This window comes from Hyla sarda, chromosome 1 (genome assembly GCF_029499605.1).
Source record: "Hyla sarda isolate aHylSar1 chromosome 1, aHylSar1.hap1, whole genome shotgun sequence".
In the NCBI taxonomy this organism is placed as follows: Eukaryota; Metazoa; Chordata; class Amphibia; order Anura; family Hylidae; genus Hyla; species Hyla sarda.
In genome coordinates, this window is record NC_079189.1 from 83,787,592 (window position 1) to 83,931,770 (window position 144,179).

The 144,179-nt window shown below is 44.3% G+C and overlaps 4 protein-coding genes across 11 annotated transcripts in view; 1 reads left to right on the forward strand and 3 right to left on the reverse strand.

Moving 5' to 3' along the window:
• Positions 1 to 16,868: 16,868 nt before the first annotated feature.
• Positions 16,869 to 26,222, reverse strand: RPL9 (ribosomal protein L9). Its single transcript, XM_056556936.1, has 7 exons — positions 26,071 to 26,222; positions 25,878 to 25,993; positions 24,821 to 24,916; positions 24,002 to 24,134; positions 19,624 to 19,704; positions 17,476 to 17,585; positions 16,869 to 16,923 (listed from the first exon to the last, which is right to left on the reverse strand). Exons 1-6 carry the CDS (start codon positions 26,114 to 26,116, stop codon positions 17,479 to 17,481), a joined length of 579 nt encoding a protein of 192 aa, XP_056412911.1. The 5' UTR covers positions 26,117 to 26,222; the 3' UTR covers positions 16,869 to 16,923; positions 17,476 to 17,478.
• Positions 26,223 to 27,402: 1,180 nt separating this feature from the next.
• Positions 27,403 to 64,971, forward strand: LIAS (lipoic acid synthetase). 2 transcript variants are annotated; one of them, XM_056556922.1, is made up of 11 exons: positions 27,403 to 27,746; positions 27,810 to 28,596; positions 30,471 to 30,637; positions 34,199 to 34,292; positions 36,124 to 36,204; positions 36,328 to 36,484; positions 38,114 to 38,171; positions 56,041 to 56,186; positions 56,275 to 56,345; positions 56,485 to 56,596; positions 63,964 to 64,971. In XM_056556922.1, exons 2-11 carry the CDS (start codon positions 28,546 to 28,548, stop codon positions 64,014 to 64,016), a joined length of 990 nt encoding a protein of 329 aa, XP_056412897.1. In that variant the 5' UTR covers positions 27,403 to 27,746; positions 27,810 to 28,545; the 3' UTR covers positions 64,017 to 64,971. The 2 variants fall into 2 exon arrangements, with proteins under 2 accessions (XP_056412897.1, XP_056412888.1); XM_056556913.1 differs by lacking the exon at positions 27,403 to 27,746 and adding an exon at positions 40,094 to 40,222 and having other exon boundaries at positions 28,345 to 28,596.
• Positions 64,972 to 69,307: 4,336 nt separating this feature from the next.
• UGDH (UDP-glucose 6-dehydrogenase) lies at positions 69,308 to 86,420 on the reverse strand. The gene is made up of 12 exons (XM_056556948.1): positions 85,962 to 86,420; positions 80,566 to 80,738; positions 77,620 to 77,721; positions 76,892 to 77,092; positions 76,028 to 76,225; positions 75,790 to 75,937; positions 74,714 to 74,808; positions 73,873 to 74,003; positions 72,989 to 73,122; positions 72,630 to 72,721; positions 72,369 to 72,479; positions 69,308 to 69,607 (listed from the first exon to the last, which is right to left on the reverse strand). The coding sequence occupies exons 1-12, from the start codon at positions 86,269 to 86,271 to the stop codon at positions 69,497 to 69,499; spliced, it is 1,806 nt and encodes a 601-aa protein (XP_056412923.1). The 5' UTR covers positions 86,272 to 86,420; the 3' UTR covers positions 69,308 to 69,496.
• A 14,406-nt stretch (positions 86,421 to 100,826) lies between these two features.
• The window catches only part of SMIM14 (small integral membrane protein 14), a 95,579-nt gene continuing 52,226 nt past the window's right edge, over positions 100,827 to 144,179 (reverse strand). For 6 of the 7 annotated variants that reach the window (XM_056557022.1, XM_056556989.1, XM_056556997.1 and 3 more), the window contains 4 exons: positions 115,583 to 115,684; positions 108,379 to 108,427; positions 104,040 to 104,188; positions 100,827 to 101,834 (listed from right to left, as the gene is read on the reverse strand). In XM_056557022.1, coding sequence (XP_056412997.1) covers positions 101,796 to 101,834; positions 104,040 to 104,188; positions 108,379 to 108,427; positions 115,583 to 115,657 — 312 coding nt within the window. In that variant the 5' untranslated portion in view covers positions 115,658 to 115,684 and the 3' untranslated portion in view covers positions 100,827 to 101,795. Of the gene's footprint in view, positions 101,835 to 104,039; positions 104,189 to 108,378; positions 108,428 to 115,582; positions 115,685 to 129,056; positions 129,209 to 144,179 lie in introns of those variants that run through there. The other variant, XM_056557005.1, reaches the window with a different exon arrangement.

Here is a 144,179-nt window from a genome sequence, read left to right on the forward strand (position 1 = left end):
TAGGCCCATAGCCCTCCTAAATTCTGACTTGAAGTTATTCTCTAAAGTATTGGCGACTCGCTTATGCGGGTTTTTGCCTGCGCTTATACACAAGGACCAGGTGGTGTTCATCCCCGGTCGCCAGGGGGGGATAACAGAAGAAGGATTTTGGATTTGATAGATGTGGTCAATAGGGGCTCGGGGCAGGCCTTGCTGTTGAGCTTGGATACGGAAAAAGCCTTTGATAGGCTGGGTTAGCCGTTTATGTTTGCCACCCTTCAGAGATGCGGGATCTCTGGTAATTTCCTTACTGCGCTTCGGGGCCTATACTCTTCTCCTACTGCATCACTTAAGCTCCCTTGTGCCTCCGCTATTCCTTTTCCTCTTTCTAACGGCACTCGACAGGGATGCCCGTTGTCTCCCGATTTTTGCGTTGTGCATAGAACTGCTGGCGTCCTTGATCTGGGGGGACCCGGACGTTTATGGTGTGGCTGTTCACAACAGGGAATTTAAGATCTGTCTTTTTGCTGACAATGTTTTGCTTACCCTTACTAACCCCCTTGTGTCTTTACCTTCCCTTTACAAGCTTCTCCATTCCTACGGTGTGGTTTCTGGCTATAAGGTCAACCTGTCTAAATCTGAAGCAATGCCTCTCAATCTATCTCCTTCCATGGTGTCTCTCCTGAAATCCAACTTTTCCTTCAGATGGTCTCAATCTGCTATCAAATACTTGGGGGTCTCACTCTCTCCTACTAACTCCTCTTTATACTCTGTCAATTTTCCCTTTGTTCAGTGAGCTGCGGACGTTAATGGAAAAGTGGCGTTCTCAACGTATCTCCTTTTTTGGGCGTATTGCGGCGGTTAAGATGACTATTCTCCCGAAATTGCTTTACTATTTTGAAACGCTGCCAGTTTGTGTCCCGCTTGCTGTTTTGCGCTCTTTCCAATCGGCCATTTTCCGGTTCATTTGTGACGCAAAACGACACAGGCTGCCAATGTCAGTAATGATGATGGGCCGATGTCACGGAGGGCTCAGGGTTCCAGATGTCACAAAGTATTATTGGGCGGCCCATCTGCTGCATTTAGCTTCCTGGTCCACTTATCACGCATATAGCAAATGGATGGAGGTGGAGAAGTTATGGCTTGCGCCTACACACCCGAACTCTTTCTTATGGACTTACCCTCTCCCGTCCCCAGCTGACCCCCTCCTTGGGCCTATGTCCTTCACTCAGTATGTTTGGACCTACTGTTCTAGGAAGTTTGAACTTCTTTCCTCTTTTTCTCCCCTGCGGTCATTCCTTTATCATCCGGACTTCCCCCCCCCGGAATGACATCCCATATGATCCGGGAATGGGGCTCCCGTAACCTCTTTTGCTGGGCCGATGTGGTTGATCCTGTATCTCATACCCTCCTGCCCTTTGATCAACTGATCTCCCGCTGGTCTCTCCCTTCCTCTGAATTGCATCGCTATGTACAGCTTCGTCATTACCTGTCCTCGACCTGGGGCTCTCTGAATGTCTCCTTACTTACTGGTTTTGAGAGGCTGTGCAGGAGCGGGCCCCAGACGAGGGGACTCCTTTCTAGCATCTACTCTCTCCTGGTTTCCCCCTCCAGATGGCACCAAACCCTCTCATAGATACATGAATCAGTGGGAGACAGCCCTTCAGACTACTATTACCATTCCGCAGTGGCGGGTTATTTGGGATCGGGCAGCGAGGGCTTTGATTTGTACAGCATACAAGGAGACACAATGTAAAATGCTCATGGGGTGGTATCATACTCCTGCCTTGCTGAATAGATTGAACCCTGACATTCTCTCCCCCCCCCCCCCCCCCCAGTTTTGGAGATGTGGGGTTGGTCTCGGGGACACATTTCATATATTCTGGTCCTGTCCACAAATAATACCATACTGGGTTAGAGTTCAGCATCTGGTGTTGGGGGTCTCGGTCCCCTTGGATCCCCTGATCTTTCTCCTACAATTATCTGTCAAAAATTTGGCTAAATACCCGTTTAAGCTGTTCCTGCACATTGCTTTAGCTGCCAAGACTCTCATAGCTAAGTTCTGGAAACAAACTCTTCCTCCGTCTGTGGATGATTTGGTGGCTAGAATACGGGAGATTCGATCCCTGGAATCACTCACGGCCTCTCTGAACAACACCGTCCCGGCCTTTATCTTGGTGTGGGATCCCTGGGATAGGTTCACTGACAGACAACCCCCTTAGTCCCTGTCCCTCCATTAGGACTTCGGCGGTGCTTCCTTCTCTTTTCCTTTCCACCCTACTCCTTGTTTTGTCCCCCCCCTTTTCCTTGATGTGATCTGTTAGTTCGTTTGTATTTCCTTCCCTTTTTTTGCACCCTGATCTGTACTTTTTATTGATACCATATTTGCATATATAAAACTTAATACATTATTATCATCAATTTTTTTTTAATAAAACATTATCAAAAAGCAGCAATTTTGGACTTTTACATTCACCGCACGGTATCATTTACCACTTAAGGACCCAGGGCGTACCCGTACGCCCGTGGGGATTTCAGTCTCCGCCACGTAGAGACCGGATTGGGGTGCCTGCTGATATCAGCAGCCACCCCGTGCACACCCCAGGGGGGGCTCCTGAGAACTCCCCCCCCCCAAGCCCATGAGATCATGACCATGGGTATATGCTGCTGTCACTAGGAGGCTTGACACTATGGCAACAAGAAAAAGTCATCCCCTCCCAGCAGGGTATAACTGCCTACAGGCACCTGAGCTAATCAGTTTTAGTCCCAGAGCAGTAGTAGAAGACTGACAGGTCAGGGAAAAAACACAAACTGTCCGAGAAACCAGAATAAAAATGTACTGAACACACCCTCAGACAGGTAACTGAACCAGGAACACCAGAGAAAAGAAGGGTGGGTGCTGTGTCCCCCAATGGATCCTCCAAGAGAGATTTTACGGTAAGCATAAAAATCTCCTTTTCTCTATCGGCTCCATTGGGGGACACAGACCATGGGATGTACCAAAGCAGTCCCTAGGGTGGGCAAAAAAAATAAAAAATCAGTTGGGTGGACCACTGCCGCCTGCAACATCTTACGGCCCAGACTAGCATCAGCGGATGCAAAGGTATGAACCTGGAAGAACCTTGTGAAAGTGTGAAAAGACGACCATGTGGCCGCTCTACAGATCTGCGAGGCAAAAGCCTTGTTGCAGAGAGCCCAGGATGCCACGACAGAACGAGTGGAATAAGCAGAAACCCTGAAGGGTGGAGCAAACGTTCCTTGGGATGAGATTGAGCTGGACAAAAAGGACGGAAGGATGATGTCCTCATTGAGATGAAAAGCAAACAGCCTGAGATGTTCGAAGGGAGTACCCTGCAGAACACCAAGAACTAAGTTCAAGTCCCAAGGTGGTGTAGGGGATCTGTAAGGAGGGCCCATGTGGGCCACTCCCTGAAGAAAAGTCCGGATATGGGGATTGGACGCTAGAGGACGTTGAAAAAGAATGGAAAGGGACGAAACCTGACCCTTAAGGGAACTGAGAGCCAACTGTTTTGGCCCCGACTGTAAAAATGAAAAGTCGAGGGAGAGAACGTAACAGGAGAAAAAGAGAGATTCACACCAACGAAAATAAGACCACCAAGTACGATGGTAAATCTTCGCAGAAGAGGGCTTGCGTACCCTGAGCATAGTGCGAATCACCCGAGGAGAGAAACCCAGAGCCCTTAGAACCACTGTCTCAACTGCTACGCCGTCAAATGCAGCGACAGTAAATTGGGGTGGCAAAGGGGACCTGGAGAGAGAAGGTCTGGATGAAGAGGGGAGGTGCAGCGGAACGTCGTCCAGTAGTCAGACCACATCGACGTGGCCGTCATAGGCAAAGATAGATTGCCTTCAGTTCTAATATGTTGATGGGGAGAAGGCCTTTTGGGGGGACCAAAGGCCTTGGACCGTCCGATCCCTAAAGACACCTCCCCAACCCGAAAGACTGGCATCCGTCGTGACGACTTGTCAACAGAGGGGCAGAAATGAGCGCCCCTGTAAAAGTAGGGGGAATGAAGCCACCACAGAAGGGACTGGCGAGCCCTCTGAAGTAAAATGATCCTGCGATCGAGGGATAATGGAGATCGATCCCATCGGGATAGAAGTGCAAGTTGAAGAGGCCGGTAATGAAATTGGGCAAATGGAATGGCCTCCACCATTCGACCCAGGACTTCCATGCAGAAGCGAATGAAAACCGGAACAGGAGTTTGGAGTATCCGAACACCTGACAAAAGAGTCAGCCACTTGTCCGGCAGAAGCTGAATCCGGACGGACACAGTGTCGAACTGGAGTCCCAGAAACATTAGAGACTGAGTGGGAGTTAGGTTGGACTTGTACTTATTGACCATCCAGCCGAAATGGGACAAGGCATGAAGGGTAAGACAGAGACTCTTCTGATCAAGGCTCCAACCAGGAACCAGAATCCGGAGGTCGTCGGTTGAGGGGTGAAGATAACACTATATGTCTGCCACCCCAGCACATCTATATACATATGAAGCTGCCGCTCTATGAATGAAAAGTATATCTATCAGGATCAACGGCCGGTCGGCTGCTGGATGCGTTCTGATAGATATACTATTCACATATAACACTGCAAAGGAAAATTATAATAAATGCTCTGGGGGGCTCAGATTATAAATGCGCTGGTGGGGGAAATACTTTATTAATGTGCAGCGGTGGATATATAGCTATTTATGCGCCAGCGGGGAGGGGGGGGGGTCATAACTTTATTAATGTGCTGCTTTACATTTACTAAATTGTTCCATCTTTTTACCAAATTAAATGTAAAAAATCTTGTTTCTTTCTAATTTATAAATACACATTTTTTGTTAAAGAACAGTTTTGCTTTAATATCTCCACCTGGCCACAGCTTTTTGAATTGAGTCCAGTTTTCCATATGAAAAGCCAAACCCTTTTTTGTTTTTTCATTTTTTTTTTTTTAAAGGCCCTATGTTGCCCATAACATTTCCTGATTTTAGATTGTGGTGTCCTTTTAAAAATGCTCTGTGGAAAATGCCTGTGCTTTTGGACTCTCCAAGTGCTTTCTTAGGTAATAAAAAAATATGCAATATTTATCATGTCTGCGCGCCTACTTTTGAAAATAAAGCGCACAGCCGTCGAAAAGAATGGAAAAAAAATATGCATAAAAAGCTGCTTCTCAGAGACAAAATTGATAAATCTCCCCCCCCCCCCCCATGTTCCCGAGTCCCCACCTAAAAACAAAAGAAAAGGGAAAGAAAAAAAAAAAAAAATCAAAACATCCCTAATTTAGAAAATAAAAAAAATTTGACCAGGTCTGGGGAACCCCAGACCAGCATCTGCCTCCTACAGACACTAAGCTAAAAAGGAGATTTTTGTTACTTATCGTAAAATCTCTTTCTCGAATGATCCATTGGGGGACACAGACCGTGGGTGTATGCTGCTGTCTCTAGGAGGTGTGACACTATGGTAATAAAAAAAAAAAGTAGTCTCCTCCCAGCAGTATATACCCGCCTTCAGGCCCTGAGCTAATCAGTTTAAGTTCCAGAGCAATAGGAGGAGAACAACAGGTCAAGAAAAAACCCAAACTGGCCGAGAACCAGAAGAAAAAAAACATAAACCGAACACACCCTCAGACAGAGAACCAAAGGAGACCCCAAAAAGGGCAGGAGCTGTGTCCCCCAATTGATCCTTCGAGAAAGAGATTTTACGGTAAGTAAACAAAGATCTCCTTTTCTCTATCGGCTCCATTGGGGGACACAGACCGTGGGACGTACCAAAGCCATCCCTTGGGTGGGCAGATAGGCAGACGGCCGATCCACTGCCGCCTGCAACACTTTACGACCCACACTAGCATCAGCCGATGCTATGAACTCGGTAGAACCTCGAGAAAGTGTGCAAAGACGACCAGGTAGCCGCCTTGCAAATCTGCGAGGCCGAGGCCCTATTCTGGAGAGCCTAGGATGCCCCAACAGAACAGGTAGAATGAGCCACAACCCTGAAAAGGGGGAATCTTCCCCTTACAGCGATAGGCTTCTGAAATGGCAGACCGAATCCACCGAGAAATGGTGGCCTTGGAAGCAGGTTGTCCCTTACAACGACCTTCCATAAGGACGAAGGACGATGGAGTGATGGAGAGATAAGACCGAACAGCCTGAACTACATCCAGCTTGTGTAGCAAGCGCTCCTTAGGATGAGAAAGAGCAGGACAAAAAGAAGGAAGGACAATGTCCTCATTGAGATGAAAGGCCGAAACCACCTTAGGCAAAAAGGAAGGGTCTGGCCGGAAAACAACCTTGTCCTGGTGGATCACCAGAAACGGAGAACAGCAGGAGAGAGCTGCCAATTCAGACACCCTCCGGATGGAGGTGATAGCAACAAGAAACGCCACTTTCCAAGAAAGAAGGCGGAGAGACACCTAAGGGGCTCATAGGGTTCACCCTGGAGGGCACTCCGCACCAAATTCAAGTGCCAAGGGGGAGAGGGTGACTGATAAGGTGGAACAGCGTGCGCCACTCCTTGAAGGAAGGTCCAGACATGAGAATTAGAAGCCAGGTGCCGCTGGAAGAGAATAGCAAAGGCCGAAACCTGACCTTTAAGTGAACTGAGAGACAACCCCAGTTCCAACCCAGACTGCAAAAAGGAGAGAAGACGGGGAACCAAGAAGGTTACCGGGATAAGTCCTGAGCTTCACACCAACAAAAATAGAACCGCCAAGTACGGTGGTAAATTCTTGCGGAGGAGGGCTTACGAGCCCTGAGCATGGTGTGAATGACTTTGGAAGAGAACCTGCGGGCCCTCAAAACTGCGGTCTCAACCGCATCGCCGTCAAATGCAGCGACTGTAAATTGGGGTGGCAAAGAGGACCCTGAGAGAGCAGGTCCGGACGGAGCGGAAGGCGCAGTGGAGCGTCGTCCAGGAGCCTGACTACGTCGGAGTACCACGACCTTCAGGGCTAATCTGGAGCTACCAGAATGGCGGGGACGTCCTCTGTTTTGAGCTTCCTAAGAACCCTGGGAAGGAGCGGAAGGGGAGGGAACAGATAGGATAGGGCAAACCCCGCCCAAGGAATCACTAGGGCGTCCATGGCCAGAGCCTGAGGGTCCCGGGACTTGGACACAAAAGGAAGGATCTTCCGATTGTGCCGGGACGCGAAGAGGTCCACGTCCGGAATTCCCCAGAGGTCGCAGAGTTGCGCAAAGACCTTTGGATCTAGAGACCACTCGCCGGGGTCGGGTGAGGACCGACTGAGGAAGTCCACTTCCCAGTTGAGCACTCCCGGAATGTGAATCATCGAAATGGCCGGAACCTTGCTTTCCATCCAGGTGAGAATCTTGGTCACCTCGGCCATGGCTGCCGAGCTGCGAGTGCCGCCCTGTCAATTTATGTACGCCACGGCCGTGTCGTTTTCCGACTGGACGCGGACAGGACGGGACTCCCAATGAAGACAAAGAAGAATCGCCCGTAATTCCAATATGTTTATCGGAAGAAGGGTCTCTCGGGGAGACCAGAGTCCCTGAACCTTCCAATCCCTGAACACGCCGTCCCAGTCCAACAGGCTGGCATCCGTTGTAACTACCTGCCAGTGAAGGGGAAGAAATGACCGCCCTTGGAGAAGAAGAGGGGAGCGGAGCCACCAGAGCAGACTGACTGTCCCTCGATCGTCAGATTGTTCTCCCTCGCAGGGTCAGAGGAGACCTGTTCCATTGAGAGAGAATCGCCAGTTGAAGAGGGCGGTAATGAAACTGGGCAAAGGGTACGGCCTCCATAGTTGCCACCACCCGACCCCGGACTTCCATACAAGTGCAGATGACGACTGAGACCTGGGTCCGAAGGGAGCGGACCCCCGACAGAAGTGCCAGACGTTTGTCCGGCAGGAGGCAAATTCGGACAGAGGCCTTGTCGAATCGAAGTCCCAGGAAGGTTAGAGACTGGGTAGGACGTAGGACTGACTTGTCCCGGATGACCATCCACCCGAAGCGCTCCAGAGTGTGGAGAGTGACGTCCACATTCTCCAGAGTCTGGGCTCTGGTTGGAGCCTTGATGAGAAGGTCGTCCAGGTAGGGTATCACCAAGATTCCCCTCGACCGTAACAGGCCCATCACTGGCGCAAGGATCTTTGTAAATTCATAGGGGAGGGCTACGAATTGAAAATGCCCCTCCGGAACCGCAAAGCGGAGGTACCGATGATGGCCTGGAAATATTTGCACATGGAGGTAGGCATCCTTGATGTCCACCGATTAAAGGAACTCCTTGTTCCAGGGACGCCACCACCGAATGGAGAGATTCCATTCGGAAGTGGCGGATAAGAAGATGACGGTTGAGACGCTTGAGGTCTAGGATTGGTCGCACAGAACAGTCCTTCTTGGGAACCACAAAAAGATTGGAATAGAAACCCCGAAACTGTTCCCCTGGAGGAACGGGAACAATAACCCCCTGGAGAAGCAGAGACTGGAGAGCCGCTCGAAATTGCTTCGCCAGAGGAGGAGACTGGGGGGCCCGGGATCGAAAAAAGCGATCCCTCGGAAGGGAGGCGAATTCGATTAGGTAACCGTTGGACACCACGTCCCTGACCCAAGAGTCCTGAATGTGTGAGGTCCAGAAGTCTCGAAAAAGTAAGAGACGACCTCTCACCCAAGAAGAAACCGTGGATGGGGGCCTCACTTCATGCAGAAGTGGGTTTCTGGTTGCCTGATTTGGGCGCAAAACGGCCGGACAGGTTGGAGTCCAACTTCCAAGACGGGTGTGCCCGGAACGAGGGAGCCTTCTTGTCCTGCGAGGGCGCCTGCCCGGACCCTTTGCTTGAGCCAGAGGTCCGAAAGGACCGAAAGGAAAAAGGACTTCCTTTGGGAAGTAGGGCAAGCCTTATATTGAGGTAACAAGAAACTCTTACCTCCTGTTGCCTCAGAGATAATCTCATCAAGGCGTTTGCCAAAAAGATGGCCACCGGTAAAAGGAAGCTCAGTGAGAGACCTTTTGGAAGCGGCATCCGCATTCCAAGCTTTAAGCCACATAGAGCGGCGGAGAGCCGCTAGGAGACCCGCAAAGGCAGAACAACGGGCTGACTGCATGGAAGCTGTGCACAGCTTTAGAGCATTGGAGAGCCAGAGCAGATAGATCCTCTGGGGGGGGGGGAATCCCGCTAAGATATCCTGATGGAGCTTTTGGCACCACTCCGACAGGGCCTTGGACACCCATGTCGAGACGAAGATGGGAAGAAGAGAAGAGCCAGCTGCTTCAGAGGCAAACTTTGCTAAGGATTCTACCTTCTTGTCCGTGGGATCCTTGAAGGCAGCGGCATCTGCCAGAGTCAGTGTAGTCGCCTTAGAGATCCGGGAGGTTGGTGGATCCAGAGGGAGGTGAAACCACCTTTGTGACAAAGTCTTTGTCAAATGGATAACATTTTTGAATCGTCTTGATTCCCGGGAACCTCTTGTCTGGATGTTTCCATGCAAATTCCAGAATGTCGTCAAAGTCAGAGTGAGAGCTGAACCTTTGAGGTGCTGGTTTAGCACTATGAAAGGATACTCCTGGAGTGACATCCAAAGATCCTGGGTCTTCTAAGTGAAAGGTGTCTCTTATGGCTGTCACCAATGAGTTCACTGTTTCAATTGAGTCCGAGCTGTCCTCCGAGTAAGATGCCGGCTCGGAAGTCTCGTCCACCAGGAGAATGTGAATGAGTAGAGGCAGTCCTGGAGGGGGGGGGGGCAACCCTGACCGGGTATGCGGCTCTGGCGTGGCAGAGCAGCGACTCAGAGAACGTCCTCTGGAGGAGCGACGTTTGTGCCCAGATGACAGGGGGGGCGGGACCCACGAGGCGAACGCTCACGTCTATCTGAAGACTCAATGGAAGAGTCAGACGAGGCACCCCCTAGTACGCTTGTGAGAGCGTAAAGCATGTGGAGACGAGGAGCGGGCCCTCTCAGAGGCCCTGCGCAGGGAAGACCCCTTCAAGGCGGACACCACTTGGGGCAAGTCAGCCATATACTGGGTCAGGGAAGAAACCGAGGCTGGTGGAGCGGCTGAACCCACCGGAATCGAAAGGGCATCAGGGGGTACCAGGGGTCTGGGGGAGCAGTGGAACAGGCAGGGCAAGTGGGCTCGGTAGAGCCAGGCATCTTGGTACTACAGTGCTTACAGACAAAATAAGTCACTGACATTCCAGGTTTCTGTTTAGAGGGAGGAACACCTCTGGGTACGGACATTATGAGAAAAAAGACAGGAACTTTCACCACCCTAGTCTGTTTCCCCTGGCAGCTACAGTGAGTAGGACGGCTCTGTGCAGCTAGTATGAGAAACAGGCCAGCCAATAGTAGAAGGGGGGGCGTGCCTGAAGCAGAGGCACTAATTGGCCCCCTTCTGACTGAAAATCGCGCCCACGGCGCTGATTGAAGGCTACTTCGCGCCTCAGAAGAGCTCCGACAGCCCTGTGGGCGGAGCTAAGACAGGCCGAGAAGAAGCTGTAATGGCGCCCGCTCCTTGTCCCGAGCGCACATGTCAGCCGCATATGCGCTCGGGGGAACAGAACGGGCGGCCAATACGCCGGCAGAGACTGCCGGGGAAGGTGAAAGTAAGCCGGCACAGAGAGTGCCCGGCCCGTACCAGCGCCGCGGCTGTCAGCCGCATATAAGGCGCTGCGAGAGAAAGTGAAATTAAGCCGGCGCCGGGATGCGTCCGGCCCGTACCAGCGCCGCAGCTGTCAGCCGCATATAAGGCGCTGCGGTCTAGTCACAATAACCACACACACACACACCCAGTGAAAACAGAGTACATGCCCCCTCAGATGCCACTGCTCCCCTAGAATAAAAGTCCAGAATAAAAGTCCAGCCCTAGTAAGCCAGCCCCATAACCTGAAAAGGTTGCAAGTCCGCACCTAAGGAGAAAAGGGGTGGGAAAGTACTTACTACAGTCAGAAGAACTTGCCTAATGGGAGTCTTCAGTGAAGTCTTCAGTCAGCTTAGTTACCTGCATCACACCTGGCTGCTATGCGCGAGCGAGGCGAGCAGGGAAATAGGGGGACCCGGACCCATGAGGTACAAACCCAAGCGCTGACCGTTGGCAAGGGGGGGGGGGTGAACAGTGCATATACACAATGTCTGTGCCCCCTTAATCGCAATGGGGAAACAGGGAACCGGAGTCCCTGAGTCCCCACCTGAAAACAGAAAAGAAAAAGGAATAAGAAACTAACACGTCCCTATACTAGAAAAACTAAAAAATCTGAAGACCTGGTCAGGAGAATTCCAGACCATGTCCACCTCCTTCAGACACTAAGCTTAAACTGATTAGCTCAGGGCCTGAAGGCATGTATATCCTGCTGGGAGGAGCAGACTTTTTATATTACCAAAGTGTCACACCTCCTAGAGACAGCAGCATACACCCACGGTCTGTGTCCCCCAATGGAGCAGATAGTGAAAACTGATTAGCTCAGGTGACTGTAGGCAGGTATACGTTGCTGGGAGGGGCTGACTTTGTTGCCATAGTGACAGCAGCATATACCCATGGTCTCTCCAATGGAGGTGATCGAGAAATTAATTTTTCATTTTCATTTCCACTTCCAACTTTAGCGGAAATTTGTCAAACACCTGTTAAGGCTCACTGTACCCCTTGTTACATTCCTTGAGGGGTGTGGTTTCTAAAATAGTATGCCAAGTGGTTTTCTTTTTGCTGTTCTGGCACCATAGAGTCTTCCTAAATGTGACATGCCCCCCAAAAACCATTTCACCAAAATGTGCTTTCTAAAAGCCAAATGTGACTCCTGTTCTGAGCACTGTAGTCAGCAAGCAGAGCACTCAACGTCCACATATGGGATATATCCATACTCCGCAGAGATGGGGTTACACATTTGGGGGGGGGGGGAGGTGTTAATTTTCTCATAACACCCTTTGGAAAAACTAGCATTTTAGTTAAAGCATTTATTTACACATACAACTAAGAATCATCAAACACCTGTGGGGTGTTAAGGCTCACTGTACCGCTTGTTCCGTTCCTTGAGGGGTGTAGTTTCCAAACTAGTATGCCATGTGTTTTTTTTTATCTGTTTTGGCACTATAGGGGCTTAAATGTAACATTCCCCCAAAAAACATTTCACAAAAACTCACTCCAAAATCCCACTGTCACTCCTTCCCTTCTGAGCCCTCTAGCACAGAGCCCACAGAGCACTTGACAAACACATCAGGTATTTCCTTATTTGAGAGAAATTGGGTAACAAGTTTTAGGAAGATCTTTTACCCCTTGTAAGAATTCAAAAACTGGATCTACAAGAACATGTGTAAAAATAAAAAGATTAAATTTTCTCCTTTAATTTGCTGCTATTCCTGTAAAACACCTAAAGGGTTAACACTTTTTGAATGTCATTTTGAATTCTGAGGGGTGCAGTTTTTATAATAGGGTCATTTATGGGTTATTTCTAATAAGAAGGCCCTTCAAATCTGAACTGTTCACTAAAAAAAAATTTATTTTGAAAATTGTGAAAAATTGGAAAATTGCTGCTGAACTTTGAAGCCCTCTAATGTCTTCCAAAAAGTAAAAACATGTCAACTTTATGATGCAAACAAAAAGTAGACATATTGTATATGTGAATCAATATATCATTTGAAATATCCATTTTCCTTATAAGCAGAGAGCTTCAAAGTAAAAAAAAAGCAAAATTTTACCACTAAAATTAGAATATATCACAAAAAAATCTTGGATTCAGAATGAAAAGTAAAAGCATCCTAGAGTTAATGCTTAAAGTGACAGTGGTCAGATGTGCAAAAAATGTCTGGGTCCTTAATGGGTTAACATTATATTTTAATAGTTTGGATATTTACACAATACCAAAATTATATTTTACACTTTTTGGGGGTGAAATTGGGAACATTTTTATTTTATTACTTTAACCCCTTAAGGACACATGACGTACTGGAACGTCATGTGTCCACTCCCGATGTATAACGTGGGGCCACGGGTCGGGCCCGGCCTCTAACAACGGCCAGGACCCGTGGCTAATAGCGCGCGGCATTGATTGCTGTGCCGCACGCTATTAACCCTTTAGACACGGCGTTCAAAGTTGAACGCTGCGTCTAAAGTGAAACCGAAAGCATGCCGGCTAGCTCAGTGGGCTGTTTGGGATGGCCGCGGCGGCATCCCAAACAGCTTACAGGACTACCTGCCTCCTCGCTGTCCGATCGCCGAATGACTGCTCAGTGCCCGAGATCCAGGCATGAGCAGTCAAGCGGCAGAATCATCGATCACTGGTTTCCTATGAAAAACCAGTGATCAATGATAAAGATCAATGTGTGCAGTGTTATAGGCCCCTATGGGAGCTATAACACTGCAAAAAAAAAAGTGGAAAAAAAAAGCGAACATAATTTAACCCCTTCCCTATTAAGTTTGAATCACCCCCCTTTTCCCATAAAAAAAAATAAAAAGTGTAAATAAAAATATATGGTATCTCCGCGTGCGGAAATGTCCGAATTATAAAAATATATCGTTAATTAAACTGCACGGTCAATGACTTGCGCGCAAAAAAATTAAAAAGTCCAAAATAGTGCACTTTTGGTCACTTTTTATATCATGAAAAAATGAACAAAAAGCGATCAATAAGTCCTATCAATGCAAAAATTGTACCGATAAAAACTTCAGATCACGGCGCAAAAAATGAGCCCTCATACCGCCTCATACACGGAAAAATAAAAAAGTTATAGGGGACAGAAGATGACAATTTTAAACGTATACATTTTCCTGCATGTAGTTATGATTTTTTCCAGAAGTACGACAAAATCAAACCTATATAAGTAGGGTATCATTTTAACCGTATGGACCTACAGAACAACCAACAGGTGTCATTTGTACCGAAAAATGTACTACGTAGAAACGGAAGCCCCCAAAAGTTACAAAACAGCGTTTTTTCAATTTTGTCTCACAATTTTTTTTCCCGTTTCACCGTAGATTTTTGGGCACAATGACTGATGTCATTACAAAGTAGAATTGGTGGCGCAAAAAATAAGCCATAATATGGATTTTTAGGTGCAAATGTGAAAGTTATGATTTTTTTAAAGGCAAGGAGCAAAAAACGAAAATGCAAAAACGGAAAAAGCCCCGGTCCTTAAGGGGTTAATAGTCCCCACAGGGGACTATAGCAATTATTCGATTGCTAATACTGTTCAGTGCTATGTATAGGACATAGCACTGATCAGTGTTGTCGTCATCTTCTGCTCTGGTCTGCTCAATCGCAGACCAGAGCAGAAGATCCGTGGAGGCAGGTGAGGGGACCTCCATCTACCATTCTGGATGAACGGATCACCACGGACGATCCGATGATCCATTTTAGTGACCACAATGCGCAGATGCCGTGATCAGTATTTATCACGGCATCTAAAGGGGGTTAATGGCAGACATCCGTGCGATTGCAGATGTCAGCCATTACTAGCAGGTCCCTGGCTGCTGATAGCAGGTGGTGATCCATTCATCCAGAATGGCGGATGGAGGACCTGCCGCGCATCACCTGAGCATCACTCCGATGCTCGCGGTTATGTATAGGACATAAAAGAGTTAAGTACCACCACACCAGGATGTACATTCACATCCTGTGTCATTGAGGGGTTAAAAAATCTTATTTTTACAGGTTATAATGCTGTAGTACATTCCTATACTGCAGCACATTACTGTCAGTATAGACTGGCATTCAGCCTGTTTAATCCAGCCTATGGCTGGACCTCACAGGCGGACGGACTAGGCAGACAGGAAGCTATCAGCTGGCTTCCTGCTGCCATGGCAACAAACAGAACCCTACAATCACATGACAGGGGCCCCCTGTCAATCCCATAGATGCTGTGATCAGGACCGATTATGGCATCTATGGGGTTAATGTTGCTGGGACCGAGGCGATCTGTTTTGGCAGCTGTTGGAGGACCCTGGCTGGGATTGACAGCCAGGTCCCACTGCAAATCTCCTACAGCACACTACTGTGCAGAACATTGATAGGACTTACACATAAGTCCAATTGCACTAACATGTCAGCAACTGGGACATATGCATATATCATCCTAAGGCGGGAAAAGGCTAACACTGATGTTGCAGCGTTCTACATCAATATGTGTATATAAGAGGGTGCACTTTATCATAGTGTGGGTCCACGCCTTGTTTTGACTTACAATATCCAGTCAAAGCAAAGCCTTATATCTCAAGTCATGATAAATCTTTCAATCTTTGGAAATACTAAGTTGTACCTGACAAGGATCAATGTTCATAAGCTTTTGCCTGTAAATAGAGTATCAAGTGTCTTTAGGAAGTATCCACTGTTGTGCAATCCTCTTCCTCTCTACCCCAACCAGGATGCCTCCAGCTGTTGCAAAACTACAACTCCCAGCATGCCCACCCTGGTTGGGGAAACACTGCCCTAATAGAACACACAATGCCTCTTCACCCATGCACATTTCTACTTGCATAATTGATCCACAACATAACTCCACCCAAAAGATTATCCCTTCCAAATGTACACACCAGCTTTAACTCCTTTTGAAAATAAGCAAAACATGCTTTCTTACACCAATAGGATAAAATGATATGCACAGAGAAGGGAACAGCCATGATGGCTGCTAAGTCTGAAGTCTAAACTCTGAATGGGTCAGGAAAAAATCTTGTCCTGAAGGAACACAAGCAGCTGGTAATTAGCCCCTATCCACAATATTTATTTTGCTGGACATCCTAATGTACCAGCTTATTTTGTTCTTTCAAGACAAGATTAACCCCTTAACGCAAAACGGATATTTCCATCAGCTGCTGAAGTGCGTTCGCACATAAAGGCGGGTATACCCGTCGTTCACATAATTGCAGCTGCATCCTGGGGGCTGAACTTTTCACCTCCGGTTGTTTCCGGCTGGTGAGAAGTTCAGCTTAAGCTGAATTTTACATGGATTATGTTTAGAGGACACTAACAGTGTCACACGCACTACCCAGCAGAGAAGCTGCATTACGTCAGCATGCCCCTGCTGTGCACCAAGCCTGCTGACAGATTAAAGAAAACAGATGACCGGGACCACAGATCAAGAAGTATCATCAGTATTAAATGATAAAAGAGCATACATTCACTTACTGCTGGGTAGGTATGTTAGTCTGGGGGTCCCGGAATCTTGGAAGGAGACACTATGGACCGCTCAGAGGCAACACCGGCCGCTTCGTACGATGATCTGTACTTCTTCCGGCCTCCTGGAAGCCGGAAGAAGTATGTATCATATGAAACAGCCGGCGTTGCCTGAGCTCTCCATAGAGTCTCCTTCCAAGATCCTGTGATCCCTGACTCCCAGATACCTACCCAGAGGTGAGTGCATGTATGCTTTTATAGTTTCCTACATGACACTTTACCTTCGTGCATGTACCCCGCGCAGCTATCGCTGACAAGTCAGACCCAGGATTTCTGTTGCAAATAGCCTAATCCCTCCGCTCCTGACACTTTATTGCTGTTTATCATTGATGTGCTCTCCCCTCATTACCTTCATTCACGTTTCATCATCACTACATGCCTATACAAACATGGTAGTTCATGGTTTCCCTTAAACTGTGTTTAAGCAGCCATAAGTATGAATGCATTACTACTGTACTTCTAATCCAAGATTGTGTGCTAAATAAAAGTCTAGTAAGACCTAAAAACTTGTTTGTTTAACTGAACCAAATAAGTCCTAGGTTGTTTAAAACCCTTTATTTTGAAGACCCATGGTGGGCACATCCAGATCTTACTACATAGTCCTAGGATCACACAGGCTGAGATTTTCCTATAAATACCTAAAGGCTATATCAGCCCCCAACAGCCATTACAAAACATGGTATGTCTGACGCTGGATATAACAGACCAAGTAGAAAGTAACCTATGTTCACAGGTTAAAGAAAAGAGCAAAAATGCCACAGGCAAAGGCTTAGATAAATGGTCTTTATTGTTGAATGCAGCAAACAGTTCAGGCATCTGTCAATCTGTAAAGAGGTAAAAAAAAAAAAGAAAAAAGTTTAATGGTAATAACATTTCAGTACAACATTACCCCTCTTCCTCCACTTCATTTTACAGATAAATGTATAAAAAACTTTAGGGATCAATGCATGCGGTTCTGTCTACAACTGTGTAAACCAAAAACATACCAAAGAGCAAAACTTCAGTTTTTAATCCCATTGCATACTTAAAATAAAAAATATATATATATTAAAAAAATTAACTCTTATGCAAAAATTAAGTGCCGATAAAAGCTACAAATCAATGTGCACAAAAAATTAGCCCAGAGCTCTGAAGGTGGAAAAATAAACGGGACAGAACACATCAAGGCAGTTTTTCCATAGCAAAGCCAAAATTATTGCTGAACTCATACTGACCTGTAGAATAAATTCTGTAGGACTGTTTTACCACAAAGTTGGATCAGAAACCTACTGCCCCACAAAATTGCACAACTGCATTCCCCACCCAATTGGGGATTTGTGGTGGGCTTTCACCTTGTTACAATGTGTTCCATACATCACTTTGTACCATGTATTTACCTTTTATTCTTCAAGCTGCTGGACTGTTCCCTTCTCGGAGACATAGATACCATCCAAGAATTTTCTGATATCCTTGTTCTTTACTGTGGTGGCTTGTTGGATCAAGGCAGCTAAAAGAAGAAGAACATGTATCATTTACAGCCACGCAGCTGTCACTACAACACACTTATCTTGGGCTGCTTTCACACACTTATTGCTCCATTACAAACGGACGTTAATGGCTTTGCGAGCCATTAACGTCCGTTATTGTAACGGAGTATAACAGGAGTTCTAACGGGCAAAAAGGATCCCGTTCACTTGAATGAGATTCCTCTAAGTCCCATTAATGTGACCGAAGATAGCGGGAGAAAAAGACTGCACAAGCTCAAATTTTTCTCCCACTATCTTCATAAAGGCCGTCACACTAATGGGACTAAACAGTATTGTGAAAGGAGCCCAAGACTGGTAGCATTCATAATTCAAGGTAAAGTCTATCAAACATGGACTGTGCTTAGCTCAAAGCAGGTGTCATCTGGAGATAGCAAATTTAGTATATTTGGGGTAAAGTGTATAAAGCAAGTGTGTCATTACTAGAGATGAGGGAACTTACAGTAAATTCGATTCGTCACAAACTTCTCGGCTCGGCAGTTGACGACTTTTCCTGCATAAATTAGTTCAGCTTTCAGGTGCTCCGGTGGGCTGGAAAAGGTGGATACAGTCCTAGGAAAGATTCTCCTAGGACTGTATCCACCTTTTCCAGCCCACGGGAGCACCTGAAAGCTGAACTCATTTATGCAGGAAAAGTCATCAACTGCCGAGCCGAGAAGTTCGTGACTAATCGAATTTACTGTAAGTTCGCTCATCTCTAGTCATTACAAATTGACTGCTTCCTTAAATTAGTGGTCTCAAACTTTGGCCCTCCAGATGTTGCAAAACTTCAACTCCCAGCCGTTGGCTGTCCGGGCATGCTGGGAGTTGAAGTTTTGCAACATCTGGAGGTCCACAGTTTGAGACTAGAGATGAGCGAACTTACAGTAAATTCGATTAGTCACGAACTTCTCGGCTCGGCAGTTGTTGACTTATCCTGCGTAAATGAGTTCAGCCTTCAGGTGCTCCGGTGGGCTGGAAAAGGTGGATACATTCCTAGGAAAGAGTCTCCTAGGACTGTATCCACCTTTTCCAGCCCACCGGAAAGCTGAACTAATTTATGCAGGAAAAGTCATCAACTGCCGAGCCGAGAAGTTCGTGACGATTCGAATTTACTGTAAGTTCGCTCACCTCTATTTGAGACCACTGCCTTAAATAGAGGTTATCCAGAATTAGAACAGATCTGGTTTCTTAAAAACCTGCACCACGTGTGTCTACATGTTTGGACAGAAATGTAGTGAATTTTTAAAGCAACCTGTAAACAGGTGCGATGTCATTTTTGGAAGAGAATTTTTTTTCTTGACAAATTGAAAGAATGTCAAGTTTATTTAGTTTTTTACCAGATTTAAGAATCTTTGCCTAGTTCTACTAATACCTAACAGGTTATTAAAGATCTGCATGTGCAATTCTACTTCAAAACCCAAACAGATCTTTTTAAACAAAAATATTCAGTCTGCATAATAAGTTTTAGCTTGAAAACATCTTGGCCAAGCTTCTATAATGCAGAGGGACAGTTTTCCAATAGATTGTGAATGCTGGTACTGAAGGCAAATTTCCAGAATCTCAGAATATGACTATTTAACTGAACAGTTTAAAGGGAAGCAGATTTTACCCTATATAATGGCAAAGCTTTAAAGAGGGTAAAAACTATATCCTCACCATCCCCGGAGGACGTTCCTGCCTGCAGGGATGGTGAGGACATGAACTTATGAACTAGTCACCGCCGCGGCCATAAGTAGTCCCCTGGGCGGGGAGCTCCTCTCACCTACTCCCGTTCTTTGGCCGGCAGCGACGCCCCTCTGCTTGACTGACAGGCCGTGTCACTCTGCTCCCCCAGCCACGAGAATGGTGAGGATAAAGATTTTACCCTATATAACACTTTGCCAAGGGTTATATAGGGTAAAATCCTATGATTTGTTCTCTCTAACTGATCTGTATTCAAGCCCATGGCATCCATTTACTGACACTGCTTGGGTGCAGATTCCCTTTGATCTACACAGCATAGCGTAATTTCCAACTTACCAGAGTTTGACACAAGTTCAATGTCATTGCCTTCTAGAATCAGCTCATCTTTCTGTGCTTGGGAAACTGCACAGTTCACACCTACGAGTAAAGAAATTACACAGTAAGATCGGGAACATCCAAGTTACAATTCTGCAATAAATAAGCATAAAGAATCCCTGTAATATTCAGAAATGGCCACCTGAAGGCTGTTTATATAGGCACTGGGGTTATTAACAGCCATAACCTTGTGCAGCATCTGTCATACAACATATTAACTGTGCTTGAAGGACACCACTGACCTAACTGGGTGTAGTATGTGGCTAAAGTTCATAAAGCAATTCCCAACCTAAAGTAATGACCATAGTTCTTATCCACAATTATACTGAAAAATGTGATCTTACATCACACAAGAGCGAGGGAAACCGTAAACCAATGAGACCCAGATAATCCCAAATAGGTGTCTGGTAGCAATAATTTTACTGCATTACATTTTACCCATCAATGAGTTGAATATTTATGTCCTAAGAAATTTCTCGACCAGGATGTAATCTGAACTCAGCATTGCCTTCCCTTGGCAATTTAAGGTTTGGTGGCAGAACTATAAGTCTAAAACTATTACTTTTTTTATTTTTTTAAATCAACTGTGCCAAAAAGCTAGATTTGTAAATTACTTCTATTAAAAAAATCTTAATCATTACAGTACTTATTAGCTGCTAAATACAGAGGAAATTATTTTTTTGGCTTTGTTTTTTCTGTCCACAGTGCTCTCTGCGACACCTGTCCATGTCAGGAATCGTCCAGAGTAGGAGAAAATCCCCATAGCGAACCTATCCTGCTTTGGACAGTTTCTAAGATGGACAGAGATGTCAGCAGAGAGCACTGGACAGACCAAAGAAATCCAAAAAGAAAAGAATTTACTCTAGTTTTCAGCAGCTGATAAGTACTGGAAAGATTAAGAATTTTTAATAGATGTAATTTACAAATCAACTTTTTGGCACCAGTTGATTTAAAGAAAAAAAAAATTGGAGTACCCCTTTAAACCTGCTCAACCAAAAAAATACACACTAAGTAAAACTTTTAAACCAAGACGCTATCTAAAACTCCCTGGTGCATGCCTAGAAGAAGAATTTTTTGCATGGCAGAAGAGAAAGCATTCAAGATGACCAACACACCTTGTCAGCAGAATGCTCGTCTGGCTGCTTTCCTCCTGACCCCAATGTCATACAGTAACTTCCATTGCACAAGCAATTTAAGAGAAAAACCATGGCTGCACATCTACTTCTACCAAAACCTAATTGCTTCATAGGCCTCTTTCACACTATTGCTACACAGTAGTGTGGCGACCATTGGGGCTGGGGAGAAAAAAAAAGCTTGCACTATCTTTCTCCCGCTTCTCACTGAAACAGTCGCACCCGATGGACCCCCTGTTGCGAGCCCCCCCCTCAACTTAAAAAACCCAACGAAGTTTGACAGCCATTCTTGACAGAGCGCAACGGCAGTGTGAAAGAAGGCTTAACATAATTTCATAAAAACCGGTTGTTAGTGTACCTTTTGATAAAAATATGCAAGGCCACTTGAATAGAGTCCCTGAACTAGCGCTGGGCAACAACTACCGCTGCCCCAACAGCAAGCTCACAGAGGGAATGACAGTGGCCCCCCATCTTTGGGCCACACCACCAGTGTAAACACCCACCACATGCAGCAGTCTGGGAGAATGCTAGGAGGAAATACTTTTGGTATCCTAATAAACTCCTGGTCCGAATGGGTGGAGTGCTAGCCACAGGAAAACAAAAAAATGGCCATTGTGCACGTGTTCTCAATGGGAGAGGGGAACAAACATCTTTCGTCTCTGGCAGCATTTTGTCTTCTACAGTCATGGGGAGTCAGGATACCCATATACATTAGACAGTCCGTAATAGCCAACAAGAGTGACAGGTTCAGACAATGTTCATGTGCCTTTAGACATTTTCTAACAAAGATAACCAAATGTACAAAACCTTTAAATCTTTACCAGCACTAGTCAGTCAATGCCAACTTTTTTTAAATTAGTCTCTTGAAATAATGCAACATAACGCTGAACCAGAAAGCAGGACAAAGTATGAAATTGACAGCTGTCAGAACTACCTTCCAAACAGCCACTGTATGGCACAGGTGCAAAATACAGGTGCATTTCCATGCAAACTAAAGCTGCAGTGACCGCATCAAATATTTCAGTTCGGGTCCCTGGAACCAGGGCTGTGGAGTCGGTAGATAAATGTTCCGACTCCGTCGTTTTTCGTACTTCCGACTCCCCGACTCAGACTCCTCTGTATTAATATGCCAACAGTCTACTGTATTGAACAGTGTGTGCTGATCTGCTGCTGAAGATAGGGCAGTGGGAGGATCCAGGAAGGGGCATTTATTATAACACATGATTTCCCTAGTAGAATCACAGTCATGTTTAAAGGGGTACTCCGCCCCTAGATCGCCGGGGTCCCGCTGCTGGGAACCCCCGGGATCGCTGCTGCGGCACCGCGCTCTCATTACTGCACAGAGCGAGTTCGCTCTGTGCGTAATGACGGGCGATACAAGGGCCGGAACATTGTTACATCATGGCTCCACCCCTTGTGACATCACGGCCCACCCCCTTAATGGAAGTCTATGGCAGGGGGCGGGATGACCGGCACGCCCCCTCCCATAGACTTGTATTGAGGGGGTGGGCCATGACATCATAAGGGACTGAGCCATGACGTAACAATGTTCCGGCCCCTGTATCGCCCCCGTCATTACGCACAGAGCGAACTCGCTCTGTGCAGTAATTATAGCGTGGTGCCGCAGCGGCAATCCCGGGGGTCCCCAGCAGCGGGACCCCGGCGATCTGATGTCTTATCTCTTATAAGATGTCTAGGGGCGGAGTACCCCTTTAAGCTAACAATAGAGTTCACAAGTTTTTATAGCCTTTTTCCAATGGTTTACAGCTTCAGTCTTGAACTATTGATCCTCCATTCCCTTCACTTATACAAGTAAAAAAGCATTTACTTAATCCCTTATCAGTGAGAGGCTAGGTTACCCATGGGTTCCCTGTAACAGCAGGACACAACACTATGGAAAGTATTGCCGCTCCTAATTGTGCGTTGTGTGCCATATAGTAAAGCACATGAAAAGCATGCTTCTTCACAGTCACTTAACATGTTCATATTGCAGTTACCTGAGGCACTGCATGCATTGATCTTTATTCTTACAGTAGAGAAGTCATTAATTATAACTTTCTGTGAATTGGGACATTTAAACTTGTTTTTATTTATTCCAATCAAAAATTAGTAGGAGTTGGAGCAGGTGCATTGTTTGCCAACTCCAGGTACCCAAAGTTTTGTCCGAATCTGACTACACAGCCCTGCCTGGAACTGGGACTTGCAGTTATATGGTTGCAAAAATGCACCCTTCTGATCATGTGACTCTGGCCTCAGTGTAAGAAGCACTGATCAGGCTTTGATGTGCATGCTGCAATTGACTGCACATGTAAAGCTTTATTCACATCAGCGATACAGAGCTCAGTTTGGGACAGAGTCACAATGGACAGCAACATGTCTCAACAGATCTTTTAATGGGGTCTGTCTGGTTGTCCAGTCGATGCCCATTTTGCAGACTAAGCAGAGAAATATAAAACTGCTTTCAGTATTTTCTCTCTCCGGTCCTGCTGTATTAAAACACTCAACAAATGAGCCAAACACTGATGTGCACTTATCCTAAGCCTTTAAATAAGCTAAATTTTACTTTTAACCTAACTACAATGCAGTGTACAAAATAGCCTTGTGCTCTGACATACTTGCTGCTTTTGATGTACCAAGTAGGAATTTGGAAAAAAAATACAAAGGAACTACAAAGAGCTAGGTTAAAGGGGAACTGGCACTTCACCTTTCCTTAATCCACAAGATAGACGCGTTCTGCCTGGTGGCCCGCCTCACCCCATGCACCACTGCTTTGTGCACAGCCATGTTAACCATGAGCAGTGGCCGACACAGCACTCGTGTTGACCACCACGCCAGGGGGGGATGTTTACCACTCCTTTGTGCGGCGGTCGACAGCTCTGTACACGGAGCAGTAACTGCTCAGTACATGGTGAGAGCTGGGGTGCCAGGTAGGAGATTGTGTGGGTTACAGCAGACGGACCCACAGCAATCAGACACTTCTATCCTGTGGATAAAGGATAAGTTAGGTAGAGAGTTCCCCATTAATGCTATTGAGCACCTAAGCCGTATAAAGCACAGGCAATGGCCAGTGATTTGGCTGCAGCAGTCACATTAGACTACTGTCACATGATCGCTACAGCCAAGGAACCAAAGCACAGTGCTGGGGATTGGATAAATTAGGCCAGTAATGGATGGTCTCTGGGATTTAACTTTTACCCAATATTTACCTTGTCTCATGCGCACCCTGCGGATGTACTTTTCACCCAAGAAGTTTCTGATCTCCACGAGTGACCCACTCTCCTGAATAACCACGTTAATGGGAAAATGGGCATACACAGATCTCATCTTGTATCGAAAACCCTGAGAAAGTGACAAGTGAAATATTAAATCCAGCCAAAGAAAATAAGTCGCTGCAATGTCCAGAATTTCCAAAATGTCTTAGGCTACGTTCACACTGCCGGCTGTCCCCGGCAGTGTTAAGTCAGTTATTTTCGGATCAAGAAAAGCCGGAGGAAAAAAAATAGTGCTTGCACCATCTTTTTCTCAGGCTTCTCTCCAAACCTAACTGCGGCTATTGAATACAATGCTGTCCATCTGGACCCGTTATTTGCCGGTATGCTCTGGTAACATTACGGCCGGCAAAACGCAAAAACAAACAAAGGGAGCTTGACAGAGCATACCGGCAGTGTGAAAGGGGCCTTAAAGTGGTTCTCCTGGATTAGAAAAACAGCACCACACCTGCCCTCAGTTTGTGTGGCATTACCTTTCTGCTCCATTCACTTCAGTGCAACTGTCAAAATGCCACAACCTGACAGGTATGCTGCTATTTTTGAATTCAATTAGCTCTGTTTATTCATGGATAACCCCCTAAATCAGGTGGGACAAAAAACAGGGGACCCCAGTTATGGTAAAAAGTACAGGCTCCAGAGTGGTACGAAATAAGATTGTGTATGCATTTCTATTGTGCACAAAACACTCTGAAAATCTCTCATTTAAACTTCAGAAGAGAGTATGTTATGACTTGATATTTCTGAGACTCAACTCACCAGAGTGACACCCTTGATCATGTTCTGCACATGGCTGCAGATTGTGCGCACTGTGGCCAGCTCCTTCCTGTTACCCCACCATTTGTCAACACGGAGCTGTAAGACAACCAAATGTCACATTTAAAATTTATCCAAGATTCAGATTTGCAGACAAAAAAAAAATCCCACAAAGTATGATTACAGTCAATTCCCTAGCTGCCTAAGTTTAGGGTAAGACTGCGGGGAACCCCCAGTTCTGCTGCTTTGTTTGCCGAACACTGGCTCTTCTCTTGCTTGGAGCGGACAGGGTTGACATCCCAAACATGTATCTCTATGGTAAAGCTGGAGATACAGCGGTCATATAAGCTCTGGCTGTCCCATAAAGATAGAAGGGGGAGTATTGACAACAGCTTTGTGATGTAGTCAGTCTCCTTACACCAGTGTTTCCCAACCAGGGTGCCTCCAGATGTTGCAAAACTACAACTTCCAACAATGCTGGAAGTTGTAGTTTTGCAACCCCTGGAGGCACCCTGGTTGGGAAACACTGCCTTACACAGAGAATCGCTACGTGTACAAAGACCTGGGGTGCTGACCGGAGAATAAGGGGGAACCCAGCAGTCAGACTCCTGCGATCTCTTATTCCCTATCCTGGAGATACAGGATAAGATTTAATGTACCGGAGTTCCCCTTAAAATCTCATCCATTTACCCATTATAACATCCTGCCAGATTTCAGTTGTGCAAACCCACATGTAAAACACGGACAAAAAAACCTTGATCTGTTGTAGAATCATGTAAAATGTTTTGATTAGTGAGGATCCGAGTGCTTAGACCCCGAGTGATCAAGCTATTAGTGTGCGCTTTGTGGGTTCTCTGCAGACTGTCACGTGACCTGGGCAGACTTATAATGTAAGCCTATGGGGCCATCCAGGTCTCAGCAGAAAAGTGGGTAGCTGAGCACCACTCCCTGCTTGCGCTCGTTCTAGAAACTTGACATGTCCCAAGGATTTTTTAGTTATTAAAATGTACACTGTCCTTTCTTGATTTTGACAAATAAAGCATCACCTCCATATACTTACCCTCTTTTTCTTCTTGCCAAGTAAGCACAGTTCTACATTGATGTGGTTGAAGTTTTTCCGCAGGGTTCCTCTGGGCCCCTTCACAGTAACTGTGCGGCCCTTCAAGGAAATGTCAACTATGAAGGAAAAAGACAGTCGATAAACACCTTATCAAAAAAGTGAACTACAAAGCCTTATATGAAGAAACACTCACCCTTGTCAGGGATGTCGACAGTCTGGTTACTGAGAATGGTCTTCATTCTGGAAGAGAACACAAGAAATGCGTAAATAAGATCCAGTCTTAGGCGGCATTCACACCACGTTTTGGCAATACAGCTCCCGTAACAGGTTATTGATGAACGGATTCCTCAAAACCGGACTAAACCATCAGTTAAAGACAGTATACGGCCTGAGAAATGATGTATGGTTGCATCCGTTTCTTTAAGAAAAATGTTTTTAATTTTTCACTCCATTATGAGGTTTTTACTTGTTTGATTGAAATTCCATGAAAAAAGAATAAACTGTGCAAAGTCAAAAACCGTATGGCGCAAACCGGCTGGAACCGTACGCACATATGGTTCTATACAGTTCACATTGACTCCCATGTTTAAAAAAAAAAAGTATATGGTTTTTCACCCGGACCAAAAACTGTGGTAGGCTATGGTTTTGGGTATGGGAAAAAAAAAAAAACGGACAAAACCGTACAAGTTGCAAAACGGATGCAATGGGTTGCATAGTTTGACATACGGTATTCAATGGGGAGTCAATGCATACGATTTTCAATACGGTTCCGTGCGGTTTTTAGACTGAAAATGTATACGAATTGCAAAGACGCGGTGTGAATGCGCCCTTAGACAAAAGTGACAGCTCAACACAATTAGTGTTACCAAATATGGTTAGAGGAGGAGAAAAAATAAAAAATCTAAGACCTATAGGATTAATATCTGTGCAAGACACTTTTTGACCCTAGAAGTACAACTCCCATCATGAAAAAGCCAAAGACTTACATGATAGGAGATTTACACGATAGGAGATGTAGTTTTGCAGCTGCTGGAGAGCCACAAGACAAGGAACACTGCGGGATTGCTGCAGATCAGAGTTTCCCCACGCAGCATGCCTGCAGCTGTTGCAAAACTACCACTCACAGTTGCAGAGGATTCTATTCACTGGCAGCAAGCAGATCTATTGAAAGGCACAATAGATTGTCAAGACATACAAGTCATACCATCCTAACAGCTATAGCGGAAATCTGCAGAAACAGTTCTACTTCTAGCCTACATAGTGAAACATTAACCGCTGGGAGATGTTGTCCATCTGCGCTGTAGGTTAACTCTCTGCAGCTGTTGCAAAAACTACAACTCCCATCTCACAGATGCATGCTGGGAGTTATAGTTAAGCAACAAACAGAAAGACAGGTTGAGGAACGATGCTGTAGGGCAGTGGTCTCCAAAGCCACCTCCTGTAGAAAAACTACAACTTCCAGCATGCCCGGACAGCCGCTGGCTGCCCGGGCTTGCTGGAAGTTGTAGTTTTTCAACAGCTGGAGGCCCATAGTTCAGTGATCACTACTGTGGAGGATGCCTTTCAGGCTTCAGTTATCAGGACATGGGGTATTTCTGCACTGTGTGAACATCACCTTAGAGGGCATCTGCATTGACAGCAAAGACGACACCACAAGAGTCCCCTTAACGTCATTAATCTTAACCGCAACGCTCCTGCTGTTGATAAACTACAACTCCCAGCATGCCCAGTCACCAGCTGTCCAGGCATGTGGGGAGGTGAAGTTTTCAAACAGCTGAATGGCCATGATTTGGTGACCACTACAGTAGATGATGCCTACAAGCCTTCAGTTATCCAGGCACGCTGGGAATTGTAGTTTAACAGCTGGAGGTGCATGGTTTGGTGACCACTACAGTAGGTGATGCCTATAAGCCTTCAGTTTAACAGCTGGAGGTGCATGGTTTGGTGACCACTACAGTAGGTGATGCCTTTCAGGCAGGCAACAAAATCATGTGAACATCTCCCTATACAGCAGAACACTACATAGGTGACAACACAAAGTTACAAGCCCCCTTAATGTCACAAAAGTAAAACAGGACCACCAGGCCCCAACAAGCACCGAGCATAGAGATAAGTTGTCTGCTCGCTGCCCTGAACCAAGAACAGACCCCACAAAGGTAATAGGGACACAGACACCTCAGGCACAAACGCAGCACAAGCTTAGACCCCTGTACACACTAAGGATAACACGTAACGCCATAGGCCAGCAGCAAAGCTAGGCCCCACTGGGGGGAGGGGATATTATCACAGTTATCCGCGAGCACAGAACAGACAGTGAAGCCATATATCAGCCATCACTACACGGACAGCCTGAGGAGTCCCCACATGAAGGCGTTAGGGGCACCGGACACTGAATAAACCGGGATGGACACCGATTCACCACCCAGATTCCACGCCAGCCGCCATCTCCTTACCTCGCTGCTGACAGAGGAAAGGGAAGGCGCGTGTCGTCATCACGCTTTTATACAGCCGGCGACGCTCCACTTAGGCCACGCCTACGGGTCAGCGACGTAGAATACGTAGGCGCGATCAATCCATGGCCGATGTAATAGGCTAGTAGGACTTTAGTACGGGTACCTGTGAGGGTCAAACCTTTTCCCTGACCTGTTACTTCACCGGATAGAACAAGATGAGGCTGATCGGGCTGAGGAGAGGGACGGAGCTGCTGCGGCGGGCAGGGGTGAGATCCCGTGTACCAGACATGGCGCCTCTGGTTTTAGTCTACTGTGTTTTATGTCTCTATAGAAGACTGGTTCTTGATGCTTTATGGGTGGTCTTCTCAAGGAGGTTTTAATGTACGGTACTATTATGGACCCACAGAAGCTATATGGGGGAGATTTATCAAAACCTGTCCAGAGGAAAAGTTGCTGAGTTGCCCATAGCAACCAATCAGATTGATTCTTTCATTTTTTTAAAAGGACTCTGAAAAATGAAAGAAGCGATCTGATTGGTTGCTATGGGCAACTGGTCAACTTTTTTTTCTAGATGGGGTTTAATAAATCTCCCCCTATGTGTACTGTGCTGTGAATAAAGTATGTGCCCCCTTCCAAGTTCCTATTTGTTTGCTTCATTGTCACACTTGAATATTCTAGAACAGTGGTCTTCAACCTGCGGACCTCCAGATGTTGCAAAACTACAACTCCCAGCATGCCCGGACAGCCGTTGGCTGTCCGGGCATGCTGGGAGTTGTAGTTTTGCAACATCTGGAGGTCCGCAGGTTGAAGACCATTGTTCTAGATCATCATTGACGATCTTATGTTTTGAGAAGTGATCTTAAGAGTAATCTGTAGTGCATTATAACTTATCGCCTATCCGAAGGATAAGTTATAGATCGTGGGGGTCCGAGCGCTGGGGCCCCCTGAGATTTCCTGGCTGGGGCCATGGCAGTCTGCAGGAAGTGCAGTGTTGTCCCCAACAGAAAGCCACGGCAGACAAGCCCCCTCCATGTTTCTCTATGGGACACATGGAGGGGGCGTGTCGGCCGCGTCATGCAGGTACAGAGCACCCCCTTTCCAGCATACTGCCACAGGAGATCGCGTACAGGAGATCGCAGGGGGCCTTCTGATAAGGGATCAGTTATAATGCACTACAGATGTCCTTTAAAGGGGTTATCCACCATAAGGTGATTTTAGTACATACCTGGCAGACAGTAATGGACATGCTTAGGAAGGATCTGCGCTTGTCTTGAGCTAAATGGCTATGCTGTGAGATTACCATAACACTGTGGCTAGCTTTCTCTGAACTTGTATTTCCGGTTTTCAGTTTTCTTGTTTGCCTACAAATCCCATGATACCATTTTCCTCCTTCCCACACATCAGCTACCCCACCCATTGAAACATAAATGAGCTGCAGACCTGTGGTCTTCAATCAGGGTGCCTACAGCTGTTGCATTATTTGCAGATTGATCCCTCCACCCATTGAAGCAGATAGGCTTTCTGTCATCAGCTGAATAGTGAGTCAGGTCTCGGTTGCATTGCAAGCTGGGAAAAATCAGAGACAACAGTCATTGTGTATGCTGGTAAAAATAAATATTGTGGTGAAAATCACAGAAGAATTGTGAGAAAACCGTCACACACAGGTACAGACATTATATTATGAACTACACTAATTTTACAGCCCCTGTAGCATAATCAAATAAGAAAAATTCCTGGAATATCCCTTTAAGGACCTCACAGCAGCACAGAGGATGTCATGTCCATAGTGGGGATTCCTGATTGGTGGTCTCACAGCTGCACCATTCAAGGTATTACATCCTCAGTGCCTTTCTGAAGACCCCAGAATCACAAGCCAGAATATTACATCCTTGGTGTCACAATGAAGACCCTGACATTGTCCTGACAGTTGATCTCAGGTTCCTTATAGCAGCACAGAAGATGTAATGTCTACTCTTGACTGTCGATCTAAAGGGTCCTCACAGCAGCACAGAGCTTCTGACCATCCAATATAATTGTATAAGTGTCTAATTTTCTGTTCACTCCTTATTTGCAACAAACACGATGCGTGAGATCTGAACAAGGCCTAAAGCATAAAATTCTCTGCTGTTCTCTTTTGTAGTTGGCTGAATACCACACATCTTACAGAGTGCTGGCCGGGTTATCAGATGAACAGAAGAACCTCATTCAAAACGGACCAGACCTACAAGACTTTATATCTGGGGATCTGATAGATAAAAACGTGTGGTCAGACTACAAAGGGAACCTGAAGCGTCAGAAGGGAGAGAGGTAGGAAGATGAAAAGTGCGCCTATAGGAAGTCCTAAAAAGACAATGTGGGTAGTAGCCCCCAAACCTAGGAGCAGGAAGACCTCTGTGAGCACCTGACTGGATTATTGCAACACACATAGGTGATTCCATTGGCCCTGATTTAATAAGAGTGTTGTGTAGGTTTCTTTGTGGGTTTAAATTCCCTACAACTTATTTTCCACGGTATTTACTAAAGTTTCCCTACATTTTCCACTTTCACTACATTTTCCTTTTTTTTTTTTTTTTTTTTACACATGCTCTGATCCGTCTGGTTTTCCTCGGCTCAAATCCACCACATTTTCTGTGGAAACCTTAGTAAATATGTTGTTTTTTTGTGAAAATGTCAGGAACACGCCCGTTTTCAGTGACCATGTCCCCTTTTCCCGATGTTCACGCACCTTTTTTGGGTTTTCTAAGTAAAATGGAGAGATAGTCAGGTTTTTTTTTCAATTCTGGCGCACATACCGACAAAACATGTCGGGTTTTCAGTAGTAAATGAGGGCCATGGTGTTAGAGACGCCATCCAATCAGGTGCTCAGGAAGCATAGTACTGCTAGCCTATTCCTATTATTATTAATCTTATTATTATGCTGATAAGAAAATCTGATGACAGTTCTACAGTACTATAAAGGAGTTTCCAGTTTTTTTGTGTTATGTTTTAATATGTTATTATTCTTAAGATCCATGTTTGCTATCATGTAATAGTAATATTCTGTTTACATCCAGAAGCTGAAAATCTGTCCTGACCTTCTGATGCTTCAAAAGTCTAGTGTTGGTCTCTCCCGTCCATTCCGCAGAGATCAGTTGGGAGAGACGCCACTCGCGCTGGGCAGTACAATTACAATTGCCGAGACAGCCATACGACACCAAGCAAGCTCTATGCATGAGTTTCATTTATCAAAAAAGGGCTTGTGCACGGCACTTACTAAGCAGGAGACCAACACTGGACTTACACTTTGAAGTTTGCTGCAGTTGTACCTAGTCAAGATAGTCCTCTATGAGCTTAAAGGGGTATTCTAAGATTATAACTTCTTACCTATACACTGAGTAGGTAAAAAGTATCTGAGTGACTGGGGTCTGACCATTTGGGCTCCCTCAGTGATGGGGTTAAAGGGTAACTCTGGTACATAAGTTATTATCCCCTATCCACAGGATAAGGGATAAGTGTCTGATCACAGGGAGTCCGACCGCTGGGACCCCCTGCAATCTCCTGCCCGGCACAACGGTAATCCGACAGTAATCCGTGCACGTAGCGGAGGTCACTCTGTGCATGAGGAGAGCCAGGGTGCCGAGCAGGAGATCGGGGGGCGGGAGTCCCAGCGATCAGACCCCCGGGATCAGACACTTATCCCATTTCCTGTGGATAGGGAATGAGAACTTATGTACCGGAGTTCTCCTTTAACCCCTTAAGGACGCAAGATGTAAATGTACGTCCTGGTGCGGTGGTACTTAACGCACCAGGACGTACATTTACGTCCTAAGCATAACTGCGGGCGTCGGAGCGATGCCCGTGTCATGCGCGGCTGATCCCGGCTGCTGATCGCAGCCAGGGACCCGCCGGCAATGGCCGACGCCCGCGATCTCGCGAGCGTCCGCCATTAACCCCTCAGGTGCCGGGATCAATACAGATCCCGGCATCTGCGGCAGTGCGTGATTTCAATGAATGATCGGATCGCCCGCAGCGCTGCTGCGGGGATCCGATCATTCATAACGCCGCACGGAGGTCCCCTCTCCTTCCTCCGTGCAGCTCCCGGCGTCTCCTGCTCTGGTCTGTGATCGAGCAGACCAGAGCAGAAGATGACCGAAAACACTGATCTGTTCTATGTCATATACATAGAACAGATCAGTATTAGCAATCATGGTATTGCTATGAATAGTCCCCTATGGGGACTATTCAAGTGTAAAAAAAAATGTAAAAGTAAAAGTAAAAAAAAAAGTAAAAAATCCCCTCCCCAATAAAAAAGTAAAACGTCCGTTTTTTCCTATTTTACCCCCAAAAAGTGTAATTTTTTTTTTTATAGACATATTTGGTATCGCCGCTTGCGTAAATGTCCGAACTATTAAAATAAAATGTTAATGATCCCGTACGGTTAGCGGCGTGAACGAAAAAAAAATAAAAAAAAGTCCAAAATTCCTACTTTTTTAATACATTTTATTAAAAACAAAATTATAAAAAATGTATTAAAAGTTTTTTTATATGCAAATGTGGTAACAAAATAAAGTACAGATCATGGCGCAAAAAATGAGCCCCCATACCGCCGCTTATACGGAAAAATAAAAAAGTTATAGGTCATCAAAATAAAGGGATTATAAACGTACTAATTTGGTTAAAAAGTTTGTGATTTTTTTTTTATGCGCAACAATAATATAAAAGTATGTAATAATGGGTATCATTTTAATCGTATTGACCCTCGGAATAAAGAACACACGTCATTTTTACCATAAATTGTACGGCGTGAAAACGAAACCTTCCAAAATTAGCAAAATTGCGTTTTTCGTTTTAATTTCCCCACAAAAATAGTGTTTTTTGGTTGCGCCATACATTTTATGATATAATGAGTTATGTCATTACAAAGGACAACTAGTCGCGCAAAAAAAAAAAGCCCTCATACTAGTCTGTGGATGAAAATATAAGAGTTATGATTTTTAGAAGGCGAGGAGGAAAAAATGAAAACGTAAAAATTAAATTGTCTGAGTCCTTAAGGCCAAAATGGGCTGAGTCCTTAAGGGGTTAAAGGATATCTGTCAACTGCAATTTACATTCCAAATTGTAGACACTATTAAATAGCTGTTAGTGCAAGGAAACACATGATACCTGTCCTATATCTGTCTGTGCTTCCATAATGAGAAGAAAAATGCTTTTACTCTCCAACCAAGTGTCAAATAGGCTTTCCCAAGACCTGAAGTTCTGAACACCTCCTCACTCCCTCCCATCCCTCATCTGGAAGCCGAGCCCTGTTCCTGTGCTGTGCATACAAATTGTGCTCGGCCCTCAGCACTGCATGGGGCTTAGCTTTCGGTACAGGAGAATAATATCATTTTTCTACATTATGGAAGCACAGATAGATAAATGAGGAATCATGCGTCTCCTTGCCCTAACAGCTATATAACAGTGACAGCCAGCAGTTTGGAACACAAATTGCAGCGGACAGATTCTCTTTAACAACCTGGACCCCAGACAATGTATTTAATTCACAATGCATTCACTAGACTGTATACAGTTGTTTCAAGCTCTCAGTATTGGCTCTGTACAGGTTTTCCAACCAATGGGTGGAAACAAAAATAATTCAATGAATTGTCTGCAAATCTGGATGGAGAAGAATGCATGACAGATAGTATACTTCCGATATAATCTGCTTCCAGAGGTGTACAGATTTTTTTCCAAAGCATATGAATAGGGCTTTCTTTGTTCTGTGCTGTTGCTGCAGATTCCTGGGGGGAATCCATGCTAACAAGGCATGAACAAGGCCTGATAGAACTAGGTATCTAAAGTATAACTCTTTTTGTATAACTTGTTATGCACTTTTTATCTCCTTTTCAGATTAAGGCTTCCCCCTTGGGCAAAGACAGAGATTCCAATGGGAAAAAAATACAATGAATTGAAAAACACATTAAGAAGCCTGAATCTTCACACAGTAAGTATAAAGCTATAGGATACTACCCTCCTTAAATTAAAAAGAGAAAACATAAGGGATGCAACCTGGTCAGAATTTGGGGAAGGTTTATTCGGTACACCTGTTCAATTGCTTGTTAACACAAATCAGCCAATGACATGACTGCACCTCTATGCATTTAGGCATGTAGATGTGATCAAGACAATTTCCTAAAGTTCACACTTAGGATTAGATTGGTGGAGAAAGGGAATTTAAGTAAGTGTCTGGAATGGTTGTTGGTGCCAGGCAGGCTGGTCTGCGTATTTTAGAAAATGCTGATCTACTGGGATTTTCACGTATTCACATCGGTAGGGTGTACAGAGAACGGTCTGAAAATATCCATCAATTGTGTGGACAAAAATGCCTTAAGAAAAAATGTGTTAAGAACAGGAAACTGAGGCTATGATTTGCAGAGGCTCACCAAAATTGGGCAAGGGAAGACTGGAAGAATTATGCATGTAGAAGTGAAATTGTGGCACTCACCATTTCCTATTGTTCATAAAAACAGGACAGAATAGGATGTGAGCAGAGGTTGGAGCGACACATGTTTCACGCCGCCTTGCGCTTTGTCAATCTACAGCCAGCAGTAGGAAGAGAGAGGGATAAAAACATTCAAACCTGATGTAAGAGCAATGCAAATGAGTAAGGTGCGTAAATAAATAGCAGCTGCACATAATAAACATAGTCAAAAGAGGACAAGAGAAGAAAAAAACTAAAAACTATAATAAGGAAGAAAAAAATAAAATGAAAGAGCAAAATACAAAAAGAAGAAAGAAGTGAAATATTATTACAGAAACACACTTAGATGATTACGATTATTAAGTCCCAGCGCAAAGTTCTATGTTGATCAATCCCTGGAGTGTTTGTTTTGACTATTTGGATCCCAGCAAATTTCAGTACTGCAGTATTACCTGCATGCGCCTCTTGAACATGTTCTATTGGTCACACAGATCCTACACCAGTCTCAATGGATCTCATGTGTTCCCGAAAGCAATTCTTCCTCTTTGTATGTACTTATGAGGATTTGCCTATTCCATTGCTCAATGTGTCATGGTGATGCAGTGCCAGATGACTTCTTTTGATTTAATTATCTAAAGACTGGAAGAATGTTGCCTGATCTGATTAGTCTCGATTCCAGTGGCGACATTCAGATGGCAGGGTCAAAATTTGGAGTAAAAAACATGTAAGCATGGATCCATCCTGCCTTCTATCATCATTTCAGGCTGGTGGTGGTGGGGTAATGGTTCTTGGCACACTTTTGGGACCTTAGTACCAGTTGAGCATTGTTTAAATGCTGGAGCCTAACAGAGTATTGTTGCTGACTATATCGCTCCCTTTATGACCAGTGTACTCATCTTCTGATGGCTACTTCCAGCAGGATAATGCTCCATGTCACAAAATTCACATCATCTCAAACTGGTTTCTTGAACAATACAATGAGTTCACTGTACTCCAATGGCCTCCACCGTCACCAGATCTCAATCCAATAGATCACCTCTGAGAGGTGGTGGAATAGCAGATTCACATTATGGATGTGCAACCAACAATTCTGCAGCAACTGTGTGATGCCATCATGACCATATGAACCAAAATCTCTGAGGAAGGTTTCCAGCACCTTATAAAATATACAGTATGGCACAGAGAATGAACACCATTCTAAAGGCAAAAGGGGGTCCAACCCAGTACTAGTAAGGTGTAGTAATTGGCCAGTGAGTGTATGTCTAGTTACAAAATTATAAACAATGTTCTTTAGCCTTTACTTTTATAATAAATCTCCATATGTGTCTGTAAATGATTATCTTTGTTGAGTTAGGTATGTGAAGAAGCTCGATGTCCCAACATTGGAGAGTGCTGGGGTGGTGGAGAATATGGAACGGCTACTGCAACGATCATGGTAAGTAACAGTACATAAGTAGTGCCACATCTATAGCCTTCAGACTGCCATCTTAGATGTAGGCGTTTTCTCTGATATCTAAGTCTGTAGTAATTACACAATTTTATTCTGTTTTATTCTCAGTTAATGGGAGACACTTGTACCAGGGGCTGCCGCTTTTGTTCAGTAAAAACAGCTAAAAAACCTCCCCCTCTAGATCCAGATGAGCCATACAATACAGCTAAAGCCATAGCAGATTGGGGACTGGACTACGTGGTCCTGACTTCTGTGGACAGAGATGGTTGGTATGGGCCATGTTACTATACTGCATGTCGGCTGCATTCACATTCTTAATGTGAATAAATCTATATTCTCAGTACCAGTTCTGTGTTGCTTAGATGTACCTGTGTGCTAGTGATGTGTTTGTTTGTTTTTTGAAGATTTAAAGTGTACCTGTCGTCAACAAAAACTTTATATAATGTAGATAATACCATTATATGTATATTTGTAAAATACATTGGTTACAAAATGTGTATATTTTTGGGTGAAAATTGGCTGTCCCTGCAGCTATTGCCTGCGTGTCTCTGAGGAGACCAAATACAGGAAGTGTGAGGGGGACAAGCAGGGCTCCTGGCTTGTCAATCATCCTGCTGTGTGAGCCGTGAGTGTGTCACAGAGCCCTGCTTTTCCTCGGCGCACAGAGCCCCTGCTTGTCCTCGGCGCACAGAGCCCCTGCTTGTCCTCGGCGCACAGAGCCCCTGCTTGTCCTCGGCGCACAGTGCCCCTGCTTGTCCTCGGCGCACAGTGCCCCTGCTTGTCCTCGGCGCACAGTGCCCCTGCTTGTCCTCGGCGCACAGAGCCCCTGCTTGTCCTCGGCGCACAGAGCCCCTGCTTGTCCTCGGCGCACAGAGCCCCTGCTTGTCCTCGGCGCACAGAGCCCCTGCTTGTCCTCGGCGCACAGAGCCCCTGCTTGTCCTCGGCGCACAGAGCCCCTGCTTGTCCTCGGCGCACAGAGCCCCTGCTTGTCCTCGGCGCACAGAGCCCCTGCTTGTCCTCGGCGCACAGAGCCCCTGCTTGTCCTCGGCGCACAGAGCCCCTGCTTGTCCTCGGCGCACAGAGCCCCTGCTTGTCCTCGGCGCACAGAGCCCCTGCTTGTCCTCGGCGCACAGAGCCCCTGCTTGTCCTCGGCGCACAGAGCCCCTGCTTGTCCTCGGCGCACAGAGCCCCTGCTTGTCCTCGGCGCACAGAGCCCCTGCTTGTCCTCGGCGCACAGAGCCCTGCTTGTCCTCGGCGCACAGAGCCCCTTAAAACATACATTACTTTCTTCTATGTTCACACACCTTTTTGGCTTTGTGGATATTTTTCTGTCCATTTATATGAGAAAACAGACATAAAGCAAAAAGCTGTGTCGTTTGTGTTTTTTTTTTTTTTTATTATTATTTTTTTTAGCCGTTTACAGCCGAAAAAAATCCGACTGTACGTTGTGTAAACATGACCTAAGGCTAAGTTCACACACTGTGATTTTTACTGAAAACCAGTAGTGGGCCCAATACACAGAAATATTTGCAAATCCTTCTATTATAGTTTTCTCTGGGCTGGACTCCTCTCTGGTTTGGGCTAAAAATACTGAACAAAATACTATGCGTGAACCAAACCTAGTTTTTCTGATTTCCTATTGATCATCTTCTGCTTTTAATTTATTTTGCCACTAGGTGGAGTATTTCTAGAATTTTTAGTGCAGTAAAATTTCTTACATTCCTTCACCTGTAAAAACATTGCAGCCAATAACTACATTGCAAAACTGCAATAAAACAAATACGATTTTACCATGCAACATAGTAATGCAAAGATATCTAGATGTATTTATAAGTTTTGTCCTGTGTAATTTTTCTCTTTCCGCCTTTTCAGTTTTCATTTTACTCTTGTCTAGATCTTCCAGATGGAGGAGCCGAACACTTTGCAAGAACAGTGTCTCTATTGAAAGAGAGGTACGTTAAGCAATGCTGTGGTTTTCGGCTGCATCATCCTGTAGAAATGTACTCCTGGTTATTCATACAAAATCTTACTATTTGGATGTTTCATAATAAACTGTGCTGTGATCTGCAGCTCCCACAAGTAAAGCCTTGGTTAGATTTCACTTGATACAGGACTGTAAAATTAACAGTCAGGAGCATAAACAGTTCTTATGATCTCACATCTACAATAATCGGCTGTGTTATGTGGTGTTGAGTTTTAACACCTTAAGGACGCCGCCTGTTTTTAGATTTAGCCCAATTTTTGGTCGTAATTCCTCTGACATGCTTTTACTTAGCGATGCGATTCTGAGAAAGTTTTTCCGTGACATATTGTACTTTATATTACTGGTAAATCTTTGTTGATGCAGCATTTTTTGTGGAAAAATTCCAAAATATTATGAAAAATTTCTGGCTTTTTTTTTTTTTTTTTAAGATATTTTTTTAATGACATTCACTGTGTGGTAAAAGTTATGTCATTTTTATTCTGTAGGTCAGTACGATTGTGGCGATACCCAATTTGTATAGCTTTTTTTAGGTTCTTATTTCCTCTTCTCAACAAAATCCTATATTCCCCTTTTTTGTGTTGCTATGTTCTGACAGCCATAACTTTTTTAATTTTTTTTCCAAAGCCATTGTTTGAGGGCTTATTGTTTGCGGAACAAGCTGTACTTTTTATTGGTACCATTTTTGCAATTCATGCTACCTTTTGATCTTTTTTTTATTCGACATTTTGGACCAAAATTTGTGTCTTTTTATTTTTTTATATTTTTTATTTTTGTAGAAATACCTATTATGTATAGGGTATGGCTTTTTTTTTTTTTTTTTTTTGTGGGGGGGGTGATAATATAGGGTTTTAAGGGGCATTTTTTTTTTTGTACACTTAATTTAAAAACTTTTATTTTTTTTATTTTCACTTTTTACATGTTATACTATGCTACAGCACAGTATTACAGTCAGTACTACACTGACTAACATCCTTTGCGATCCAGTCTATGGCTGCACCTCACAGGCTGCCATACTAGGCACATAGTTGGCAATCAGCTGGCCTACTGCTTCCATGGCAACCAACGGGATCCTGTGGGGTCCCCCTGTCAACCCCATAGATTCCGTGGTCAGGACTGATCACTGCATCTATGGGGTTAATGCTGCCAAGACCGATGCAATCCCTGTCTTGGCAGTTGTGTCTGTGATTGACAGCCGGGTTCCGCCGGCCATCTCCTGCAGCGGAGATCCTAGGGCGGAAAGGGGTTAAAGGGGTATTCCAGCTACTTAAAACTTATCTGTAGAGAACTCTGGGATCCCCAAGATCTCTAAAACGGGGCCCTAACACTCCCTGCTGCATGGAGTGGTGAGCCAGAAAGTGCTCCATGCATTATTGGGAGCACTGGAGATACTCAAGCAATGTACTCGGTATCTCCAGCACTTCCATAAACAAGGCATAGAGCGCGTGCTGATCCACCTTCCTCCTATCCTGTGAAAGGGGGTTACATTTTTAAGGGCTGGAATACCCCTTAATAAAGGTTCCACTCGTGCTATACATTTTTGGTATCTAAAATAAGGCTTTTGCCATCAAATAATACTGTCACTATAAACCATTTTTGACATGTTAAAAGCTGAGTTCAGAGCAATTCTCACTCCTGAGATCCTTTGCTATTGTGAGTTATTACCTGGAAAATGGGCAGCATTGCACTCTGCTCCCTGGCCAGTCGAGAGATCTGCACATTTCTGGAATAGACTTCCTCAGCTAATAACTTACAATCGCAGCTGGTCTCAGGAGTGTGACCTGCTGCGATAAGCCACCGATCGACATGTCAAAAGTTGTTTTCAATTACAGTAACCTTCTCAGTAGTATTCTGATCTTCTGTACAAATCCACTTTAATGCCTTTTTTCTCAGGAATTTCAAAATCCTTATTGAATGTCTAACGCCAGATTTCCGTGGTGATAAGAAAGCTATAGAAACCATTGTCCAATCCGGACTTGATGTTTTTGCCCATAATGTGGAGACCGTCCCAGCTCTACAAAGGTAGTATTCCATTTATCCCATTCTTATTTCTTGTAATCACAATCTCTTCGCAAGCATGACATTTACCACCATAGTTTTCTTAAATGGGCACTGTCAGATATCAAATCTTTTTATATGTTCGTTTTCTCGGTTGGCTCCATTGGGGGACACAGAGACCTTGGGTATATGCTGCTGACACTAGGCAACAAAAAGAAAGTCTGCCCCTCCAATAGGGTATACTCCGCCTTCAGACTCTGTGCTAATCAGTTTTGGCTTAGTGTCAGTAGGAGGCAGACACAGATCTGGAGTTCTTCAGACCTGGTCTATGCTTTTTCTTTTATTTTCTAGCTTTTTTCTAGGTTTTTTTTCTCCCTTTTTGTTTCCTTTTTTTCAGGTGGGGGTTGAGGAGCATGGCCCTATCTGGTCCCCTATATGCGATGAAGGAGCACAGGCATAGATTTTGCACTGTTAACCCCTTCTCGCAACCGGCCAGCACTTGGGGTTGTTCCTTGGGTCCGGATCCCCCTATATACCTGCTCATCTCACTGTTTCAGCCCGGCATGATGCAGGCGACACCTTAGCTTACTAAAGTTGCCTCTAGGTGAGTATTCCAGGTGACAGGGTGAGTATTAGGGATCGACTGATTATTGGTTTGGCCAATATTATCGGCCGATAATCACGATACCACCGGACAACCTGGACAACCTCCTGATCAAGGCTCCATCAAGGGTCCAAAATCAGGAGAGTCTCCTTCTCACTCTACAGATCTTGTCCCGTTTCAGCTGGGTGATCAACCTGTTTCAGCTGGGTGATCAACCAGGAAAAGTCTAACCTGACTCCCACCCAGTCCCTGATCTTATTGGGACTCCAGTTCGACACGGCTTTGGCTCCCGATTGACAAGCACCGCTCTCTGTCAGCAGGCGTTCATCTTCTCCATCGTCCTGTTCTAATTTCCATTCGGTTCTGCATGGAAGTCCTGGGTTGGATGGTGGCGGCCATGTAAGTCGCCCCCTTCGCCTAGTTTCATCACCGCCCTCTTCAACTGGCCCTCCTGTCCTGGTGGGACAAGTCTCTGCCTTCCCTCGATCGCAGGATTCTTCTCTAACCCCCCAGGATTCGCCAGTCCCTTCTATGGTGGCTCCAGTCTCCTCTTCTTCGACAGAGATGGTCCATCCTGCCTCTTCACTGGCAGGTCATCACGACTGACGCCAGTCTCAGCGGTTGGGGGAGGGGGGTGGTTGGAGTCTTCTGGGATCAGACAGTCCAGGGCCGTTGGTCCTCTCAGGAAGCTTCTCCCCATCAACATCCTGGAACTCCGGGCGGTTTACCTTTGCCTCCTCCATTGGGAGCAACTTCTCCAGAACCGTCCTGTTTGGGTCCAGTCGGACAACTCTGCGGCTGTTGCGTATGTTAATCGCCAGGGTGGCACTCGCAGCCCCTGTGCGATGTCCGAGGTCTTCAGGATCCTGCTCTGGGCAGAACTCAGACATCTTGGCGATTCACATTCCGGGGGTGGACAATTGGGAGGCAGACTTCCTCAGCTGCTCCTCTGCTGTCCCCGGCGAGTGGTCTCTTCAATAGGAGGTGTTTGCGGAAAACTGCAACCTCTGGGGGACTCCGGACCTAGACCTCTTCGTGTCTCGCCACAACCAGGAAGTTCCTTGATTCGTCGCAAAGTCCCATGATCCTCTGGCTCTGGCCGTGGATGCCTTAGTGATGCCCTGGTCGCACTTCGTCTTCCCTCCTCTTCCTCCCAGGGTCCGGCAAAAGCTCAAAGCGGAGGGCATCTCCACCATTCTCGTGGCTCCGAACTGGCCCAGATGCGCGTAGTACGCTGATGTCGTTTGCCTAGTGGCCAACGTACCACTGCGTAGTTCGTCCCGCCCTGCTCTCTCAGGGTGCCCTTTGCCACCCCAATTTATTGTTGCTACATTTGACGGCGTGGCGGTTGAAACCACTGTTCTAAGGGCAAGGGGTTCTCTCCCCAGGTGATCCGCACAATGATAAGGGCTTATAAGCCTTCTTCTGTGAAGATTTATCACCGTACTTGGTGGTTTTACTTTCGATGGTGTGAGTGTCACCAGTTGTCTTCTCCCTTCCGCGCCTTCTTTCCTTTTTACAGTCTGGACTGGAGCAACACTTGGCTCTCAGTTCTCTTAAGGGTCAGTTGTCGGCTCTCCATTCTCTTTCAGTGCCCTCTGGCGTCCGATCCTCACATCTGCACTTTTCTGCAGGGCGTAGCTCAAACGGCTCCACTGTACAGATCCCCTACTCCTCTGTGGGATCTCTGAATCTGGTTCTCAGAGCATTACAAGGTGGGTGCTCTCTTTGAACCTCTCCGGGACGTTTCTCTTCGTGTCCTTTCCTGGAAAGTGGCCTTCCTCATTGCGGTCACTTCCATCCGGAGAGTTGGCGGCTCTCTCCTACTGTTCCCCCTATTGGTCCTGCACCAGCACAAAGTCATTTTCCGTCTGATCCCCATGTTTTTACCTAAGGTGGTCTCCTCCTCTTTTCACCTGAATAAGGATATAGTCCTCCCGTCCTTCTGCCCTGCTCTGTCCCATCCCAGAGAATGATTGCTTCATTGTCTTGACGTGGTTCGGGCTGTTCGGATCTACCTTTCAGTCACTTCATCTTTCCGTCATTGTGACTCTTTCTTTGAGCTTCCGGAGGGTCAGGGATTTCCTGCTTCGACCATTTTGCGGTGGATCCGTTCTGCCATCTCAGAAGCCTACCGCTGCAAAGGGAAGACTCCACCCTTCCGGGTCTCGGCTCATTCCACTCGATCCGTCTGAGCTTCCTGGGCTCTCCGCAATAGGGCTTCGGACTTGCAAGTTTGTAAGGCGGCCATCTGGTCGTCCTTGCAGACTTTTACAAAATTTTACCAGGTGCACACTTTTGCATCTGCTGACGCCGGCTTGGGTCGCAAGGTGTGGAAGGCGGCTGTGGCCCAGCCTTCCACCTGAGTTGCTTGGGTTCTCTCCCACCCCAGGGACTGCTTTGGTACGTCCCACGGTCCCTGGATCTCCCAATGGAGCCAACCGAGAAAAGTCGATTTTTTTTATTTTTTTTTTAATGCTTACCGTAAAATATTTTTCTCGGGGGGATCCATTGGGGGACACAGCACCCACCCATTTGTTCTGGTGTCCTTGGTTCAGTTGCCTGTCCGGGGCTTGGTTCGGTTGTTTTTTGTCTGTGGTTCCCTCGGACAGTTGCTGTTTTTTTTCTTTTCCTTGTCAGTCCTCTCCTACTGCTTTGGGACTAAACTGATTAGCTCAGAGTCTGTAGGCGGGGTATATCCTGCCAGGAGGGGCCGACTTTCTTTTTTTTGCTTGTGTCAGCCTCCGAGTGGCAGCAGCATATACCCACGGTCTCTTTGTCCCCCAATGGATCCTCCGAGAAAGAGAGATTTTACGGTAAGCATAAAAAGATCTACTTTTTGTAATATACTTCTTTTAAAAAAATTCACATTTTATTAAAGAAAACTGCCTTTGAAAATCCCACCACTAGGGGTCCCCTACTTCCTGGGACACTGAGTCCCACAGTAGCATGGGTGTGTCCAAGGGTCATGGACACTAGATGGCTGATTGACAAGGCTGCAGGAGGAACACAGCCTGTAGCATCACTGCTGTAACACAGGGTTTTACCAAACGTGCCTCCAGATGTTGCAAAACTACCACTCCAAGCATGCCTGGACAGTGAAAGTGGTCTGAGCATGCTAGTAGTTGTAGTTTTGCAAAAGCTGTAAACACACAGCTGAAGGCAACACTGCTGTAAAAAAGTTATTCAAACACCGTACCTCCAACCATTTCAAAACTACAAGTCCCAGCATTACAGGACTGCCTAAAGATGACACACATGAATGACAGGAAGATCTAAGTTATACACTCACCATAATGTCTTTGGTAGAGTACAGGCAATCTCCAATAATCAGTGTGTGTGTGTGTGTGTATACAGCATAAATCCAGAGAGGGAAGGGTTACAGAGCAGGGCTGTCAGGCTCGCTTCCGAGAGCAGTGGGTCAGCAGAGTGAGTGATGGAGGGGGAGGAGTCATCACAGTGCAGGCAAGAGAGGGACATGCCCCCTCCCTTTGACAAGATGGAAAAGACATTGAGCAGCTTTAATATGAATTTTTTTTTGTGAAATATGGGTAATATAGACTTAAAAATTACATGTACATGTTTAGGAAGTAACGTTTTTGGGTTTGGTTTTTTTTGCGGGATGCTTTAAACACTAATAAGAGTATTTTCTTATCTTTTTAGGGGCTTCATTTACAGTGTACACCAGGAGAGCTTCTGATGTACATGTTCACAGCCTTTTATTGTCAGAGGCAAAAACAAAGAGTCCCCCTGACCTCCCTTAGGTTGATGTGCTGAAAAAAAGATTTAATACTATAACAGACTGCACTATTTTATTGACTGTTCAAAGATTTTTGCATTTGACAGCTTCTGTAATAGGCTGTAGTGCAGTGATGTCGGACCTTTTTGAGCCTGAGTGCCCAAACCGTAATCCATGCACATTTTTATCCCCTCAAAGTGCCAGCACAGCAATTAAATCAGAATACTGAGGTTTAAGTTTAGAAAAAAACAACTCATACAGTTGCCATAATTGAAGATTTTAGATTGGCAGCACAGTTCTCCCACATTAGGCTGGCAGTATAAGTCCCCCCAAATTAGGTTGTAGTTCCCCACATTAGGTTGGCAGTATAGTTCCCCCCACATTAGGTGCGGTATAGTTCCCCCACATTAGGTTGTCAGTATAGTTCCCCAACATTAGGTTGTCAGTATAGTTCCCCCACATTAGGTTGGCAGTATAGTTCCCCCACATTAGGTTGGCAGTATAGTTCCCCCACATTAGGTTGGCAGTATAGTTCCCACACATTAGGTTGGCAGTATAGTTCCCCCACATTAGGTGCAGTATAGTTCCCCCTCATTAGGTGCAGTATAGTTCCCCCACAGACATACAACCTTCAGCCATATACAGTTCAGTATATACACTTCAGTGCTCCGTCCACCGCTCCTCTGGTCAGGGGTCACAATCTACTGCTATGGCCTACAGGCCATAGCACTAGGTCCTGAGACCGGAGGAGCAGTGGTCGGAGCACTGAATATGACGTGCAGGTAACGTACCATGCGCGCGTGTCCTCCTCCTCGTTGCTCCGCTCCTCCATGCCAATCGTTGCACGCACAGGACGTCAGTGACATCCCTGTGTGCGCTACCTCCCGGTGGCCCCTGCGTTTTTAAAGTTAACGCGGGGCCGCAGAAAGGTAACTGGGACATCCTTGTGTCCCGAAAGGATCTTTCGGGACACAGGGATGTCCCAAATGTGACGGGGCCCTCTGCAGCCTGCTCAATGGCAGATTCCCCCCCCCCCCCCCCCAGGACCTGCCAGTGAGCAGCCCGTAGGGGCCCCCTGTAGGATGGGGGCCCTGGGCAATTGCCTGGATTGCCCCGCCCTAACGCTGGCCCTGATGGCGAACTATGTCCGCGTGCCCACAGAGGGGGCTTGGCGTGCCACAGGTTCGCCATCAGTGCCTTAGGGTGCACTGGTCACACAACTTTTTACATTTTTTTGATATGCCCATTGGTCCATTAAAAAAGAGTGAATATTAGATAATGGGCAGAATTATATAGTCAGGAGGTGTAAATATTCTGCTGTGGGGCGTATGTGCTTATTACACCCCCCCCCCCCCAGACTATATAATCCCGCCCATTACCCAATATTCACTCCTATTATTAAAATTAAGTTCACGCCCGGCTGACTGAAATATATAATGGGGTGGGGGGGGTAGGGCTGTAGGGCTGCAACGATTAAAATCGATAACGGGATTCATTGTCGAAGAATCCCGTTTTCCAATAATCGCCCGATTCGTTGTCTGCCATCAGTGGCGACAGTGAATGAATGAAGCCGACATGTCTCCACCTCTGCCCTGCTCCTAGTGCAATCAGCGCACCGCCGGGACATGTATAGTCTCTGCTGCTCATCTCCATCGGGTACAGAGATGAGCAGCAGAGAATAGACATGTCCCGGCGGTGTGCTAGGAGCAAGGCAGCAGTGGGGACATGTTGGGCAGCGGCAGCAGGGCCTCCCTTTAGACCGCAGCCCCCACCCTTGTAGACAGCTCACCTACAGCCGTCCTCTGTCGGGGGCTGCCGCTCCGCTGCACAGTTCTCCCGTCCGCATCACATAGCACAACGTGATGCGGACGGGAGAACTGTGCAGCGGAGCGACAGCCCCCAACAGAGGACAGCTGCAGGTGAGCTATCTACAAGGGGGGAGGGGGGCTGCTGTCTAGAGGGGTCTGTAAAAGCAATGGTCTGCAGTCTGCACATACACATGTGTATACACATGTGCTATATAAAAAAAAGAAGAAAAAAAAAAGGAAATTAACTGCTCCCCCAATAAAAATTAGTTCCTATTGCTATACCTTAAAAAGGAAAATAATTTTTTCTTTTACATATTTGATACTGCCGCATGGCTAACTGTCTGCACTATTAAAATATTAGTGAATTATTTAAAAAAAATATTATAGTTCAGACAGTTACCCATGCGCCAGTATCAAATTTACGCTGGTTTCTGTACAGGATCATTAATAATGATCCTGTACAGCAACCGGCGTAAACGTAAAAAAAAAAATATTTAAAAAAATTGCTGTTTGGTCACATCACATGCTAGAAACTTTTAATATGGCCATTGTACATAGTTTTTCAAGTAGAATCAGCTGAACCCCTTTTTTTTGGCTTTTTGACATTTTGTTCAGATTAATCGATAAAATAATCGACAACTAATCGATTATTAAAATAATCGTTAGCTGCAGCCCTAGGGGGATGAAATATATGATGGCAAAGGGGGGAGGGGAGGCTGAAATATATAATTACACAGGGGGGAGGGGGGGCTGAAATATATAATGGCACAGGGGGGTGGGGGGGGGCTGAAATATATGATGGCACAGGGGGAGGGGGGCTGAAATATATAATGGCACAGGGGGGAGGAGGGGCTGAAATATATAATGGCACAGGGAGCATCAGAGAAGGGGGAATATAATGGCACAGGGTGTGATAATGGGGGGGGAATGAACTGGCACAGGATGGTTGCAGCTTTTCTAATGCTGATACTGGTACTACATTGTGCATTGTCGACACGCAACGCGCTGCATGCAATTGGCAGGATAGTCCGCCTGGAGGCTCTCTTACTCTCCTCTCCTCCTGTTCCTACCCTGAGGCGCTTTGTGGCCGCGCATGCTCAACTGGGTGATCTGGCGCTTCATAGGGTGGAGAGGCAGCTGTTGTATGCCAAGCAGCATTTCTATGAGAAAGGTAATAAAGCCCACACTATGTTGGCCAGACGCCTTCGTGATCGTGCTGTTGCCCAATCTCCATCCGCCTTAAAGGATTACTCGGGTGTCTTACACTATCATCCTGCTGACATTTCCCGCCTCTTTGTTGACTATTACTCTAACCTTTATTCTCTCCCTTCCCAACTTCCATCTGACCCGAGGGAGTGTGCCACTGCTCTTGATTCTTATCTGTCCAGATGCGGCTTACCTTCTCTGTCAGAGGCCGATCGTGGAGTTCTAAACGCACCTATTACTGGTAAGGAACTTCTTGAGGTCCTAAAATCCTTCCCGGCAGGTCGCTCCCCGGGCCTGATGGTTTCTCTTATCTCTACTATAAGACCTATTCTTCTGTACTTGTACCTAAACTAGTCCCTCTTTTCAATTCTTTTATGGGGGTGAGGAGATCCCGCAGTCCTTTCTCCATTCGTTAATTACCCTTATACCCAAACCGGGCAAAGATCCCCATGATTGCTCCAGTTACAGGCCTATTGCCCTCCTCAACTCGGAATTAAAGCTTTTTTCTAAAGTCTTAGCAGTAAGGCTCAGCTCCTTTCTTCCCTCCCTCAACCATAAGGATCAGGTCGGGTTCATCCCCTGTTGCCAGGGGGGAGACTACACGAGGAGAGTAGTGGATCTGGTTGACTTGATCAATGGACAGTCTGATCAGGCACTGATTCTTAGCCTAGATGCGGAAAAGGCCTTTGATAGGTTGGGGGTGGCCATTTCTTTTTGTGGCCCTCCAAAATTTTGGAATATCTGGTAAGTTCTTTACTGCACTGTGGGGTCTCTATTCCTCTCCTACTGCTTCTCTTAAACTTCCTCATGTTCCTTCTCCTACTTTTCCTCTCTTCAACGGAACTAGACAGGGCTGCCTGTTGTCCCCCCTGGTGTATGCTTTGTGCATTGAACCTCTTGCTGCTATGATCAGGGGGGATCTGGACATCGCTGGTATCCCTGCGCACGATAGGGAGTTCAAAATTTGCCTATTTGCCGATGATGTTCTCCTTACACTCTCCCGCCCCTTACTTTCTCTTCTCATTCTTTATAGGGTCCTACATGATTATGGTGTTGTATCGGGCTATAAGGTCAACCTCTCTGAATCGGAGGCTCTCCCAATTAACTTCCCTCCCTCTGTCTCTACTCTTCTCCGCTCTAACTACTCCTTTAAATGGTCCACTTCTGCTATCAAGTGCTGATGTCAGTCATGATGGCCAGTACAACTATGGGGGGGCTGGCTGTTCTCGATGTAGCTAAGTACTATTGGGCTGCACACCTGCGCCATCTTGCGGCTTGGTCCTCTTACCATGCCTTTAGCCGCTGGATGGAGCTGGAGAAGCTATGGTTGGCCCCTATCCACCCGAACTCTCTTCTCTGGTCCCTCCCCCTCCTCTCCTGGGTCCTATGGGGAAGATTTATCAAATCCTGTCCAGAGGAAAAGTTACTGAGTTGCCCATAGCAACCAATCAGATCGCTTCTTTCATTTTTAACAAGGCCTGTGAAAAATGAAAGAAGCGATCTGATTGGTTGCTATTGGCAACTCAGCAACTTTTCCTCTGAACAGGTTTTGTAAAATTTTCCCCTATGTCCTTCTCTAGATGTGTTTTGGGGTTATTGCTCTAGGAAGTTAAGCTTAAATTCCCCCTCTTCCCCCTTAAGGTCTTTCATTTACTGTCCTACCTTTCCGGCGGGCATGTCCACCCTTATGGTGCAGGAGTGGGGTTCTCGGGGCCTCTTCTGCTGGGCTAATGTTGTAGATCCCTTGTCTCGCTCCCTTTTACCCTTTGAACAGCTGGGCTCTCGTTCGGATCTCCCCCCTGTCTGAGCGCTTCCACTACCTGCAACTCTGGCATTTTTTGACCTCCACAACTGGTTCTACTGTGGTCTCTCCACCTACTGGATAGGAAAGGTTGTGCCGTGGGGGACCTCAGGCGCGGGGTCTTCTCTCCGACATCTACTCGCTACTCCTTCAGCCCCCTGACGCTATAGCGGTGAGACGCTATATGGGCCGTTGGGAGAAGGCGTATTATTTGGGAGAAGGCAACTAAGGCATCAATCTGCACAGCTTATAAGGAAACCCAGTATAAGATGATCATGGGTTGGTATCACACCCCTGAGCTTTTAAATAGACTAAATCCTACTATCCCTCCTCAATGCTATCATTGTGGGGTGGGTCTGGGTACAGTCTTCCACATTTTCTGGTCCTGTCCTCTTCTGGGTGATTATTGGAAGTTGGTGCAGCGCTTGGTTTTAGGCTCCTTGGGTGTATCTGTCCCTCTAGACCCCCGAATATACCTTTTCTATCTTTCCTATCCTTCCCTCTCTAAGAAACCCTTCAAACTTTTCATGTATATCGCCTTGGCCGCCAAAACCCTTATAGCTAAATTTTGGAAGCAAACTCTTCCTCCCCCCGGTGTTCCTCCTCTCCCCCTTCCCTCACCCCCCCCCCCCCCTCTCCTATTGGTGTTTGTACTGCCCTTTGGGCTCGGTAGATTATTTTTTGTAGAATCGACCTTTAGTTTGTTCATATGCCATAGCGGCTTGTTGTAAGCCCTTTGTATACACCATTCTGTATCTTTGCGGGCATGGCCGTATTGATATAACTGCTTGTCATTTTCTTTGGTTTATGTGTTTGAAAAATTTCAATAAAAATTTCAAGTAAAAAAATAAATAAAAAAATAAAAGCTTAAGAACACATTTTCCCCCATCTTATACACATACTTAGGATCGAGGTCCAAACACAGAAAGTGCATCCTGGAGTGCTGAGGGGAGGGGGGGGGTGTCCAACCAACAGCATGTGGCAGTTAAGTGTGAGAGGAGCTATGATTGGATGAGGCTGGACAGCCCCCCCCCCCCAGCCCTCCAGGCTGCACTTTCTGTGTTTGGACCTTGGTCCTAAGTCTGTGTATAAGATGGGGGGAAATGTGCTCTTGAGCTTTTTTTAAGAACAAATAAAACATAGAAAACGTCATTTTTTTTTTAAAACGTATATTAAAATTTTTTTTTTTATTTACCATAAGGAGTGCAATAGCAAAAATTTATTTTTTATGGGAGTTACCCTTTAACTCTGATCTCCAGTTATACTGGGTGTATGCAGAGGCTAAAAACAGATCTTGTCTCTGTGTTCTGGAATCTTCTATGCAAAACACTTATCCTTAAAAGTACCCCAAAAATGTCAGTAGCTTATAAATCTAAATGCAGTGTGGGTGGTACTATATGGTAACTCTTCAGCCTTATTGATAAAATACTGGAGAGAACAGGAACCATCAGAATCCCAGACATAATGGGGGAGATTTATCAAAACCTGTGCAAAGGAAAAGTTGCCCATAGCAACCAATCAGATCCCTTCTTCAATTTTTGCAGAGGCCTTGTTCAAAATGAAAGAAGCAAGCTGATTGGTTACTATGGGCAACTGGACAACCTTTCCTTTGCACAGGTTTTGATAAATATCTCCCTTTGGGATACTTTGGGTATTAGCCATATAGACACAGGTATATAATATAGTGTTGTAATGTCCCCAGCTTCCCAACCATCATTATAAAGAAACACATATACAAATGTTGGCAGTCACAGCCTTTATTGACTGCAAAGATAGTAGAAAATAAGGTCAGTTATTGTGGAAGAAGGAGACTTTGACCAATCATATAGGGCATGGATGTGGTTAGGGTATTAGTTTTTTTTTTCCTGAATAGCCTTTTACCCATGCAATTGTCCTCAGTCTGAATGATAATAGGATGATAATAATCCGACCATGCAGGACACACAAAGCTAAAATCATTAAAGATCTTGTGAGTTTCAGCTGTGATTTCCAATGGTTGTTCCACAAGGTGCCCAGTTTCTTCAGCATTTGGGTAAATCATAACAGGAGCTGCCGTCATGGAGGCTGGTGGTCTCATCCTTCTGGCTTCCACATCTTTCCAGTTAATGTCTGAAAAAAAAACGATGTCTCCTGATATCACATGTAACTCCTAACCTCTGAAACTGGTCTTTACAAAGCAGTCTACTTATGAGGTTTACTGAGTCTGGAGTCAGGAACCATGGGTAAAATATATCAGATATCGTGTAAACTGAAAGCCGTCCAGTTAGCAAGTTGTATAGGATGACGCCCATGGAATAGTAGTCCATTCCTCTCCCATGTTCCTTGTTCTTTACAAGTTCTGGGGCTGCGCACCTTGGTGTACCTCTGGTCTTCAGGAATACATATCTCGCAGCAAGCCCGAAATCTGTTATTTTGATGTGACCATCTTGGGTTAGAAAAATGTTTGCCGGTTTGAGGTCCCTATGGACAATGTCTTTACTGTGTAAGAACTGTATGCCACAAACCACCGCTGTGATAAATGTTGCTGTTCTGACAACAAGAGGACTGTACCTTAGGATAAAGTCATACAGATCCCCTCTGGTGGCCACCTCCATAACATAGTAGACACTGAGTAGTGATTGGAAGGCTGCCAGGCCATGGATTAAATAAGGGCACTGGTGGGAGAGTTGTAGGACATCACGCTCTATGAACGTGTGTCCATATCTTGTGAACCACTTCTTTTTTGTTTCCTTAATGGCCACATATTCCTTTCGAATGATTTCTCTTCCTAAGTAGACTTTGCCATAACCTCCTTTACCAAGTATACGGTGTAAAGTGAAGCAGTGTAGTGATAGGGGGACTGTTTTAGATGATGTACCAGGCTGTAGGATGGTATGTTCCCCCTCATCATCTTTTTCCTGCTCTTTACATGTACTGGGATTTCCTCTCTGACCACATATGATCCTCTCCATTTTAGATCAGCAAGCCACCTCCAAGGTGCCTGTAGCATGACTGAGACCCTTGGACATTTCTTGGCTTCCTGTGCTGATGCCTTGTGACCTGTTACGGAGGAGATGTATGGGGTTTCCTTCGTGGAGTACATATGATCCTCTCCATTTTAGGTCAGCAAGCCACTTCCATGGCGTCTGCAGATGGGCTAAGACACTTGGCCTTTTCTTGTCTTTCTCCAGTCCCTGGTTATTATAAGACGTCCTACCTTTGCTGTCCATCACATTAATGTTGCTGGGTCCTGGGAGTTCACTCAAACTTCTCTTCTCTTTGTCAGAAGTTTTTCTCATCCAGGTCCCGAGGTTTCGCAGGTGACCTAAGAACCTGTTCTTCTTTGGTTTCTCAGTCTCCTGCCCATTATCTCTTTGCTCGATGGCAGTTTTGTCCTCCTCCTTCTCTCCTTCTTTTTCTAAATGATTTATCTTCTTTGTTGCCTTCATTGTATGAAGAATGCGAAGAAAAAATCTCTCTTGAATTGCAGAAATCGCAAGTGAGCACTCACATGTAACTCTCCTGAGGAAGTAGTAGCAAGTGAATGAAGGAAAGTCATCCAGGGATCTGTCTGAATTTATTTATTTATTTATGTATATAAATTTTAACCAGATAATCTTGTTTCTCACAGTCTTTAAAGGGGTTATCCAGGAAAAAACTTTTTTTTTAATATCAACTTGCTCCAGAAAGTTAAACAGATTTGTAAATTACTTCTATTAAAAAATCTTAATCCTTTCAGTACTTATGAGCTTATAATGTTAAGGTTTTTCTTTTCTAAGTGCTCTCTGATGATACGTGTCTCGGGAACCGCCCAGTTTAGAAGCAAATCCCCATAGCAAACCTCTTCTAAACTGGGCGGTTCCCGAGACACGTGTCATCAGAGAGTACTGAGACAGAAAAGAACAACCTTAACTTCAGAAGCTCATAAGTACTGAAAGGATTAAGATTTTTTAATAGAAGTAATTTACAAATCTGTTTAACTTTCTGGAGCCAGTTGATATATAAAAAAAAGTTTTTTTCCTGGATAACCCCTTTAAGTGTATCTTTGCAACCTTATAAGTGGAGTCTGTAGTAAAGAGTCAGAAAGACCTGGCACAGCTGACTGATGGCTCTCAATTCTGTGGCGGAATAATAAGACCTATCCGTTCCCGACCGGTGAAGTGCAGTGCTATACGTGTGTGGAAGATAAGTACATTCGTATGTAGCAAGAAAAAGGAGTAACACGTAGCAACTCACCACTTCAGTAGAAACTTGTTTAATAGTGCAGGTTGTCGTACAGCTGACACATAACAACGGGAACGGTGTGCAGGGAGGGCTAGACGTGGCGGGGGGAGCTCGAGACGATGGATCCTATTTCGCGTCCAGTGACGCTTCTTCCGCTCCCAGGGACCGGAAGAAACGTCACCGGACGCGAAATAGGATCCATCGTCTCGAGCTCCCCCCGCCACGTCTAGCCCTCCCTGCACACCGTTCCCGTTGTTATGTGTCCGCTGTACGCCAACCTGCACTATTAAACAAGTTTCTACTGAAGTGGTGAGTTGCTACGTGTTACTCCTTTTTCTTTTGTACTTATTAGTGGAGTGCTGCAGTGACCGTGTTGACCTTCTGGAAGTTTCTTTTATCTGTACTCATCTGTTTCCTTCATGCTCTCAATATGGCTCTCAGCGTGCTATAGCAATACAGATAACCATCCTTTTTCAGCTTTTCCGAGGCAGCTAGAACTATACTGCCATGGTTGGTTATCATTGTCGTCTTGGTCATCATCATCACTGTTGATGTGGGGGCTTTTGAAAACATTTTTATTGATAGCCACTAGGGATCGATAGATATCGGTTTTTTAGGGCCGATACCGATAATCGGTGCAGGTTAGGGCCGATAGCCGATAACTTATACCGATATTCCGGTATAAGTTATCGGCTATTTAACCCCCTGCGACACTGCTGCAGATCATTGATTTAAAGCGGGCGCTTTAAATCAATGATCTGCAGTGGCATAGGCCGCCGCCGCCACCACCACCCGCTTCTCTCCCCTTACCTGCCAGGGTGGTCCGGGCCATCCATCCATCGTTTCTGTAGCGTCCGGTGGCGTTCCGGGTGGAGGGTGGTCCGGTCCGGGCTGTCCTTCTTCTCCGGCGGGCCTCTTCTCGACTCCGGGCAGGCTCCGGCCTAGTACGCTGCATTGACGTCGCTGCGCAGTGACGCCCGTGCACAGCGACGCACCTGACGTCACGGCGTAGCGGCGTCTATGCAGCGTACTAGGCCGGAGCCTGCCCGGAGTGGAGAAGACCGTGGGAGAAGGACAGCCCGAACCGGACCACCCTCCACCCGGAACGCCCCCGGACGCTACAGGAACGATGGATGGATGGCCCGGACCACCCCCATTACGGGTAAGTTTAATTTTTTTATTGACTGGGAGGGTGGGGGAGGGGCCCGACCGGTATAGCGGTATGGGAAAAAATCCATACCGGTATACGGCCTAGCATCACGGTGGGGGGTGCGGTGGGTCGGTGGTGCGGTGCGGCGGGTCGAGGGGGTGGCGGTCGCGGGGCGGTGCGGGGGGCGGTGCATTATCGGCTTATCGGCAAGATAATTGCCGATACCGATAATGCCCAAAATCGTGATTATCGGCCGATAATATCGGCCATACCGATAATCGGTCGATCCCTAATAGCCACCATAGGTGGACATCCAATGTAGTGTTATTTAAACCATACATAGATGACACCATATTTATTTGGAACAGAGAGGAGGTGGATATTTTTGACACTTTATTTTTCATCATACTTTAATGTTAACCCTTGGGGTAATCCGTTTCAAGAGTCATTATAGTAAGGAGAGTGTTGAATTCTTGGACTTCATTCTCTACAGCACCGTCTCCCGCGTGTGACCCAGCGCCATGTGGAGACGGGTGCTGTGGATATGGGAAGCTCTGTCATATAGCATCTATAGACTATTGACTATGGTGCCCAATGCTGCATGATAGTCATCTGTCTACAAAACATTAGCCTTAAGAAATACTACCAAATGATACAGGACACAGTTGGCAATTTATATTCTCATGTGTCTGGTGACATGTTCTCTATTAAATATTATATAAACTGTCCATCCATCTATATTATGATATTCTATATCTGATAGAGTGCAGGTATAAACAACAATATGTGGGGCGGTATACCCAGCCCCTACATCGTCACTTAATCATAGATGGAATATAACATTATAATCAAGAAATACACAGGTCTCTGAATTTAAAGGGGTACTCTGCCCCTAGACATCATATCCCTAATCCAAAGTATAGGGGTAAAATGTCATATGTCCTCACTGTATATAACTGTGCAATAGGAGGTGAAGCTTCCCGTTCCGTCTTCAGCAGGAGACTCCGTGTAATATGATTCTATGGCACTGAGTTTTGCCTTGGAGACAGAGTGGGAAGTTTCCCCTCCTAATGCACAGTTGTATATGAAGGGAAGAACGGCAACTCATTTGGGCACCAAATTTTTAATTAAGGTAATTTAAGAAAATGAGTAGTGCTGGACAATTTTTCATAAAATTGACAATATAATTGGAGGTATGCTTTTTTAGAGCTGCAGTAACACTGTTCCAACGCAACACACACTGAGCCTTAACTTATGATTTATATAGTTGCTGCTGGGCATCATGATATTTAAAGGCATGCAATGACATTCTGATTTCAATATACTTCTAGGCAAGTCCGTGACCCTCGTGCAAATTTTGAGCAATCTGTTAGTGTCCTGAGGCACGCCAAATATGTTCGCCCTGACATTGTAACAAAAACATCCATTATGCTGGGGCTAGGAGAGACAGAAGAACAAGTCTATGACACCATGACAGGTGAGTAAAATGAAGTAAATGTTGGGATATATCTCCACTATGTACTGGGATAACCATGGAGCTGATCATGTGTATCTTATACCTGTAGCTTTACGTGAAGCAGAAGTCGACTGTTTGACCCTTGGACAGTACATGCAGCCAACAAAACGTCATCTCAAGGTAACCAAACACCCACATCATGCAGTGAGATTTTCTTTGTACATATACCAGTCATTTTAACTGCTAAGAGGAAAAACTATTCCACTAAACATGCTTTAATGTTTATTTTACATGTAACTTTTTATTTGGTCTTCTGCAGGTTGAAGAATATGTCACGCCTGAAAAGTTTAAACACTGGGAAAATATAGGCAATGAGCTAGGATTCCTGTACACTGCCAGTGGTCCTCTGGTCCGATCATCCTACAAAGCCGGTATGCCTTTTTTTTTACGTTTTACGACTCGATTGTTTTGTGAACATCCCAGCTGATACTTTATATTTGCTTTGTGCTTGTTCATTTATTGTTTGAGCAAATGGTCAAGGTTAACCTCTTAAGGACCAAGGACGTACCGGTACATCCGGAGTCCTTTCCCTTTCTATAACGCGGGGCCACGATGCGGGTCGGGCCCAGCCTCTAACAACGCGCGCTATTAACCCTTTAGACATGGCGTTCACAGTTGAACGCCGTGTCTAAAGTGAAAGTAAATCACTGCCGGTTAGCTCAGGGGGCTGTTCGGGATGTCCGCTGCGAAATCGCTGCATCGTGAATCGCTCTGGGATACAAGGAGGGTCTCGAACCATGCCTCCTGGTGTCCGATCGCCGGATGACTGCTCAGTGCCTGAGATCCAGGCATGAGCAGTCAAGCGGCAGAATCATTGATCACTGGTTTCTAGGGATGTCCCGATACTGGTATCGGTATCGGAGCCGATACTAGCCATTTGCATGGTATCGGGGACCCGTTTAATGTCCCCAATACCATGTCTGATACCTGGTGCCGCTCCGCTGCCCCGTTCTCCCGTCTGCATCATAGTGTTCCATGGAGGAGCATGTGACACACACTTCACTCCACTTCCTCCCCTGCGCCCAGCGTAAAGCTACGGAGGAAGCAGAGTGACGTATATGTCACATGCTCCTCCATAGGACGCCATCGGGAGGACGGGAGAACAGCGAAATAGGACACCATCAGGAGGACGGGACAGTGGAGCTGCAGCACCCAACAGAGGACAGCCACAGGTGAGCTGTCTGCAAGGAGGGGGCTGCTACTAATGTCTACAGTGGGGCCTGCTGTTGCTGTCTAAAGGGGGGCCCTGCTGTCTACAGGGGGAGGAAGGGGGGCTGCTGTCTAAACGGGGGGCCCTGCTGCTGCTGTCCAAACGGGGGGCCCTGCTGTCTACAGGGGGAGGGAGGGGGGCTGCCGCTGTTGTCTAGAGGGGGGGCCCTGCTGCCACTGCTGTCTAAAGGGGGGGCCTGCTGCTGTTTAAATGGGGGCCCACTGTCTAAAGGGGGGCTGCTACTAATGTCTACAAGGGGGGCGGCTGCTAATGTCTTCAAGGGGATACTACCTATTATTAAAGACAATCTTACAGCAGAGTCACCTGCACTAACTTGAATTTATAGGCAGATAGTGCAGGTGACCCGGTTTCTACTGCTGCTCACCATGTGGTCATAGGTCTCACCGCCAATGCAAATTCCCTGTTCTGTCCAATGGAGAAGAGAGAAATCTTGGCTCATACTACAGCAGTTGCCTCCATTGTGCACAACAAGGACCCACATATCATACGGTAAGCAGCGCCAGAAACCGGATCACCCTGCTGTCAGATTCCCTTTAAAATAAAAGTACTCGCAATTGGAATCGGCGAGTACTAGAATTAAAGTATCGGTACTCGTACTCGGTCGTAAAAAAAATGGTATCGGGACATCCCTACTGGTTTCAGTGATCAATGTAAAAGATCAGTATGTGCAGTGTCATAACTATAACACTGCAAAAAAAAAAGTGAATAAAGATCATTTAACCCCTCCCATAATAAAAGTTTGAATCATCCCCCTTTTCCCATTTAAAAAAAACTGTGTAAATAAAAATAAACATATGTGGTATCGCAGTGTGCGGAAATGTCCGAATTATAAAAATATATAGTTAATTAAACCGCACAGTCAATGGCGTACGCGCAAAAAAAATTCCAAAGTCCAAAATAGTGTATTTTTGGTCACTTTTTACATCGTGAAAAAATGAATAAAGCTATCAACAAGTCCAATCAATTCAAAAATGGTACCGCAAAAAATTTCAGATCACGACGCAAAAATTTAGCCCGCATACCGCCCCATATGCGGAAAAATTAAAAAGTTATAGGGGTCAGAAGAGGACAATTTTAAACTTATAAATTTTCCTGCATGTAGATATGATTTTTTTCAGAATTAAGACAAAATCAAACCTATAAAAGTAGGGTATCATTTTAATTGCATAGACCTACAGAATAAAGAGTGTGTCATTTTTACCGAAAAATTTACAGCGTAGAAACAGAAGCCCCCAAAATTTACAAAATAGTGGGGGTTTTTTTCAATTTTGTCTCACAATGATTTTTTTTCCCGTTTCGCTGTAGATTTTGGGGTAAAATGACTGATGACAAAGTAGAATTGGTGGCGCAAGAAATAAGCCATCATATGGATTTTTAGGTGCAAAATTTAAGGGGTTATTATTTTATAAGGGTGAGGAAAAAACAAAAGTACAAAAATGGAAAAACCCCGGGTCCTTAAGGGTTTAAAGCAGCTGTCAGTCTCTTTTTGTGATCTCCAAACTGTGGACCTCCAGATGTTGCAAAACTACAAATCCCAACATGCCCAGACAGCAAACAGCTGTTTGGGCATGCTGGAATATGTAGTTTTGCAACAGCTGGAGGGCTACAGTTTGAGACAACTATACAGTGGTCTCTAAACTGTATCCCTCCAGATCTTACAAAACTACAACTCCCAGCATGCCCACACAGCTGTTTGCTGTCTGGGCATGTTGGGATTTGTAGTTTTGCAACATCTGGAGGTCCACAGTTTTGAGATCACTGTTAAGTGGTCTCTAACTGTAGCCCTCCAGATGTTGCAAAACTGCAAATACCAGCATGCCCAAACAGCTGTTTGCTGTCTGGGCATGTTGGGATTTGTAGTTTTGCAACAGCTGGAGGTACGCAAAAACTATTTTTTAAAGGTGAGGAAAAAATGAAAGTACAAAAACGGAAAAACCCGTTTTTGTACTTTCATTTTTTCCTCACCTTTAAAAAATAATAGTTTTTGCGTACCTCCAACTGTTGTACTAATAAATGTAGTTGCGTACCTCCAGCTGTTGCTTAACTACATTTCCCAGCATGCCCTTCGGTGATCAATAGATGCTGGTAGTTGTAGTTTTGCAACAGCTGGACGCACACTGGTTGGAAAATACTAACTGATGGTTTTCCAACCAGTGTGCCTCCAGCTGTTGCAAAACTACAGCTCCCAGCATGCACGGTCTGTCATTACATGCTGGGAGTTGTAGTTTTTAAACAGCTGGCGGTTTGCCCCCCCCCCCCCCCCATGTGAACGTGCAGGGTACATTCACACGGGCAGGTTTACAGTAAGTTTCCTGCTTCAAGTATCAGCTGCGGCAAATTTTTCGCCACTGCCCAAATTTCTAGCGGGAAGCTCACTGTAAACCTCCGCCAGTGCGAACGTACCCTAAAAACACTACACTAACACATAATAAAGGGTAAAACACTACACATACACCCCTTACACTGCCCCCCCCCCCCCCCAATAAAAATAAAAAACTTATTGTACAGCAGTGTTTACAAAACGGAGACTCCAGCTGTTGCAAAACAACAATTCCCAGCATTTCCAGACAGCCACTGACTGTCCAGGCATGCTGGGAGTTTAGCAACAGCTGGAGGTACCCTGTTAGGGGTATAGTGAGCCTTAACACCCCAGAGGTGTTTAATGAAAATTCTTCAAAATTGGATGGAAAAATGAGAAAAAAAAAAATAAATTCACTAAAATGCTGGTGTTACCCGAAATTTTTCATTTTCACAAGGGAAAATAGGAAAAAAAGCCCCCCAAAATTTGTAACCCCATTTCTTCTGAGTAAGAGCATACCCCATATGTGGATGTAAAATGCTCTGCTGGCGCACTACAATGCTCAGGAGAGAGGGAGCGCCATTGGGATTTTGAAGAGAAAATTTGTCCGGAATTGAAGGCCACGTGTGTTTACAATGCCCCCATAGTGCCAGAACAATGGACCCCCCCCACATGTGACCCCATTTTGGAAACTACACCCCTCATGTAATGTAATAAGGGGTACAGTGAGCATTTACGCCCCACAGGTGTCTGGCAGATTTTTGGAACAGTGATCCGTGAAAATGAAAAATGTAATTTTTCATTTGCGCAGCCCACTGTTCCAAAGATCTGTCAAACGCCAGTGGGGTGTAAATACTCACTGCTCGCCTTATTAAATTCTATGAGGGGTGTAGTTTCCAAAATGGGGTCACATGAGGGGGTGCTACTGTTCTGGAACCACGGGGGGCTTTGTAAACGCACATGGCCCCCGACTTCTATTCCAACCAAATTCTGTCTCCAAAAGCTCAATGGCACTCCTCCTCTTCTGAGCATTGTAGTGCGCCAGCAGAGCACTTGACATCCACACATGGGGTATTTCCATATTCAGAAGAAATAAGGTTACAAATTTTGGGGGTCATTTTCTCCTATTACCCCTTGTAAAAATTTAAAATTTGGGGAAAAAAACAGCATTTTAGTGAAAAAAATTTTTTTTTCATTTATAAATCCGACTTTAATGAAAAGTCATCAAACACCTGGGAGGTGTTAAGGCTCACTGTACCCATTGTTGCATTCCTTGAGGGGTGTAGTTTCCAAAATAGTATGCCATGTGTTTTTTTTTTTTTTTTTTTTATGCTGTCCTGGCACCATAGGGGCTTCCTAAATGTGACATGCCCTCCAAAAACCATTTCAGCAAAATTTGCTTTTCAAAAGCCAAATGTGACTCCTTCTCTTCTGAGCATTGTAGTGTGCCAGCAGAGCAGTTGACATCCACACATGGGGTATTTTCATGCTCAGAAGAGATGGGGTTAAATTTTGGGGGGCATTTTGTCTTATTTTTACAACTTGTGGGGTGTTAAGGCTCACTGTACCCCTTGTTACATGCCTTGAGGGGTGTAGTTTCCAAAATAGTATGCCATGTGGGGAAGGGGGGGGGTATGCTGTTCTGGCACCATAGGGGCTTCCTAAATGTGACATGCCCCCCAAAAACCATTTCAGAAAAATTCACTCTCAAATCCCACTGTCGCTCCTTCCCTTCTGAGCTCTCTACTGCGCCCGCTGAACACTTGACATACACATGAGGTATTTTTGTACTCTAGAGAAATTGGGTTACACATTTTAGGAAGATTTCTCTCCTTTTACCCCTTATAAAAATTCAATAACTGGGTCTACAAGAACATGCCAGTGTAAAAAATTAAGATTTTGAATTTTCTCCTTCAAATTGCTGCTATTCCTGGGAAACACCTAAAGGGTTAAAACACTTACTGAATGTAATTTTGAATACTTTGGGGGTGCAGTTTTTATAATGGGGTCATTTGTGGGGTATTTCTAATATGAAAGCCCTTCAAATCCACTTCAAATCTAAACTGGTCCCTGAAAATTTTCGATTTTGAAAAGTTTGTGAAAAATTGGAAAATTGCTGCTGAACTTTGAAGCCCTCTGATGTCTTACAAAAGTAAAAACATGTCAATTTTATGATGGAAACATAAAGTAGACATCTTGTGCATGTGAATCAATATATAATTTATTTGGAATATTCATTTTCCTTATTAGCAGAGAGCTTTAAAGTTAAAAAATTTTCAATTTTTTCATCAAATTTGGGAATTTTTCACCAAGAAATGATACAAGTATCGACAAAATTTTACCACTAACATAAAGTAGAATATGTCACGAAAAAACACTCTCGGAATCAGAATGAAAGGTAAAAGTATCCCAGAGTTATTAATGCTTAAAGTGACAGTGGTCAGATGTGCAAAAAATGGCCGGGTCCTACAGTGAAAATTGGCAGGATCCTTAAGGGGTTAATGGGTTAACCTAAAGTTTCTTAGTAAGGATTTGAAATTCTTAAACTGCATGTGTGATTGTTATATTTACTAGTCCTGATGTTCATTATTTCACCAAATCCTGAATATTAGTTTTGAGCTTATGAAGTTTTTCCAAAACAATATTAGAACAGTTTATATGAGGTTCCATAAATGTGGATTTAACTTATTTGCTCAATATTTAGAGATTTAAAAGGGGTATTTTCATTGTCAACATACATGCAACCCTGGGACCCACATCTACCGTATATACTCGAATATAAGCCGAGTTTTTCAGCACGATTTTTCGTGCTGAAAATACCCCCCTCGGCTTATACTCGAGTGAACTCTCCACCCGCAGTGGTCTTCAACCTACGGACCTCCAGAGGTTTCAAAACTACAACTCCCAGCAAGCCCGGGCAGCCATCGGCTGTCCGGGCTTGCTGGGAGTTGTAGTTTTGAAACCTCCGGAGGTCCGCAGGTTGAAGACCACTGCGGCCTTCGACATCATCCAGCCCCCTCTCACCCCCTTTAGTTCTGTACAGTACTCACCTCCGCTCGGCGCTGGTCCGGTGCTGCAGGACTGTCCGTGAGGAGGTCGTCCGGTGGGATAGTGGTTCCGGGCTGCTATCTTCACCGGGGAGGCCTCTTCTAAGCGCTTCGGGCCCGGCCCCAGAATAGTCACGTTGCCTTGACAACGACGCAGAGGTACGTTCATTACCAATGTACTTCTGCGTCATCGTCAAGGCAACGCCTCTATTCTGGGCCCGAAGCGCGGAGAAGAGGCGCCCCCAGTAAAGATAGCAGCCCGGAACCACTATCCCACCGGACGACCTCCTCACCGGACAGTCCTGCAGCACCGGACCAGCGCCGAGCGGAGGCGAGTACTGTACAGAACTAAAGGGGGGTGAGAGGGGGCTGGATGATGTCGAAGGCCGCAGTGGTCTTCAACCTGCGGACCTCCGGAGGTTTCAAAACTACAACTCCCAGCAAGCCCGGACAGCCGATGGCTGCCCGTGCTTGCTGGGAGTTGTAGTTTTGAAACCTCTGGAGGTCCGCAGGTTTAAGACCACTGAGGGCGGATGATAAGAGGATGATGAAGGGGGGGGTGTGGCATGATGACAAGGGGATGATGAAGGGGGGGGTGTGGGATGATTACAAGGGGATGATGAAGGGGGGTGGGGATGATAAGGGGATGACAGGTGATGATGAGGGTCTGGATGATGACAGGGGGGGATGATGTATTTCCCACCCTAGGCTTATACTCGAGTCAATAACTTTTCCTGGGATTTTGGGTTGAAATTAGGGGCCTCGGCTTATACTCGGGTCGACTTATACTCGAGTATATACGGTATCTTAAAAACGAGAACCCTGCAGTTGCTTCCAACCTACTTGCGGACAGAGGTGGGTGAGAAGCTGAAAGTAAACAGGCCATTTAACACAGTTTATGTAACTCCCATAGAGGGTAATGAGAGATGCAAAAATAGTGTAGCAAGACCAGCTCCAGAAGCAGGACCGGTTTCATACATATCTCAGTTGTCTTCTTTTTAGATGAGTTAACTTTTTGGGGAGAGCTAATAGGAATACTTTTTCCCTTGGCTCATTGCCTGAAATTAAGTCCAAATACACATGTCTTCGTACCTCCTGGAGCCACGTTTCTTATAGATTAGAGAATATTGCTTTAACATTATTTTGTTTTTACTTAATTAGGTGAATTCTTCTTGAAGAACTTGATAGAGAAAAGGAAAACAAAGGCCTTATAAGAAAGAGTGTAGTAATGTTGTGTGTGTACAAACAGTATCTATTCAATGAAAGAAGGATGTGGTATACCACGTTGTGCCAATGGTATAAAAGCGGGTGAGCAGCAATGTGGCATCAGCGTTTGCTAAGACTTCAGACTGTAAAGAAACATTTCATTCTACTTTAGCAGATGGCATAAAATCTTTAAAAGAGTGAAACCACAGCACACAAAAATTCAGTTTGCACAAGGAGTGGAGGAGTTGCTCCTATCAACCAATTGGATCATACCTTCTATTTTTCAAGTATCCCAAAAAAAAAAAGTTTTTTATTTTCCAGCATACTGAATGTTTTAAATGTGTTTTACCACTGAAAATAAAAGGAAAGGTAATAAATTGTGATGGTTGGGGGTCTGACTGCTAGGGCTCCTACTGATCACAAAAACAAGTTCTAGAGTGTCCCGTGAGTACAGTGGCCCCCTCCCCCCGACCTACCATGACCCCAACATACGATCATTTCAACATACAATGGCCTCTCAGAGACCATTGCATGTTGAAGGCAGCATCAACATATGATGCTTTTGTATGTTGGGGCCATCGCATAAACAGCTATCCGGCAGCGAAGACTGCTTCAGCTGCCACCGGATAGCCTGTTACGGTGCCCCGTGTGGTCCGCTGACGATCACTTACCTGTCCTCGGGGCTCCGGCACGTCCTCTTCGGGATCCCCTGCATCACCGTTGCTCTCCATAGTAGTCATCACGTCACTGCGCACCCAGTCCCATCATCCTATAGGAGTGGCGTGCGTAGCGACATGATGGCGGCGACTGAGAGCGAGGATGCCGGGGAAGCAGAGGCCTTGCCGGAGCGTCGGGGACAGCGATGGAAGGCGACATCCCGGGCAGCAGTGACTATCTGGAGTGGTGGGGACAGGTGAGTACAACTTCCTCTACCAGTGGTCTACAACCTGCGGACCTCAAGATGTTGCAAAACCACAACTCCCAGCATGCCCGGACAGCCGTTGGCTGTCCGGGCGTGCTGGATGTTGTAGTTTTGCAACATCTGGAGGTCCGCAGGTTGTAGACCACTGTCCTATACTTTACATTGCACGGATCCCTTAACATACAATGGTTTCAACAAACGATGGTCCGTTTGGAACGGATTACCATCGTATGTTTAGGGACCACTGTATTGCAGCATTGAGCTTGTATGAACGCCCCTTTGTTCACTGCCATGAGACCTAAAGTTAGTTCTAGAGAGGAGTGAACTTACAGTAAATTTGATTCGTCACGAACTTCTCAGCTCGGCGGTTGCTGCCTTTTCCTGCATAAATTAGTTCAGCTTTCCGGTGGGCTGGAAAAGGTTGCTACAGTCCTAGGAAAGAGTCTCCTAGGACTGTATCCACCTTTTCCAGCCCATGGGAGCACCTGAAAGCTGAACTAGTTTATGCAGGAAAAGTCATCAACTGCCGAGCCGAGAAGTTCGTGACTAATCGAATTTACTGTAAGTTCGCTCATCTCTAGTTAGTTCCTTAGTAGTAAATAAAGTTGTGGTCCCACAAACATGCTGATGTTTTATTCACGAGGATCACTGGGAATCTTTATTCTTTTTATATGGGCCCCCAGCGATTACACATTTATCGCGTATTTTGTAGACTGACAAATGCTTTTAGGGGTAGAAGTCTTGTTAACATCATTTTGTCACTTATTTAAGAAAAGGATTGCATTTACCTGTCATAACTTAACTATTGACTCCACAATAAACTTAAATGATACTTGAAAGAGGAAATTTTACTCCATTTCTAGGAAACCATTCCTACATGTCAAACACCATACTGTATTGAGGATGATAGGATAACACAGCTTTTACTTCTAGCAAAGTTTTATTTTTACTTGCTTTGCATTATGGCTGGAGTTTGAATGCCAATAAACATGTTTTGTTTTGCAAAAGACTGCTCCATATTATGTCAACAAAATACACAAAATCCTGTTTAAAATAATAAAAAGGATAATATTTTGTAAAACAAAAAGCTTTTGATTGACAGTGCCCATTTAATCCTAGAAAACTAGGCACCAATATAAAGAAACTGCATTTACCATAAGAACAGTACTATTTCTGGCCATTATATAACCTGTATATGAATCTTAGGCAGTTTTTCCCTCTGCATCTAATTTCTGAACCACAAGTGAAGACCAGCTGCTATTGTTCCTTCTATATACACACAGAAGAGGGGATCCTGTTCTCGTATAGTCTGTCACAACCTGAGAAGCAGCATAGAAGACAATAGAATACTCCATGCTGTCAATGCAGGAGTGGGGTGAAAGTCTATGGAGAGGGGGTGGGGGTTGGGGTGTCAGTAGAGACACCCAGATACTTCATTAAAAGGAGAAGCGTTTCTCTTATAAGATACATTAAGTAATTCACTTGTACTACTGACTCATGCAAAGTTTGCTGAAATGACTGACCTTTTACCATGGAAAGATAAAAGGTCTAGCACTTAAAAAAATAAATAGAAGTCTCATGCCTGAAAAAGAGAAACATCCCATATCTGCAGGATAGGGATATAAGTTATATCACAGGGGCTTCCCACAATCTCCTGTATGGAGCCCCTGGCTCTCCCCCAGAGCGGCACGTCACGACCCCTCCATATCTCTATGGGAGAGCCATTCGGCAATCTTCAGCTTTCCCATAGACCCATATGGAGGAGGCATGGCGGCCCCTGCTTCGGCCGGGTGTTGTGACACGCTGCTCTGGGGGAGAGTCGAGCCTCCGTAGGAGACTGCCGGGGTGCCAGCTGTCAGACCCCCTGCAGTCTAAAACTTATCCCCTATCCTGCAGATATGGGATAAGTTTTTCTGTGTTGTATGGATCCCACTCTAATACACAGGGGTACTGGAGCTTTACTGAAGGTCCATTAGTACTTCTGATTTAATATTTTATTATAGAGATATAGATTGATCTAATCTCTCTCTCCAGAGATTCCATCACTTCCAGGAAACAGAATCTGGCTTACCTCGAGTCATTTTGTTTACCACCAAGTCTGAACTGGGACATAGGACAATGACACAATTATTGTTGCAAATTTTTTATTTTAGAAGTTACATTATAAAAAGAAATTCAACTTGACCAAGATCCCATTAAAGACAGAATCACTGTTTTAGTGACTACTAGGGATCGACAGATATCGATTTTTTTAGGGCCGATACAGATAATCTGTGGAGGTTAAGGCCGATAGCCGATAATTTATACCGATATTCCGGTATAAATTATCGGCTATTTCTCTCCCCCCACCCCTCTGAAGCCGCTGCAGATCATTGATTTAAAGCGGCGCTTTAAATCAATGAACTGTAGCGGCTTTTTCCGGTGCCAGAGACCGCCGCCGCCACTTGCTTCTCTCCCCCTGCCTGTATAAAGCCCCCCCCCCGACTTATAATACACCATGTCCTGTGCCCCTCATATATAATGCCCCATGACCTGTGCACCTCACATATAATGCCCCCTGAGGGTGCAGAACAGGGGGCATTATATGTGAGGGGCACAGGACATGAGGCATTATATATGAGGAGCACATGTCAGGGGGGCTTTTCACTGTAAAGAGCAAGACCATAAATAGGCTAAATACTTTTGGGCAGGGATTTATCAAAAAGTATGAACCACTGATTCTGCATGTACCAAAACATAAGCAGCTACAGAAAATGACTTTAAAAAGTTACTCAAAGGGGTTGTGCCATCTTGTAAAGTTATACCATATCCATAGGATAGGCCATAACTAGCTAAACATGGAGGGGTCTGACTGCTCTGACTCTTCTACTGACTGGAGGGGCCGCAGTGTGTGTGTGTGAGCCCTGTGGCCTATTCACTTTCTACCCATCACAGCTCCATACATTTGGTAGTGGCTAAAATTGGTATTGCAGCTAGTCCCATTACCTTTCAATGTATAGTATAGATCCGTTTCCCAACCAGCTGTTGTAAAACTACAACTCCCAACATGCCCGGACAGCCAAAGGATGTCTGGGCATGCTGGGAGTTGTAGTTTTGCAACAGCTGGAAGCAGCATGGTTGGGAAACACTGCTATAGATTAAAAAATGAAAAAGCACCTGGTGTTGAGTGTATAGCAAGGTCAATATCCACATAAGTGCTCAGAGGATACACATGCTCACTCTCCCCACAATAATATCTCTGCATACTAATCTTAATAAGAAGGTACTACACTGTTAGCTGCCAGACGCAGAAGGAGACTGATCCTGTCCAAAGCTCACCCCCTAGCAGCACATGGAAGAAATTCTGTATTAAACTAGAAACAATACAAATTAACTTAATTTCTTGATTTTTTTTTTTGTATGATAATTCATGGTATAACCCCTTTAAAAAAAAAAAAAAAATATGTCTTGCCTATCCAAAGCCCTATTTCGGGATAATGGTTTGATCCATCCCATAAGATTAAGAAGGTATGTTGGCATTTCTACTGTGGAAATAGTCAGCTTAACAGTTTTCCTCACTAATGTGTATTCAATTTTGTTCATCTCGGTCTTAAGTAGGGAGACTACATGAAATATATGGATTACATTTTTTTACTGTGCAATAGTCTGGTCAGGTTTTAAGTATCTGGACACAAGTCACCTACATATTAGTTCAGCAATGCATTAAATACTGACAAGATCATCATGGTCAGACTGCAAACCTGGTCACTTAAAATATATTTTTTGGATTCCTGTTTCCCAAACACCAGCACTAGATGCCCGAGCAGAAGAAGCACGATACATGTGATCTCCGATTATAATATATAAAACATTCTAAAAAATAGATCTGATTCAAAGTGTCCCTTATAAATAACTGTATATTAAAAAAAAACAAAAAAAAAATATGCATAAAATCCACCCCTGCTAACCCAATGTGAGATAAGGGCCGATACAGTTACTGCAGGGCCCGCCTTCTATACAGGAGCCTCTAAAAACTTCATAAAAAAAGGATAAAATGGTTACATTCTGTAGTTCTATAAAAATATCAAAAAAGTTTGTTTGGTCTTTAAAAATCACTAAGATTTTGGAAGGAAAATGAATTATTTACAAATAAATTATCTATTGGTGACATTGATCGTTAACCTAGACATACCTATAGGTAAAAACTAGAGATGAGTGAACTTACAGTAAATTCGATTCGTCACGAACTTCTCCGCTCGCCAGTTGCTGACTTTTCCTGCGTAAATTAGTTCAGCCTTCAGGTGCTCCGGTGGGCTGGAAAAGGTGGGTACAATCCTAGGAAAGAGTCTCCTAGGACTGTATCCACCTTTTCCAGCCCACCGGAAAGCTGAACTAATTTATGCAGGAAAAGTCATCAACTGCCGAGCCGAGAAGTTCGTGATGAATCGAATTTACTGTAAGTTCGCTCATCTCTAGTAAAAACTATTGTAGCCCTCTAAGGAGGGAAGAATACTGAAGGTGTAGTAGACCGTTCACAAATAAAATAACATTCATAGATAGAGTTTGGTTCGTTGGTCGGCACATGGTTTATACTCTGGCCTTCTTGACAGGCACATCGGCAAGGGTGATCTTGGGCATGTCGGCCGACGGCGTGAAAGGGATTCTCTTGGAAGCCACCTTTTTGCCAATGGTCTCAACCTGTAAGATAAAGAGTTAAAATCATAAGAACATGCATTAAATAATAAAAAGTACCCTCTACATAAAATTCATGTCTTAGCTCCATGGTCTCTAAACTGCGACCCTCCAGCTGTTGCAAAACTACAACCCCCAGCATGCCCGGACAGCCAACGGCTGTCCGGGCATGCTGGGGGTTGTAGTTTTGCAACAGCTGGAGGGTCGCAGTTTAGAGACCACTAGTAGGGCCAACATTTGCAGGAAGTTATGCCAGATTTTAATGTATTTTTTTCATTGCAGTTTTATCATTGGACCTATAGATTACATACATCAGTTTGTGCTACTCTCTGAATTAAATAGGATGAACAAAAGTTATGTTGGAGACTACTGTACTAGGTTTACAATTTCTAATGTAATGGGCAATTGGGGGGGGGGGGGGGGGGGGGGCTGTAGAGCTGTAGCGAGTGTTAGATCATTAGAAAAAGTCAGTGTTCTGCCTCTTCTGTATGAGTCATTCCGGGAGGAAAGAACGGAAAGTTTCTCCTGATCTCTTTGGTCACATAAGTCCGGATTGCAGAATGTCTGCAGGGTTACACCCATGTAACAGTCCACCTCACCCACGGATTGAATTCCTCACGTCTCACTTTTCACATTTTATTTAGAAATCTGTATCTACATAACATGAGATTATAGCTAGAACATTTAAGCAACATTAAATGCCATAGCTAGATTGGGACTAATATTGAAGGCATGACTATACAGTCTGGTTAAGAAGGAGACCCATTGCATCAAGTTCAGACGTTTTGGGTGGAGTGTGACCCCTATGACTCAAAAGAAACTCTGCACTGAGTGTACAAGAAAATAGTGTAAGTTTATAACAGAGGTCATGCACGAGTCATGTCGCTGTGACCAGGCCCAGCTATAGAGAACAGAACTGGACGATGACGCTCTCCAGCCAACCCAATTAGGCCCTTTCACACTCCAGGTATCAGTCTTTTTTTTTTTTCCCCCATCCGCTATTGTAAAGTTAAAAAAAAAAAAAAACACACACACACACACACACACACACACACACTTTACAATAACTGATTATTTTTTTTGAACATCCAGTTCCCATAAACTTCAATGTAAAATTTTAACATCCGGTTTTTCACCTTTGTTTGCTGGACCAAAAATTAGTGCATGCACCATCTTTTGTGGCAGCAAAAATAACTTACATTAGTAAAAACAGACATCCGAATGCACGATGCAATTGAAATGAATGGGATTTTCTTTTTTTACAGCTGATTCCAGAATTTTTCTATGGGTAATAAGGGGAATAACAGAGGTTTCCTCCCCCCCCCCCCCCCCCCCCCCCTTTTCTTAACAGGATGATACCTGTAGTGTAAAAGGGGCCTTAAAAGGGATTATGCAGGATTAGAAGATAGCCGTTTTTTTCCCCCAAAACAGCGCCACTCTTGTCAACAGTGTGTGTAATATTGCAGCTCAGTTCCTTTGAAGTGAATGGAGCAGAGTTGTAACACCATAAACTACCTGAGTGTGGCACTGTTTTTTTTTCCCTCCCTTTCTCGTTTGTAATTTTTATTTTTTTTGAAGAAAGCTGTTCTGTTTTTCTAATTCTGGATAATTGTATACACACATTGATTAGCTATTGTTGCAGCTTTATTGGTAAGCATTATTAAAAGAGGGTTGTTTCACCAAGACAAGGCCTTTGCATATACCCTCTGGAACCCCCAATCGAGAGAATAAAGGGTTACAGCGGTGGAGTAGCTCTGTATACTCCTTTCACAGACATATTAAGATGTGCAGAGAAAAAGTGAATTCACAAAATGGAAGGTGGTCCAAGAGGCCAGACACCGACCAATCATAATGTAATGGCATATCCTAGAGCGGGGTTTTTCCCAACCAGGGTGACGATAGTTGTTGCAAAACTACAACCCCCTAGTCTGGGAGTAATCGTTTTTATATACAGATGGAGGCACCCTTGTTGGAAAACACTGTCCTAGAGACATGCCATTACTTTAGATGTGACACATCTTTAAGAAGAGTACCTGTCCTCAAACAACTTTTAATATACTTATTCCTTATGTAATCATAAGATACTTTGCTATTAATTTGCTGCTAAAATTGTCAACCTTTATAAGTTTGTGATTGAGAAAAAAAATCGCCACTAGGTGGCTCTGTTCCCTGCGCAAGTCTGTTTGCTCTCCTCTCGGTCTGGCAGGAGACCTAACTCAGGAGGGCCATGGGGAGGCACAGCTCTCGCAGGCTTCAGTGACATCACACCTGCTGGGGAACGCCCACTCTCTCCTGCCAGGAGCTCACACAATGCAAGGTATGATACACAGCTTTTAAAAAGGAAAACAGTCATATGTTCACTCACACTAAACCTAACACACTGGGCAGGAGGGGTGTTCAGAAGTGTAATCTGAGTTCCTTTAGAAAATATGGTTTGATGACAGGTACTCTTTAAAGGTGTATGTAGATTGAAGAGGGGCACACCTTGCAAAGGGCCATCCTTTATGAAGCACAGCGCTGGATGCATGGATAAGCAACTGCTTTGGCAGATACATCCTGTCCTTTTATTATGTTGATAACTATTAACTTCACTAGCTAACAGTATACTCCAAACTTATAGGTGGCCATAACTGTCAAGCTGCCATAGGGAATCATACTTGAATATTTTTCTTGTCTCTTGGTAGGCATTTTTTTTTTTCCAGAAATGGGAAATATGATGGTCTTTAAGGTTTCTCTGATGGTTATATTTTAAGTCACACAGACCTACCTGAAAACCAATGTTCTGCAGCTCCCCGTGAAGGTCATCTAGAACCCGGCGACCATCAAATATGAATGCAGGCTTTAACATCTTGGAATGGATGCGATTGAAATCCAGTTCCTACCAAAGAGACAAAGCTGTCAGCTTGTACATGATCAGGAAACCCTCAATATATAGAGGACAGTGCTCTGAACAGAGAGTTAGATTAGGAGCCTGCTGTCATGACCTCACATTACTATAGGATGAGCAGATCTTCATTTCTTTACTCACCTTAAACATGTCCCACTCAGTGCAGATAACCATAGCGTGTGCTCCCTCACAAGCCTCATATGGATCTGTAGGGATATGGACCAGTTGCTCCACTTTAGGGGGGGGGGGGGGAAAAAAAAAAAAAATTATATCTCCATGAACTCTCACCAGATGTGTTAGTTACTGAACACCTAGTATTACAAGAATCTTGAAAGAATTAACATAATGATCTAATGATGCCAGGAGGCAGTAACTAAAGCAGACACTGAAGTTCAAACTCCTCGAATAAGGAAAAACAAACAGCAATGTTGGCTGCCATGTCTCCCATATGTGTTTGGCTCTTGTATGAAAGATCTCCATCTCCTGCGTGGATCACATACCTCTGTCATCAGCCGCCACACCAGGTTGAGATAAGTCCATGATAATTTGTTGTCTCGGCACCTTCGGATCATATATGTGCAGCTTAGCTCCCTCATCCATTAGGTATTTGCAGATGTAGATACTGGAGGATTCTCTGTGGAAGTAATGTAAGAGCTTCAGATAATGGCCAATTTACATACACACATCCAATATACTGTATATATACATACAGCAACATTTCAGATGCTCTATGGAACCTTGGAATCAGTAGTGTTGTAATTTAAGTGAAGTTAATATATATATCAGAAAATTGCATGGCTGTATCCACAAGATCATTGGGTTCCATATCCTATAGCTCAAACAAAAACTGACCTCAAAACCCAATATCACACAGCAATTACGTGCACACTTTACTTGGTCCTAATCAGAATACATGCACATCCGGCCAAGGGAGAAAGCTAAACTGTCCTGGGAATAAGACAATCAGGTGTGCTAAAATCCATCTGCGTAATCCTCCTTTATCACAACACAATTTCCTATAGGGGAGATACACAGGGGCCACCAGGTATCTGTTAAATGGTCAGCCAATCCAATCAAAATTAACACATTTGACCAGTTTTAATCTAATGGTATATAGAGGATGCAGAATTTGCTCCCCTGATCTCAGATACAGTCTATGCACACTTCTCAGAAAAAAAAAAACACACAATTCCACAAGAAAATGCTGCATGAATTTCAGGCAATACACTTCAATGGGATTCCACCTTCCCAGTCACACAGCAGAATTTCCACTGCAGGAATTCTATTGAAGTGAATGGGCAATTAATTTCTGCAGAATTCACATGCAGAAATTCTACAGGGTTAACACAGCCTAGTGTCAAGAGAGTCTAGTAATGTAATTTACCTTGTGTCTCCGGTGTCCTTTTTAAATGCAAAACCTAGCACAGCAATTTTTTTGTCTGTTACAGTGTTGAAGAGACAATCAATGATCCTTGAGGTAAACCTTCGCCTCTGGTAGTCATTCATATCAATGACCTGCAATGAAATTAACATCTGTCACATAACCTGCTTCACAATTGTAGTTTTACAACAGCTGAAGGCACTGCCTTAGGGTAATGTGTATGATCAACACCAATTTAGTGGTTAATCCTATGCATTAGAGTTGAGCAAACTTACAGCAAATTGGCTTGTAGCGAACCTTGCAGCTCGGGTGTTTACTTTAGTCTGCGTAAATTAGTTCAACTTTCCAAAGGGCTCTGGTTGCCTGGAAAAGTACAGGAGGACAGTATTAGGTCTCCTAGAACTGTATCCACCTTTTCCAGGCAACTGGAGCCCTTGGAAAGCTGAACTAATTTACATAGACTAAAGTAAGCAACAGCCGAGCTGCAAAGTTCGCTACGAGCCAATTTACTGTAAGTTCGCTCAATTCTAATATGCATAAGGCTAAGTTTCCACTTTTTTTTTTCTGGCAGTTTTTGGATATCTGCCACTGCAGTTTTTGAGCCAAAAGTCAGAAGTGGATCCATAAGGGAGGAGAAGTATAAGTTCTTCCTTTATATGTCCAATTCTTTTTTAATACACTTCTGGCTTTGGCTCAAAGACTGCAGTGGCCGTTTTCCAAAAACTGCCAGAAAAAAAAAACACGTGGAAACTTAACAGAGCCAGAATGATAGTCAGTCATTTACATAGAGCTAAGGTCACTTGACCAACCCACATATCGAGACCCAGAATGTGCTAATACCTACCTGTTGCCAGTATTTTGCAACTTCATGCAAATTTAAAACTTCACACAAATACACTAAATTCAGGACATCTTTTTGGAAGCAGCTCCCACCAAAACCTATAAAATAAAAAAGTGTTTTTTGTTTGTTATTAGAAATATGTTTATAAGAGAGGATTTTGTTGTATTACAAGCAATTCTATGACCATCAGGATTTTCAATGCAATAATGTGAAAATGTAATTCTCTACTTGGGGTGTCCTAGCATCCAACTAACCCTAGATAGAGTGTTCAGTATTCTAGAGAAGATGGGTCTTAAACTATAATGCAAATCTATGGTCCATCTACCAACTATACTATATTAAAGGGGTAGGGGATAAGATGTCAGATCGCGGGGCTCCCGCTGCCGGGATCTCGGCTGCAGCACCCACCTGTATAGCTTCCACCTCACACCAGCAACACTGGAGGCTCCGGATCCCGACCACAATGGCGGAGGAGCGTGACATCACGACTCCGCCCCTCAATGCAAGTCTATGGGAGGGGGCGTGACGGACCTCCCATAGACTTGCATTGAAGGGGCGGGGCATGACATCACACAGGGCAGAGTCGTGATGTCACGCTCGTCCGCCATTGTGGTCGGGATCCGAAGCCTCCAGCGTTGCCGGTGTGAGGTGGAAGCCGTACAGGTGGGTGCTGAAGCAGAGATCCCAGGGGTCCCCAGCAGCAGGACCCCCGTGATCTGACATCTTATCCCCTATCCTTTGGATAGGGGATAAGATGTCTAGGGGTGCCAAGTACACCTTTAAGCCGATAGCATGATATTCTGCAGATTTAAGCAGCCACTTCACTTCTCCACTGTTGGTTGTCACGATGCATGGTCTTAGGCTCTATGACATGGTATAAAAGTATTATACACCTGGAGTTACTCAGAAAAACTAGTAACGTTACACAAATCCCTACATAGGGAACCTGACACTAGAAAAGCACAGGATAACTATCTAAGCTTCAACACTACAGTAAGCTGATAACTACCTGCTGGGAATATTGTACAGAAAACACACACACACACACACACACACACACACTTTTGGGTTGTACTTACCAACACTGGCTTTCAGGAATTTGTTTCCAATTCTTTGGTCCATTCCAATAGCCCTGGCTACTTCTTCTACATCTGCACCAGTAGCCTCACATAAGGCACTGATTGAGTTAATACTGCTGATCCTCTGGGCAAGGAAAGCATTAGCAGCCTAGGGGCGGGCAGAAGATACAACGTAAAGTACGCAGGTCAACAAATAATCATGCTCCTATCATATTCCAGAATTTGTTATAACACTTACCAGTTTAGAAAGCTCAGAGGACCAAGTGTTGGTGGTTATAATCTTTTCAGCAGGGACCCAGTGTTCATATACAGCACACAGAGCACGCACAGCTTTCTGGCCTTCAGAGGTCTCATCTCCTCCTATTAACACCCTGTCAGGGTTTTTAAGATCCTTGATAGCAGTTCCTTCCGCAAGGAACTCTGGGTTAGACAGCACCTTGGATGGAAAGATGATCATACCATTAGTACAAACATAAGGCTTGTTGCACTTTTGCAACATTTCCCCCCCCCCCCCCCCCAAATCATCGCTTATTATGTCTCCATGGCAACAGACTACACAATCATGTAGTCATATATAATACTACCCCCCCATACACAATAAATCAATACCAGTGGATTCTCCCAGAAATATGATTTGTGTGTGAGAGCCTTTGTCCTCTCCAGTCAGCACAACAAAAGTATTATAAAATCCTGAGATAATCATTGCCTGGTGTCTGGTATTGACTTTTATACACAGTCTTAATAGGGAATTAAATTAACATGGATTCCCAACCTGGGGTTATACCCAACTCAAAAAGGAGTTTGCAGGAGAAATATAAAATATATAAATATTATACATTTCTCCTGCAAACTCCTTTTGAGTTGGGTATAACCCCAGGTTGGGAATATTTTTATATTATATTATATTTTCTCCATTTACAGGCCCTGTACATGTTGTTGAACAAGACCAGGACAGAAAACATTCAGAAGTCTTTGAAATGGTGAAAAAAAAAAAAAAAAAATAAATAAATTTCTGTGTATTATACCTGTATAATAAAAGTAGATTGTGTTTTTAAAATGGCTGAATCATCGGTACATAAATTCATAGGTTTGTGTCAATTACCTGGAGATTGAGATTGGGTTTTGTGTTGGCGTCAAAGATCCGCCGAATGCTCTCCGCAGCTCTCACCGGTACGGTGCTCTTTTCAGTCACAATTTTGTATCCATTGGAGTTTTGCACAATCCTTCGGGCACAGGCTTCTATGTATTTCAGATCTGCGGCTCGGCCTTTGCCCATACCATATGTTTTTGTTGGGGTGTTCACCTGCCCAAGGAAAAAGCCTTAAGTTAAATTCAAAGATATTTAGAAGTATATGGAGTCAGCACATTACAGGGGAAACACATCTGACTGCATTCCAAAAGAAAAAATAAATAAATAATTTTTTTTTTATCATAATATATCTCTCTACATATTATCTATGTAGAGGGATATGTGAAATATGCAGCTGTCAAACAGATCACTGATCTCAGACACTTATCTTTTATCAAATATTGTAGAGCCACTATACACTAATGTAACATCTGCTCAGGCCTACTGTAAAGTAAGGGAGTGGGCATCATAAGGCTCTAAGACATTCAAGACATGTATGCACCATGGATAAATCCTTTAACACAGTGTATCCAAACCAGGGGGCCTCCAACTGTTGCAAAACTACCACTCCCAGCATGCCCGGACAGCCGAAGGCTGTCCGAGCATGCTGGGAGTGGTAGTTTTGCAACAGCTAAAGAAGCCCTGATTGGGAAACCCTGCTATAAGACTTTAATGTAAACCCTGTCAATGTAAGAACTTACAGAAATGAACACAAGATCAGCTTCTTGGATGGCTCCATCAATGTCAGTGGAGTAAAATAGGTTCTTTCCTCGGCAGGACTCAACCACTTCTTTCAGTCCGGGCTTCAAACAAAAAAGACCGATCCCATCAGAGTAAGTTAAAAAGATGACATTATACAAGAACATTACAAAAAGGACAGAATTCGGCAGTTCCAATAGTGGCAGAAATTTAGCAGTGATCTGTATTGTGTTCTATTCAAAGACAGCAAACATCTGGATCATACAAGGTTAGATTTTACATTAGCTGTAAAGCCACTTGTTCTCTCTAGACGTCCGCACCACAACTTATGCCACCATACACAAAACTGGTACCATAAGAGACCAGTTTTTTGTAAAAAAAAAAAAAAAAAAAAAAAAAAAAAAATTTTTTAAGTTTTACATATTCACACACATTTGTTCTATAAAAAATTGTGTGTATATATAAAAATTATTATATGTCTAAATATAATAACTAGTAGATTACATTTGGTCCATGAAAGTCAATGGGTCTACTGCAATATATCTTGGTATAACTATACAACTAAACCGTAACATGTGAAAAGGGCCTAGTGTATTTGAATGCAACACTGTATAAAAATTGTATAAATTAAAGAAAAAAAACTGGGCTTTGAAATTAAAGCTTATATGAACTTTTCAAACCTATTAAAAAACATTGTGTATCTGAATTTAACTATTGCACTGCTGTCTGGGCACAATGTAGGTTCCCTTTACAGGGCAAGTACACTTCCTGCATCCTCCATATGTGAGCAATTACAGCCCTGTGCTTAGAAGTGCCAGCTCAGCAGAGGAAGTGAGGCAGGCCTGCCCCCACAGGTCATTTAGAAAACTGCAAGTAGTCCTAGATATGCTCTTTATAGTATAAAATGCTGTGTTACCCAACCAGTGTGCCTCCAGCTGTTGCAAAAGTCTACAACTCACAGCATGCTTGTACAGCCATTTACTGTCCAGGGAAGCTGGGAGTTGTAGTTTTGCAACAGCTGGAGGCACACTGGTTGGGAAAACACCAGAATAATACAAAGAAACAGAGCATGGTCACAGATCGGCAGAATAATCTGGTGCTGACAGTGTTTCACAATGTTTTTTATTGAATTTTATAAACATAGGAAATGTAACATATAACATATTATGATGTCAGAGTTTACATATGAACATGCATAATAACCTTGACTGGTGGAGCATAATCGTTCATCCAAACAGTGTTATGCATATTCACAAAGGATCTATTAGGTCCAAGGGGACCTTAATTGAAATTGTATCATTACTTAGTTTAGATAGTAAGGGTCTATGGGGGTTTATAAAGCTTAATCCACGATTCCCATGAGGCTGTACACTCATCTTTTTCCCCTTTGACCAAAAAGTATTAGCTCATAGTTATAATGCGATAGCAGTGTATTTATTAATTCGTTAATGTGTGGAATCTCTTTTGATTTCCATTTGGAGGCTAGTAACATTTTATATGACAAACATATGTGTACAAGCGGAGTTTGAATGTTTTTTGGGAGATCTTCCAGACCCAGAAGTAATTGGAGTAATTCATCTTTAGGTTGTGAGCAATGAGGGATCAATATCAAAATCATATTTTTTACTTCTGAAACAAAGGTAAGTATGGCCGGGCAAGCGAGGAAGATATGTTTTAGGGAGCCTTGTTCCCCACAATCCAATGCTTTGTTGGACAAGTTCCTTTTTCGTGACAAGGTAATATCAGACCACTGTATGTAGCTACTAGATGATTATTAAATATGAGTTTCCAATAGTGATATAATACCAAATTTTATTGATGAACAATAGCTGTAATCGCTTGGACCATCACCCCCATCATCTTCACATGTAATCTTTTATTTAAATGAATATAGTAGTTACCCAAGGGGCCACAGCCTGAGGTTTACCATTTAGATGTCTCCCTAAACATACCCCCAAGTGCACATTAACCTACGTACTGCTGGTATTGGAGATGTTCTACTCCGGTGATATAAAATGTTAATCATTATCACAGGTTATATGTGGCCAAGCTTACTGCGTATTAAGAACAGCATGGGGAAATAACGTGGTGAAAGGTAGAGGTCAGAGGCCCCGGTACAGAATCTATTTTATTGTCTGCAAGAAGAGGAGAATTCAAAAAAAATAAAAAGTACCAAACACATAAGATAGCTGTTGTCCAAATGCTTATTTGGCCAATAGCCATTGTTAAAGATCCCCCTCAAACATGAGCCTGTAGCTCCTCTCCTCTGGGGGCCCATCTTACCAAACACCGAAGGCTGGGGGGGGGGCATCCTTCATCAGGAAGCCCCTACACACATTAGATGGTTGGTTGATCCTGCCGAAAACGACAATTTCAGTTTGAGGGATGTAAAGCTAAGAAACGTCCAATACTTAATACCAGGTTATAAATACACTAAAATGGTGCCAATAAGGTATACAGCCATGTCAATGGAGTTATCGCTGTCAGAATGAAGTGAAGAGACATTTCCCGCTTCCTAATGCCTAAATGATTTTCCTACAAAAATACACATTCTATCTAAGGGGTGGCCTTCTGGAGGGGTTTCACTGTATCTTAATCTCTTTCGAGACATAACAGTGATCTTGCATGGTCCATGTATGGACAGATCCCATGTGATCGGACATGTCACAGATAAACATAGATGAAATGTGATATCTGGCCACCACCAATTTCCAGAATTACAGCTTTGTCAGAGGAAATCTATGACACAGTATATATACTATAGCAGAAATACAGGACGGTGCAGTGCTAAAGTTCACCCAGTAAAAAGGTCACATATGCCTCCATATAAAACAGCACATACAAGACTAAGCACACTATACTGCCACGCATTGCTGTATGTAAATATACATCTGACATCACGATCCATATATAACAAAGAGGGGAAGTGCTTACAGCACAGGCCTTACCTCATAAATTGGGAGGGTGTCTGAATTCCAAGCATTTATTCGGGCCTCATTTACATCCACCACCGTCACCTTGATGTCAGGGCACATGTGAGCTATGACACTGCATGTTGGACCCCCAACATATCCAGCACCAATACAGCAGATCTTCTTAATCTGAAACATTGTAAAGGATCCTGCAAAATAATCGTTGGCATCATATCAGTCAGAACAACCACAACAAAAAAAATACAAAAAACCACAGACAAGAGGGCTTGTGAAATAAGGGAAGAACGCAAACTACAGGTCTTCTAAGCAAGGCACATAGCAGCATACAGGTTGTGGTCTAGAAGGACATTTTTTGGTAGGTGGAGGCATCCATAACCCAATATGAGTAACTGAGCTTTACAAGGAGGTCAATGGAGGGAGGGAATTATTAGGACTGTAGGTGGACAAAAGTCCTATAAACATCTCAAACAAGCAAAGGAGAAAATAAGACAGGAATTTGTCCAGAACTTGAGTTTATATTAACAGGAGACTCCACTGTATAGCAAATAAACAGTATATAGTGAAAACCGTATGTAAGAGAGGACACAACTCGCTGCACGCATAAAAGAAAACCGTGTAAAGAATCAAAGAAGAGAAGGAAGGAACGACCAGGTGTGGGCACCAGTAGTGTCAGTCCTAGGCCTGTATGGGACTGGAAGACTGATGATTCCTTTGTATTCCTGACCTCAATAATGAAGGGATCACCACTGAGGTCAATGGGAGATGAAAGATCTGGCAAAATTTGGAAATGATGACAGATGAACTTGCATCATTTTGAGCCCCATAGAAGATACATGACACATGAGTGGTATATAGTCTTAGGCCCCCGCACGGACCCAGTATAGAGGAACATGGAGGAAGTTTAACAAAAAAAAAAAATATATATACATGCATTAATATAAATAGTATAATATTAGGGCTCCAACAATTAAACATGGATACAATTCGATATCAGGATTCATTGTCTACGAATCCAGTTATCGAATAATTGGCCGATTCGTTGCAAAGGGATGCCGGGCGCCGGTAGTCATGAGGCTGCAGCAGGCGGTGCGGGCGTTCAGGCGCTGTGTCTGCAGGTCCTGCAAATCCCACATCGCTACAGCCTCTTTAAGTTAACAGTACCTGACCCCAGTCCCAGAGCCGGGCAGGTGCCGCTGGATGCGGTTGCAGCACTGTTGCTGCGGGATCAGCTGCTGCTCACAGCTCAGGAGCTGCACACCGAGCTGCTGGAGACCGGCAGGGAGCTGCCCCGGCTCCAGGACTACTTCTCCGATCCTGGCAACTAGCGGGCATCAGTAACCCCAGCGGCAGTGGACAGCTGAGTAAGTGACCCGATGAGGGGCGGCTGTAAGCTGGGCTGCTGATATTCCCGGTGTGGAAGGAGATAAATGACAGACAGGTGGCATGGGTCTGTGTCACTACAGTCTGCAATAGTAAGCTTGGTGGGGCCAGTATTAGTATATAGTGTGCACTACACACACTGCTATACACATGGGGGGGTACGTGCAGAGCATTGCACCCATGTCTTCTGCAGACATGTGTTGGGTGCAATCCTCTGCAGTTACACATACTCCAATATAAAAAAAGGAAATTAACTGCTCCCCCAATAAAAAATAGCTCCCCTTTTCCTATACAAAAAAAAGTTAAATAAAAATTATATACATACAAAAAAAAGTATTGCAGCACTACTTATCTCAGTCCGTGTGGGGTGCCAGCGCCCAGACTTGATCAGAGCCCCCGTGATATAAAAATAGAAAAGCGCAGCACTCCTCCAGTACGTGAAAAAAGTGAATTTATTTGCTCACATGTAAAGCAGCAACATTTCTGTCCTACTAATAGGACCATTTTCAAAAATGGTCCTATAATAGGACAGAAACGTTGCTGCTTTACATGTGAGCAAATAAATCCACTTTTCTCATGTACTGGAGGAGTGCTGCGCATATATATATTTTATAATATATTTTTAACACATTTTATACTACCGCATGGCTACCTGTCTGAACTATTAAAATATTAGTGAATCATTAACATTTTATTTTAATAGTTCAGACAGTTACCCATGCGGCAGTATCACATTAGCTGGGTTTCTGTACAGGATCATCAATAATGACCCTGTATAGCAACTGGCTAAAAATTTTATAATATATATATATATATATATATATATATATATATATATATATATATATATATATATATATACACACACACACACACACACACACAACTAGAAACTTAATATGGCCATTGTACACAATTTTTCAAGTAGAGTCAGCTGAACCCATTTTTTTTTTTGGCATTTTGATTTTTTTCCACCCCCGATTAATCGATAAAATCATCGACAACTAATCGATTATTAACATAATCGTTAGCTGCAGTATATATATATTTTATTTTTTTTTTTTTTTTTCCTCTCTTCCCCCCACTACATCTGCATTTCCACAGTGCTAGCAATGATAAACAGGGACAAAGACAACTCTGCAAGTCCAAGTCAATAGTCTTGAACCGAAAGAATTAACAAAACAAAGAAACGTCATTTACACAATAGACGGGATCTTTTATCTTGTACTTCAACTCCAGAAACTAGACTTCATTAGGTACAGCCATTGTTTCTGCTGGTCCCCATTAACATTAATCTTATTAAAAAGATGCAACCCCACATGAAGTAGTGTACGTCTATACAGGGCTGGAGACCCCCCTATGTTGCTGATTACTGACGTTTAGGGTCTCTAGGTGATTCATGTTGTGGGTTCAGTAGAAGGAAATGTACGTCATAGAGAGGAGGGGGGACCCTGGGGAACACTGTACACTCAGCCTGTTGAGCAATCTGCAGTTAGTCAGAACTCTGTACTACAGGGACTACAGGGGGCCCCATATATAATACAGAACATAGAATATATAGTGAGAGATTAATTTGCGCAAATATACCTATTTTAAGGCAGGGAATAGAGGAGGAGGCACGCAGGGGGTCTACTTAAGACAGTGTTCCCCAACCAGGGTGCCTCCAGCAGTTGCAAATCTACAACTCCCAGCATGCCCGGACAGCCAAAGGCTGTCCGGGCATGCTGGAAGTTGTAGATTTGCAACTGCTGGAGGCACCCTGGTTGGGGAACACTCAATTAAGAAATAAAACTAGGACAGAGATTCTGTCTCCCCAATGTAGGCATTCCCAGCGACTCCTTTTCTGGAAAAGCTGGGTGCCAACAAACTTGGCACCCAGATATCTAGTATGTGTATGTAACAAGGACTGGGTAGTAATCAGGAAAAGCTGGATTTCAGTGGTGAGCGCTCTAATGGAGGCCGTGCAATTTTTTTTTTTATTTATTTTTTTTAAACAGATATGGCTAAAAAGTTTCAGTCTAGAACTAATAGGACACAGTTATAGTAATTTATATGTATAGAAAAAACAACATTTATAAAAATGAACAATAAACTAGTATGCCACAAATAAGACCCTAAACGCTAATTTTTTTGGTCAGGAGACCCCCAGACTTGCGGTCGGCCTCCCCCATGCAGGTAGTAAATGGAGCCTTTCATCGGCTTACTGAATAGGGAGCATTCAATACAACATTGGGACCTCGTCCAGTGTAAAGCATTGCTGGATAGGGGATGGACAGAACACTATGGAGACACCGATACCGATTCCTGGGCAATAAGGCACTCTGAGAAACGTACATGGGATCAGAACGTTGGTATAACAAGGCACAGCTTGGCCTGTCGTACAGCAAACTGGCCATAAGGCACTTTCGTGTTTCAGCCCTATACAAATAAAAATACTATTATTTCTATTTAGTGCAAGTAGTAACTAGTAGTATGGCATCGATGGAACCATTTGGAAAGTATAGTTGAAAGTTTTTATATAGATTACGTTACACTGAATGCTTTTTCGACAAATAGTTAACTTATTCACCCTTGATATGGGTTGCATCACATTGCGCCTACCAACTTTCTATGGTCAGGGTCAGCATAGCATGCCAGTGGGCACAGGGTCATAGATAGTAGAAAAGTGCTGTGTGTGCAGAAGTCATCCCCTATCAGAGGTTCTCATAGATTTGGGGGGGGGGGGGGGGGGGACTACAGTGAGCGGTAGTTTTGCAACATCTGATAGTAGCACAGTTTACAGGCCGCCATATATATACACATATATATATATATATATATATACACACACACACACACACACACACAGCTAGGTGAGCGTAAAAAAAAAAAAAAATTACCAACGCGATAACCCTGGCAACTTCACCACTAAATAATGTAATATATTATAATAGGTTTTTATAATAGATCAGTGATCTCTGTGTATATCAGTGTCTATGTGAGTTTCATAAGCTTTAATGGCAAAAAGTGTCATGTGAACATGGCCTTAGGCAGTGATACCCAATGAATGGCTATAGCAAAACTACTACCCCCATCATGCAGTCACTGCAACAGTTTTAGGCAGTGATACCCAATGTATGGCTGTTGCAAAACTACAAACCCCATCATGCAATCACCGCGACAGTTTTAGGCAGCAATACCCAATGTATGGCTATTGCAAAACTACAAACCCCATCATGCAATCACCGCGACAGTTTTAGGCAGTGATACCCAAAGTATGGCTACTGCAAAACTACAAACCCCCCCCCTGAAGCTCCACATCTGGAGCAATGAACAAGTCAGATCAAGTTGCAATAAGTTCAGGACCCCTTAGGGCCCCATTTCCTGGAGCCCCACATGAGAATGATCAGAATCTATGGACTCTATTACCAGGAACAAAGTCCTGATCCTGTAATGAAGAACAGATGGGGCCAGGAAGTTCCCTGTAGGATCACATAGGATCCCCCTCAGCAGTGGATCTCTGGTAGATGGATACAGTAGTATTTCCCATAGATCCCGCTGTAGCTGAGCTGGAAGAGTCGGCAGAGATCCCTGTGCCCATCAATGCCCACCGATCCCATCAATGCCCACCGATCCCATCATCAATGCCCACCGATCCCATCATCAATGCCCACCGATCCCATCAATGCCCACCGATCCCATCAATGCCCACCGATCCCATCATCAATGCCCACCGATCCCATCATCAATGCCCACCGATCCCATCATCAATGCCCACCGATCCCATCATCAATGCCCACCGATCCCATCATCAATGCCCACCGATCCCATCATCAATGCCCACCGATCCCATCATCAATGCCCACCGATCCCATCAATGCCCACCGATCCCATCAATGCCCACCGATCCCATCATCAATGCCCACCGATCCCATCATCAATGCCCACCGATCCCATCATCAATGCCCACCGATCCCATCATCAATGCCCACCGATCCCATCATCAATGCCCACCGATCCCATCATCAATGCCCACCGATCCCCACACTTACCTAGACAGCACAGAGAAGAGCCCGGAGCAGAGTCAGTGTCGCCTAGTGCCGAGCATGGGCTGGACACCCATATACCCGTTATCGGGCACACCCACAGGGAGGAGACAGGGGTGGGCAGTGGGTGTGCTGGGTGAGGGGTGCAGGAGAAGATGGGAGGTGCTGTATACAGGGGGTGAATGGAGAGGGGCGGTAGAGTCCTCGTGCTCCGGATGTAGAAGTCAGATCCCTCCCATACCCCGCACCGAGCATGTGTGCTGTATACAGACCCTATGGTAGAGTGCAAGCTCCTGGGCCGAATGCACTGTGCCATTATGGGGGACGACTAGCCGCTCCTGAGATAATTCAGCCCAGCGTTTCCCAACCAGGGTGCCTCCTGCTGTTGCAAAACTACAACTCCCAGCATGCCCGGACAGCCGAAGGCAGATTCAGCCTATTCACAAGGAACAGTGAGGGAGATTTATGAAAACATGTGCAAAATGGTTCAGTTGCCCATAGCAACCAATCAGAACGCTTCTTTCATTTTTAAAGAGGCCTGTGAAAAATGAAAGCAGCGATCTGATTGGTTGCTATGGGCAACTGAACCACTCTTCCTCTGCACAGGTTTTGATAATTTTCCCCTACTCTGTCTGATCTATGGAAACACTGGCCCTCATTTACTATTCTAAACCCGACTTGTTTTGTCGTTTTTTTTAGGCGACATGTCACAGACATCGTGCGCCAGTCTGCGACACTATGCAACATTTTTTCCCGACTGACCCGATGTGGATTCTCACAAACCCGAAAAAGGGGCGTAACCCGACATTTCTGAGCTTTCCCACGTATTTATAAAGGTTTCCAACCCGAATTTGTTGAATTGTTGTGGATTTTTTCCCGATAACTCAGAGGAGTTGGAAAACAAAACCTACAAAACCCACGTGCGACAATCAGGATGCGACATAATAATAAATACCAGGGGAAAAAAGCAGTCGGGTACGAAAGCAAGATAGACTTACAACCCGATTTTCTAAGTAAATGAGGGCCACTATGTTAAGGCCTCGTTCACACACGTAGGGTTCTTTTCTGGCGTTTTAGAAGACATAAGGGATTATAGAAGTTTTTATTTGATGTAACAAGCATTTTTAGGCATGTTTTTGGCGATTAGATGTTTCCACTTGTTTTTTGTTTGTGCAAAAACGCAACGTGGATTTAACATTGGTGCCTAGAAATCCTTAAAGGAGAACTCCAGAATATAAAAATTGTCCTCCATACTGCCGGCAGAAAAAAAATAAAGATGTACATACCGAACTTCGCTCCCCAGGTGCCTCCGGTGACCGTCTCCAGTCTCCGCCGCGATCTTCTTCCTGGTTGCCGAGTCGGGACTACGCTGCGGTCGGTGATTGGCTGAGTGCAGTATGACTCGCTGACCACCGGCAACCAGGAAGAGGATCGCGGCGGAGACCGGAGGCCCCGGGGGAGCGAAGGAAGGTATGTACAATTCATTTTTTTTTCTGACGGCAGTATGGAGGACAAGTTTTATATTCTGGAGGTCTCCTTTAAGTCACCTGATGAATGAAATACATGACTTTTAATGAGAAAAGGGGAGAAAAAAACCGCCTATAATACCCAGAATAAAAAAAAAAAATGAGGGGACAGTTTTTTTGTGGTGTTTTCTTGTTACAAAAAATGGCAGAAAGGATTTGTGTAAAAACGTAGGCTAGGTTCATACTTGGCGCTGTGCTCCACTAATGGAAATTCTGTCATTTAGCCTGTTGGAAAGATGGAAGTTGAGCGGAGAAAAAAAAAAATACTGTATGTCCGATCTTTTTTCTCTGCTCAAGTTTCAAGTCAATGAGATCTGTCAGGACCCAATAGTGTCTGTTGTGCTTCAATACCTTCTGGGGGGGAAAAAAGCGCCAATCGGAACCCTGAACAGGTCAGAGAACACCGGCAGTATGAATTTAGCCTTGGAGTCTATTCACACGGCAGAATTTCAGCACATTCGGTTCCAGAATTGGTGCGGAATCCGCATGCGGAAATTCAGAAGTGTGAATGGGAGTGCGAAATCCCATAGAAGTTTGTAGGGCTTTAATTTAAGTTGGAGTCGCGTTCAGAAATTCTGCCATTTGAATAGACCCTTAGGGTACGTTCACACGTATTTTACGCTGCAGATCCACCGCTGAAGGACCTCTGTATGGTGCCCTCAAATGTGCCTGCTCGGAGCGGCAATACGCCGCTCCAAGCAGACACACTGTGATGTGCGAATAACCGCGCATGCACAGTGTACTCGCACACATCGCAGCCGCTTCCCCTGCTCAATGAGCTAGGTTGAGAGCTGCCGCGATGTGCGAGTATACTGCGCGTGCGCGTGGCGACTCACACATCGCAGTGTGTCTGCTCGTAGCGGCGTATTGCCGCTCCGAGCAGGCACATTTAAAAGCAGCATATAGGAGGTCCTTCAGCGGTGGATCCGGAGCGAAATACGCTGCGAAAATCCAAACATCTGAACGTACCCTAAGTTTACATTCACACACGCGCAGATTTTTTAGCGGGGTTTTCCGCTGCGTCTTTGAAAGTGGACGGGCTCTTCTCGGCTGTCCGCAGCTGATTTTCCGCTGAGGAATGTACACTGCGGAAAATCCGCCGCAAGCCCCATTGAAGTCAGTAGGGACTGTGGCGGACTTTCAGCAGCGTAAATTCCGCCGCGGAAAATCTGCTGCGGACAGCCGAGAAGAGCCCGCCCACTTTTAAATACGCAGCGGAAAACCCGCTAAAAAATCTGCGTGTGTGAACGTACCCTTAGGCTCAGATTATACACAACTTTTGTATGGCTTTTTGGCTACAAAACTAACTGCTCCCTCAATTGCACTCCCATACATATAATTTTTGTTGCGTTTTAGTATAGGCACATTTTTCTTAGGCTTTTTATTCACTGCAATGCATTCATGCATTTTTTAGGGGCAGATTCTAAAGGTGCCCATACATTTTCAATTACAGCCAGATGTTTGTTCCTTGTTAAAGATATTTGTCAGATTTTGGGAGGGGAAGTGAGTAACAAGCTGACCTTTTAGTTGAGTCCTCCAACTTCACCCATGACTATTTCTTAGTTTTTGGGTGGAGATGGCATTTACTGTGATCTGTGAGGCTGAACATTACATCGCAACAGCCATCTCTCCCAATATGTAGATTTAGTTGTAGGTTTACACCAAAAGCCAAATTATATCAAAAGCACAGCAGCCCACACAGCCCAAACAAAGTCACCTAGCCATAGAAATCAATGGGGTCCCCTTAACAGTATAAGCCAGCATCCCATTGTCAGCTGAATTTTAACAGATATGACCAAAGGGAACAATAACGTAGAATGAACCCTAAGTCCCAATTCATACAGCAGAAGTTCCAAGCTGTAAACCAGTGGTCTTCAACCTGCGGACCTCCAGATGTTGCAAAACTACAACTCCCAGCATGCCCGGACAGCCGTTGGCTGTCCGGGCATGCTGGGAGTTGTAGTTTTGCAACATCTGGAGGTCCGCAGGTTTGAGACCACTGCTGTATACGGTCAAAAAAATCCACATGTTTTTTCCTTCCTTCCTTTCTTTTTTCCTAGCGTTTTTAGCTTATGTTTCACTAGAAGACTTTAAAACTGCATGTAACAGAAATGTAATGATATAAAGAATTCCATTAAAAAAAAATTTATATACTGTATCTAAGGTTTTTAAAATCTACAATGCTTTCAGCTCAGGTCATTAGATCCAAGGTCGGACCAAGACTTGCAGTCATAATATGGATCCAAAATGCAGCAGTATTATGCTTGTCTGAAACCAGCCAAATGCTTGTTTTACACATTGTATTAAAAAAATAATAATAATTTCTGCAACCTTTTCCTGACACTATTTTGCCAAAAATTATTGCGGCCAGATGTTAACAGAAAAAAAAATTGGGTTCACTCTTTCTGCGGACTCCGCAAGGAATGCATTGCTGTCTATGAGACAGCACATTCCTGTGCAGTCCTAGCAGTCTCTGGAATGTCTACACTGGACATTCTGAAGTGTGAACATAGCCTTAGAGGGGTACTCCGGTGGAAAACATTTTTTTTTTTTTTGTCATATTAACTGGCTCCAAAAAGTTAAACTGATTTGTAAATGACTTCTATAAAAAAAAATCTTAATGCTTCCAGTACTTATCAGCTGCTGTAAACTACAGAGGAAGTTGTTCTTTTCTGCCTGATCACAGTGCTCTCTGCTGACACCTCTGTCCATGTCAGGAATTGTCCAGAGTAGGAGCAAATCCCCATAGCAAACCTCTCCTGCTATGGACAGTTCCTGACATGGACAGAGTTGTCAGCAGAGAGCACTGTGGTCAGCTTACTCTGTAGTATACAGCAGTTGATGAGTACTGGAAGGATTAAGATTTTTTTTAATAGAAGTAATTTACATATCTGTTTAACTTTATGGCACCAGTTGATTTGAAGAAAACTGTTTTCCACCGGAGTACCCCTTTAAGGTATTTTTTGGGTCCTTGGCATGCAGTGTTTTTATGCAGACTTCTCTACAGGATTTAGAAGGAAAAAAAATGCCTGAAAAGAATAGAATACTACGAATGAATTTAAAAAAAAGACAACACCCACACCACAAAAAATTAAAAATAATATTTTTTTATATTATTTACTATGGAGTAGTGTTTCCCACCCAGTTTGCCTCCAGCTGTTGCAAAACTACAACTGCCGGCATTCCTGGACAGCCTTTGTAGAGTGTAAACTTAGACTTGGGTCTATAGATACATTAGTGGTTTAGGCTGTTTGGTAAATTTGGCGCATCTTTAGACAGTCTGGTTTAAGGATGTCATTGTTTGGAAAAGCAACCTCCACAACTAGTCTGACACCCACAAGTGTGGTTAGACAATGGAATAATGACTTACACCACTGGCATGACAAGAATGCGTTGATCTGGCGTAAGGTACATGGTATGGAACGCCTTCACTTCAAATAAAAACGCAGTGAGCGGCACAGCAGGGATTGAATAACTAGTAGTTCCATAATACAATGCCATGAACAGGACAGCGATACTATAAGACAATGAGAAGGGAAATTTACATCCGCTACAACTCATCTACCAATATGTCCCCAGTATGTATCCTGCACTTTAGGCCAGAGCTCCCTGTTAGGCTGGAATTATACTTCGTATTTTAGTCAGTATTATTAGTCAAAACCAGGAGCGGAAATGGTGCAACCTCAGCATTCCTAATCTATTCCACTGCTGCAGGGTGTCTGGCAGCAGCAGCTTTTCCACCTATTGGAACAAATATCCACTCTTGTATGATCATGGCTGATGAGGCTATGTTCACACCTCGGAATTTCTGTGTGGATTCTGCTTGGAATTCTGCACGGAGATTTTGAATTCAATGGATTCTGCTGCACTGTGGACGCCCCAGAATTTTCGTGCCAAATTCTGACTTCTGTGTCTGTCTGTGTCATTCTTTCTGCGCACTCCGCACGGAATGCATAGCTGTCTACAGTTTCTGGGATGTCCGTATGTAGATTTTCCGTGCAGACACATTCCGAAGTGTGAACAATTGCCTTACAGGAAGGCCTAGGGGGAATGGCGAAAAATATTCACGTATTACATCCATGCAAAATCTTCTTTAGACAACTTCTACGCTGTGTGTGTGGCCGGCCTTGCTGATCCATGGCTTATAGTATTAGCAATCAGAATTGGGGGGAAAATGCATCTATCTGAACCTATATTAGAATCTATCAAACATATATAGCGTTTTACCTAGAATGGAGGAAGGTGGCTCAGTGCTGATGGTGATAAAACTCCAATTTGTGTGGGCAAACCAGACAGTCCAGATCTATGAAATGTGTCAATGGCCGGAAGAACTGACCAATCAGAATAGGCATTCACTGGTAAAACCGCTGTATTACTGCAGCGTATGCACTGACTGATGTCTGGTAGCACCCCCTACAGTACAGGGAGGTATTACATGTTCTGTACTCTTTACCTGTACCAGTGTAAGCTGCTCCTCTGAACATCAGGTGAGGGCGGCTCCATGTTACTTTTTTTTTTTTTAGGACATTGCGTGTACTGTACAGGACCCTGAAGAAGCTCCTGTCCTCTACATAGACCAGTGTTTCCCAAGCAGGGTGCCCCCAGCTGTTGCAAAACTACAACTTCCAGCATGCCCGGACAGCCGAAGGCTGTCCAGGCATGCTGGGAGTTGTAGTTTTGCAACAGCTGGGGGCTCCATGCTTGGGAAACACAGACAGTGATTTACAGCTCCCAGCAGATCTTTCTTACTTTTATATGTAAGGATTGTCTTTATATTAGTTATCTATTTATTTTTTCTTTAATTCTCACTTTTTCCTATTTTTGGATGACATTTTGGTGCCTTTAGAACCAATTACCAGGTTTCCATAGAGTTCTGGTCTCAACATACAATGGTCGTCCTGGAACCAATAAATATTGTAACTTGAGGGACCTCTGTATTGATGTTCGTTCTTTCCTTGCATGAGTTTCCTAAGGTCCCGTCTAAAGTGCTGAAATTTAGATGCAGAATTTTTCTTGCAGCAGAGTCCCATTGTTTTCATTGCTGCTCTGTGCACGCTGCTGAACTTCGCAGTTCATTCTTTGGATGGAATTCAGCAGCAGACTCCCATAGAAGTCAATGGGAATTGTATTTCTGTCCATAATCAGTTGTGTGAGCCGAAAAGCAGCAGAATTACAGTAGAAATTTTGTCCGTAATTTTAGGCCAGTGTTTATTAAAACAGCCACTGGAGTTTTTACTTGGCAGCCATTTTCACTCTTTTTTCTTGCTGGTACTGTCTGGTCTGGTATTGCAAATGGTCCAAAATGGTTAGCGCTACTTTTTTTTTTTTTTTTTCCCTAGCCAAAACCGGAATTTCGCGCTGAATTTCTGCAGCAGAATTTGCACTGCAATTTATCTTCAATTGCACACAGAATTTTTTTTAAATCCACAGTGGATAAATGAAAATTCAGCTTTGATTTTGCAGTGTGTCCACTGCCCAATTCTTCCAAATCTCCACAAGCCTACTCGATTCGTATAAGGCTATAGTCAAACTACGGAAAATTTGTGGACTGTTCACCCAGACATTCCACAAATTAGCATGTTCCTTCTCCCTTAGGACCGCTCAGCAATGCGCCGTCTTTATAGTGGAATCCACAGAACCAATGAACATGTTCATTGTTTCTGCAGATGCCGAAATCAGGATTTCCGTGGCAGATGTTTCTGCAGCATAAATTCCAGATGTGCACAGTGCAGCAGAATCCTATTGAAATCAATGGGACTCTGTTGCAGTGGAATTTCCAAAAGGAATATTGCTGCGAAATATTGCTCGGAAAAGCCCGCTGTGTGAACATAGTATTTAGAGTGTATCCCCCACATGCCAAATGGACAATTACAATTAGAGATGCGCGAACTTACAGTAAATTAGATTCGTCACAAACTTCTCGGCTCTGCAGTTGACTTATCCTGCATAAATTAGTTCAGCTTTCCGGTGCTCCGGTGGGCTGGAAAAGGTGGATACAGTCTTAGGAAAGTCTCCTAGGACTGGATCCACCTTTTCCAGCCCACAGGAGCACCTGAAAGCTGAACTAATTTATGCAGCATAAATCATCAACTGCCGAGCCGAGAAGTTTGTGACGAATCTAATTTACTGTAAGTTCGCTCATCTCTAATTACAATATTGCAGAACTGGTGGTTCAACAATGTCCTTGCTGTCAAATCTAATGGAATCAAATTGTGTCTATAGCGTCCGTCATTGCGACAGGAAAACTACTGCTGCATACATTTCTTCGATATAGCCTCCAAAGCATATGTAACCAGAGCCCAGAATTCTGACTCTATTCTTACCGATAAGAATTTTACAGACATTAAAATTTTTTTTTTTTTTTTTTTTTTTTTTTAATAAAAAGACACGAACAAAGTGTAATCATTGTTTATTAAGTCAATAGAAAGTGCATAGTACAGTACAAGCCCTTTACTCTGAATTATTTGTCATCTACATGTTTGGTTTGGCAGAATTACTGTAAGCAACTGGAATCATCCATTAGATACTGGTAACAAGGATATATTTATTATTTAACACAGCGCTACATCTAAGATGAACAGACATGGTTGGACATGGACAATGAAGGCGAATCAATCGTAGGTTCCCATAGAAAGTAATGCAATTGTTATGTCATAGAGCTGAACCGATGCAACAGCCTCAGGCCCATTGGGTAGGGGGGACCGGTTGCGGCCATGTTGTATTGATACATTCAGCTCTGGCCACAAACAATGGACTCTCCCCGATTTCAGAATACAAATGTCAAGTTTACGATCAAAGGAGAAAATATCATTGTGTAATTTCTTTTTAACCCCATTCGCCTGGGCGTAGGTCATGTTTACTTTCCCCACATTAATCAAAAAAGGCGCAGGTTCTCCATAAATAGCAAAGTAGCTTAGATGTAGATACGTTTCTAAATGTGATCGCACAAAAATTTAAGTGCATGCGCAAAGTTGAGTGCAAGTCGCAGTTGATAAATCCCTAACAACTGCATAAAGCAGTGTTTTCCAAACAGTGTGTCCCCAGCTGTTGCAAAAATAAAACTCCCAGCATACCCAAACAGTCAAAAACTGCAAAACACTGGCATAAAGCTAACCATGCCACACTAGTAAGCCAATGATAAATAATTGATTATTATTATTATTTTTTTTTTTTTTTACTTTTAGTTATTAGCAATGGCTGGCATATGGCATTTCTAGTTATGCAGCTACTGCTTACTCTATTGTTTATGGGATTTGCAGGAACAGCCAAGAAGGGCTCTCTCTATTACAGGTTGACCAAGCATTTAAAGGGATTATCCAGGAAAAAAAAAACGTTTTTATATATATATCAACTGGCTCCAGAAAGTTAAACAGATTTGTAAATTACTTCTATTAAAAATTCTTAATCCTTTCAGTACTTATGAGCTACTGAAGTTAAGGTTGTTCTTTCCTGTCTAAGTGATCTCTGATGACACGTGTCTCGGGAACTGCCCAGTTTAGAAGAGGTTTGCTATGGGGATTTGCTTCTAAACTGGGCGGTTCCCGAGACACGTGTCATCAGAGAATACTGAGACAAAAAAGAACAACCTTAACTTCAGAAGCTTATAAGTACTGAAAGGATTAAGATTTTTTTAATAGAAGTAATTTACAAATCTGTTTAACTTTCTGGAGCCAGTTGATACATAAAAAAAAGTTTTTTCCTGGATAACCCCTTTAAGCAATGGCCTGGCTTTATCTAAGGCTACATTCACACTATGGGGCTTCGAAATTTGTCCACACAGAAATTCTGATACCGAAGCCTCCCATGGTTTTCGAAAGCACCGCAAAAACACTGCTGATATTCAAGTTCCAGACTCAGACAAAAGAATGACCATAGTCATTCTTTTGGTGGAATCTGCTTGGAAATGCATTGCCGTCAATGGTGACACCGCAGGTCCGAGCGGGCCTAGTCCCGACTGATTTAGTCGGCGCCTGCTGTGCACAGAACATCCACGCTGGCGGATATTCTTATTTGTGATGGCTGCTACCTGGGTCAAACTACAGTCACAATTTTTACAAAAAGGACAGAAGTTCCAGAGTTGGCACTGGGATAGCTATACATGTATGTTGTTAGAACAATGATTTAAAGGGGTACTCCGGTGAAAACCTTTTTTCTTTTAAATCAACTAGTGGCAGAAAGTTAAAACATATTTGTAAATTACTTCTATTAAAAAAAATCTTAATCCTTCCTGTACTTATTAGCTGCTGAATACTACAGAGGAAATTCTTTTCTTTTTGGAATGCTCTCTGATGACATCACGAGCACAGTTCTCTCTGCTGACGTTATAATAATAATGCTTTATTTATTGTTGTCCTTAGTGGGATTTGAACCCAAGTCCCCAGCACTGCAAGGCAGCAGTGCTAACCACAGCATACATCTGCTATGCACGGTTGCTAAAATGGACAGAGATGTCAGCAGAGAGCACTGTGCTCGTGATGTCATCAGTGTTCCAAAAAGAAAGGAATTTCCTCTGAAGCATTCAGCAGCTAATAAGTACTGGAAGGATTAAGATTTTTTAATAGAAGTCATTTACAAATCTGTTTAACTTTCTGCCACCAGTTGATTTCAAAGAAAAAAGGTTTTCACCGGAGTTCCCCTTTAAGATCGTGGTCACCAAACTGTGGACCTTCGGGTGTTACAAAACTACAACTCCCAGCATGCCCGGACAGCCGTTGGCTGTCCGGGCATGCTGGGAGCTGTAGTTTTGCAACATCTGTAGGTCCACAGTTTGGAGACCACCGATTTAAGGTTTCAATACACATTAAATAGTTGGTAGCCATAATGATCATTGGACACTGGGGAAAACGGCCATCATATCAATAATAATGTAAATTATTTCAAAGTAGAATGGAAGCTGAACGCAAGTCAGACGGCTCTGTTGGTGTTTTTCTCGCCTATCAGACAAAGGATCTAAGCCATGTACCAAGGGAGCCGTTCACAACAGGGGGCCATGTCTGACCCCATAACATTAGCGTGGACTAGAATTTACATAAATTGAAAGGTAATTGTTTTGTTAGAGTCTGATATACACAGGTAGAAAGACAACAGTGAATGTTATCAGATGCAGATTTGCTCTGTGAAAAGGAAGAGTTAACCATTTAATTGAATTGTATCCAATGCTAAATGATACGACTGACTAGGATAACGCAGTTTGGATCGCCCAGTTAACCTTGTCACAGACATAATGGGGGACATTTATCAAAGCATTTAGTAGTTTTTTTTTTTTTTTTTGCTTAAAATTGCCGTAAAAATGTGCACCTACTCTATTTTTAGTGCGACTTTTTGATTTGCCCTGAGCAAAAAAAATGTAAAAAAAAATTTAAAACTTGCTTGCCAAAGCAAAAAGGGATTTTTGACTTGCAGTGGTCAGAGATTTATCAAGTGTGACAGCCGCAAAAAACCTACTAAATTTACTCAAGCTCGGACATGGAGCAAAAAAAAGCCACTACCAAAGCAAAAATTAAAAATATTGCTAACGTGAAAGAAATTTATCAACAGGCTGAAACCAGTTGATAAATAAGTCACACATAAGCAAAAAATTGTAAGGAAAAAATTACTAAAAAAAAAATTACTAAAAAAAAAAAAAAGGAATACATAAGCAAACATTGATAAATGTCCCCCAATGTGTTTTGCCCATGAATGGATTCACATGTGGCAAATTGGGTTGCAGAAATTTCTAATCTGAATGGAAGCTTAAGAAATGCACTCACAAGCAGCAGAAACCAAGCCCTAATAGATATATGGAACCAATCAGTTACATAAATTCCAATATTACATTAAACTCCTATTGATCACTGGATTTTACATATTCCCAACCATTGTCTTCCCTCATGATAGGTGGCCCCAGAGGTGTCTTTTCTTCTGATCCATTGGAGTCATTGGGGGAGATTTATCAAAACCTGTCCATAGGAAAATTTGTTGAGTTGCCCATAGTAACCAATCAGATCGCTTCTTTAATTTCTCAGAGGCCTTTTCAAAAATCAAAGAAGCGATCTGATTGGTTGCTATGGGCAACTCAGCAACGTATCCTCTGGACGGGTTTTGATAAATCTCCCTCATTAACTTTTAGGCTTTGATATATTTTTTTATTATTATAATTTTTTTCCCCACTGGGATGCAGTTTTTTGTGCCACAAAAAAAAAACAAAAGAAAAAAAACTCCCCCAGAACTGACTTTTCCACTCATAGGCCCTCAATTACTATTGCAAACCTGACATGTTTTGTCGGGTTGTGCGCCAGAGTCTGTCGCATTGCACCAGAAATTCTGTCTGCACCAGAATTTGCGCCAGAAATGAAAAAAACCCCGACTAACTCTCCATTTTGCTAAGAAAACCCAAAAAAGGGGTGTGGTCGCCGGGAAAAGGGGGGGTGGTCTCCAAAAGGGGCGTGTTAACGATATTTTCACAAAAACCCAACATATTTACTAAGGTTTCCACATAAAATGTGGTGGATTTGAGCTGAGGAAAACCCGACAGATCAGTTAAATCTTACAGCCGTAAAATTAGGTACATGGAACTTTTTTGGGGGGATGTTCATGTGGTAAAATACATGCACAATTTGGCCTATAACCATGCAAACAAACAAATAGAAATTTTCTGACTTACTCTCTCCCCCCCCCCCCCCAGCATTGTTTGGACATAGCCTTACAACTAGGAGTTGGACTTCAGTATTCAGTCAATTATAATAATCTGCAAAACACTTCAAAGTTTTAGATTTTTTTCACGTGTCATAGTAGTGTGTAATATTTAGTTAACCTGCTGGTTATAGATACGGGTGGGGACCCAAAATGGCATATATCCAACCCATCAGCAAATAAGAACAGTTTGGATTGGTTACGGCCCATTCACACTAAGGACTTTCCGAGCAGAATTCTGCAGTGCAGCATCCTCCCATGTTAGGATTCTGCTGCACAATTCACACTATGCTGCAGAAATTCCGGACCTCAGACTTTGTTCCAGCTAAAGCTCAATTTATAAACGCAGTGTTTGATGCAGTATTTGAGCCAAGCCGGGAATACATTCAAAAGGAATGGGAACTATAAAAGAAAGGTCTTATACTACTTCTTCCTACTAGATATACTTCTTGCTTTGGCTCAAAACACTTGCATCAAAAAATGCACATCTTTGAAAAATGCAAAAACTGCAGTAAAGGAGTAGTCCAGTGCTGAAAAACGTATCCCCTGTCCTAAGGATAGGGGATAAGTTTCAGATCGCGGGGGGGTCCAACCGCTGAGGCCCCCCCGCGATCTCTTTTATGGAGCCCTGGCTCACTGGCCAGATAGCAGGTGTCGACCACCGCACGAAGCGGCGGCTGACACGCCCCCTCAATACCTCGCTATGGCAGCGCCAGAGATTGCGGAAGGCAGCGCTCCGGCTCTGCCATAGAGTTGTATTGAGAGGAGTGTCAGTCGCGGCTTCGTGCGGTGGTTAACACGCCCCCTTCCCACGGGCTTCCGGGGCCCCGTACAGGAGATTGCGGGGGGGGTTTGCCCAGCGGTCAGTCGCACCCCCCGCGATCTGAAACTTATCCCCTATCCTTAGGGGATAAGTTTTTCAGCACTGGATATCTCCTTTAATTCTAACCTTAAGACTAGAGATGAGCGAACTTACAGTAAATTCGATTCGTCACGAACTTCTCAGCTCGCCAGTTGCTGACTTTTCCTGCATAAATTAGTTCAGCTTTCCGGTGCTCCGGTGGGCTGGAAAAGGTGGATACAATCCTAGGAAAGAGTCTCCTAGGACTGTATCCACCTTTTCCAGCCCACGGGAGCACCTGAAAGCTGAACTTATTTATGCAGGAAAAGTCATCAACTGCCGAGCCGAGAAGTTCGTGACGAATCAAATTTACTGTAAGTTCGCTCATCTCTACTTAAGACCAATTTTAACAATGCGGCTGCCACATGTGGATTAGACAAGGAACTACAGCATACTCAGAAGCACCAAGACTGGAGATACAATTACCTTAGACCTGACCGCATATCATGGAACGTGTCACAGTTCGTGTCAAAGTTAGTGAAGCGTGGCCCCACGTGTACAATAGTAGGGGTCAGCTATGCTAAACACAACTAACACAATATATTTAAAAAAAATGTATTCTTTGGCAGATTTCAAAATCTTTCTTATAATGTCAATTATAGTTCAGAAACTGATGGATTACAGATGAAGATAACAATCTAAAGCAGTGTTTCCCAACCAGGGTGCCTCCAAATGATGCAAAACTACAACTCCCAGCATGCCCGGACAGCCAAAGGCTGTCTGGGCATGCTGGGAGTTGTAGTTTTGCAACATCTGGAGGCACCCTGGTTGGGAAACACTGATCTAGAGTACATTACAATAGTATATGCTGCTCATTTCAAGAGCTTGTAGGCTTCATAAGACAACAGTATTCATGGGTTAATGTAAACGTAACAACGTATGGGAGATACGTGAACCGTAGTCGGTGATGTGTATGACCATATGGGAGCCACACTAGAGGAAGAATACATTATGGGAATGGTTATAAATTATATATTCTAATGTACTTTAAATTAGAAGAACATATAGAAATATATCTCAGCACGAGTATAACGCAGAAGCACATGGGGCATTAAACCCACAGAAAGGTCATGACTTAGGGGCCCTGAACGCCCACATAAAACTTAGGACAAGTTCACACATAGCAGATTTGTTGGGGAAATTTGTGCAACTGAATAATCAGATCCTTCATCAGAATGGGGATAGTTCAGATGAATAGGACAGTTGTAGAAATTCCTGCAAAAAAAAAAAAAAAAAAAATCTGTTGTGTGTGAATTTACCCTAATGCTGACTGAGCAGACGTCTCTTAGAATAGGGATGACGAGAGACAACTGAATGAACCCATAGGTGAGCCAGAAGTACTGGGGAGATGCCCCATTTGGAATCATAAAAAATAAATGTTTTAAAAGGGGTACTCTGGTGGAAAGGTACCAGAAAGTTAAACAGATTTGTAAATTACTTCTATTAAAAAATCTTTACCCTTCCAGTACTTTTTAGCAGCTGTATGCTACAGAGGAAATTATTTTCTTTTTGAATATTCTTTTTTTTGTCTTGTCCACAGTGCTCTCTGCTGACACCTGATGCCCATATCAGGAACTGTCCAGAGCAGGAGAAAATCCCCATTGCAAACCTATGCTGCTCTGGACAGTTCCTTACACGGACAGAGGAGTCAGCAGAGAGCACTGTGGACAAGACAAAAAAGGAAATTCAAAAAGAAAAAAGAGTTTCCTCTGTAGCATACAGCTGCTTGAAAGTACTGGAAGGGTAAAGAATTTTTAATAGAAATCATTTACAAATCTGTTAAACTTTCTGGCACCAGTTGATTTAGAAAAAATAAAAAGTTTTCCACCAGAGTACCCCTTTAAGGGCTTGGCATTTCTTGCTGGGATGTCAATATTAATCTACTGCTGCATGCTGGGGTTGCAGGTCATTGCTGTCTAACCTCAGTGTGTTCGGGAGACCTCTTAAAAATGGTCGTATACAATAACTGTATATAATAAAATATCTGGTCATGGTAATCACATTTACCATTTCGTTCCTTCAGTTTCACTGTCTTGGTAATGCCACGTTGGCACCCTAAGGGCACAAACACATCTTAAGGCATCTTCATGCATTCTCACATTGAGATATGCCTAGAGGGTTGTAGAACCTCCACACTTGACAGTATACAATACATTGGCACTTCAGCAAACAGTGTATAGGCAGAAATATTACAATCACTTCGTTTTTGCAAAGTCACCCAAATAGGGTGTAAAAAAAAAAACAAAAGCATTTCTATAATAGCAGGTGCTAGAAGCAGGACTATACATCTTCATAAAAATCTCCCGAGTCATACTGCCATTATGACAATCAAATGTTATGGTCCTTCAGGAAATGTATATGGGAATTCATTGAGACGATGGATTCACAAGACAGTAGACTAACATATAGGTGCTAGGAAAGAAAACACCTAATGTATCTGAAGAGTTCTATTAAGGCTGGAAAGTCCAGACAAAGGATATATTAGTAAAGAAAGTTTACAGTGTTGCATTCGGTCTACATTTACAAGAAGAGAACTACTGTACTGCCAAGAGATCTGGAACAAGACAACGTGCTCCAAACATTGTAGACCTGCCATTTATCTTAGAATATGGAATGCCCGATACCGATATGGTTGTTGGCATTAGTAGAAAGGAAAGAAGGAAGAATCGTCCACTTCAGAGTAGTCTGGCCATTCTGGATTCATTTGGTCGTGCAAGTCTTGTATGGAAACTCCTGGAGGCGCTAGTCTACTGGTGGTGCTGGAGGTTCATGGTTGTGATCCTGCAAAAAACGAACAGTCTTACTAGAATAATTATACATCATATACATTTCAGTTAAAAAGACTTTTTAAAAACACTACAAAAGTTATTTTGGAGAACACCAACAGCATACAGGACATACAGAAGAAATGCATTTTGAATATATTAGATGTCATTAAAGGGGTATTCCGGGCAAAAACATCTTATCCCCTATCCAAAGGATAGGGGATAAGATGTCTGATCGCGGGAGGCCCGTCGCTGGGACCCCCCGCGATCTCCCTGCATTCTATGCGTAGCTGCATCTGAAGTTTCAGAAACCTCCGGGCTTCAGAGACGGGGACGTCACGCCACGCCCCCTCCATTCATGTCTATGGGAGGGGGCGTTACGCCCCCTCCCATAGACATGAATGGAGGGGGCGTGGCGTCACGTCACGTCCCCGTCTCGGAAGCCCGGAGGTTTTCGAAACTTCAGTCGCAGCTACGCATAGAATGCAGGCTGCTGCAGAGAGATCGCGGGGGGGTCCCAGCAGCAGGCGCCCCTCAGACATCTTATCCCCTAAACCCTTCAATAAGGGATAAGATGTTTTTGCCCGGAATACCCCTTTAAGGTGTGAAGATACAGAAAAAGAGGAAATGAATCATTGGAACATGTCTTCATAACATGATAGAGACTGTACAGTCCCATCACATTGTTCTCTACTAAATCACACCGACAAGGGCCACATACTCCTGACTCGAGACCGCAGGTGGATTAAGAAGACATTTGCCATAGGAAGGTAGCTGCTACTTAGTCATGGAGATCTGGCTGTTCCAAGTCCATCATGCCTCCTAGATCTGCCATTGTCAGACAGATCTGTTTACTTTACCACACACATTTTTCTCACAGCTCATAAGTTTAAGTACACTCGTTGACCAAAAATAAATAAAATGCATTAAGGAGGAGTTGTTGGAATTGAATGAAACATTATATGTGTAAATGCAAGAATGATAGATTTAAAGGATTACAATGTTAGAGCGAAATGACATGTTTATTGGGAAAAACTGTACAATTGATAGCCTGTTGGGTCACCTTTAGCCTGGATGCAAGATGGTCGGCCATGGAGGCATCCTGCGGCACATTAACCCACATATGTTGTAGCTGGGCTCCAAACTGGCACCAGAATTGATTGGCAATAAATCTGGAGTCCAGGCAGGCCAATGTAGTGTTGCAATCTGGTGGAGACCTTCCTGGGAAAACCTTGCTATGTGTGGGCAAGCATTAAAGGGGTAGTCTGCTGCTCAGCGTTTGGAACAAACTGTTCCAAACGCTGGAGCCGGCGCTGGGAGATCGCGACGTCATAGCCCCTCATGCCGTCACACCCCGCTCCCTCAATGCAAGTCTATGGGAGGGGGCGTAACGCCGCACAGAGATTTTCCATGCAGACATTTGATTTGTGTAAACATAGCCTCAATGAAAACCTTATCCAAAGTGTTCTGGACCTCAAACTGGGCCAAAGATTTAACTTCCAGCACAGCCAAGACAACACAGTATTGGCTTAGGGAGAACTATGTGAATGTCCTTGAGGGGCCCAGCCAGAGCCCTGACTTGAACAAGGAGGCAGCATAAAATGAGAAAAAAAAGTGAAAGTTTGAAAACTTTCCTAATGCATTATATGTGCATGCTCAGCGATGATGAGCAAGCATGTGTGTAGGGGGGGGGGGGGGGAATTAGAAAAGAAGGATCAAGTCTGCTGGTTGGGGCTTTTGTAACTTGTAGGATGAGATTTTATTGAATGCAATGTGATAGTTTTGTGGTAGTAGGGAACATTTCCGCTTGTAAGATTGCCAGAACAAGCTTTGAGGAGACACATAAGACAACAAGGAGTTCTGAAAACAGGCTCTCCCACAATGAGAACCAAATAAATAAATAAAAAACCCGCACCATCCACCATGCAGTGAGGATTTCTTAAAGGTCACACTCCAGGGCAGTACTGTGGACTGTATACCCGCCTGTGCACCACCTGAAGGATACCGAGCAGTGCCAGTGTAGGTTTCTCTGTGTGTGACTAAACAGGCTCCGATTTAGTCAGTACAAGATAATTTATAAACTACTATGTACATAGTGTTTCCCAACCAGGGTGCCTCCAGCAGATGGAACAATACAAATCCCAGAATTTCCATTTATGATTGAGAAACACTGATCTACAATATAAGACGTTGTAGATCAGTGTTTGAATTCCGCACTTACATTATGCGGAGTCGTGGGTTTCCCAGTAGCTCTTGATCCTCGGAGACTCCTGGGTCTCAGAAGGTATAAGGTCAAACCGATGACAATCCAGGCCATGGCGATCATTGCAATACTAATTCCACCATCACTAGAAGGATTGGGTCCTGGTACTGGCAAGTAGAATAAAAACAACTGGATTAGATCAAGGATTTTGCCAGTTATTTAAACAAATATTAATAAAGCCGGTATCCACCATTTGAGGAATATCTGCCTGTATTTTACGGGCAGACGGCCGCAAATATTCCGCTGTGTGAAAATAGTCTTATTAGCCTTTTTTTTTTCAAAAGGAAGGTGGCATAAGTGGCACAGAAAAAAAAAAAAAGTTATACTATCCTGGGTTCCCTGCTACAGCACCAGTTCTTCTGCTTCCAGTCCCCCATCTTCAGTCTGCTCCTGAGATGAGCACTAGAAGGAGGACCTGCCTGCTCAGCCAATCACTGGCTGCAGTGGTGTCCAGTCTTGGCCAGTGATTGGATGAGCAGGCAGGACCTGCTCCATTTGCTCAGGGTTGTCTTAAGAAAATCAAAATTTAGCTGTTTGCTGTGGGTCCCACTGTTTCCTGCAGGTGACCGTGGTGGTCTACGTCGTCTGGGGTTGCTTTAAATGGTGTCCAAAAACAGGAGATACCGACAAAACAAACATTTCCACACACACACATATTATATTATATATATATATATATATATATATATATATATATATATATATTTATTTATTTATTTTCTGCTGGGTTTCTGAAACTGATCCCTAAGGGCCTTGGCTTATGAAGTCATAAAAATAACTTGACACAGAAACAGCCGCAAGCACATAATTAGTGGACACACCTACACTGCTAAACACAGCTGTCTATAGCAATAACATTGGTCACATACTGTACACCTGTGCTGACAATGGGCGTTTTAGAGCACTTTTATTGCCGAATGTCAGTACACACAAGGCTGGTCAACATATGATCATTATTATCACTCTAGAACTTAAGGACAAAAGGAAACAAGTAGGAAAAGACAGACAATTGTAATACAAAGCTAAAAAGAAATGGGAGAGCACTCCATAGCATAAGATCGCCAATGTAAGGTTCAAGCTGATGTAGTGAGGAACTCTTACCAGAGGCGGTTGTGTGAACTCACACACAACAATGGTCAGCGTGAGTGAGTAAATGCATGGTCTGCAGCCGCCCCCACCTTACGAGAAAAGACAAGTGAAGACTTCCACAGAGCGGTGGGTGGATCACGGCGCTGATCAGGATATGACAAGTCAGGTGAGTAAAAGGGGATTTATTAAAACAAATGCAACGCGTTTCTCCGCGCATGCGCGGCTTCTTCAGGTTATCCTGAAGACGCCGCGCAAGTGAGGTGAAACACATTGCATTTGTTATAATAAATCCCCTTTTACTCACCGGACTGGTCATATCCTCATCAGCGCTGCGATCCACCAACCGCTCTGTGGAAGTCTTCACTTGCCAAATTGTGATACAAAAACAGGTTCTCTTTTCTGTATAGTTCCTTTATGATCTAGCAAAGTGATATCATGGTAGGACTGCTAGTTATAAATTTTTTATAATTTTTTTACATTTTCCTTTAGAATGGAAAAAAATACATTGAAAAAATAAGTAAACCTCAATTCTCTACCAAAGACAGGAACTAAACCAATCTCAGCAGTGGAAATATTTCCTAGTGGCAACTAATAATGGAACATAGATCAGGAGAGCAGTGTCTGAAGCTTATGCATCAATAAGGAGGTTTCTTTTATTGGTTTGTTTTTTTTTCCGCAAAATTAAATAAGCACTGTCAAATTCAAAAAACATTTTATACGTTCTACATCTTGGCAAAATATTAACCTTTCTAATATACTTCATAAAAAGGTTGTTATCAATTTTTTATTATATAAAAAGCATGGATTATATAAAATAAAAAATAAATAAAAAACACACCACTAGGGTTTCCTACACCATCCAGAACATAATCCCATCCTGCTGCAGCATCATTTTTGTCCAAGCTGAAGCACAATCTGGGACAAAGTCCAGTAAGTGAGGGTGGGACTAGCACTCCTCTGTGCTCACTCCTGTCCTTTGAGACTGCAGCATGAAACGGAGAGGAGGGGGTCACAGAGCGTCCTGCAGTGATTAAATGAAGAGACCTAACACTGCACAGAAGACTCAGGAAGGAACATATAGAAGATATTTGAGAGAAATATAGGTGCTAGACATATTAAAATTTTATAGACATCAGGATTAGGTACTGGGTAACAACATTTTTTGTGGTACTGATGACAGGTACTCTTTGACCTTTTGGTGAACTTTTCGCCTTATATTCCCTTTAGTCACACATGGTGATATGCTCATCTATTACATAAGTAAGCAACTATGAGTTACATCTTCGTCACTTGCCAGTGGTTTGATCAGTCATTTACCTACACAAATTGAAGTTTATAACTTCAAGACAACTAAACATTACGTCCATCACCTGGTACAATACATGTAAGAAGGCAGTCAGCAACCGGGTATGTCAGTGCCGTCACTAACAAGAGGAGTTCCCACCACCTTATTTCTGAATAGGAGCAGAAACCAGTTGATCTGGTTTGCCCTTTTAGTTTGTTGGAAAGTCTCACATTCCTGAGCGCACCTTTAGGCGTTATAAAAGTGTATGACTAACTTTGCCCTCACTCTCTAAAGATGACATATGGATGGGTGCGCTTCACCCCCTTTATACCAGTGTTATTATGTCGACTAATCATTACCACCATAGTTTTAGTAAACAACAAACTAAATGAAAACCAAGTTATGATGACTAAAATTATAACTCAAATGTGTACTTCATGCTCAAACTTTAATACCAAGAACAGGTTATTTATAGGAATATCTAATTTTGCTTTTTTTTTTATAATTTCTCTAAAATTTGCATTACATTTTGACTAAACCTGTACAATTTTATTTGACAAAGTCTATTGTAGATTTAGTTGACAAAAAAAAAAAAAAAAAAAAACCTGTACAGTTTTTTTTATTTTTATTTTTAAACATATGGGCTATCCTAAAGGACAGGCACCAATATCTGTTCACTGGAGGTCCAATAGCCATGACCCACATATACAGCTGCAGCACCCACATATACAGTAAAAAGAGCAAAAAGCAGACAGAGCCGTACATGAAGTAGTCCAAGGTATATTTGGTCGGCACTGTTGTAGATAGGTGCTCGTGGATCTATGGGTATCCAATAGAGGTAGAAGGAATCCCAGCACATTAAGTAGTGGCCATGCTGGGTTACTGAAGCTCAGATCCCATTGGAGTAAATGAGATAGCTGACTGGTGGTGATGTTGGACACCCACAGATCAGATATTGATGGCCTATTCTGACGATTATCAACCAATAAAAAAAAAAAATTCTAAATTACTGGTAAACCCCTTTGATATAGCAGGGACAATATTATAGAGGCAACCCCTTTGTATTGGAAAGCCAAAAAGGTGATCATCATACAGTGGCTCCTCTAACCTCCGCAGATCATCACTTATAGGGGAGCTGCAAAATGTAGCATTATATTCCAGCTTGTTAGATGAAAAGCTGCCCAAGTAACTAATGGACAATCTGAACCGGTCAGGTTGGGCCCCATGTTGGGGACATCTCTTTATGATAGCCGTATGTCTTAACATGGGAAATGGACAGGGGTTGTCTCCTTTAGGCTGGAATCCCACATTCAATTTGAAATAAAGTCCTAATTTTAGCTTTCCAATTTCTTTTAAATGCTCTCCTAGCTTTGGGTGAAAAAAAATTGCATCAAAAACCGTACATGTAATTCTAGTCTAAGGCTAGGTTCACAATGCTGATGAGTTCTGCTAAAGTAAGCTCCGTCACTCAACCTGTTTACAGAGCAAAAAAAAAAATACTGCATGCCCAATCTTTTTTTCTACGCTCTAAAATACCGGACACCTGACAGAGCCCATCCATGCCAATGGGATATGTCGGGACCTTTCGTTGTCTGTTGTGTAAAGGGTCCCTTTGGCTTTGTTGTTTGGTGGCCCTGAAGGGAAAGGAGCCCAACGGCAGTGTAAACGGGCCCTTAACTGAATCTCTGCAGGCTCTTTAGGCCCTAATACAGCTGCATGACTAGGGGTCTGATGACCCAATTGACAGCTGTCAGATTGAGGAATCAGAAATGCAGTTTTGTGGCCATAACAAAGACACAAAAATGTTAACATATTAAACCCACGTGAAACCAGCCTTAGAAGGAAAACTCTATATTTATAGTTACAGATAGAATAACATATTTCAAAGACAACTGTATCTAGTAATCTGATAAATATACTCACATTCTTGTAAGCATTCTGAGTCAGTGCAGTAAGACTGAGATTGCCTTAGCTGTATAAAAGAAAAAAAAATTAAAGAGTTTCAGTACATGGATGCCAAATAATGTTAACAGTTAGAGAAGAAATATTGCTATAAAGCTGCATCACCTAATACTGATGCTCCATCCCAGGATCTCATCACTGGATCTCAGAGTAGTGGTCCTTTGCTTAGAACCTCCCCACTCTTTAACCCCTTAAGGACCAGGCTCATTTTGGCCTTAAGGACCAGATCAATTATATTTTAGCATTTTCGTTTTTTCCTCCTCGCCTTCTAAAAATCATAACTCTCATATCTTTCCATCCACAGACCTATATGAGGGCTTGTTTTTTGCGTCACCAATTGTACTTTGTAATTACATCACTTATTTTACCATAAAATGTACGGTGCAACCAAACAAATATTATTTATGTGGGAAAATTGAAAAGAAAACTGCAATTTAGCACATTTTGGAAGGTTTTGTTTTCACGCTGTACGCTTTCAGGTAAAAATGACACGTGTTCTTTATTCTGTGGGTCAATACGATTAAAATAATACCTATGTTATATGCTTTTCTATAATTATACCGCTTAAAAAAAATCTCAAACCATTTTAACAAAATTAGTATGTTTAAAATTGCCCAATTTTGACCACCTATAACTTTCTAATTTTTCCGTATATGGGGCGATGTGAGGGCTCATTTTGTGCGCCATGATCTGTAGTTTTTATCAGTTCCACTTTTGCTTAAGTTTTACCTATTATACATTTTTAATACATTTTTTTTTAAATAAAATGTGACAAAAAAAGCAGCAATTTTGGACTTCTTAATTTTTTTTTAACTTTACGCCGTTCACCGTACGGGATAATTAACAATATATTTTAATAGTTCAGACTTTTACACACGTGGCGATACCAAATATGTGTATTAATTATTATAATTTTTTTTACGTTACGCTTTTTGGGGGGTAAAATGGGAAAAACGGACGTTTAACTTTTTTATTGGCGATGGGGACTTTTTTTTTTACCACTTTTTATGTCCCCATAGGGGACTATTCATAGCAATCATTTGATTGCTAATGCTGTTCAGTGCTATGTATAGGACATAGCACTGATCAGTATTATCGGTGATCTTCTGCTCTGGTCTGCTCGATCTCAGACCAGAGCAGAAGACCCCGGGAGACAGTCTGAGCCAGGTGAGGGGACCTCCGGCCGCCATGCTGGATGATCGGATCCCCGCGGCAGCGATGCGGGGGATTCCGATCATCCATTCAAAGTACCACACTACCGCAGATGCCGTGATCCGTATTGATCACGGCATCTGAGGGGTTAATGGCAGACATCTGCACGATTGCGGATGTCCGCCATTACTGGCGGGTCCCTTGCTGCTGATAGCAGCCGGGACCTGCCGCGCATGACGCTAGCACCGCTCCGGTGCTCGCGATCATGACGGCGCGTAAATGTACGTCATGGTGCGTTAAGTACCACGTCACCATGACGTTTATTTACACCCATTGTCGTTAAGGGGTTAAACCATAACTGAGAACAACTGTGTTATTATATAGTGTAAGCAAGCAGCTGGTAAAATGGTGGGTGGAAGGTATGTTTTACTGAGGATTCTTGCATCAGTGACTTAAAAGAGGTTATCCAGGAATCAAAAAACAAATTTCTTTCAAAAACTCCTTCTCGTCTGTCTCCAGGTTGGGTGTAGTATTACAATTTAGCAGTTTTTGGAAGAAATTAGCTCTGTTTTTTAATTCCTGGATAATCCCTTTAAGACTGGAGTTTGGGTCCTGGTTTTGAAAATGACTGAAGGTTCTGTAGATAAAGTCACTCCCATACTCCAGTTATGGGGTGTGTTGAAGTCCTGGACCTGATCTCACACGTGTGTGAGCACAGCCAGGGAGCAGCAGAATAGAGTTGCTCTGAAGCAGATCAGCCTGTCTGTGGTATGTTGGATACTGATACACTGCACCAAAAAGACTGATTTTGGGACTCAACGTACCACGTTTTGGGTGAGAAGTTCAGAAGTTTTTGTTATGTAAAGAATTCCTGTTCCTGTTGATTCCGGTTCCTGCATGCGGAAGGTGGAACTTATTGCTGTATGTGAATTGTTACAATAAACCAAGACTACTGAACTGTGACGAAAGATCTTTTTTTAAATTCAGTTTAAAGGTCTGGAGTATAAGACACAGAATAGATGGCACTCACCGCTCTTCAGGGTAGCTTTATTTCTTCAAACAAACGGAGCCGCAGGCAGGTGAGACTCAGCGGTCGGCAGGGGGCGTGTGCGGAACGAACGTTTCGTGCGTGATGACGCACTTCCTCGGCCAACGCTGACATCCTCCTCCCTGTCGGCATACTTATACAGCAACAGGTGAGTTGTTATGGCAACATATCAACAAGGGATAAAATCGATACAAAACGTGAAGTGGATTAAAAACACTAGAATAGTAGCATTGATCTACAGGAACAGACTAAGATCATGATGGTCATTAAGACCAAGTGGACCTAGGGCGCCAGACTGGATTATCCAGCGGGCCTCCTTCCGTAATAGGAGATTATGCCTGTCCCCGCCATACTTCAAAGCATTAACCCTCTCAAGGCCAGCAAAACGTACTCCATTGCAGTTCGACCCGCCTGACTCCTTCATATAGGCCATCCATCTGGGAGCTCCTTTGCCAGTTCTAAGAGAATAAAGATGTTCTCTAATGCGAAATCTAAGTTGGCGGATGGTTTTCCCAATATAAAAGCGGTCACACGGGCAAAACAATACGTATACCACAAACGTGGTTCTACAGGTAATAAGTTGCTTCACAGTATGGGTAACTCCACCCACATTCAAAATACTACTTTTACTGTTAAGGCTGCAAAAAGTACAACTACCACATGCGTGGTTACCTGTAGGGGACAACCAACTCTTTTTTTCTTCTTTCTTATGTTCGTGTGTGGACTTAAATTTATCCCCTAATGTTGGATTTTTTCTATACGTTATAAGGGGACCTTCTTTTGCTCTCTCATTTAATTCAGGGTCTGCCTGAATCATATACCATGATTTTCGTATGGCTTTGGCGATAGTGTCATTCATATTCGAATTCTCCAACGAGAATACGAATCTCTGCGCTTTTTTGGAGGTTCTCTTTTTAGGGGTAAGTAAATCCTGCCTGTTACGTGCCTCTGCCCTAACATAGGCTTCTTCGATAATCTTAACAGGATATCCCCTCTCTCTGAGTCTGTTTTTAACTCATCTGCCTATAGTTGTTATTGTCACTGTTGATCCTTCTCAACCGAAGAAATTGGGAGTAGGGTACACCTTTTTTAACGTGTCCAGGATGTGAGATATTAAAATGTAGGAGGGCATTTTTAGCTACATCTTTCCTATAGCCTAAAGTGTGTAACTGTCCCTCCTCCACTTTAAGCAACACATCCAAGAAGGCCAGTTCATGTTTACCGAACACATAAGTAAATGCCATATTAACGTCATTTTGTGTATTGAGATGCTCTACAAAATTACTAAATATCTCCTCTGTGCCCTCCCACACCACCAGGACATCAACTACATATCGAAGGAGAAGCTTGATGTACCTGGCGTATGGGTTGGACCCAGAGAAGATAAAGCGTCTCTCAAAGATAGCCAGGAAAAGATTGGCATAAGTGCAGGAAACTGGCGTGCCCATTGCTGTGCCGGTCTCCTGCCTGTACCAATCTTCTCCATAGCGAAACTCATTGTGACTCAAAATGAACATCAGAGCTTCTGTGATGAAGGAAATGAAAGCTGAGGACTTTTCAGTGCTAAGGAGGAATTCCCTAATTGCCTCTACACCCGCAACTATAAGGATGCGGGTGTAGAGGCTCTCTACATCTATAGACGCTAATTGATAAGTCTCCTGCCATGTAAAGTCTTGCAACTGATTTAACAGGTCACCAGTGTCTTTGACATAGGTGGGGATACTTTTGAGTAGGGGTCTGAGTAACCAGTCTATGTAACTGGAAAGCGGTTTGGTCGCGGAGCCAATCCCCGCGACGATGGGTCACCCCGGGGGTTGGCTCCGCGACTTGTGGACCTTGGGAAGACAGTACCACTTGGCATTCTTTGGATGGCTGGGGAGGAGTTTTTCTGCTGTCTTATTGGAGATTATGCCTGTCTCTGCTTTAGACCTTAAGAAAGAACGCAGGGCATTAATTGTTTTGGGAGAGGGGTCGGAGGCTAGAAGCCGGTAAGTGGATCTGTCACTCAACTGGCGCATAACCTCGCTCTCATATTGTTGGGTATACAAAACTACTGTCGCCCCGCCTTTATCGGCCTTACTCACTTTTAATTCTGGCCTGTCGGCTAGCCACTTCAAAGCTTCTCTATCCCCATAGGATAAGTTGTCATCCTGCTGGGGATATATTAAAGCTCTGACATCCTGCAACACAGCACGTGAGAACAAGTCCAACGGGCTGCCTGCAGGAACAGGGGGCACAAATCTAAATGCGTTACCTCCCTTGAATACAGACACTTCAGTGGTATATTCATGACTAATACTAGGCTCTCCTTCCGCTAAATCACAGAGTCTCAATACATATCTGGTCGTCCTCTGACATATTCAAAATAGGCTGAAAACCCAACGGTCCTACAATTGCAGGGACCTCACCTTCCCTACACATAGTACCAACTTGCTGCTTATCGGTTTTATTTTTAAACAATTTGTGTAAGGACATTTTCCTTGTGGCTTTGAAGAGATCCACCTCAAATTGGACTAAATGAAATAGAGTTTTAACTCCAAAATTGAGTCCTTTAGACAGCAGACGGTTCACATTGTCCGGTAACTCTATGTCAGTGATGTTGATAACATTGTTGGCGGGAATCAATTCCTCCACGACACGTTCTTCCGTTTGCCCCTCCAATTGTCTCTTTTTCTTGTTCCCTCTCCCCCTCCTGATCCGCCTTCTAAAGGGGGCTGAACCGGGGTCATAGGGCGGCTCGTGTCCATATGGACCTGTGGTCCCTGCGCTTCATCAGACAGACTTGTGTCTGAGTCAGTAGTCCAAAAGTCGGACACAGGTCGTCTGGTTTGTGGACCTTTTCTTGGTCCTGCGTTTTGCCAGCTCTTATTTTGGGACTTCTTTTTATTCTAGGTGAATACTAGTTTGTGGTCATAGTCGAACTTGTCCTCAGCTTTCATTTCCTTCATAACAGAAGCTCTGATGTTCATTTTGAGTCACAATGAGTTTCGCTATGGAGAAGATTGGTACAGGCAGGAGACCGGCACAGCAATGGGCACGCCAGTTTCCTGCACTTATGCCAATCTTTTCCTGGCTATCTTTGAGAGACGCTTTATCTTCTCTGGGTCCAACCCATACGCCAGGTACATCAAGCTTCTCCTTCGATATGTAGTTGATGTCCTGGTGGTGTGGGAGGGCACAGAGGAGATATTTAGTAATTTTGTAGAGCATCTCAATACACAAAATGACGTTAATATGGCATTTACTTATGTGTTCGGTAAACATGAACTGGCCTTCTTGGATGTGTTGCTTAAAGTGGAGGAGGGACAGTTCCACACAGGATTTACTTACCCCTAAAAAGAGAACCTCCAAAAAAGCGCACAGATTCGTATTCTCGTTGGAGAATTCGAATATGAATGACACTATCGCCAAAGCCATACGAAAATCATGGTATATGATTCAGGCAGACCCTGAATTAAATGAGAGAGCAAAAGAAGGTCCCCTTATAACGTATAGAAAAAATCCAACATTAGGGGATAAATTAAAGTCCACACACGAACATAAGAAAAAAAAAGAGTTGGTTGTCCCCTACAGGTAACCACGCATGTGGTAGTTGTACTTTTTGCAGCCTTAACAGTAAAAGTAGTATTTTGAATGTGGGTGGAGTTACCCATACTGTGAAACAACTTATTACCTGTAGAACCACGTTTGTGGTATATGTATTGTTTTGCCCGTGTGACCGCTTTTATATTGGGAAAACCATCCGCCAACTTAGATTTCGCATTAGAGAACATCTTTATTCTCTTAGAACTGGCAAAGGAGCTCCCAGATGGATAGCCCATATGAAGGAGTCACACGGGTCGAACTGCAATGGAGTACGTTTTGCTGGCCTTAAGAGGGTTAATGCTTTGAAATTTGGCGGGGACAGGCATAATCTCCTATTACGGAAGGAGGCCCGCTGGATAATCCAGTCTGGCGCCCTAGGTCCACTTGGTCTTAATGACCGTCATGATCTTAGCCGTTCCTGTAGATCAATGCTACTATTGTAGTGTTTTTAATCCACTTCACGTTTTGTATCGATTTTATCCCTTGTTGATATGTTGCCATAACAACTCACCTGTTGCTGTATAAGTATGCCGACAGGGAGGAGGATGTCAGCGTTGGCCGAGGAAGTGCGTCATCACGCACGAAACGTTCATTCCGCACACGCCCCCTGCCGACTGCTGAGTCTCACCTGCCTGCGGCTCCGTTTGTTTGAAGAAATAAAGCTACCCTGAAGAGCGGTGAGTGCCATCTATTCTGTGTCTTATACTCCAGCATTGCTTGCTTCTTCACGGACTGAGCACCACCAGTCTAGGGTCCAGGGTTTAGGAGTCCACGCTGACCGGGAGTCTGTGAGCATTACCAGTGCATGCTATCCCCCGCAGCAGTGCCGACTATTTCTCTTTGTTTGCGTCTATCATTTTAAAGGTCTATTCACACGTACAGTATTCTGCGCAGATTTGATGCACAGGATTTCAAGCTTTATTCAATTTACATTGAAATCTGCAGCAGAAAATCTGGCGGATCAAATCTGCACGGAATACTGTACGTGTGAATAGACCCTAAAAATCCATACTGCAGGACAACACATCACCTTGCTGCGACCACATCACTGAATTAAAACGTGTAATCGGTGACCAAGAGCACGCATGCGCTTTAAACATCATTGATGTGGTCGCAGCTAAGGTGGTGTGTTGTCCTGCAATTTGGATTTTTAAACCGGATTTAATAAAGACTGGATTTTTTATGGGATTACTGGATAAAATCTTTCTTCATTTTTCGTAGATCACACATCACCAGGTGAGGATCAGAGCATACCAAGGAGAAGGAAAGCCGAGAACTTTTTCTTTGCTTATACGCAATACTGAACTGTGACCCCTCCCTGTTTGCTTGCAAAACTATTTGAAGGGCCCCATTTTACAATAGATCAAATATTATTCTTACCAAATTAATCAGTCTTCGCATTGCATAGTCATGCGAGCAAATGCATTCACAGGGATCAAAATTGCCGTCCGCCATCTTGACAGCTGGTATGTCTACAGAAACCTGTGAAAGGAAAAAGACAAATACTTTAGTCTTAGAAGGAGATAGCAAGGAGAACAAAATATGTGGACCCCCTACCTTCCCTGACAGATATTAACATTATACATCTAAACCTTTTACTCTAGTCACTTCTCCGTGGTTTATGCAGGATGGGTCAAATACAGGAGGACAAACTCTATGATATAGGACACATGGAAAGTTTAGACCAGTGTTTCCCAACCAGAGTGCCTTCAGCTGTTCCATAATTACAACGCCCAGCATGTTAGAGTTTTGCAACAGCTGGAGGCACCCTGGTTGGGAAACACTGCTTTAGATATTTTTGTTTTGAGGGTATAATCACACAATATGGTTAAGTTGTGGTTAAAATGGGTTAACACTGCAATTCTCAGTTTCATTGTTTCTGTTACAGTACATTCAATTTTGTTGTATGCAAAAACATAGTCAACTTTGCTACTGAGTATGCACAAAAAAATGCATACATAACTATCCGTTTTTTTAAAGAATAAAAAAAAAAAAAGATTTAAGTCAATAGGAAACTGATTATGGCATACAGAAGCATCTGTGGGGGATAAGTGTCTGATTGCCGGGGGTCCCAGTGGTAGGACCCCCGGCAATCTCCTGTACAGCACCCACTCACTTATGAACGGAGCGATGTCTTCCCCCACACAAAGCAGTGGCCGACCCATCCATGCATGTCTATGGGAGAGCCGAAGATACTGCACAGAGGGGTGCAGTGCGGGAGATCGTGTGGGGTCCAAGCGGTCAGACCCACCACGATTACACACATAGGATAGGGGATAAATTGTTTTCCGCCACAGTACTACTTTAGTGAATACAATTTTTTCCTATGAAAAACTATACATGTGACTGCATCCCGAATTATAAATGCTAAAAAAAACAACGCTGGAATGAAAAATGCTACAATCCAAGAAGACGCAGTTTTGCTGCTGGGACAAATTATTTCCGCATGACACTGATAACACAAAGCTCTTGTGCTGAATGCAGATTCACTGAAGATAAGAAAAATCACTTTTCTCTTGTAGGAATGTCTGATGCCACATAGCATCACGCTCCTAAACAGTGACCAATACTAAATATTACTGTACAGCTGTACTTCATAGTACAACCATGTCATTCCTTAGATGGCCCATGTTACGTCAAGAAATTAGCAAATCCTGATAATAATGAAGATCCAATCTGTGACCTGTACGCCCTCTAGTGGCAGCACTCATACACAGAATGACTCCCGTCTGGATGGCAGCAGGATATGGCCATAGCAGCTCTGCAGCAAACAGAACAGAGATCAAATATTACAATATGTACTATTATTAGGCTGATCATATTTCCTTTTAGACAAAAGAGGACATAGTGATAGCAAAATCGGGATGGGGTTAAGTTATAGACCCCCAGTTCTATGCACCCATATGTATATAAATATATACTCTACTTATGTTCTATAGTTATAGGCCACTGGCTGGCTCTGTGCCCCCATATACAGAAGTTGTAGGCAGCAGTCAGAGACCCCCTCTCCAGACTATACACCCACATATAGTAGGTAGCCCCCCCCCCCCCCCCCCCCCCCAGCCATACTGGCTTGTTGTTTTTGGTGCTCCACTGCTTCTCCGGCTGGGCCATAGCAGTAGGTCCCCGGCTGAAACAGAAAATAGTTTAGTTACCGTCCCAAACCGGAGCCCACTCCAGAGTCCACAGACCATGCAAGGGTCCAGGCTAGAAGCATGCCTGACGTTCTCTTATCTGCTCCGGGGGGACTGGGGGTCCAAATGTCATTTGCGACTGGTCCCAAGTCCCGGAAGCCACTGCTCAATAACTTAAAGTGGTCGCAGTGCCAGCTGACACTGTGTGTCAGGCAGCACGAGCAACGGGCACTTTAAGAACACTGACTAGCAGCTGCTGTGGGCAAAACCAGACAGAATCATAAAATATGGGGCAGCGCCAAAATAATAATAATAATATAAAAAAAAAAAAAAGGCTTAAATGGCAAGTTCACTTTAAAGTGGGGCCAGAATAGGTCTGGAGCATGTTGCCTCCTGCAGTATTTGCACAGGAGTCTATAATGTATCCCACCCATACTGAAGCGAGAATGTAAACGAATACTGCCACACAGCACCCTCACATGGTTTTGGGGGTGGAATTGTACGCTTGCCAACAGATGATCCCCAACATCAGTGTTTTAGGGGTGGAAATCATTTACACAAAATCTGGGAAACCAAACTGGAGAACATTAGAAGCCAATGTGGAGACAAGTTCCAGCAATATACTTTCCAATAGCTATGAATGGCATTTAGGGTATGGTCCCACGTGGCACATCTGCTGAGGATTTTCCACCAATGATGCATTTTATCTGCAGTGGAATTATGTGAATTTTAGTGTGGATTTGCACTTTAGTTTTTGGTGCATAACGCTTAAAAACAATTTAAAGAAGTACTCCGGTGCTCCAGCGTTCTGAACAAAACATTCAGAACGCTTGGAGCTGGAGGCCGTGATCGAGACGTCACATTACGCCCCCTCCATTCATGTTTCCAGACATGAATGTGGGGGGTGTGGAGTGAATTCAAGACCACTGCCGCAGGAATATAGCGTTTGTTTTGAACGCCGGGAGCACCCAGCAGTTGGACCCCGGCGATCAGACATATTATCCCCTATCCTTTGGATAAGGGATAAGAGGTCTAGCAGCGGAGTACCCCTTTAATATCCCTGGTGGTCCACAGCTTTAAAGATTTGCATGCTCCTGCGGGTCCCATTCTTGGGATTACAAACAAGCGCTCTAGCCAGTTGTCCGGTTTTCTCCCCTCTGTAACTAACCCTGTATTGTCTATTTTGGAGTCTTGGAATTCAGAATGACAACCCCAATATCATCTAACTAGTTAAATAGTGCATAATCTTCTGGGTTTTGGACCACTGACAAACTAACCAGAATTGCTATTCAGAAGTCTAGGAAAGCTGGGTACCAATCAATCTCAGATAATCCAGACCATCACAGATTTATCCAGATAACCAAAGACTATTATTTACTGGGAATATTTGGATTTTATTTAAATACGTTTCGATAAAATATTATCAGTAATAGTGTATTTCTTTTTATCAAAGTGTTAAATCTAATTCTTTATGGTGTACGTCACTTCTGGTCTTGATGGAAACACTCTGTGCCCTTTAAGATCCTGCTATGCTTGCAGGCGATCATCTCCAAGCTTAAAGAGCTGGTACAGGCTGCTCCAATGAGAGACACCTACGTGGATGAACACAGCACTGAGCAAACAATTCACGGCCCAAGATTTACTGACAAATCCACCTGAGGACATAGAAATAAACTTCCTGGAATAATGAAACTGCGTCCAACCTCAATAGAATATTTAGCGCGTCAGAATCTGTGGCCACTGTGACTTATTCCAATGAGTCTATGCAGCCAAAAGGAGGAAGCAAAGGAGCCTCAGAACAAACTGATGTTGACCCAGAAGGAAGACACTACGGCGGAGATGTATTAAAAGGGGTACTCCCGTGGAAAACTTTTTTATTTTTTTTAAATCAACTGGGGCCGGAAAGTTAAACAGATTTGTAAATAACTTCTATTAAAAAATCTTAATCCTTCCAGAACTTTTTAGGGGCTGTATACTAAAGAGAAATCCAAAAAAGAAATGCATTTCCTCGGATGTCACGACCACAGTGCTCTCTGCTGACCTCTGCTGTCCATTTTAGGAACTGTCCAGAGCAGGAGAAAATCCCCATAGCAAACATATGCTGCTCTCAACAGTTCCTAAAATGGACAGCAGAGGTCAGCAGAGAGCACTGTGATCATGACATCACAGGAAATGCATTTCTTTTTTGGATTTCTCTTTAGTATACAGCCCCTAAAAAGTACTGGAAGGATTAAGATTTTTTTAATAGAAGTGATTTATAAATCTGTTTATCTTTCTGGCACCAGTTGATTAAAAAAATAAATAAATAAATAAAGTTTTCAACGGGAGTACTCCTTTAAAACTAGTGCAAAGAAGTGGTGGAGTAAGTGCTTATAGCAACCAATCAGACTGCTTCTTTTATAATCAAAAAAACACAGAAAAATGAGAGCTGGAATCTGATTGGTTACTGTGGACTGCTCCACTTTTATTTGCACCATCCTAAATAAAATAACCCCAGTGAATTTATCCTCCAGGGCAATGTTATCACATGCAATGTAATGCGACACAATGTGATTGTACACGAGGTGTCAAAAAATAACTAAAAAACTGTTAGGACATTACATAAAGTCATGCATACAGTCTCATCAGAACACACACTCTAGATCAGCGGTCTTCAAACTGTGGCCCTCCAGATGTTGCAAAACTACAACTCCCAGCATGCCCGGACAGTCAGCTGTCCGGGCATGCTGGGAGTTGTAGTTTTGCAACCTCTGGAGGGCCACAGTTTGAAGACCACTGCTCTAGATATATCAAAAGTATTCAAGTGTGGTTGTGGGATTAGTGGCTACCCATGAAATCTCTCTTTATTTTTATATTTTTTAAACAAAAAAAATGTTTTATTTAAATTTTTTTTTTTTTTTTTTTTTTTTTTAAGGGCAAATAGAAACCAAATAGTCCATAAAGTAAGAGTGGAAAAAAAGCCAGTGTAAATACAGCCGAAACAGCATAAGGATGTGAGAGAAGAGCTCGCCTACGCTGAACCCGCTGGTGATCAATCAGACAACAGCGGTTAAAGACAGACAAAAAAAAGCATAAGACACCAAAACTACAGTTCCTCTTTTTATCTTTAAATATTACCAGACTATAAAAGAAGATTTACATAGAAGACAACTTGTGGTCAGTGTTACAACATCCATAACCAACAAGAACAGACGTTAATGTAAGGGTAAGGCAGCTTCACTTTATGTTATGACTGTAGCGAAGACGACTGTTTACAGGGGCTCACCAAATTCACCAAAAATTGCCTGGGGTAGAGACTGAGGCTGGGTAGGTTCACACTGCCATAGTGCTCCGACCCATTCAGACTATTTTCTTCTTTTTTTTTTTGCAACAAAATGCACCTTGAACGGGTCAAAGCAAAGCTGGCATTGCTGGGTCCAGATGATTTAAAGGGGTTATCCAGGGAAAAAAAAAAACTTTATATATATACACCGTATTTATCGGCGTATAACACGCACTTTTTAGGCTAAAATTTTTAGCCTAAAGTCTATGTGCGTGTTATACGCCGATACACCCCCAGGAAAGGCAGGGGGAGAGAGGCCGTCGCTGCCCGCTTCCCTCCCCCTGCCTTTCCTGGGGTCTAGAGCCCTGCTGCCGGCCCTTCTCTCCCCCTGGCTATCGGCACCGCTGCCCGTTCTGTCCCCCTGACTATCGGTGCCGGAACCCCATTGCCGGCGCCGATAGCCAGGGGGAGAGAAGCGGCGCCGACAGCCAGGGGGAGAGAAGGGGCAGCGGCACCCATTGCCGGCGCCGCTGCCCCGTTGCCTCCCCCCATCCCCGGTGGCATAATTACCTGTTGCCAGGGTCGGGTCTGCGCTGCTGCAGGCCTCCGACGTGCGTCCCCTGCGTCGTTGCTATGCGCTGCACGGCGCAGCGCATGACGTCAGTGCGCCGTGCATAGCAACGAAGCAGGGGATGCACGCCGGAGCCAGGGGGAGAGAAGGGCCGGCAGCAGGGCTCTAAACCCCAGGAAAGGCAGGGGGAGAGAAGCGGGCAGCGACGGCCTCTCTCCCCTGCCTTTCCTGGGGGTGTATCGGTGTATATACGCGCACACACGCACCCTCATTTTACCATGGATATTTGGGTAAAAAACTTTTTTACCCAAATATCCTTGGTAAAATGAGGGTGCGTGTTATAGGCCGGTGCGTGGTATACCCCGATAAATACGGTAATATTATATATATATATATATATATATATATATATATATATATATATATAATGAATATGCAAATCAGCTCATTACATCACCTTCTCAGGCGATGTTCCCTGGTATCAGCTTAGCTCCAGTTACGGAATATAAAAAGCTAATCGGGATTAATGCCAAGCCAGTACTCTCTCTCCAGAAGGAAAGAGTACCCATCTGCAGACAGCTGTTTAGGGGTTCTTGCCCCTCGTCAGTACAGAGCAGGGTGATCTGGCTTGGCTGAGATGAGGGGCCTTAGACCAACTAAACGGGATGAGTATTTAACTCGGGGAGAGTTCACCACTCCTGGTGTGACGGAGCTTTCTGCCTCCAGAAAGTTAAACATATTGTTTGGGTGTTGAGTGGAGAAAAAAGCTTGGACATGCTGTAATTTTTTTTCTCAACACCCGTCTTTCCTACAGGGTGACGGAGCTCCCTTTAGCTGAGCACAGCTGCAGTGTAAACTTAGCCTGGGGGGGGGGGGGGGGGGGAAGATATACTGTACTGCTTAATGGTATAAAATGCACTATATGTCAAGTTGATGTCTGTAGTGTATGTAGATGCGTACTTTACAACTGCAGTTACGGGAAAAAAAGAGTTATAAAAAAAGCACAAGAAAAAAAAATACAATGCAGTCATTGGGCTGGGATTTGAGTCCATAAAGTGGACCCAAAAATCTGACCGTATTATGTTAAAGTGCATTTCGCTATGTTGTTATGAGTCCAAGAGATAAGCCAGGGGATGGCAGAGGAGCACTGGGAGCAGAGACGCAGACAGACCAAAGAAGTCATGCCAAATACAGTGCCCATATCCTTTGCTACTAACTGATCCATAGGTGCTGTGTTCTTTACAGTTTGGACACTATACGGTAGGTCCACCGAATATAGCCAGAAACAAACTGTGCAGACTTTTCTAGTAGTACAAAAGAAAGTAAGACATACATGTATCATTTCCAAGGAGATGAAAACATTCCTTACACAGCGAGTGAAAACAGCTGTGCCTCCCGCAGGAATTATATCACCGCTGTACAACCCTCAGCCTAACATTTTAATACCCTGTCTTTTCCCTTACGAAACCAAATATTAAAATGGATTAAACAGCGGAGAACAACAACCTTTATTCAGTGACTCAGGTCTTCTGATACCAACCCAAGTTGTTAGATGGTGGTGGTTCTGCCCTTACTTGTCTATAGTCCCTTATTTTATCCTCCAGGGATAGCCCTTTAATATTTATTTCTACAGAAATTTAGGTAGGCTCCCAAAACTTTGGAGCCTCAACTCAGTTGCCTGTGAGGGTAACAATTTTCGTTTGCCAAAAAGTGATACTCTAGACCAGTTCCCCAATGTTCTTAGCCTTGGAGCTACCTAGCCTTGGAGCAAGACTACCAAATAATGGCTAAAGACAAGTAACGCAAAATACCTTCTAATCACTATTAGCTTCTAAGCACCTGAATTAAAGGGGTATTTCAAGATTATTTTCTTCAGCCTTTAGGCCCTAGATGCCAAATTATAATACTGTGTAATAGGCTTCTATTACCTCCGTGCAATGCTTTGTCCTGTTTTCATGAACAGGACCCAGACCCGGAAGTGCCAGATTGTTTATTTCACTGTTGTCTCTTACCCTTCCCAGCATTCAATGTGACCAGAGACAATGGAGGGAATTTATCAAAACCCGTGTAGAGGAAAAAGTTGACCAGTTGCCCATATTAAAGGGGGTACCCCGCTGCTCAGCTTTTGGAACAAACTGTTGCGAATGCTGGAGCTGGGAGCTCGCGATGTCATAGCCCCCCCCTCATGACCTCACACCCCACCCCCTCAATGAAAGTCTATGGGAGGGGGCATGATGGCTGTCACGCCCCCTCCCAGAGACTTTCATTGAGAGGGTGGGGCTATGAGGGGGGGGGTGACATGATGTCGTGAGCTCCCAGCTACAGCATTCGCAACAGTTTGTTCCAAACGCTGAGCAGTGAAGTACCCCTTTAACCAAACAGATCGCTTTTGAGAGGCCCTTTTTAAAAAATGAAAGAAGCAATCTGATTAGTTGCTATGGCAACTGGTTAACTTTTCCTCTGCACAGGTTTTGCTTTCAAATTATTTTTATTAGGTTTTGAGTAATAAACCAAAATTTAACATGCTATTACATCATAGACATATTATGAAATAAAATAAAAACAAAATAATGACAGAAAATAGAGGGATACAACATTATCCCTGTGAAATGTAGTTATGCGTTTCAAACGTATAATCAGTGATTGTAGTTACACTTAATATTAGCATATATATATATATATTTCAATTATTTCTAATGAACCACATATATGATTACTTATCCACAAATTATGTAGTGGACATATTTATTAATTCTACATAACAATAAACTGGTAGAAGTAAAGTAAAATTTAAGTGACCATGCTCTGGTTGATAAATCTCACCATATATGTCATAAGTCACGTGGTCTCTGGCGGGCGTGGCTATGCTGCAGCGGGTGGGTGGATAGCATTCATCCAGTAGATCCTTTCCACGCTGTTATCCACCCATCGACTGCAGCATTGGTCTTTAAATGGGCACTGTCACCAACTTTATTTTTTGATATGTTGTAGTACTTATGTACTACAACATATCTCTAATATACTTTTATTATTATTTTTTTCATTAAAATGGTTTAATTTACATTTAAAAACCGGCCACTGAAAAAGGACTGATTTTGGAGTGGCAATCAGTCCTTTTTCAGTTAGACTGCAATCAGACAGGCGGGAGCGAGCGCATTGGCTCCCCGGCCACTGGCTGGGAGGCCATTCCTCCAGCACATCGCCGCCGCTGCCTCGTTGCCGCCGCTGTCCCTGCACGCCCGCTGTCGGACACTGCAGTAACTGCAAGTGTAATGAGGGAACGGGGTATGCGGGGTGCGGGGGGGGGGGGGGGGGGAACGGGCTAGCAAAAAAAAAAAAAAAAATAGGATGGTGGGAGCTACCCTTTAAGGCTTGTGGCTATGCTGCAGTTGATGGGTGGATAACAGCGAGGAAAGGATCTACTGGATGAATGCTATCCACCCACCCGCTGCAGCATAGCCACACCCCACCGAGAACATATGACAGATTGGCCATAGGGAATGCTAAGATAGGTCAGAGACCACAGTAAAATAAACAGCCTTACACTACAGCACTTCTGGGTGTGGGTCCTGTGCATGAAACAGGACAAAGTGGCAGTAATAGAAGCATTTTACACTGTATTATAACTTTTACATTATTTAGTACTTTAGGGTAGGGTCACACTTAGTGCGGAATTCCGCAAGGGAAACCTATTGACTTTAATGGGTAGCAACATAATCCACATGGAGTTTTCTGTTGCGGAAATTCCATAGCGATTGTACTACTAGTGACCCTACCCTTGAACTATCATTTTTTAAACCACTGGACAGGTTGCTTAGGCAAGTTTTGATCGCACCAGATGTCACTCCTGAGATATGCTGAGGAAATGCTGCAGGAATTGTGTGTACACCTTAAAAGGGAATTCCGCCCACAGATATCTTATCCTTCGGATACGGTATAATATGTCTAATCGCGGAGATCCAGCCGCTGGAACCCCCTGCGATCTCCGTGCTGCACCCAGCTTTCTAAACAGTCGCCCAAACCCGGCGTTCTGAACATACTGTTTACAAAGATGGGTGCTGCAGAGATCGCGGGGGGGGTCCCAGTGGCAGGACCCCTTCGATCAGACATCATATGCCCTATCCTTTGAATAGGGGATACGATTTCTGTTAGTGGAATTCCCCTTTTATCTGATTTTAATTCTACTAGGACTGACTGTTGGATCGTGACCACAATTTCAAAAGACATAGTTGAATTAAAAATATATATATTTTTTTTTACATTTTGTAAAAAGATACTGACAGTAAAAAGTCCCATTGATTGCAAGGATTACATGAGCTGACTGAAGTTGCGGTGTCTTAACTGGGAATTTCTCCAAAACGGTAGAGAAGTATAATTTGTTTGCAAGTCTCATCCTTGTTAGATCCGGTTATATAAAAAATACATAAATACATGGCTGGCAGAACAATGGCTTGTCACCAAGATTTGCCATGCGTAGATCTAAAGCCAGCAATAGATTCCAACTGTGTTCCTTTTTCACTCCCTCTGTCCCATTGCCCTTATACCAGTATCAAATGCACCAAATTTATATTGTTTCGCAAAGTATAATTACATTGGTATATTTTTAAATGCATTTTTGCCTTCTGGATTCCTATGGCACCTATAGAGGGGAGCGAGATGATGCAAAAATTTTGGAGAAAGTTGCAAATAATAAATATATCTAAAAACTAACCCATGCTTCCAATGCCTGTAATAAGGCAAAGCTGATGAGCTTTGGCACAAGTGTGCTCAAAAATCACACAGATGCATAATACTGTACATATGCTAAAGTGAAGATAGCCATAGTGCACATTAAGGCCAATAATCAGTTCCTGCAATTATCCTAAAATCTGTTTTGCTGGTTGGAAAATGTAGCTACGAGCTTCAAAAGTTCTCGGTTGCTACAGCTGTGTTCCGCCGCCCATGGCTTTACGGCTGTTGCAAAACTACAACTCTAAAGGCTGCCATGATGGGAGTTGCAGTTTTGCAACAGCTGCAGAGGCACAAGTTGGGAAACACTGTTCTACAGCATGAGATTGTTTCTCCTGTTGCAATGGATATAGTTAGTCTTCCTTCCACTACAGTCAATTCACACAGAGAAAGCTGCGGGTTGCAACTTAAAGCGATTCTCCTGGCGCTCACCCGATGATAGGAAATAATCCGATATGGTCACAGAGATTAATAAAATAAATTCCTTTATTGTTAGCGCTGTGGACTACGCGTTTCGAGGGGTGGAACCCCCACTTCATCAGGTCCTCTGATACAGAGGACCTGACGAAGAGGGGGTTCCACCCCTCGAAACGCGTAGTCCACAGCGCTAACAAAGGATTTTATTTTATTAACTTCTGTGACCATATCGGATTATTTCCTATCATGGGGTGAGCGCCAGGAAGATCGCTTTTTTAAGTTGCAACCCGCAGCTTTCTGTGTGTGAATTGTCTGACCGCCCTGAAGTACCTCAGTGACGGGAACGATCCAGGCTGCACTCCGACTTCATACCCAGGAATTGGGTAACAAAGCTATGCTCTGAGCATAACACTAGAAGGTGAGCACCATTTCCTCTGTTGCTAGTGGTTACCTCCGCTCCACCAGAGTGGCTGGGTTCACACCACGTTTTTCAAATACGGTTACCGTATACGGTTTGCCGCTAAAAAACGTATGGCAAAAACTGTATGCAACCTTATACAACCGTATGACTCCAAATTAAAACGTATACGGTTTTTCCCCGTACGGTTCTATCCATTTGCATCAGTTTTTGCCAACGGTTTTGCTATTTTGTTGAAATTAGCTTTCCAGCAATTTAATCCAAAAACGGATTGGAAAAACCGTGTGCAACCGTATTCTGAAATTCTGTGTACGGTTCTCATAGACAACAATGTTAAAAGAACCGCATACGGTTTGCATACGGTTTTCCAACCGGAGGCAAAAACGTGGTCGACAGCGTTTTTGCCTACGGTTGAAAAATCGGCAAAACCGTATCCGAGGCAAAACGGATGCAACCGTACACAACATTTGGAATACGGTGTACAATGCATTCTCTATGCATACGGTTTCAGATACGGTCATATACGTTTTTTTGCGGAAAACCGTATACGGTTACCATATTTGAAAAACGTGGCGTGAACCCAGCCTTACGGCACATAGTTGCGCTTTTGTCTGTTTTTCATATACTGCAAGCTTCCACTACAGTCAGGGAACAGTCAGGGAACTGTCGTTCTCATTACTGGAGACATTTTTATATAACCTTCTTTATGGGAGAACGTTCCAATAATGGGTGCATGGCAGAACATTCCGCTGATCACGCCAATTCTTAAAACCCATGGACAGATTGAACTAGGTGTTGTCTCCAACCTGTGGCTGTCTTGCAGTTGAAGAACTACAACCCCTAGCATACCCAGACAACAGTATGCTAGGAGTTATAATAAGTAATAATAGCTTGAGGCACACTGGTTGGGAAACACAGCCGTAGGGAGCGATCTGCAACCTGTCAGACCACAACTCCCAGTATACGCAAACAGCCATTTTAGGAGTTGTAGTTTTACAGCAGCTGGACAGCCAGTAAATGATGAAATTCTAGTGTTCTAATGTGAATTATAATGGGTAACGTCAGATGCAGCTTCAGGCAGACAAGGCATGCTGGGCATTGTGGTTTTGCAACAGCTGAATGAAGCGGTAGATTATCAGGTTTTAGTCCCCTATAACGTGTATAATCGAGGACGCAAGGCTGCAGCCTCAGTCAGCGCATGGTGGGAGTTGTGGTGTTGCAACAGCTGGAGAGTTGCAGGTTGGAAACCACAAGTTAAAATTATCCTTATGTAAATATGGATACAACTAAATTGTCCCTAAACTGGATCCAACGTACCGCAGTGACAAAGAGGAGTACAGTACTTATTTACATAGTTCTTGTCTGCAACCCATATGCCCAGGAAACAGGTGTCACTAATAATTCCTCCCTCTAGACAGGTGGTTTCCAACCTGCGGACCTCCAGATGTTGCAAAACTACAACTCCCAGCATGCCCGGACAGCATTTGGCTGTCCGGGCATGCTGGGAGTTGTAGTTTTGCAACATCTGGAGGTCCGCAGGTTGGAGACCACTGCTATAGACGGTCAGCAGTTAACATTAGCGATATAAAGTGTCATTGTAAGATCATATAATGATAGCAAAATACAAAATGACAGGGATAGGAGATAGATCTAAGGGTCCAGGAGGAGGGGGGGGGGCAGATCTAAGGGTCCAGGAGGAGGGGGGGGGCAGATCTAAGGGTCCAGGAGGAAGGGGGGGGCAGATCTAAGGGTCCAGGAGGAAGGGGGGGGGGCAGATCTAAGGGTCCAGGAGGAAGGGGGGGGGCAGATCTAAGGGTCCAGGAGGAAGGGGGGGGGGGGCAGATCTAAGGGTCCAGGAGGAGGGGGGGGCAGATCTAAGGGTCCAGGAGGAGGGGGGGGGCAGATCTAAGGGTCCAGGAGGAAGGGCAGATCTAAGGGTCCAGGAGGAAGGGGGGGGGCAGATCTAAGGGTCCAGAAGGAGGGTAGCTGAAGGGTACAAGATGCAATCTGACTGGTGGAATACCCTCTATGCCAGGCGTTGCTACAATGCAGAAATGACATAGAATTCTAAGTATAGTAATAGACAGTAAAAAAAAGTAATCAAGTAGAAGACAATTAAACACTGCCTGCATCGAAGTAACCACAAATCCAATGCAAATAACTGCAAGACCATGAGCTCATATGTGGCAGTACTGCAACTAGCAAGAGGGTACTATACTATAACTATATGCTGCAAAATCATGAGGCTCCACAAGTCTGACCCCCAGACCATAGCCCTATACCCCGGCTATACACCCAGCCTAGAAGACGTGTGTACCCCTCACCTCTGTGAACGATCACCGGCCGGGAGCCTCCAGTGTGCAGCACCTGCTCTGTTTTGATTCGGTTGCATACACGTCATGCTCGTCCACAAACCCGGATCTCCCCGGGCGTCCCCGCCCACATTCAGCGCCTGCGCGACCCCGCTAACTCCATATGCATACCTTCTCCACGTGACGAGCGCGCTCCCACTGTCTCCAATCCTGACAAGTCACGGAGGGGCCGAGAGCAGCCAATCAGAGGCTGCCAGAGCCGGCCGGACCGAGCTGCGATTTTGATATCTGGCCTCAAGAGGCCGCTGTGGATTGCAGCGATGACAGCTACAATATCATCACCAGAGCCATACTGGGACCACAAATGGGCGAGCGCAGCCAATACAATGCAGACTATACAGTCGGATCCCTACCAAAATACAATGGGCTGCATAGTCTAAAATCAGCTCAGTTTAAGTGGCTCTTCAGCTGTTGTAAATCTACAATTCCCATGCCTGGAGAGCTACAGATAGGGGTACAGTTTTAACTGTTGTGGTAGCCCTTGGGGGGTGTTGGTAGTGGGAGTATTGTTTCGGTAGATGAAGGGTTAATCTTAACCCTATAGTTTGTGACGCCAGGCTGAGGGCTAGTATGCCGAGGTAATTCTCCGGCCTATCGCCACCCTTCCCAGTAACGATAGGTGCATGTAATAAAATGACTGAAGATCCGCAAAATAGTTGAACTTTAACTTGAAGAACTTTACTTAGATGATTGCGGTACATCCAATGAACAAGAACAGTCTCAGGCAAACAGTCTCTAGATAGCTCAATGACTGACAATTGTTGCGGACCTTGCAATAAATTAAAGTCTCTTAATTTAGGGTAATTATTGCAAATTCGTCCGGATTTAGGGGATAGATAAGGTCCGGTGATCCTGCAGAGTGCTTGGGGATTGATACACTCGCGATTCCAGATATATCAGCCATTGCCGCAAGGCTCAGGCCTAACTCACTGCGATATACAGCTGCGCAGATCCTACTCGTTTGACAGAACGGGAACAAGAGAGAGAACAATGGCCGCCGCTCCTTTATATGGGCTGGGGCGGGGCGAATCTGATTAGTCCGAACATCTGTCACTCACTGTTACACAGTGTGATGGGATTGACTACATCACAAGGACCTCCAAAGGTCCTCAAGCAGAAATACCATGGAGTTCACCTAACCACGTGACCCGCAGGTCCTGTTACGCTATAGACAGGAAATTAACTATTTATAGGCATTTATATAATATTTACATGCTTCCTAAGTAAGCTATTAGTGCAATAACTATCTGGATGAGAGGTGACTAGGGGTGAACTAGACAATGGGGACCGCGATGTCCTAGGGACTCTGGCTAAGGGGACCCACACACGCAGGTACCAGATAGGATACAGTACCAGGACACCACAAACCCCCTTACTTAAGATAAGTCGACCTCGACGCCTGTCCCCTAAGACAGAGGGACTAGGACAGGATGATCTATAACTTTGCTATCCTAAGTAAACATTGAACACATTTACACTCCCTGATACTCTTACTAGTATCTGAACTAGACAATAGAAATCTATCTAGACCTTGGTGCTATCTAGACATGAATGCTATCTAGACATAAATGCTATCTAGACATTTGAGGAAGCTATCTAATCTTTAGTTTCTAGCTTCTTAAACATTTTATTAAGCTTACTATACATTCCAAGCTTACTAGACAATTAGGCAGCTATCTGACATGTAGTTTCTAGCTCCTACGACATTTTAGTAGCTCTCTACACATTCTTGAAGGCTAAACTGAACATTATTATAACTCTCTAGACATGAGACTATCTAGACATTAGTTCAGCTCTATATACCTTTAGCGTCAAGCTGACTAGACATTTTATTATCTCACACATTTTATTCGCCAATACACAAAAGTTATACTGGCTAGCCGGAAGCTAGATCACAGTAAGGGTGGCTACTAGGGTCTATCGGCTACACGCTACTTACCCCTAGAGCGCTTTCAAAACAACCTAACTAGGTTATTCTTAGAATTATGTATTTACTTCTGTATTAGCAAGAGCGCCTACTGGCCAGGCTGAGCATCTCACACACGCAATGAAAGAGAAGAAGAAGTGTACCTAACAGTGGGTATCAATATGCTACAATTCCTAAGTGTTTTCTTAAGTGAGATATTTATTTTGATGTATATACTAGAGAAACTTGAGGTAGTACATTTAAGTTAGTAATCTAGGGTACTGAATAGGGATTGGCAGAGCATTGAAGTGGGTTATCAAAGGTATTATGTGTGCAGGTACTAAATGTGAGTCCTGGTACCTTATGGGTAGTTTGCCCTGTGTAGTCCTTTGAGACCACCGCAACACCACCTCCTAGTCCTAAGGAGTTCCTTCACTTGAGGATTCTTCAAGAACTTCAGTTCCCGAGGGACCAGCTGGAGGGCTGGAAACGGAAGCAACATCTTCGGTTGAACTGAGGGGTTCTATTAAGACAGGTGGAGTAGTGGTATAAATATCTGGAGCAGTCACAGGAGCAGAACTTATGTTGGGTGTAGCAACCAATGATTGTTGACAGGGAGCAACAGCTACTGGCAACTGACTGGGCGGTGCAACCAGTGGCGGCTGGCTGGATGGAGCTGGGAACGGTATACCCCAATACATGCTAGGCTGCTGAGATGGGAACAAAGGAATGTGAATCCCTTCTCCCGGAACATATTCTCTCATTGGCCTTGGCGGAGGTGGAGTAGAAGTACCAGGAGGATCAGGAGGAGATGGGCCAAGCATATCTTCTTTCAGGCACACTTTTATCCTATTCCGGTGGACCACCTGTGGCTCGAACCCGTCCTTTTGTATCTCGTACACGGCCGTTTCAGGATAAGGAACCGCAGTGATTTTCTGAGCCACACTTTATCTCCAAGCTGCAAGGGCTGAGCCGAAGCATGTCGATTATAATCTTTCTGCTGGCATTCATGAACTTCACCCATTTTCTTCTCAACAATGTCATTGGCTTCCTCAATTCTTCGTTGCTGCTCTGACACCCAACCTTGGGAAGCCTGAGGAGAATTGTGTAAAGGTGCCTGTAGCCCGAAGGTTCGATCCCTTGGCAATTGGCCGTGTCGGCCCATCATCAGGAAAAAGGGCGTATACCCCGTAGAGCAGTGGACAGTGTTGTTGTAAATTTCCAGTAGTTCAGGCAACAGCTGAGGCCACTCTTCATGCTTTGAGACAGAGGCAGCTCTGAGCATCTGGATAAACACTTGATTGATCCTCTCGCAGAGCCCATTCCCTTGGGGATGGTAGGCCGTTGTCCGGAGCTTCTTGCAATCATGCAGCCGGCAAAGTTCCTGGAACAACTGGGCTTCAAAGGTGGTTCCCCAATCCGTGAGAACCGATTCGGGACACCCCAGAGGTTGGATCCAATGTCGATAGAAGAGCTGAGCGGCAGTCTTGGCGGTAAAATCCTTGACAGGGACCACGACCACCTACTTGGAATAATGATCCACCAAAGTTAGAGCATGAAAATAGCCAGATCGAGTGGGGGCCAGCTTCACATGATCCAAGGCAACAATTTGATTCGGCCTTTCTGTACAGATGGGTTGCAAAGGGGCTCTTGCGTCCCTCCGGGGGTTCTTTATCACGTTGCACATGGAGCACTCGGCACACCATTTCTCGATGTCTCCCCGCATCCCAATCCAGCAAAATCTCCTTCTGACGGTGATCTCTGTCTTATGGACCCCGAAGTGTCCGTATTGATCATGATAGGCATTCAGGACCATGGTTGCATCTCTTCTGGGAGCCACAATCTGATGTATGCGGTCTCCGGAAACTGGGTCCAGGGAATTTCGATAAACCAGACCCTTGTGCAGGAACAGGCGATTCCTCTGCCGCCACAACCGCTTCAATTCGAAGTCCCCGTGGGCCTTGCGCACCCGAGTGGGCACTTTCTTGTGGAGGCAATAGTCTAGGAGGTCCCCGATAACCCGGCTTTCATCCTGAAGTGTCTTCCAGGTGGACAGATCTTCAGGGACTTTGGGAGATTCAGGTCCGTCACCCGCCTGGGCAGTTAGAGCATTCTGGCTCACGAACCTTCGGTAGAAGGGAGGCATTTCCACATCTTCCCACATATCTTCAGCAGGGGGTGCCATGCGAGAAAGTACATCCGCATTAACATTGGTTTTCCCGCTGCGATAATTAATGTTGAAATCATAGTTGGCCAACCGAGAGGCCCAACGCTGTTCAAGAGCTCCCAACTTAGCAGTGTTCAAATGGGCCAAGGGGTTGTTATCAGTGTAGACCGTGAAGGGAGTAGCAGCCAGCTAGTCTTTAAACTTCTCAGTAATGGCCCAGACCAGGGCCAGGAGCTCCAGCTTGAAGGAGCTATAGTTGGCATCATTCTTCTCAGCACCTCGAAGATGCCGGCTGGCATAGGCAATCACCCTCTCTTTGCCATCTTGCACTTGAGATACGCCAAAATGGGGGGTTCCATGAGGAGGTACTTCAGGGCTCGAAAGGCATCTTCCTGTTCTTCGGCCCACTGGATGGGAAGCCTCCCATTATAATTATCCCGGGAAGTCCCTCTCAGTAATTCGGTCAAGGATCCAGCAATTTGAGCGAAATGGGGAATGAAGCGCCGGTAATATCCAGCAAATCCCAGGAAACTTCAGACGTCTCGCACCGTCCTGGGCGTAGGCCACTCTTTCACAGCACTCACTTTGTCTGGATCAGAGTGGACTCCTTGAGCACTGACGACATGTCCCAGATAGTGCACTTGTGGCTTTAGCAAGTGACATTTGGAAGGTTTAACCTTGAGTCCATGTTGGATAAGGACTTGGAAAACTTCTTTCAGGTGATCCAGGTGTTCCTGATATGTCCGAGAATAGACGATGACATCATTTAAATACAAAAGAACACTCTGGAAGTTAAGACGCCCCAAGCGTCGCTCCATTAGGCGTTGGAAAGTAGCGGGTGCATTGCATAGTCCAAATGGCATACTTTTGAACTCGAAGAGACCCATAGGAGTCACAAATGCGGTCTTCTCTCTATCCTATTCTGCCATTGGCACCTGCCAGTAGCCGCTCGTCAGATCCAGTGTGGAAAAGTAGGCGGCCGATCCAAACGCAGTCAAGGATTCTTCAATGCGAGGGAGAGGATAGGCATCCTTATGAGTTATGTTGTTCAACTTCCGGTAATCCACGCAAAAGCGGATAGTTCCATCTTTTTTTCTTCACCAGGACCAAAGGTGCAGCCCAAGGACTCTGGCTTTCCTGGATGACATCGGCCTCTTTCATTTCCACAAGCATTTTCTTTATGGTCTGATACATCCCAGTAGCCACAGGATGATGTCTCTCTTTAATGGTTGGATTGTCTCCAGTGAGAATCCTATGTTTGATCATGGTGGTCCTGCCAAAGTCTGTGGGGAACTTGCTGAAAGCTTCTTGATATTTCTTAGCCACCTGGATGACTCCTTCCACCTGTTCCTTGGGGGTATCTTCGCCTCCTATCTGTAGTTGGCTCCACCAAGGTTCCGCAGGATTCTGGTCGGGTCCTCGTTGAACCGCTTGTGACTTCGAGACCACATCTCTGACGTCTAACTGGTGTAGGGTAGCCACTGGGGTATACTTGGGTAGTTGGACCGCAACTTGAGAGAGATTAATAAGTCTCACTGGAACCTTCCCATTACGTACTGTTACTAGTCTTCTAGCGGCTCGCACCAAGGGACAATCTTCCAGTAGAAGGGGTTCCAAGAGCGCTTGGTAATCTTGATTTTTCACCCCAGGTCGGGCACGACACCAAATAACTGTCTCCGTCTGTGGCTGTAGACTGACGGCTCGGATATCTTGAATCCTTACTCGACAGATTTCTCCTTGATGATTCACGAACTTCTGTTCTGCTTGGAGGATTTTGAGGTGGTGTTGGGCAGCTAGCCGGCCTGGGGGTGACAGGTGAGGGAGAGATGCATGCAGTGCACAGACAATATCATCAAAACAGTGCCTCATAATGTTCATGCCTAAAATGAAATCAGCTGCCCCCTCATCCCTAACATTGGTGACAATCACACCCTGCCTTCCTAACACGTTTTCCCACTTGCACCGTGGGCTCCCAGTAACCATGCCTGGGTACTGGTTTCCCGTTCCCTGCAATTACTCTAAACTCCGCTTCCTGAGGGTCACACAGCCTTTCCGGGCCCCAGTACTTATAGAAAACCCCCTGTGGAATAGTGGACACCTGAGACCGCGTATCTATCAGAGCTTGTAACCGGATACCTTCAATCATCACCTGTACATAAGGACAAGAAGTTACATACATAGACAGTCCCTTCTTGTCACTAGTTGATTCTGGACCTTCAGCCTCTACTCGTGGGGTGCGGTCCTCGACCCCAGGGGATGCCCGTTTAAAGCCCAGCATTGGCTCTTCCAGTGTCCATTCTTGCCACAATAGCTGCAGACGGGTCTCTGACTCCCAGGTGGTCTCACAGGAGGGGTACCAGGTGGACCAACAGGGCGAGGGTCAGTTTTCTTAGGTGGTGGTGTTGCAGATCTGGAAGGATTTGGCCGTACTGCCATTTCTTTAAAGGCCTTGGCTAACTGTTCAATGTCCTGTTTAATGTCTTGTAAGTCAGCTGTCCAAGGGCTAGAAGAAGGTGTTGGCGGGGCAGATTGAGAAGGAACAGGCGGCGGGGGCGCAGGCCCCGGAGATTCGGTAGCAGGGACATTAGTTTCTTCTGTCTGAGGTCCCAACTCGATTACTTTAACCGCGAGTCTCTTAAAGGCTGGGAAAGCCATGTCGTGATTTTGCACGGCCAGCATCCTAAGTTGAGCCTTGTCCCATTTGTTTAGTGCCCCTTCTATAAAACGGTCCATCAGTACTCGGTTGCCCTGATTGGGCGTGATGCCGTCCAATTTCTGTACCGCCTCTAATGCGCTCTGCAAAGCCACTGCATATGCTCGGAGAGTCTCACCTGGCTTCTGGCGCCGTTCATAGAGGCGGAGGCGTACCTCCGAGGGGGAATGAGATTCAAACACTTGAGAAAGTCCTTCAAAAATCTGTCCCACTGTAGCTTTATCAGCCGTCGGCCAGGTACGAAGTTATTCCAAGGCGGGTCCCTGGAGCTGTCCCAGAAGCAGCTGTACCTGTTGATGAGGGGGAAGTGCATAAACTCCAAAGAGGCTATAGAATTTTTCTTGAAAGTCTCTCAATGTAAAAGGGTCACCATTATAGGTAGGGAGCACAGGATTCCCCAAGAAGACAGGTGCAGCAACAGGGGCTCCCAACACATAGGGAGAGACTGAAGGTGGACTTGCTGGGTCCTGCTCCGCCTGTGCTGGAGGTCCTGCTGAGTGGAGACCCCGCCTTTGGCTGTCTGGGCATGCTGGAAGTTGCACTTTGGCAACCACTAGGAAGGCAGCAGTAAAGATAGCTTTACTGCAACCTCCCTTGATGCTCCTCGCCGTCCCCTCCCTACCTGCGCCGCTGATTTCCACTCATGCCACCGATGATCAGCGGTCCCTTCTTCTTCTTCTTTACAGGTACCGGCCGGCATCTTCTCCCCCCCGTTCTGCCCAACATCCAGGGGTGGGCAGAGCGGGGGGTTTCCATGGCAACCCCCCGTCTTCAGCTGCCATTGGTCAGTACTCAGTGCTGACTAATGGCAGGGGATAGGAGTAGGTTGCACCGCTGCAACCTCGCTCCTATCTCTTAGGATGATTGGGGCTGTCACTGACAGCTCCGATCATCCCTATTTTCCGGGCGATCGGGTCACCAGAAACCCGATCAGCCCAGAATAGCTTCGCCCCTTATGACATCACGGCCCGTCCCCGTAATGCAAGTCTATGGCAGGGGGCGTGACGACCGCCACGCCCCCTCCCATAGACTTGTATTGACGGGGACGGGCCGTGACGTCACGAGGGGTGGAGCCATGATGTAACGATGCTCCGGCCCCTGTATTGCCCGTCATTACGTGCAGAGCGATCTCGCTCTGCGCAGTAATGATAGCGGGATGCTGCAGCAGCGATCCCCGGGGTCCCCAGCAGAGGGACCCCAGCGATCTGACATCTTATCCCCTATCCTTTGGATAGGGGATACGATGTCTAGGGGCGGAGTACCCCTTTAACACCCCACAGGTGATTGACAAACTTTCATTAAAGTGGGACGTGAAAATGAAAAATTGGATTTTTAACACTAAAATGCTGGTGTTACCCCAAACTTTTCATAGGAGTAATAGGAGAAAATGCCCCACAAAATTTGTAACCCCATTTCTCTCGAGTAAGGAAATACCTCATATGTGGATGTAAAGTGATCTTTGGGTGCACTAGAAGGCTCAGAAGGGAAGGAGCGACATTGGGCATTTGGAGAGCGAATTTTGCTGAAATGGTTTTTGGGGGCATGTCGCATTTAGGAAGCCCCCATAATGCCAGAACAGAAAAAAAAAACTCATGGCTTACTATTTTGGAAACTACACCCCTCACAGCACGTAACAAGGGTTCCAGTGAGCCTTAACACCCCACAGGTGTTTGACGTCTTTGACTATTTTGGAAACTACACCCCTCATAGAATTTAATAAGGGGTGCAGTGAACATTTCAACCCCACTGGCATTTGACAGATCTTTGGAACAGTGGGCTGTGCAAATGAAAAATTTAATTTTTCATTTTTACGGACGACTGTTCAAAAAATCTGTCAGACACCTGTGGGGCGTAAATGCTCACTGCACCCCTTGTTACATTCCATGAGGGGTGTACTTTCCAAAATGGGGTCACATGTGGAGGGGGTCCACTGTTCTGGCACCATGGGGGCTTTGTAAAGACACATAGCCTTCAATTCCAGCCTAATTCTCTCTCAAAAAGCCCAATGGCGCCCCTTCTCTTCTGAGCATTGTAGTTTGCCTGCAGAGCACTGTACATCCACATATGGGGTATTTATATACTCAGAAGAAATAGGGTTACAAATTTTGGGGGGCTTTTTCCTATTACCCCTTGTGAAAATGAAAAATTGGGGTAACACCAGCATTTCTGGGGGAAAAAAACTAATTTAAAATTTTCATGTCCAACTTTAACAAAAATATGTCAAAGCCCTGGGTTGTTAAGGCTCACTATACCCCTTGTTACATTCCGTGAGGGGTGTAGTTTCCAAAATGGGGTCACATGTGGGTGTTTTTTTTTTTTTTTGCGTTCATGTCAGAACCGCTGTAACGATCTGCCACCCCTGTGCAAATCACCAATTTAGGCCTCAAATGTTCATGGCGCTCTCTCACTCCTGAGCCATGTAGTTCGTCCGCAGAGCATTTTACGTACACATATGGGGTATTTCCCATAACATGCTGGTGTAGCCCCCAACTTTACCTTTTCATAAGGGGTAAAAGGAGAAAAATCCCCCCAAAACTTGTAACGCAATTTCTACCGAGTAAAGAAATACCTCATATGTGGCCCTAAACTGCCTTGAAATATGACAGGGCTCTAAATTGAGAGAGCACCATGCGCATTTGAGGCCTAAATAAGGAATTTGCAATAGGGGCGGACCCGGTTACAAGGATGGGGCTTGTCTCCACCAAAACCCTACAGCAGTGTTTCCCAAACAGGGTGCCTCCAGCTGTTGCAAGACTCCCAGCCTGCCAGGACAGTCTATGGCTGTCCGGCAATACTGGGAGTTGTGGTTTTGCAACAGCTGAAGGCTCCGTATAGGAAACACTGCCATATGAGACGTTTTCCAATTTTATTGGGGGGGGACGGGGACGTGTAAGGGGGTGTATATGTAGTGTTTTACCTTTTTATTATTTGTTAGTGTAGTGTAGTGTTTTTAGGGTACATTCACACAGGCGGGGTTCACAGTAAGTTTTCCACTGGGAGTTTGAGCTGTGGCAAAATGACAACTCCCAGAATGCACTGACAGACCGTACATGCTGGGAGTTGTAGTTTTACAACAGCTGTAGGCACACTGGTGGGGAACCACTGAGTTAGAAAACAGACTCTAGCTCAGTGATTGCAACCCGTGTGCCTCCAGCTGTTGCAAAAGTACAACTCCCAGCATGTACGGTCAGTCAGTGCATTCTGGGAGTTGTAGTTTTGCAACAGCTTGAGGCACACAGGTTGAAATCACTGAGTTAGGAAACAGACTCTAGCTCAGTGTTTCCCAACCAGTGTGCCTACAGCTGTTGCAAAACTACAGTTCCCAGCATGGCCAGATAGTCAGGGATGCTGGGTGTGTAGTTCTGCAATATCTGGCCCTTCAGATGTTGCAGAACTACAACTCCCAGCATGCCTGGACAGTCTGGGCATGCTAGGAGTTGTAGTTATGCAACAACTGGGGAAGAACAGTTTGGAGACCGCTAAGTAGTGGTCTCCAAACTGTAGCCCTCCAGATGTTGCAAAACTACAACTCTAAGCATGCCCAGACTGTCCAGGCATGCTGGGAGTTGAGAGTTGTAGTTCTGCAACATATGAAGGGCCAGATATTGCAGAACTACATGCCCAGCATCCCTGACTGTCTAGCCATGCTGGGAATTGTACTTTTGCAACATCTGGAGGGCTACAGTTTGGAGACCACTGTATAGTGGTCTCCAAACTTTACCACTTCAGATGTTGCAAAACTACAACTCCCAGCATGCCCAGACAGTCAGTGCATGCTGAAAGTTGTAGTTTTGAAACATCTGGAGCACCACAGTTTAGAGACCACTACACAGTGGTCTCCAAACTGTGACCCTCCAGATGTTGCAAAACTACAACTCCCAGCCTTTGGCTGTCTGGGCATGCTAGGAGTTGTAGTTTTGCAGCTTTTAGAAGGCCACAGAGAAGATCACTTACAGCGATCTTCACTGCAGCCTTCTCCACGCCGCACATTCTGGCTGCCGCTCCTCCTGCTGCCATCGATGCCGCCGCTGCTCCAGCATGCCGCCTCTGCCGGTCCAGTAAGCCAGCCATGCTCCCCACCTCGCCGCCCGTGTTCCACCCCCCCCCCCCCCCCCCGCTCTGCCCCGACCTTCGATCTGTGGGCAGAGCTGGGGAAGTTAACTCTAACACCCCCCCCCCCCTCTAACCAGCTCCGATCATTCCTATTTTCCAGGCAATCGGATCGCCGGGTCGTTCTCCGGATCGCGGTCAGAATTGACCGTCGATTTGCAGCGATCGCCGACATGGGGGGGGGTCAGGACCCCCCCTAGGCATTGCCACGGGATGCCTGCTAATAGAAATCAGCAGTCATCCCGGTCCGATCACCGCCCGGCGAGCTGCGGTGATCGGAAATACGGAGGGCACAACAGGTACCAGGCAGACAATAGAAGGATTAGGACAAAGGATGAGATTAGCTGAGTGGGCCAGTTCCCGCTGGGTTGGAACATCACAGGAAGAAGCCGAGGCCAGAAGAGGACCAAGAACATTGGCATGGCAGCTACAAGGGCACTACAGGAGGTGCATATATATTGTTTTTAAATTTACATCACCCCCAGCCATGGAGCAAACTTTGTTTTCCCCGGACAATCCCTTTTAACATGACACTCAGGAAGCTAATCAAAGAAGTAGCTGACCCATATAGAAGCCAGAGATACCCTCACATAAAAGCAGCCAAGGGAAGGGAGGCAAAAGTACAGCACAAAATGATCAAAACACTAAACTGAAATACAGAAGACTTTGATCACAGGTCATAGGAACACAAGAAGAATAAGATTCTATTAGGAAATTGACTGGGTCTTATCTGTTAAAGAGATCAGTAGTGCACAAATCCCCTAACAATATGGTGTAACTGCGGCAAAGAAAAAAAGGTGAGTTTTGGAATCTACTTTCTCGTAGATCATAAGGCTGCTTTAACTGAAAGATTGGTCTATTGCTATTCATGCACAATATGAACTTTAGCTGCCATCAGGATCAACAAGGTAATTTAAAGGGGTACTCCGGTGGGAAAAAAAATTCATATCAACTGGCTCCATAAAGTTAAAAAGTTAAACAAGTTAAAAAAAATAAATCTTAATCCTTCCAGTACTTATCTGCTGCTGAATACTACAGAGGAAGTTGTATAGTTCTTTTCTGTCTGCCACAGTGCTCTCTGCTGACACCTCTATCCATGTCAGGAACTTTCCAGAGTAGGAGAAAATCACCATAGCAAACTTCTCCTGCTCCAGACAGTTCCTGACATGGACAGAGGTGTCAGCAGAGAGCACTGTGCTCAGACACAAGAGAACTTCACAAATTCCTCTGTATTATACAGCATATTTTTTAATAGAAGTAATTTACAAATCTGTTTAACTTTCTAGCACAAGTTGATTTAACCCCTTAAGGACCCAGCCCAAATATACCTTAAAGGGTAGCTCCCACCATCACTTTTTTTCTTTTTTCTGTCCCTGCCTATTACCCATCTATCCCTACCCCCCTCCCTGCCTTTAATTTTTTTTTACATACTAAAAAATGCCTTTTTGTCTGCCTGGTAGCAGGCAGACTTCCCCAGCAGGCACCACGTCACTGATGCCTGCTGGGGCCGACACTTCCGCCCATAGTTCACCTATACAGGGTGCCTCCAGCTGTTTCCCCACTGCAACTCCCAGCTTGCCCTGACATCTATTGACTGTCAGGGCATGCTGGGAGTTGTAGTGGGGAAACAACTTGAGGCATACTGTATAGCTGAAAACAGTATCTGTGATCGCTGTGCACATCCCGCTCCCCGCCGCGCAGCCCGCTCCCGCCGCGCAGCCCGCAACCCCCCTGGGCCGCTCAACCCACTACCCCCCTCGCCTCCCCCCGCAAAAGCACAAAAACACATTGAAAACAGACACAACATAGACATTTTTACCTGTCGCTGGGAGCCAGGGCCTGCCAGGGAGCCTGCGCGCCTCCTCTTCTTTCAAAGCGCTCGCTCCCGCCTGTCTGATTGACAGGCGGGAGCGAGCACTGCAGTGAATGAATTCCAACTCGTTGCCAGGCTTCAACGAGTCGAAATTCATTAGTGACGTCACTGCCTAATGCATTCAGCCACTAGGAGGGCGACCCCTAGTGGCCGAATTTAAAAGTGATTTTAAACTGTTTTAAAATCACTTTTTTTTAATTAAAGTATATTAGATATATGTTGTAGTACTTAAGTACTACAACATATCAATTTTTTTTATTTCATGAAAGTGCCCATTTATGGACCCGGCCATTTTTTTTTACATCTGACCACTGTCACTTCAAGCATTAATAACACTAGGATGCTTTTACCTTTCATTCTGATTCCGAGATTGTTTTTTCGTGACATATTCTACTTTATGTTAGCGGTAAAATTTTGTCGATACTTGTATCATTTCTTGGTGAAAAATTCCAAAATTTTATGAAAAAATTTAAAATTTAGAATTTTTTTTAAATTTGAAGCTCTCTGCTTATAAGGAAAATGAATATTCCAAATAAATAATATATTGATTCACATATACAACATGTCCACTTTATGTTTGCATCATAAAGTTGACATGTTTTTACTTTTGGAAGACATCAGAGGACTTCAAAGTTCAGCAGCAATTTTCCAATTTTTCACCAAATTTTCAAAAGCAGATTTTTCCAGGGACCAGTTAGGTTTTGAAGTGGATTTAAGGGGCCTTCTTACTAGAAATACCCCATAAATTACTCCATTATAAAAACTGCACCCCTCAAAGTATTCAAAATGACATTGAAAAGGTTTGTTAACCCTTTTGGTGTTTCACAGGAATAGCAGCAAATTGAAGGAGAAAATTCTAAATCTAAATTTTTTTACACTGGCATGTTCTTGTAAACCCAATTTTTGCATTTTTATAAGGGATAAAAAGAGAGGAATTTTCTTAAAATTTGTAACCCAATTTCTCTCGAGTAAGGAAATACCTCATATGTGTATGTAAAGTTTTCGGCGGGCGCAGTAGAGGGAAGGAGCGACAGTGGGATTTTGAAGAGTGAGTTTTTCTGAAATGGTTTTTGGGGGGCATGTCACATTTAGGAAGCCCCTATGGTGCCAGGACAGCAAAAAAAAAAAAAAAAAAACACATGGCATACTATTTTGGAAACTACACCCCTCAGGGAACGTAACAAGGGGTCCAGTGAGCCTTAACACCCCACAGGTGTTTGACGACTTTACGTTAAAGTTGGATGTGTAAATTTTATTTATTTATTTTTCACTAAAACGCTAGTTTTCCTACAAATTTTTAATTTTTACAAGGGTTAATAGGAGAAAATGCCCCCCAACATTTGTAACCTTATCTCTTCTGAGTATGAAAATACCCCATGTGTGGACGTCAAGTGCTCTGCTGGCGCACTTCAATGCTCAGAAGAGAAGGAGTCACATTTGGATTTTGTAAAAAGCTAATTTTTCTGAAATGGTTTTTCGGGGGCATGTTGCATTTTGGAAGCCCCTATGGTGCCAGGACAGCAAAAAAAAAAAACACATGGCATACTATTTTGGAAACTACACCCCTCAAGGAACGTAACAAGGGGTACATTGAGCCTTAACACCCCACAGGTGTTTGACGACTTTTTGTTAAAGTTGGATGTGTAAATGATTTTTTATTTTAATTTTTTTATAAAATGCTGGTTTTCCCCCAAATTTTACTTTTTTACAAGGGATAATAGGAGAAAATGCTCCCCCAAATTTGTAACCCCATCTCTTCTGAGTATGGAAATACCCCATGTGTGGACGTCAAGTGCTCTGTGGGTGAACTACAATGCTCAGAAGAGAAGGAGTCACATGTGGATTTTGCAAAGCAAATTTTTCTGAAATGGTTTTTCGGGGGCATGTTGCATATAGGAAGCCCCTATGGTGCCAGGACAGCAACCCCCCCCCCCCCCCCCCCCCCCACATGGCATACTATTTTGAAAACTAGACCCCTCAAGGAACGTAACAAGGGGTACATTGAGCCTTAACACCCCACAGGTGCTTGACGACTTTTTGTTAAAATTGGATGTGTAAATTATTATTATTATTTTTTACTAAAATGCTGGTTTTCCCCCAAATTTTACTTTTTTACAAGGGGTAATAGGAGAAAATGCCCCCCAAAATTTGTAACCCGATCTCTTCTGAGTATGGAAATGCCCCATGTGTGGACATCAAGTGCTCTGCTGGTGCACTACAATGCTCAGAAGAGAAGGAGTCACATTTGCTAATTTTGCAGAAATGGGGGGGGGGGGCATGTCGCATTTAAGAAGCCCCTATGGTGG

What these genes read in the sequence shown, in the direction of transcription:
- RPL9 (XM_056556936.1), bottom strand. Translation starts at nt 26,116, where the DNA reads ATGAAGACCATTCTCAGTAACCAGACTGTCGACATCCCTGACAAGG. An exon ending in TTGGCAAGAAGAAAAAGAGG is followed by an intron (nt 24,917 to 25,877) that starts GTAAGTATATGG and finishes GTTGTCTTACAG; the next exon opens with CTCCGTGTTGACAAATGGTG. An exon ending in CAGGGTGCGCATGAGACAAG is followed by an intron (nt 19,705 to 24,001) that starts GTAAATATTGGG and finishes CTTTACTCGTAG; the next exon opens with GTGTGAACTGTGCAGTTTCC.
- LIAS (XM_056556913.1), top strand. Translation starts at nt 28,546, where the DNA reads ATGAGGCTGATCGGGCTGAGGAGAGGGACGGAGCTGCTGCGGCGGGCA. An exon ending in GACTTCTGTGGACAGAGATG is followed by an intron (nt 36,485 to 38,113) that starts GTTGGTATGGGC and finishes ACTCTTGTCTAG; the next exon opens with ATCTTCCAGATGGAGGAGCC. An exon ending in CAACAAAACGTCATCTCAAG is followed by an intron (nt 56,346 to 56,484) that starts GTAACCAAACAC and finishes GGTCTTCTGCAG; the next exon opens with GTTGAAGAATATGTCACGCC.
- UGDH (XM_056556948.1), bottom strand. Translation starts at nt 86,271, where the DNA reads ATGGCACAGTGCATTCGGCCCAGGAGCTTGCACTCTACCATAGGGTCT. An exon ending in AAGGACACCGGAGACACAAG is followed by an intron (nt 73,123 to 73,872) that starts GTAAATTACATT and finishes TTACTTCCACAG; the next exon opens with AGAATCCTCCAGTATCTACA. An exon ending in TGCAGAACATTGGTTTTCAG is followed by an intron (nt 69,608 to 72,368) that starts GTAGGTCTGTGT and finishes TTTATCTTACAG; the next exon opens with GTTGAGACCATTGGCAAAAA.